General features: G+C 45.9%; 3 protein-coding genes across 13 annotated transcripts; 2 read left to right on the forward strand and 1 right to left on the reverse strand.

Annotated features, from left to right (window-relative positions):
- Positions 1-24659: 24659 nt before the first annotated feature.
- RAD21L1 (RAD21 cohesin complex component like 1) lies at positions 24660-45918 on the forward strand. The gene is made up of 13 exons (XM_033095327.1): positions 24660-24803; positions 26019-26148; positions 27773-27866; positions 29574-29680; positions 31468-31638; positions 32382-32477; positions 33535-33645; positions 35091-35317; positions 35558-35654; positions 36463-36587; positions 38612-38707; positions 40960-41037; positions 45730-45918. The coding sequence occupies exons 1-13, from the start codon at positions 24660-24662 to the stop codon at positions 45916-45918; spliced, it is 1665 nt and encodes a 554-aa protein (XP_032951218.1).
- Positions 45919-54697: 8779 nt separating this feature from the next.
- SNPH (syntaphilin) lies at positions 54698-94922 on the forward strand. 11 transcript variants are annotated; one of them, XM_033094871.1, is made up of 8 exons: positions 54698-54880; positions 55124-55230; positions 81564-81630; positions 82380-82600; positions 82734-83017; positions 83633-83839; positions 87008-87157; positions 90526-94922. In XM_033094871.1, exons 5-8 carry the CDS (start codon positions 82836-82838, stop codon positions 91697-91699), a joined length of 1713 nt encoding a protein of 570 aa, XP_032950762.1. In that variant the 5' UTR covers positions 54698-54880; positions 55124-55230; positions 81564-81630; positions 82380-82600; positions 82734-82835; the 3' UTR covers positions 91700-94922. The 11 variants fall into 11 exon arrangements, with proteins under 11 accessions (XP_032950762.1, XP_032950759.1, XP_032950760.1 ...); XM_033094868.1 differs by having other exon boundaries at positions 82380-83017; XM_033094869.1 differs by having other exon boundaries at positions 81564-81591; positions 82380-83017.
- A 582-nt stretch (positions 94923-95504) lies between these two features.
- Positions 95505-112805, reverse strand: SDCBP2 (syndecan binding protein 2). Its single transcript, XM_033095433.1, has 9 exons — positions 112703-112805; positions 104479-104551; positions 103819-103888; positions 103021-103121; positions 99486-99644; positions 98740-98915; positions 98490-98661; positions 96428-96519; positions 95505-96011 (listed from the first exon to the last, which is right to left on the reverse strand). Exons 2-9 carry the CDS (start codon positions 104530-104532, stop codon positions 95957-95959), a joined length of 879 nt encoding a protein of 292 aa, XP_032951324.1. The 5' UTR covers positions 104533-104551; positions 112703-112805; the 3' UTR covers positions 95505-95956.
- Between the last annotated feature and the right edge of the window lie 17960 nt (positions 112806-130765).

Below are 130765 nucleotides of genomic sequence, written 5' to 3' on the forward strand. Positions count from 1 at the left end.
TGAGAATGGCACTGTACCTCTGTGATCTTCCTCCCTAAACCCATAACTCTAGTCTAGCCATGAGATAAACATAAGACATATCCCAGTTGAGGGACATTTTATAAAATACGTGACCAGTACTCCTCAAAACTATCAAAATCATCAAAAACAAGGCAAGTCTGAGAAACTGTCAGTCAAAAGGAGCCTAAAGAGACATGATGACTAAATATACTACGGTATCCTCAGTGGGATCCTGGAGCACAAAAAGGACATTAGGTAAACACTAAAGAAATCTGAATAAAGTATGGACTTTAGCTCATAATGTATCAATATTGCTATATTCATTGTAACAAATGTAACATACTGATATAAGGTGTTAATAATAGAGGAAGCTGAGTGTGGGGTAGATGGGAACTTTCTTTACTCACTTTAGCTCATAATGTATCAATATTGCTTTATTCATTGTAACAAATGTAACATACTGATATAAGGTGTTAATAATAGAGGAAGCTGAGTGTGGGGTAGATGGGAACTTTCTTTACTCTCTTCCCAGTTTTTCTGTAAATCTACAATTGTTCTAAAAAATAAAATTAAAAACAAATCCCTGATTGGTAAATTGCATCTGGGCTGGAAGGAATTATAAATACCTGGTGGGAAATCATATTTTGGGCTTCATGAGCATGGTGACTCATATAACTGAGCAGATCCAAGATACTGGTTCCCATGGGACATGAAGCTTTTAAGCCAGGATGGCTCCTGTACCCACCAGATGGGGATCTCACCGCCTTGCACTTGTGCTGTCCTGCTCTGCTAGACGGGAGCAAGGACACACACACACCCCCAGAAGAGCGCCTGATGCTAGCATTCATTGAGTGCCATGCTAGCAAGCTGAGGTTCCTGTCCTACATCCTGCAGAGTAGGTCAATGCCAAATGTGGCTTAAGGGCCATCAGTTGAGTGAGTGTGTAGCTGAAGCTAAGAAGACCCCTTGTGGACACTGCAGTGGGTGATAAGCAGGAAGGAGAGGTGATCAGATTTGCATTTTGAAAGCATTCTTCTTGTGGCTGCTCCCAGCTGCAAGTGGACAAGAAAGAAAACAGTGACAATTTTGGAGGTTATTGTGGTCGTGTTGGCATGTGGTAAGTTCTGTCAGTTCACTGCAGATGTGTATCTGTGAGACGTGTGGGCCTGTGTGAGAGAGAACGGAGACCTCTTGCAGAACATGAGAACATCACTTACTCCAGAATTTTCCAAAGGATAGTAGCATATAACATGATTTTAGGTGATATATAGATAAATGTGCTTTGGTTAGCTATTGCTGCATAATACCACACTGTCATGCAGGGAGTCACAAGGGGTGGCATGCAGGGCCTCTGGTCCCACTCCCCACATAAGAACGCAGGATATGGCGAGGCCAAAAAGGAACACCCACGGAGCCATACATAGGGGAGTCATACCACTATAGTCTCACTGGCGGCTGGGTTGGAGACACAGGAAGCAGGAGCCACAGAATCCGCAATCCACACTCTGCCACACTCTGCCGCTTGCTAGCTCAGCCACCATCTTCTTGCTAGCCCCCATTTTCTGCTAGCGTAGCCACAGCAGTTATATTAGTGACCAATGGCTCACTGGTTACGGCTGATGGCCAACTAGCCACAGCTGATGGCCATCCAATCACAGTTGACGGCCATTTACTACCTGAGCCAGCACCTTTCCATGTGAGGCCGAGAGCCTGGAAACTGCTCCCTGGGGCTCTGTCCCCACAACCCCCAAAAGATAGCAACTTAAAAGAGTATTATAATTTATTTGCTCAGTTTTGCAGTTTGGGCTGGTCTCAGTGAGGACAGTTCGATTCTGCTCTATATGATGTTAGGTGGAGTGATAGAAACAGCTAGAAGCTGATTGGAAAAGCTCAGACTTGGCTGTGTATCTGGGAACCTGGTTCTCACTGCCAGCAGGGTTTCTCTATTCTCTTCCACATGGTCTCTCCAGGTGGCTCTCTTGGGCTTCCTCACACAATGGTGGTCTCAAGGTCGTCAGAGTTTTTGTGTGGCGCTCCACTTTCCGCAGGGTACAAAAGCTATTGGAGCTTCTTAAAGCTGAGGGTTGGGACAAGCACAGGTCACTTCTACTGCATTCTGTTGCTTCAGTGCAGGTCACAGGCCAGTCCAGATTGAAGGGGAAGGGTACATAAGGGTATGAATACTGAGAGGCATGGATCACTGGGGGTAGTAACAGTCTACCATAGTCAATACTATATCTGTATCTATGCACACACTCGTGTATGTATTTATTTTAATGGCTAGGCATTTATTTTAATGTGTTTTAGAAAAATATGCAACTAGCTCATGAAACTAAAGATGTCATGGATAATATTACTTAGATGAGGGCAGAAAAAAATGTCTATATGAAGTTGGGACAGCATATAATCTGCTGGTTTCTTCCAATATCCACTCTTCCTTTCTTCCACTGGGATGGAATCCTTGATAGCTAGCACTGTGCATTCAAAATAAGGATTTCATTTCCCAGCCTTGCTCACAGTTAGGTATGACCAAATGGACAATAAGCTATTAGAATATCAGAGGAGGCAGTGTGAGCAAAATGTATTAAATGTTCTTATAGGAAGGAGATACTCCCTCCTTCTCCCCTTTTGTTGTTCCTGCTGACGTGATGGTTGAACTGCAGCAGCCACCTTGGACCATGAGGTGGGAGCATGTTAGGATGGGAGAGCAACAAAATTGAAGGAATCTGGATCCCAGATGACCGTGGAAACACCAGCCTAGGATAGCCTCCCATACTTTTATTTGTTAAAGCAGGGGTGTCCAAACTGCGGCCCGCGGGCCAGCTGCGGCCCGCAATCCATTTTTAATTGGCCTGCAGCAAATTCCAAAAATATATTTAGTTTACTTAAATAAACCAGGTGAGGCAATACGTACTTCACCTCGAGTGAGTGGCCCGGCTGTTTGTGTATTTTACCGCATGTGGCCCTTGGTGAAAACCGTTGAAAAAAGTTTGGACACCCCTGTGTTAGAGAAATAAACTCCTATCTTGTAAAAGCTACTATTACTACAGATTTTCTTCACACAGAAAAATATTTCTAACATGATCAGGTTAAAGACAAATATCAGTAAATCAAAGCTGAGGTGGTAGGTAAATATTGAGAAGGAGGTATGTGAGTAACTGAGGTTTGAAAAATATAGATCCAACTTGCCCCTTCTGTGTTCCAGGTGAGAAAACTCTGAAAACAGCCTGCAGTGTGTCCAGGAGGGTAATATGAAAAACTAACTCAGGTAAGATTGAGATCTCATTAGGTGAAGGAAGGAGGAGAAAGGAAAAGTATTCCTGGAAGAGGGAACAACACTTAACAGGCTCAGACATGAAGGAATAGTAGTGAATTGCTTGTGTGTTTATTTTAGTTGATAAACACTTATATAGACCATCCCATATGCCAGGAATTGTTCGAAGGACTTTACAAATATCAACTCACTTTGTCATCTTAGCCACCTTATCATGTAGGTGCTATTATTATCCCCCATTTTATGATGAGGAAACAGAGGCACAGAGTGGTTAAAAACTTGCCCAAGGTCACACAGCTGGTATACCACAAATACAGGGTTCAAATCCAGACCCACCCCCACCCCCGCCCGCAGCTCAGTGCTCATAGCCACTGTGCTGGGTTCCATCATAATTTTCAAAGTGCATGCCAAATTCCTGATTGTTAACATTGTCCCCAATTTTACATTTGGGAAAATGGAGTGCCAAAGAGAGAAGAGATTGTCCTATGGCCACACTAAGGGTTAGTAGAACTACAACCTGAACCAAGGGCCTCTGACTTCCATATTGATTTTCGGGACCTCAGGTAGTCCCCTACCCCATTCAGTGTCAGCTGTCTCTGAGCATCTTGCTGAGTCTAGTGTCTGGGTTTGTTCACTTGTCTTGTATTTACCTTCTGGCACCAACCTGGCTCATCTGGTTTTCCTGCAGCTCTGATGCTTTCATGGAGCAGCTCTGATATCATGGTAGTAGGACACGGTTCAGGGATTTGCGGACATGAATTGTGGCCATGTCCAGGCCCTAGAGGGAGTGACCACACACACATGCCCACATGCACGTACACCTTTAGCCAGCCTGGTTGACATTCCCTTCTCTCCTCCTGGTCTGTCTGAAGCCCTCAGCCTTAGGAAATGGAAAACTTGGGTGCTGAGATCTCTCTCTGTCCTGGAATAAGGGAAATCAAGACCCAGGTTCCCAGCCTCTGTAACAGCGAGTACCTCCTCCTGGCAACTCCATGAGGGCAGGGATCTTATCTTCTCTCATTCATGTGCCCTTTTCCCCAGGCCAGTACAAGGCCTAGTACACTGGAGGTGCTGGGTTAGCTGGATATATAGCCATTCCCTTGGGAGAGGGTGGACCCAGGAAGAGAGGGGAAGGGGGACCTTTGATGGAACAACTCCTGTGGTCTGGTCCCTGAGCTGGGTTTCACATGGGGTATCTCACCTGGTCCCTCCACCCCAACACCGACAGCTTGGTGACTTAGAGCTCGTTCACCTGGAAAGGGAATTGGGGCTCCAATCAATAGGGCAGCTTGCCTCTAAGTTACACTAAAGGCTAGCTGGGGCCAAGGGACTCTCTTCCTACGATCCTGTTCTGCTTCGCCAGAGTCTCCATCACCCAATGAGGGTCAGAGGCTGTGCTTCCCTGACTTAGGCCTGGGTACTGGATACCTGGGCAATGGACTGATGTATATAGGACACGTGTACACAGGGCGCCTGTGTACAGAGCAGAAGGGCTGGAATACCTGTGTACAGGACACTCATGTCCAGCACAGGTGTGCACAGAAAGAGCTGCACCATACTCATGTGTACAGGGCATACGTGGATAGGATGCATCATAGGTTGAGTTCCCCCAGAAGTAGACCCGAGACAAGAATTTGAGGGCAAGTGAATTATTTGGGAGGAAGCCCCAGGAAGCACAGTGAGGTGGGGAAGTGAGACAGGAAGGGGAAGGTTTCCAATGCACTGCAGATGTGTTGGTGAACATGTAACTGCCGTGGACACCTGGGGCTTAGTCCTGCTAGATTGATTATTGTCCTACCTGGGAGCTGAGGGAAGGGAGATATTTATCCACCAACACCTGATTGTCATTGTTAAGGGCTCTTCCCAGAACTTCCAGCCTGTCCTCTGTACAGGTCCAGCATGTTCCTTAAGCAGAGAGTCAGGTGTGCTTTGCCGTAGGAAGCCTTGGGCACATATGGAAAAGGTGAGTGTTGCTCAGGTCCTGGCAGCATTTCCTAGAGTACACAGGAACAGAGCATGTGCTCAGGACCTATGAATACACAGATACGGGACACAAGCAGAAAACACATGATTAGATGACCAGCTTTGCGTGTCTGGGCCAAAGGGAGGGTGGCGCTGCTGGAAGAGGACTAACAGCCACAGAAGGAGAGGCGGTGTTGGGACTCCCGAGCCAACTGCACTCCATCCTCACGCTGCCTCTGGCTGGTGCAATGGCATGTGCTTGTGTGGTAGGAATGGAGGGTGGGAGGGTGGCAGGGCTCTCACATGCAAAAGCTCCTTTCTGCTAAATGTCCTACTAATTTTACTAAGTGAGGATGAGGGCTAAGGGCACAGGATAGGAGAGGGGACAGCCCCAAGGGTGGTAAGGCCCTAGAAGAGGAGTCAGAAGTGGAGATAGAGCTAACTGACAACTCTGAACCGTCTTGCCCATCCAGGAGATGGGAATAACTCTGCCCATGTGCCTCAGGGCTGGTCGTCTACCACTCTTGCACTTTGGGTTCCATGTCTGCCCCGCAAGCATCATGGAAATCCTCTCTCTGCTCTGGACTTCATAGAGCTGTTGGGAGGAGCAGATCAGGTCACGAACAAGAAAACACTTGGAAGAGAATAAAATACATAGGTGGGGGATTACAGAAAGGGCCTGAGTCGGGGAAAGCAAGGGATCTGACTTCTGCTAGCTCTGCTGCTATGTGTTTAGGACATTGGTTTGACTCCTGTATTAAAGGGAGTGAAAATAATAGTGTTTTCAATAAAACAGAACTTATTTTTCTCTCATGTAAAAGTATACTTGGCAGTTAAGTTCACCAGTCACAAGAGACTCGAGTTCCTTCTCTCTTGTTGCTCTGCCATCTTCCACTTCGTGTTCCAAGATAGCCACTCCACCTCCAGCCCTTATGACTCCATTCCAGTCGGCAGGAGGAAGGAGGCACCCTCCTCCTTCCTTTTAAGGGCAAAATCCAGAAATTGCACAGATCATGTCCATTCATATCTCATTGGCCAGGATTCAATCACATGGCCACACTTACCTGCAATGGAGTCTGGGAACGTAGTCTATTGCCACGTGTGACTAGGAGAAGGGATATTGAAAGGCAATCTGCCATTTTTGCCACAGATGCTGGCTTGCTTAGGCAACTCATGTCTCCATCTGAGCCATAGTTTCTTCATTTGCAAACTCCTTCCTTCCTTCATTCATGTATTCATTCTGCATATATATGTGCCAGGCTTATGATATAAAGGACACTTTTGAACCACTTGACTACTAACGGATCCTCTTACTAGCTGGACCACCAGCCCAGAAGGTCAGATGAGGTCTGTCTTGCTTCCTGCTGTACCCCCAGTATCCAGTGCAGGGTCTGACATATAGAAGCCATATCGTTAGCTGCCCACAGGTCACGAATGGATGACCATTCTGGCTTTTGTGTTTTGTGAGGACATTTTTCCTTACTCAGAGTTTAAGTTCTTTCACTTTCCAGACTTCTGGCTCCTCTTCCCCTTATCCCCACGTGCCAAGCATTTCTGAACCTATGATATAATGTGCTCTGAGCCAGAATCCTAAGAGTGGGATTAAAGATAAATGAAAGTACATCAAAACAAGGTAACCACGAGAAATGGCTTTCCAAGGTAGTTAGGCATCAGCGCTGGAGGCCAAGGACAGAGCACCAGACTCTAACAGCCACATGCTCCTATCAACACCACTACCATGTTGGGCAGAGAACCCACTGGGCCTGACCGAGAGGACAGCAGATGGCCTGGCTTGAGCCCTTGCTTGGCCTTCCATCACTGCAAAAAAAACGGGCAAGACCCTCCACACAGGTCAGGGAGAACAGGTTCTAATTCCATCCCCGTTGCTCACCTGCTGGGGTGATCCTAGGAAAATCCATGCTTCTTTGAGCCTTAGTTTCTTCGTGTGTAAAAAGGGGCTGATAACAGGGTCTATCTGTAATGAACGATAAAATGCAGATAACAATGGTAGCTACCTTGTAGGCGAAGTTTCCTAAACTCTCTCAGTTCATGGCACCCTTAGTGTCTCAGTAATTTTTTCACAGTGTACCAGGCCCCCCAAAATACCTAATAGTTGATGATTAAGCAATTAGGTCCAAACAATAATTATAGTTTGCACTATGACTGACAGACATTACTATGTTTCCCTCAAAGTTTTAAAATATTTTATGGTAACTGCATGAGATTTCTGCTGTGCCTCAGGTGCCTTGGCACATGGTTTGGAAACGATGGCCAAAGGTTTTGAGAATGTAATGAGGTTATGTTTGTCAAGGGCTTAGCATGATACTTGGTCTGAATTAGAAGATAAATAAACGATGGTTGTTCTACATTATCCTTCAAGTGTCTAGTTCTTTCTGAGTCTCCTGCCACTGCTATACAGCAATGCTTCCTGTCTCCAGCTCCTGTCATCTGGTGATTTCTGCTTGCCACCTTCCCTCTGGGCCTCTCCAGGCCTGTGGCCCCATTTCTGAGCTAACTTCCTTCCTGGTGTACAATTGATCCCACTTCTGCACCCCTCCCCAACTCCACACACTTGACATGACCTCTTCTTAGGTGGAAGGTACATACCTGCTCCTTAATTTTGCTCTTGGCCGTGTGATTCACTTTGCCTAATGGTATGTGGTGAAAGTGACAGTGTGACACTTCTGAACTTAGACCTTAAGAGGCCTTGCTCTCTTATCCTTTGCCATTGCAAAGACAAGAACACGCCTCAGTAGCCCAGTGACTCCAGGGGAGGACGAGAGACTCACGAAGCAGGCTGCAGATCTGAAGTCTGATGCAGACCAGCCCTACCAACCCACAAACTCAAAAGCAAAAATAAACAATTGTTGTTTGAAGGCAAGGAGTTTTGGAGAGGTTTGTTACACAACATCCTTGTCACAAGCCAACCTCTGTATCTGTGGCAAATTCGCATTTTCCAAGAGAAGCTCTGATTGGATCATTTGGTCGCCACATGGAGCCCATTCCTTTCACACCTGTCACCTACAAGGCAAGGATCTCCTTCCTTTCTAGTCTGTAGATAGCCGCCTTGAGCTGCGGCACCCATCTCTGATCCAGGCAGTTAGCCCATAATTACAGGGTCGTGTGACACAAAGCCTGCTGACCTGCCTGGGAGAAATCGTTGCTGGCCCCTTTGTTCAGAAGGGCTATGAATTGGCAGGCAAGAGTTTCTCAGATCCTCCCTGGTTCTAAAGAGTGACAGTTGAGGAAGAGAAATTGCACATAAAATTTTCTTTGCGTGTGGCAGTCAGGATGCATCTCAGGCTGTGAACCCTAGTGTGCAAGAAACGTGACATTTCTTACAACCCAATTTAGTTAGTCTTTTGAGCCTCATTATGCCTACGATGGAAAGGATGAAGTCTAAGTTCACATAGGGAGTTTGGGAGAGCTGGGTTAGAACTCAGGTGTCCTGGCTTCCTATACAACACCCGTTTTCTACCCAGTCCGTCTCACACTTGGAATGAACCCCAGGTCCCACCATCTAACTGGAGAGCCCCATGTCCAGCCTCCCTGACCATGAGGGCTATGCTTCCACACTCTACTGAGTGCCCCCTGCTTGGAAGAATTCTAAGCAACACTTTCCCTCTACTGAGTCCCAATCTGCCTCCCTACGTCCCGTACCCACTGCCCTAGGTCTCTATTCCGGAGCTACACTACATAAATGTGTACTCTTTCTTCTTTAATTTATAAACATTTGCTCTAATTTTTGCTTGTATAAGTTCTGTTTAGTTCTTTTTCAAATCTGCCCTTTTTTATTGAGGTATAATTGACATACAACTCTATATTAGTTTCAGGTATATAATGTAATGATTTGATAGTTGTGTGTTTTGTAAAATGATCACCACAATACGTCTCGTTAACATCGAGCACCACGCATAGGTACAGAATATTTTTTCTTGTGATGAGAACTTTTAAGAATTGTTCTCTTGGCAACTTTGAACTCTGCAATATGGTATTATTAACTATAGTAGCCATGCTGTGCATTACATCCTCATGATTTATTTATTTTATAACTGGAAGTTTGTACCTTTTGATTTCCTTCACCCATTCCATCCCCCACTCCCAGCAACCACCGATCTGTCAAATCTGCCTTTTTAAATAGTCTTTTTTCTTATGTTTTTTTATTCTTTCTCATATGATTTTAATTCTTTTCAAAATGCTTTTTGGTTATCTTCATCTGAAATTCTTAAGGGAAGAGGGGTCTGATCTTGCTATTGATGGTGTCTGCTGACTCTCACTTATGGTGGGTGGTTTCCTTGTGTGTTTTGTAATTTTGGATTATGATTCATCTTCAGGACAGCTTGCATAGCCTGGGTTGAGGGCAACCCCTCCAAAATGGGTTGAGTTTGTTTTGTGAGTCACATCAGCTCTTTATCTGGGATCACTATGTTAATTCTTAGTTTGGGGTTCCTAGCTCATGTGGGTGGAATAGAAAAATGAGAATAGGTCCTATTTATTTTCATCGTAATATTAATTTGATTATTGTTTATTTCCATCCACTATGATAGCAACTCCAGAAAAGCAGGACCTCTGTCTCTCTGATTTTGGGTTATATCCTCAGTGCCTACAGCAGAACTTGGCACACAGTAGGTGCTCAATAAGTGTTTTTTGAAAGAGAGAATTAAAGGGTATCCACTCCATAGTGTATTGTGAAGAATAAATGGTGTGTCTGTTAGGATTGTGATTGCTCAATTAAAAATGGGGTTTATTGTTTCACAAAACAGGCAGATGCTTTTGGTGATTCTATGACTCAGTGATTTCAAATGCCTCTGCCTTTGTCTCAGGGTTGCAAAATGGTTACTGTAGCCCCAGGCATCACATCCACATTCAAGGCAGAAGGAAGAGGAAGAAAGTAGGAGTAAAGGGGGAGCATCATTGACATCTTTCCTTTTATCAGGTGGGTAAAAGTTTTCCTACAAGTCTAACAGCAAATTTCTGTTTTGATTTCATTTGCTAGACATTGGACACCTGGGCATCCCAGAAGTAACGGGACTTGGAGAATGAGCACTTCTCTTTGTCTCAACTCTATGGATAGGTGAGGAACGGAAGGAGGGGATTGAGGATGCAGATGGGGTATTCGTCCCAAAGGAGATTTTGTTTATATATAAATACATAAATAAATAATATTACATATAATACATATTATATAATATATACTGTGTCTATATTTTATACATAATATGAAATGAGCTTTTGTGTATAAACAAAAGAGAATATATTTTATGTATAGAGAGTATATATACATATCACTTACCGCCCTCAGAAGCGGACACCTAGTCTCATACTAATTATTGTTGTTATCATGTAAAGCTTTACAGTATCTGTAATCCTATTTGGCATCAGATCTTGAATTCTGGAGCCCGCAGGCACTGACGCACCCATATCCCAATGGTCTCCCTCCTGCCCTCCCCGCTTGTTCTGTTCAGAGCACTGAAGCCCTTTAAAAAAAAAAAAAAAGCCAACTACATTTTCCAATGTGAGCCACTTTCTGCTCTCATTAACTCCATCCTGAGTAACTTGGCCAGACCCTGCTTCCAGTCTGAAGCAGGACGGAGACTGTACTTGTTAAAGGTCCCTCAGGCCCATCACAGGTCAGTGTCAAGGTCTCTCCCGAGGACACTGAGATGAAAACAGCAGAAGAGCCAACCCAAAATCTTGGGCAGACCCTGGAATGGCTGAGGAAGGAGCTGGTAAGGCTTTGCATTTCCTTTTACCTGATGTTTCCTCCCTATATCTTCCAAGGTTCTCTGGTTCCCCCACCCAGGTGCCCCCTTGGCTGGGGCAGAGGCTGCAGGACCGGGTGTCAGCCCTGCAGGCACCCCTCTGGGACCAGCCACGCAGTGCACTGTCACCATCGCAAGTACTGGAATAAGTAGGTCGTGGCCTACATAGGAGGCTCTGGGTGCGGTGCTTGCCAGACTGGTTTTAGAGTTACACTGAGTCCTGATAACGTGCCCAGCTCTGCTGCTGTGTGGCTTCTAGTAAGTGGCTTTAAGCCTTGAGCCTCAGTTTTCTTATCATAAGATGGGGATAACAATAGTGCCAAATTGCAGGGGTTACTAGAAGAATTCAGTGAGATGACAGTAATTCACTTAGTGTCTGCTTGGCACACCTACATTGGCTATTACAATCCTGACCCAGGGAGACATGGGTCACTGTCTTAGCCTGGGTCCTCTAGAAAGCAGAGGCTCGCACAAAGATTGGGGTACTAACCATTTATTCGGAGGTACACACCCAGAGCAATGAGAGTGAGGGATACAGGGAGTAGAGGCAAAAGCTAATGCTATGCCAGGAAGTACATTGTGTTACCAAGCTGACTGCCGCTTCAGAAGGAGCCTTAAGGACGCCAAGCAGTGCTGCAGCATGGTTTATCTGGCTGCAGGATTTCTCTGCAGGTGTCAGAGAAGGATCTGCACCCTGTGGGAGGGAGAAAGAAGAGGAAATGTATCTGCCCAGCTCATTCCTGTCTCCCATTTCCTGTTGGTAAAGGTCCACCCCAAGGGGCACTAACTCTCCTGAACTGAACTAACTCTCCTGAGTTCTGTTCCTTGGTCTCTCTCAGGATACCAGGCCTTATGACTCTCTCTGTGGTGTTTTCTCCATGTTCCAAAATACAGGGGTGCCCCAAAGTGCTTTTGGACATCAGCCAAGAGCAAGAAGGAGGTGGTTCAGGGAACCTCAGAAGACACCCAAGGTTTATATTCCAATATCCCAGATTCTCCTTCTGGGGAAGGGCAGACAGGATTGTCCAAAAATGACCTTTCTGGGTTGCCAGGCAACAGATCAGCTGGGACTCAAACCCATCCTCACCCCGGTGGGAGGGGCTGACCCAGTAGGGCTTCTCTTGGGACCAGGGGACGCCAGCAGCAGGAGCTGCAGCTTCTTGCAGTTCTCAAGGATCCAGAAGCTGGGCAGCAGGCCTTCCCCATGCTTCCCTAAACACTGGGTGCCCGTACTGAACCAAAAGTACCACTTTCCACCCGGTAAAGTTCCTTTCTCTCACCCCATAAAGAGAAGGAACAAGGCAGGGCAGGGGGAGCCTATCCAGGGCACAGCCTCCCAGGCCCAGGCACCTCTCTGCATGTGATGCCCAGAGATGGGAGCCTTAAATCTCCTCTTGCTGATTCCTGACTTGTGAACTTCCTAGTCAAGCCTGGTTTGTTTGTTTTTTTACCTCTATTACATGGAATTTACATGACTCCATAAGGGCCCTTCTGGACCCCAGCCAAGAAGCCCCATTTGACCACCACGGAAGGACCAGCACTTGACAGTCACTTTATGCAGCAGAAGGAAAAATCAGTAACACCAAAGACTACCATGGATCAATGTATGGGGACAGACATCCCTGGGGAAAAACGAGAGGAGTGGGGATCGGTGAGTGAGGATGGTAGAGAGGCCTGAAGAAGCAGTCCTCAAAGCTTTTAGTCTTAGAACCTCTTCACGTTCTTAAAAATTACTAAGGACACCAAAAAGCCCTTGTTTACATGAGTTACAGCTATCAATATTGACCGAATTAGAAGCCAAAACTAAGAAATTTTTAGCATGTATTTATTCGTGCATTTAAAAATAATAGTAAACTCGTTACATGTTAATAAAATATTTTATTTAAAATAACTGTATTTTTCAAAGGAAATATCTAATGAGAAGATATTGGAAAATATCTTCTGGAAAACACCGTACACTCCTAAGAAGATACAAGTGAAAAGGGCAATATCTTGGTGTTGTAATGAAAGTAGCTTTGACCTCACTGACCCCCTGAAAGGCCTTTCGGGACCCAAGGGTTCCCTGGATCTTATGCTGAGAATCAGTGTTCCAAAGAGCTGCTGCCTGCCTACAGGGTGTATTCCATTTAACATGAAGTCACTATCATCGTAACACCGATAAAATGATTTTTCAGAGTGAAGATTAAAGCATATAGTGGGTTGTAAATAAGAATAACAATATTTAATATTGATGATGGTGATGATGAAAATAATCACAGCTCTTGGTGGTTCCCCTCGTCATATTTTAGAGTGGAGGCTAATTCATTCAGTCCTCATAAGAGTCTTGAAGGTAAGTAATTTGCTTTCCACTTTGCAGATGAAGAAGCTGAGGCTTTGGTGGACACGGTTTCTGCGAAGTTGTGGTTTATCTCCTGTGAGAAAGTGATGGGAACCGGCTTTCTGGGGAATGTCCAGTGCTCTGCCCACCCCCTCACAGACTCATTCTCTCTCCTAGGCTGAGATGCAGGTCCAAGACCAGAGGCTCCTGCTCACGCTGAGGCATCTTCACAGTGTCCTGGAGGAGCTGCGTGCTGAGAGCGCACAATGGGAAGACGCAAAGTCCAGCGGAGGGACATCCCCCACTAGAGCTCGAGCAGGCTCTGAAGGCAGGGGCCACCAGCCCATGTCATCCAGGCGGCTGGCCCAGCTCCTCCAAGGCTTAGACAGCAGACGAAGCTCCCTCCCTTAACTGGCTAGACATGAGCCTGGCCTTGAACCCTCCCACCACGAGTCAAGCTTTGTGACGTTGTTGGGGGAGAGCTGGAATGGGAATCAGGAAGTTTCTGGGTTCACCTCTGCTCTCATCCATGGTGTGTCCCTGGACCCATCACTCAATTTCTCTGTGTTACTCTGTGTTCCTTTTTTGTCTCTTGTCAGCGTTTTTGATGAGGCACAAATACAGTATTGCATGTGAACATGTTTTGAAGACACAAACATGCTACATGGCTTCCGGCAAGCACCCTGACAGTAAATCCTATCTTTGGCAATTTCTCACAAACTGATTGTTAAAACAAAGAAAGAGTTCAGTGTGTGAGAATGTTCATCTAGAGTTGCCATGGCGAAAAATGGAACCCTGTGTAAGGACTTGATGATTGTTTTCTGTCTTCCCAACAGGCCTTCTTATTCCCCTTTCTCTGAAAGCAACAGACCATGTCACCACCCTGGCCATAGGAATGGACATGTGATCAGGCCTGCCCAATTCTAATCCGTGGTCACCCAGACAACATGATTGGCCTAGTGGGTGAGCATGTGACTCAACACAGCCAATCATAGCCCTTCTCTGGGATTACTAGCTGGATGCTTGTTCTACTGCAGTGGCAAAGCTGAGGCTGCCAGTGGCCATGTTTCCTTCCAAGTGAAGAAGGCCTGTCTGCAGTAGGAAAGAAAGAGGCTAATCTTCAAAGAGAAGGAGAGAGAGGGCCACATGAGATAAGCCAAGAGGAAGCATACTTGCTCTTTTTAGTCCCTGGTTTTGGGCCCTCATTCTATGAGTTACTCCTGCATTCTTTCCAGTGACTGAAACCAGTGAATTCCACCACCAACAACCACACACACCAATTTACTTTTGCTTAAGCTGATTTGAGTAAGGTTTCACTCATTTGCGACCAAAGCGGTCCTGAGGAATACAATCCAGATGTTCAAAGAAACAACGGCGGGAAATGATGAAGAAAACAGCATTTCACTCACTCAGGATTGGCAAGAACAACCCTGTAGCAGCAGGCAACGAGGTTTATGATGTGGCAGAACACTCAGTTGTATGGGGTGCTGGAGTCATAGCTTTTAAAAAGTGTGTCTGCCTCTAAGAAAGATTTTTAAATGGAACTGGTGGGGCGGGGGTAAGCCGTGGTGTTAAGGTAGTCTGATTATTGGTAGGCCTTTTTATTTTTGAAAATTGACCTGCATGTTGTTAAAATATTGTTTTTATAGCTTTGGAAAAGTAAACCCACTGCACACAGAAGCAAATTTGGGAGGGGTGTGTTCTTATGTACAATGTTTGTAGTCAGACTAGCCTGTGATTTTTTTATATAATATTTGTAATATAAAAAAATACTTTTCTATTGATAGCTGAATGCATAAACCAAATGTGATATATACATAAAATGGAATTTCATTCAGCCTTAAAAAGGAAGGAAAGTCTGGCACATGCTACAACATGGATAAACTTTGAAGACATTGTGCTAAGTGAAATACCAGTAAGCCAGTCACAAAAGGACAAATATTGTATGATTCCACTTATTTGAGTACCTAGAGTAGTCAAATCCATAAAGACACGAAGTAGAATGGTGGTTGCCAGGAGCTTGGAGAGTGGGGCGTGGGGTGTTGTTCAGTGGGTACAGAGTTTCAGGTTTGCAAGATGAAAAATGTTTTGGATGAATAGTGGTGGTGGTGATGGCATAACAATGTGAAAGTACTTGACACCACTGAACTGTACACTTAAAAACGTTAAAATGGTACCATTTATGTTATGTGATATTTTACCCCAATTAAAAAGAAATAAATACTTAAAAACAACCTGCACTGTGATGCTGGGGCTGGGACCCCACAAACCCCATTTCTGTGTTACCTGTGCTCCAGGTGCGAGTTTGTTAGCTTTAGCCAATAAGCAGGGTGGGGCTGGAGGAACACCCCAGGGATGGAGGAGGGAGAAAGAACTTGCTTCTTCAGCTTTGTTCTCTGGAGCTTCCTGTGGGCTTCCTGTTCCTACGGGCACCACCCAGCAATGCTTCTTCACCTCACAGCAGCCATTCCTCCCCCTGACGCCAGCCAGCACCAGCTTCTCACGGCACTAGGTCCCAGTCCCCGCGGGGATCTACCAGATGCCACAGCAAGGAAGATACATGTGGAGAGTTACACACTGGCTTTTTGACACTTTAGGCAGGAAGTGATATGTGTCCCTTCCTCCCACAGCCCATTCGCTAGAACACAGCATGTGGTCTGTCCCGGGAGGGGGCTGGGACATGTGGGGAACACAGGGAGAGTCTGCTGAGCACCAGGGTGGCAGATACACACTCCATTCTCTCTCAACGGACCAGCTTCCTATCCTGTCAGAGTGTGTCCTCATCAGCCTCCAGCACTGTCTCAGAAGAGTCTCAGGTGCACATTAGAAATGATAACACCTGGCCCCACCGGGGCCTTCTGAGTCAGAGCTTCTGAGTTGGGCACTGGGAATCAAGTTTACATCACCCTCATCCTCCAAGGGAAGTCTGACCGCCAGGGTTGGAGTCTGTTCTGCAGAGGCCATCCAACCGTGTAGCTTCAGCTTCCTTTCACCATGTCTGAGCTTAACTCTCTGGTCTTCTTTCTGTATCTTTTCAATTTCCACTCCCACTGCTAAAGATATCACTCGCCTGCTATTTCTCTAGGTCAAAATCTACAGAGAGGAAATCTGACTGATCAGCTCAGCTTTTGACACTTGGACACATCATAGGTTGATTTTCTCCCCCTCTTCCTCTTCCTTTTCCATCACTTCTTCTACCTCTTCTACTCCATCACCATCATCATCAATATGGTAATGTGATGTAGAGATTAGGAATCAGGCCCTTGACACTAGACTACCTGGGTTTGACTCCTAGGTCGCTACTTATTAGCTCTGTGACCTTAGGCAAGTAGCATAACTTTTCTTTCCTTAGTCTGCTCCTCTATAGAGTGGAGATAATAATAGAAATTACGTCATAGGGCTATGGAGCAAATACAATGAGTCAACATGTTCCTAGCACATAATTTTAGCTATTATAATTAATGATAACAGCTACCATTTTTAAACTCAGGATAGTGCAGTGGTTGTAAGTACAGCCTGGAGCCTCACTGCCTATGTTCAAATCCCAGCTCTACCGTTTACTAATTGTGTGCCCTTGGGCAAGTCATTAAATTCTCTGTGCCTCAGTTTCATCATCTGTAGAATGGAAATCATAATATTTTCCCACCTCTTGGGGCTGTCACAAGGAACAAATAAGTTAATACGTGTAAAACATTGACAACAGTGCCTGTCATCTAATGAGGACTGTATATGTGTCATGTAAGCTATTGATTTTCTTTATCAATCATCTACCCTAACTACCAGCACTATATGAAACACTATAAAGATCTCATTGCACTGAACCCAGTCAGTGGCTCTACAAAAAAAAAGGGGGGGGGGGGGTAATATTATATCTCCATTTTATGGATGAAGGAATTGATGTTTAGTAGAGCTAAGATGCCCAAAATAACACAGTGAGTAAATGGCCGTGGTGGCATTAAATCTTAGATCTATCTTCTACGTAAGCAGAGCTCTTACCTACCATAAGATGTTGCTCTTCTGATCAGCAACAGTGGGGGGAGGAGTGCCATGGGAGAGAGGTGGCAGCAAAAATCAGGCTTACATGCCCTTCCCTCTCCTTCTGGTGCAAGATGATCTCTGTGCATTTCTCTGTGAGTAAAAGAAACTCAAAGACATCTCTAAGACCACACCCTCTGAAATCACCATAGTAGTAGGGAAAAACATAATCTGGGTGTCCCCAGTGGTTCACCCCTTTCCCTGCTCCCAGTATATCTTGAACCCCAGTTCATAGATGCCTCTTCCTGTCCTTCCTGCCCTGCCTCTTCCTGTCCTTCCTTTGCCCCCCAAGTCAGAGCTCTGCTCCTGTTTCACTGGGCCAAAGTCAGTTCCATTGGGTCAAAATCAAGGTGCTGGCCAGGCTGTACTCCCTCCCAAGACTGTAGGAGAGAATGCATTCCTGGCCTCTTCTAGCTTCTGGTGACTGCTGGCATTCCTTGGCTTGAGGCCACATCACTCTGATCTCTGCCTCTGATTTCACATTGCCTTCTCCTATGTGAGTAATATCTCCTTCTGCTTTCCTTTTGCTGAGGACACATGTAATTGTACTTGGGGCCTACCCGGATAATCTCCCCATCTCAACATCTTTAATCACATCTGCACAGATGTGCTTCCTTTTTTCCACATGAAATAACATTCACAAATTCCCGGGGTTAGGATGCAGGGGTCGTTTTTCAGCCTAGCAGAACAGGTGATCAACAAAAGGAAATTTCCCTCTCATTCCTTCTGAAAATCAGTCTCTGGCCAATATGCAGGGCTAAAAAGAATTTTATATAGCTGAAGATGACCTTGGGCCCTGTCAGAAGAAGGAGGCCACATAGTTATTGAACCTTGACTGTGTGTAGATACCAAAACATATCACCTGGCTAGGAAATGTGTATTAATATTCCCATTTGTCAGAGGAGAAAACAGGCCCAGTTTCTGACACAGAGTTCCTAAAACATTTGTAGTTTCCTAAGTGATAAGAGCACTAGGAGCATCTCTTGTTCTAACATGTGTCCTTGACCCATCCTTGACACGGGGCTCCTAAAACGCGTATAAATTCCTAAGTGGTAAGAACACTGGGAGCATCTTTTGTTCCATTGTTCTATTGACTCTGAGTAGGTGCCTGGGTGGCTCCTGAATGGGGACTGGTCATCAGAAAGACCAAGCCATGATTAGAAGCTTGGAATTTTCAGCTCCAGCCCCGCCCCCATCGTCTAGAGAGGATTGAAGGGCCAGAAGTGGAGTTAATTGGTCATGCCTAGGTGAGGAAGCCTCCATAAAATCCCAATAGTAGGGTTTCAGGGCTCTTCCAGGTTGAGGATCACATCCACATACCAGGAGGGTGATGTGCCCCCGGAGGGTGTAGGTGCTCTCCTGCACTGGGGACCCTCCCAGACCATGTCCTATGTATCTTTTCATCTGGCTGTTTATCTGTATCCTTTAATAAGCCGATAAAGGTAAGTAAGTAAGTGTTCCCCTGAGGTCTACGAGCCACTCTAGCAAATTAACTGAACCAAGGAGGGAGTCATGGGAACCTATGATTTGTAGCCAAGTTGGACTGAATTGTGGGTCACCTGGGGACCTACTGCTTGTGATGGGCATCTGAAGTGAGGTGGGAGAAGTCTTGTGGGACTGAGCCCTTAACCTGTGGGATCTCCAGGTAGATGGGGCCAGAACTGAGTTAAATTGTAGAACACCCATGGAGTGGAGAATTGCTTGGTGTGGGGAAAACCCTCACACGTTTGGTGACCACAAGTGTCACAAGCGAAGTGCTTTGTGTAAAAGTAAAGGAGAAACACACAGGAGGAAAAGACTAGGTTTTTCTATTCAGGCCTAAAGAGCAATGGCCAAGGAAGCAAAAGCAGGACAGTTTGAGAGCAAATTAAACTGGTGGCTCAAAGTTTGGTTTTTGACAAATGTTTTTGCGTCCCTTACCAAATGCTATCAGACAAGGGTAACTACTCTGTAGATGGGCGCCACCTGGTGTCCATGCAGAGTAATTCTTCCGGAAACCTGCCTGCTCTGGTGGTAGGACTGGCTCCTACACCGTCTGCTTTCCTATTGTGGGACACCTTATTGGGACGGCCAAGGAAGATAAGGCTTTCTGGCCCTGGAGATTTGGGTTAGAATTTCAGCTCTGTCCCTGACTGAGTGACCTGGGGCAAGTCACTTCTCTGAGCCTCCATTTAACCATAACTCAAAAATGAAAACGACACCTCTCAGAGCTGTGAGATCTTGGGAAAGTGTAAACTGGCAATAACTGGAGGCGATGGATAGAAGCATTTTATGCATTTGAACAGGCTTGGATTCATTTTAAAAAAAAATACTTACTGTGCACTTGCTGTATGCCAGCCTCTATTCTGGATGTGGAGATGTAGCGATGAATAAAACAAACAAAATTCATGCTTTCATGTAGTTAACATTCCAGCATTCCAGTTTCTGAATCATTTATTCATTCATCTACAAATATTTTTCTAATACTACTATGTGCCAGGCACTTTCCTAAGCCGTGTGCATAGAGGGACTCCAATATGGCTAGAGCAGAGGGAGCAAGAAGAACTGGGTTGGGAAAGGACAGGACCAGGATTTTGTGGGGGCTGAAGCTTTTAAAATTTAGGGTATTCTTTTCTTAAAGAAAAAGAATACAAACTCATAAATATGAAATTCAGTTAGAGGAATTATTTTTTTTAGAATGACAGAAGAAATAACAGATTACAAAATTTTAAAAGCTGACAAATATAAACATCATACAATCTAGAGACAGCACAATATTTGATTAATTAGCTGCATGATATATAAGTCTATAATAATTTTCTCTACATTTTTGCTATATATTCTTTGATCATCTAGTCATAAGACAATGACTTTTGTCTTTCTATAAAGATATAATGTAAAGAAGATAATTTGGTTTTTACAAAGACTGATTAGCTTTTTGTGGATAGTTTAAACAATTTTCTTTAAGTTGTAAAGCTTAAATGCCATGTTAATTTTCAGGATTATTGTCAAATTTGGGGAAACCTCTAAATTGTTCATATATAAGCTGTAAATCTTGAATAGTGACTAATTTTAAGTACTCTTTAAGTTGACAGCACATTGACCATTTTATTGTCAATTTCCCCCAAAAAAGATTAAATCTTCATCCATGTCAGTATTTCATGTCAAATAAGTGAGAAATTTAAGTCTGTACCCAATGTTTTTATATAATTCACTCCTTTTAATTAATTAGGTTATCAAACAATCCAAGTCTATTTGTTATTTTGATTTGAAATGTGCTTATTCCTCTCAATGAATTACTACTTTTGTTATGATCCACAGGTCATTTCATCTGTAACCAGCAGACATCGTTAGGGCAGAAATGCTACGGAAGACATGACCCAATACAATGAGATCATATGACACGCAACTTCCCACATGGATGTCTAGCTCTTTATAATATTGCCATATGTTTACCCCATGACCTACAAATACAGGACTCTGACTTCTCTAGTTTGTGCAATTCCTACTAGAAAGCAAGAAAAAACATGCAATGCACTTTTAACTATATATGCTGCACTGCCAAATATAGTTCTGACAGGAAAGAACTTCTGCTTTAACTAGGCTTTGCTGAGAACCAAATCCTCTGCTTACGGTTTAGTATGTCTGATGCTTGGGAGAATTTTCTGTAGACTAGCTTCTGGCTCTGTATGTTTCAGATCCTGTTTCCCACCCACTATCTACATACTCCTGAGGCTGGGCAATAAGACAACGTGTGACCCTGCACCTTCATGTCACAGTGCAGGGTGAACCAGCACAGTGGGCAGGAGGGGTCCTCCTGGGAGCCATTCCTGCACTGAGATGGACAGCAATGACATTCCTATAGATGGAAGTGACGGTTAATCATAGAAATGGATCCCTCTTGTCTTTGTCTTTTTGGGCTGCTATAGCAAACTACAATATACTGGGTGGCTTAAACAACAAACATTTCTTTCTCACAGAGGCTGGAAAGTCCAAGATCAAGGTGCTAGCACATTCAATGCCTGATGAGAACCTGCTTCCTAGTTCATAGACTTCAGCGTTCTCTCTGTCCTCACATGGCAGAAGGGGTCAGGGAGCTCTCTGGGGTCCCTGTTATAAGGACTCTAATCCCATTCCTCCATTTAAGGGAGGCAAGTGACATGAAGGGGCTGCTGAAGAGGCTGTTGGAGATTTTTCAGGAGAGAGGTGGCTTAGATGAAGGTGGAGTGAGTCGTGGATAAAGTCATATTTGAAGGTGGAGTGATGGGCTTGCTGATGGATTGATATTAAGGTAGAGGTGAGGTTGGCATCAAGGGTGTCTCCCAGATAGCTGCTTGAGTGGTTGCTGTGACACCATTCCCTGAGGTGGGAAAATGGGAGTTAAACCTGAGTTTGAATCCTGTCTCTACCATTCCCAACTATGTGACCCTGCACAGGTTGCTTCTCTTCTCTAGGCCATATCCTCATTGCAAAAGGGGAACTGCTTTGAGAGGTTGTTTGAAGAGTAAATGAGACAAGGTATCAGCAAGGAGCCTGGAACCTTATCAATAACCTATATATTAGATGCCATTGCTGTTTCAAGATTTATTTGTATTTACTATGACACTCAAGGAAGGAAGCCAGCTTTGGATCCTTATGCTCTAGTATGATTTTTCTTATGTTCTAGCAATTGCCTTTGGTTATTCCAGACAGGAAAATGTTTGCTGTCTCCAAAGAGTGGGTCAATGTAATGATCTTTTTAATAACAACAGTAATAATAGCTAATACTTATTGAGCATTTAGTATTGCTAGGCTCTTTTACATGCATCATCTCATCTCTTACAATACCTATGGTACTTTTATTATCATCATTTCCATTTTGTAGATGAGAAAAACTGAGGCTCAAGGAATTAAATAACCCCCTTAGCTAATAAGCAGAAGAGATGAGACTCCATCCTAGGGATATTAAGAGACCAGGGAGAGGGGTCAGACATTACCACCTTTCACAATTGTTCTGTGGGGGCCCGGGCTGGTCCCTGTCATCCTCCTGCACCAGTGAAGTCCAAGGTCAGAGAACTCCAAGAGCGCAAGCACCACGCGGGTGACTTCGCGTTAGGACGGTAGTGCCTTGTCCCGTCCAGTCCCCTTTCCGTCCCACCCCTCGCCCTGCTGGGTCCTTGGCCCACGGCCCCCTTAGCCCCGCCCAGCCCCTGACGATCCACCCCCTCGACCTGCTCCTTCTCCTGCAGCCCCCGCCCCTCGTCCTGCGCTGCCTAATGCCCCGCCCCTCTCTCCCACCCACCCGTCCTTTGCCCCGCCTAGCCACTGCCACTCCGCCCCTTCGGCCCGCCCCTCGACCCGCCCCGCCCCGCCCCTCGCCCGGCCGCGCATTCGCTGACGCCCAGCGGCTGGGAGCAAAGCACCTCAGACCCCACACGCTTACCGGACTACTCCTCTTCGCATCCCCCTCCTCGGACGCACCTCTTCTTAAACCTGGCGCTGAAAGTAGGGCGCAACCTGAGGGACCGGGCGGGATCTGAGGGCTGAAGGCGGGCTGAGTGATGGGCCCGCGGCCCCCAGCATCCCGGCACGCGCCCCGCGGGGCTCCTCACCTTCGTGAGTCCTGCCTGAGGGAGAAACGCCGCGATCCGCAGCCCTCCCTGGGCTGGACTCGCGGCCCGGAATCTCCATCTCCACAGTGTGGGGAAACTGGCGCTTTTGGTCGACCCTCTGGCCTCAGTTTCCCTCTTTGAGCCACGTGCCTTGAATTCTGAGGAGTCGTCTGTGGAGGGAGCTCTGGGCGTCCCTGTGCTTGGTGCTCGCTGTCTTCTCAGCCCGGGACAGCCCCTGCCCCAGCACCTCCCTTTTCCTCGCCCCCAGTTTGCTCCCCTGAAGGAGCTCGCCTGCCTCGGCTCTCTCCCGGAGCATCCCCGCCGGTCCGCCTTCGCCCCTCCCTCCTGCCTCCGGCTGCCATTCACCCCGCGCCTCACCACTCCTTCCCTGGGGCCCTGCTCGACTTAGCCCATCCCTGGCTCTTAGGCCCATGCATTAGCGTTAGATAACTTTGCACCGAGGGCATTCCATCTAGAAATCACCCTCAGGACTTTTGGGGGGCTGAGGGGGTGGGGATACGTACTCAAGAAAATCCATGTCTCAGGAATATCAAATCACAGGTTCTTTATTTCTTAAAGTATGTTAATAATCATAAAGTACATGAAAAAGATAAATTGGAATTTACTCCGAGATACCAAACACACAGAATAGAAAGGAAGAAAGGGGGAGACACAGGCCACAGACATTAAAATCTCGAGCTCCCATTGGGGGATGTGGGTTGGTAGATTGCATAATCTTTCTTTTGGGCGCTATGGTTTGATTCTTGGGGTGGAAATGGACATTGATCAAAGTTAAGCTAAATTTTTAATTTTGTGGCTAATTTTGTTTTTTGTTCATTTTGGCTCAATTTCCTTTTTTCTCAGAACTTTAAATAGAAAAGGCATAAAAAAGCTTTTATATAGTGACAGTTTAAGATTACTTGTATGTGAGCAATAATTTGATTCTTCTCTAGAAGTCAGCCACACTCTTATGACATCCCTTTACTTAACAATGGAGCCTTTTGATATTATTGAGAACAGTACAATTTGTAGAAATGTGCAAAAAGTCTTTGTTTATGTTTTAAGTGGTTTTCTTTTACCACTCTTATTTCAAAACATTTTTAATTTGATTATTTTTTCCTTTTTTGCCTTCTGATTTTTTTCCTTAGTTTCTTGTTTTCTGACTTTTTTCCACTTTATGGCCCTTTGAAGTTCCATTATTTTAACTTCAATAATTAACATATTGTTGATAAATCAGAGTATCTTGAAGAGAACAAAGAAATTCAACACCTGGATGTAAATCAAAGATCCAACACTTCTCAAATTCTTAAGTTTTAGAAAAGAGGTGACCTATGTTGAGTTTTCTTAGTTTTGTCCACCTTTTCCTGTTCTATGGTTTTTTTCCCTGTTTCCATCTCCTGTTTTTCCCAGGCTTCCTCCTCTATTTGACCATGTTAATAAGAGAACTCAAACCCTTTATCGCATAAAATAAGTAAATATAAAAAGCAATCAGTGATCAGGATACATTTAAACCAGGTGTGGTTCACAATCTAATAGATCTGTCATTAGTTTATCATTTTGTATTTTAAATAAGTGTTTCTTATATAATTTGAATTGAATAATACATTGAACTAGAAGATAATCTGAATGTTATTTTGTAGAATTAATGAAAATAGCACTAAAAAGCTTTTGTAATCAATTTTAAATATCTTTTAATGTTCTCTCTAGTTCATTAAATACATCTAAGGAATACAGGCAACATGTTCTACACACATGTGCTTATGAGTAAGCGAGGGCCGTTGGCCAAAATCTGGCTTGCAGCTCACTGGGAGAAGAAACTCACAAAGGCTCATGTATTTGAATGTAATCTAGAGATAACCATTGAAAAAATTCTTTCGCCTAAGGTATGTTATTAATTAAAATTATAGTATGTATTTGCCTATGGAGAGGAAAGGAATTAAAATACATTATATCATGAAATACATTTCCAAGGAAGTTTTACTTCTCAAATGGTCTTCGCTCTTAATTCCTATAGCATTTATTCTCTCTCTCTCTCTCTCTCTCTCTCTCTCTCTCTCTCTCTATATATATATATATATATATATATATATATACACACATAATATATTCAGACAATATATATAATATATATTCAGACTATATATAATATATTCAGACAATAAATGCTATAGGAATATATATACTTGTATAGGTTTCTGTTGGCAATAATAACTGTTTTATATGTATCGTAAATAGATTGGACCCTGAAGAATAAAGGCCATGTTTTATTCATATTTTGTAATCCTTTCTTTTTCCCTAGCAAAATATACATAGTAGGTAGCAAATAAGTATTTCTTAGAAAAATGAGTGAATGAATGAAGAAAGTAGAAAGAAAAAAGGAGGACTGACTATAAATCAATGACAATATATATGAAAGCATTTAATAAACAATAAAGTACTATGTTCATTATGAAACTATAACAAGCTATTAGAATTTTCATTAAAATAATTTAATATTTTTATAGGTTAAGTATTTTTCTGCTTGAGAGAAGGATGAATTATAATTGAAAATCAACCATGTTTCAGGCACTGGACTAGACTTTATGTTCATTAGTTTATTTAATCTTCACAACAACCCTAAGAGTTTCTTTTAGCTTCAGTGAAGTCTGGTAGTTAAGACTATTTACTTTGTCTTAAGTTAGTAAGTTGGTCAAATTTAAATTTAATTCCTGCTCCATCTCTTAATAGTTGTGTTACTTTGGCCATGCTACTTAACATATCTGAGTCTCATTTTTGTCTTCTTTAAATAGAGGTTGTTGTCAACCTTAAATTAATATATCAAAAGCCCTTAGGACAATGCCTGGCACAAAATAAGTATATAATAAGTGGTAGCCATTATTAATTAATTGAAGTTCAGGAAGTTTAAATGACTCAGCCTCAGCAACTGAGCCAAGGTTTGACCCCAAGTCTGCCTGACTGAAGATTTTATTTTCCCATGAAACCAATGATAGCCTACCTCACTTAAACGCCACATTCAATTATCTTCATTGAATAAGAGCAAAAGTTAACCATTTTACATCTAATTTTTAATATTCTAATACTTTAAAAATTATTGAAAGGTGAAAATTGCACTTCGAACTTCAGGACACCTTCTTTTGGGAGTTGTTCGAATCTATAATAGGAAGGCAAAATATCTTTTGGCAGACTGCAGTGAAGCATTGCTTAAAATGAAGATGACATTTCGCCCAGGTATATGTGCAATATTCATTTGTCTCATTCATCTCGGTTCCCTTTTGCATTTTTATTTTGGGTTGAATCTTTTTATTGGCGGCACTTTTCCTGAGTTTGCAAGGAAAGGTTTTGCTTTCAAAATCTTGTAATGTTTCTGTGTATGTACATATGCTACCACATTTGTGTAAGAAACTCTGATATTCAGTTTTAATGGGTCACTTAGTTTGCCATATCTGTTTTTGCCTTTTTGAGATAACTTAGAAATAGTATGATTGACAAAACCTAGATATCAATAATTGTCATTGTTTTCATAATTCTCAAGACTAAATGCAAGCTATTTATGAAATATCATAGAAGTTCTCTAGGCATTCCAAAGTGCTGGAGAGTTACATATATCGTGTTTCCCCAAAAATAAGACCTAATCTGAAAATAAGCCCTAGCATGATTTTTCAGGATGACATCCCCTGAACATAAGCCGTAATGCGTCTTTTGGAGCAAAACGTGCTATAAGACCTGGTCTTATTTTCGGGGAAACACAGTCTCATAAATATAATGCCTTCAAAATTTAATTTAATTTTAATTTTAAGACATGCATCCTTTTCCATCTTGTATTATGGTTATTTGGGTACAGGCTTTTCCTCTCACACTAGTCTGCAAGCTCCTTGAAGGCAACATCTTTGTCCCATTTATTTTCTGAATTTCTTGTAGTACTTTTCTTAGTGTCTTGCACATACTATTCCCTCGGTTAATATTTGTTGAATCAGGGTTTCTTTTTTTATTTAAAATATTTGTAGAATCTCTAGGTAGATTCATAATGATATCTAATATGATTCATTTGTTGATTATTTCCACATTGTTCATTACATATTCTACAAATATTTATTGAGCTCATACTTTGTGTGAAACACTATGTAAGGTTCTGGGATATAAGGACAAACAAGACAAATAAGATCCCTTTCGGTCTGGTGAGGACATCAGGTAATAGAAAAGGTTTACAATAATTATTGTAATCTAAAATTGTTATAATAATTATAGATTGTGACTATGCTATGAAGGAATATAAAAAGAGTACTACAACAGAAAATAACAGCAAAATTTATTTTAGTTAAGCTGGTTGGGAAAAACATTTCTGAGAGGATAGAATGTAGCTCAAACTTGAAGAATGAGAAATGCCCAGCCATGTAAAAAGTCCCTGAGGGAATAGCATTCTGGGCAGAGAGAACTGCAAGAGCAAAGGTCTTGAGGTGGAAAAGTGCTTGACTTGTTCGGGAAACAAAAAGGCCAGTATGGCTGGAGTATAGTGATTGAGAGAGAGAATGTCGTTTGATGATGCCGATAGGTTTGTAGGGCTACAGAAGCCCTGATTAGAAATTGGGATTTTATTTACGTGCACTGGGGAAGTCATTGAATCATTTTAAGCATGGGAGTGATCTGATCTGATTTTGTATTTAAAATACCACTCTGGCTGCTTTTTAGAGAATGGACTGTAGAGGGGTAGGGGTGGATACAGGGAAACCAGTTAGGAGACTAAACAGTAGTCCAGTGAGAGAAAGTTTCACTTAAATAAAAGAGATTTAGGTGGGAGTTGCTCACTTATATAGCATCGTTGCTTATTGGATGTGGTGTTTTTATTGTTTTTAAGGACTAGTTGATCTTCCAAGAGAGAATTTTGAAGCAGCTTACAGTGCTATCACACTGCCAGAAGAATTTCATGATTTTGACATCCTGAATGTGAAGTAAATTATTTTATTTATTTTCCTTCAGTTTGATTTTCTTGATACTATTGTTTTGATCTTCAGATTTCATGAACGCGCATGGAATGTAGTTAACAACTGGAGTAAACGTGCAATTGACAAAGACTTAATTTAGTGTGAAATTTCTAAGTACAACACCAAAAAGGTATCATTATATTTGCTGAATGTAGTTTGCAATATTGACAGAATATTCATTCATGCATTCAGCAAACATTTATTGGATGCCTTCCATATGCCAGACACTTGTAGGCATGGAGGAGATAGCAATGAATAAAGCACAGCTCCTGGCCTCATGAATCTTACATTGTAGTTGGAAGAGACAGATAGTAAACAAATAAATAAGGAAATATACACTATGTCAGGAGATGATCAGCATTATGAAGATAAATAGAAAATCAAATAAATAATAGAATGGTCAGGAAAGGCTTTTCAAATAAGTTCAGAGCAGAAACCTGAAGGAGGTGAAGGAACAAATCATTCAGTAATAGGAGGAAGAATGTTCCAGGTAGAGCAGATGGAAAGGCCCTAAGGCAGAGCGCATTAGACATTTTCAAGGAACAGCAAGGAGGCAGGTGAAATGAATGGAGTAAATGAGGGTCTGAGTGGCAGGAAATGAGGTCAGAGAGGTAGCGGGGGATGCAGATGATGTAGGGTGTTGTAGGCTACAATAAGGACTTTTATTTTACTCAGATAAGGAGCACAAGAGGGTTTTTGAATAGAAGAGAGACTGGATTCGATTTGATTTCAACGTGCTCCCTCTGGCTACTTACTGTAAGGGGGAAAGGGAGGAAGCAGAGAGTGTGAGAAGATTACTGCAGTAAGAAGGGCAGGTGAAAGATGGCAGTGTCCATGATCGGTTGGTTCTCAGCCTTCATTTTATCAAGGTGGTAGCATTCAAATTATGGATATATTTTGAAGGCAGAGCCAATAGAACTTGATGGTTGTATATGGCTTTAAGAGAAAGATGGAAGTGAAGGATGATTATATGATTTTTGGCATGAGAATGGAGTTACCACTTAATGATAGTTTTAGGATAACTAGGGAATGGCATGTTTAAGAGGGGCAGGGTGAAGGAAGTCAATGAGGTTTTGGACATACGTTTTGAGATGACTGTTCTATATCCAAGAGGAGTAGGTAGGTAGTTGAATATCTGCATCTGAGATTCAGGAAAGCCATCTGGATGGAATATATAAATTTGGGAGTTGTGAGTATATAGATGAAACTTCACCCACAAGGCATAAGACATCCCCAAGGGAGTGAGTGTACATTTGAGAGACAGAGGTCTGAGGACTGAGTGTTAGGTCATTCCTAATAATAAGTTAATAGTCTGGGAGATGAGGAAGAATTAACAAAGGAGATAAGGAACAGCTAATAAGGTAGGAAGAAAATCGAGAAAGTAGTATCCCAGAGGCCAGGAGTAGAAAGTGTTCCATGAGGAAGAAAGTGAACATCTATTTCAAATGCTATTGGTTAGGGTAAATAAGATAAAGACTAAGAATTAACCATTAGGTTTGACAACCTGGAGATCATATTCATGTACGATAAACTAGTGTTTATAAATAATTCTATTGAGAAAATAGGTTTCCTTTATTTTTATAAAACCTATTTTTGTTGTTGTAGTTTTGCAATATACTGCAAAATCATTGTGTTTTATTCATACGTATTCCCCAATCTTATATTTTTCCATAGTTGTATTGATATTTCAGAACAATTAACTCTGAACCGAAGCAAACCAGAAGAAATCACACTTAGAGATGATTATGGCAATGATCTACTTTTCCAAGCTGGGAGCTTTGGTGAGAATATTTGAGCATTTTAAATTACAAGTCATAATCAATTATATTTGCATTTTTAAATTGAAACAATGCCAATAGAAATAGCTATTTCTGTGCCAGTAGAAATAGCTTTAGAATGAATCTTTTGATGTATAAATGTAAATTCCCCTCCCCCCAATGATTTTTGTCCTTGCCTTTTTCTAGTTTATGTAACAAGAGCATGCTCTTAGTAGACCCGCAGATATGGGTGTGCATCTGGGTTTTCTCTGTTGACTTGCTATGTGATATTGGGCAAATTATCCTAACTTCTCTGAACCTTACTGCCCTATCTGTAAAATCGGGATACTACTAACAACATCACAGGATTATTTCCCTTATTCCTTCCTTTAATCTTTTCCATCAATAAGTGATTTTCACTCCCTCAAAAACGAACTCGAACGTAATGTCCTCCAAATGTTTAATATTAATCCATCCTATTTTGTATTGCAATATAAGATTGAAGGCAATGATTATTTCATCATTTTTTCTGCATAGTCTCAGGTTCTTGTGAAGCTCAGTGCTAAGAATATAGTGTCTGTTCACAAATGTTATTACTATCTTATTGACCAAGGCTGATTTTTTTTTGGAAGGGTGGGGAGCTATCACCTAGAAGATGTGAACATATTTTTAGCTCTTTTTGGAAAAAATTAGTCTTTTCTATTGAGCAAATCTTTAGTCCAGCACAGTGAAGTTTGCCTTTTTCAACTCTTACTTTCTAGAAGATGTGTGCCCATGGAAGAATTTTCAGTACAAATGCTACTGCATGATTTTCTTTACTGACTTGCACTAACATGGGTTGGTAGAGGGCAGGAAGAGAAGACCAATCTCTGAGCCTCTGGGGTTTCAGACTCCTGGACTCAGAGATTCAAACCCAAGGATGGGAAAGACTATGTATGCATGGGCAGACAGCCTATCTGGAAGCAGCCAGTTAGAAGCAGGGAGTTTATTTTATGTTTCTGTCAGTGTCTTAGGAGTTTTCTCTCCTAAGTCTCGATTTGGCAAAATATTTCACCAGCCAGAATTCTAACACTGATACTACCACTGTCTCTGCTAGGTTCAGATCCTGACTCTGTCATATATTAGGGTGTGACTATGTACATGTCACAGAACCTTTCTGTGGTTGTGTATCCTTGTCTGTACCATGAGTATCATAATAGTATCTTCTACTGCATAATATAATGCACATAATAAGCACTCAGTTAATGTTAGCTGACCAGTTTTTGTCTTCTTTACTGCTGTATTTCCAACTCTTAGCATATTGCCTAATACCCAGTCATTCAATAAATATTTATTGAATGAATGTTGTAAACCCATTCTTTAATATTTTACCCACCTTTCCTTTCCCAAGAAGGCAGATATGCTCCTTCTTTTCCAAACTCCCAATATGGATAAATAACACAAGCAATTATCCTTGAAATAATATGAATAATACTTGATCAAGCAGAACATGACCTACCTAAAGTAGAAGAATCATTCCACTGCCAATAATAACCTTCTGTGAAATTATTAAACTGTACCACGACTAAAAACTCTATCCTGATGTTTGGCTTTTTTTTTTTTCTTATTGTATTGGAAAAAGCATTAGACTAGAAATCCAGTCTCCACTGATGAACTGAGTGACTTTAGTTTAATAATTCAAAAAAAGTTTTTTAGCTCATTTTCCTTATCTGTAAATTGAGTAGGACTATATAAGATGATATCTGAATTTCCTTCTAACCCTAAAATTGTGTGTTTCTCTAAGTCAGCATTAATGATATATATTTATTTAGGGGAGGAATCTGAAATTCTTAGAAGACATAGCTTCTATGATGACAACATATTGCTGAATTCCAGTTGTCTTTTACTCGAACATAGTTCTGAAAGCCTCGATGGAGAAAAATCTCTCCACTATAACAGTGGAGATGGATTTGGAGATGAAGGCACTGCAGGAGAAATGATTGGTATGCTCTCTGGTTCTGTAGAAATCGGATATTTATTTTATCAGATTACTATAATGTATTAGTAGATTTATTAGATCAAACTGAAATATCAGGTATGCTTATATGTCATATAAATCAACACATTTTTACACAAGTTTTCAAAGTTTATGGAATATTTAAACATTTAGGTCTAAGTAAATAGCCATCTGTTTAAACATATTTTCCGTGTAGGTTGTGAAATACTGCTTGTTTGTATTTTTAGAGGGGAAATTTTAGAGGGGAAATTTTTAGAGGGGAAAGAGTGAGATTAGAATATTCCTCACAAAATATACTAGGTCATACACTAAAAAACATTGCTTTCTTTAACAGAAATTGTGGGACAGCTATTCTAAAGGATTTTATATTATTATTTTATTTTTATATTATGATATTATAAAGTAATCATAGAAATAAGGTAGACAAAAACTAGGAAACTCAACTTTGTAACAAAGATATTATCTTGATATTAGTTTAGTAAATATTTCCTGAAATTAAACACCTAAAAATAGATTTTTAATAAAGGAAAGGAAATTAAATATATAAAATTCTATGTTGTCCTGCAGGAAATGTGATAGTCTATGTAACCAATTAAATTTAATTAAATATGGTTCATTCATATTTTTTTATCCCTTCCCAATTCCTTGCATACAATAATGTCAATAAAGGTTTAGTGAACAAATGATACATTCAACTCTGATGAAAAAATATTTATTGTGTTTTTCAAGACAAGCTATTGCAAGATGATGAGACTATCCTGTTAGAAAACATGCATTTGAACAAAGAAATTTCTCTACCTCCTGAGCCTCCTGATACTATAGTGGGTATGTTGAAATTTCCTTTGTGTGGAAAGTGAACAGATGCTAGTATTCAGTTTAAACCTCAGAACTTCTGACTTTAAGTAGCAATGTATTATAGTGAAAGGTAATAAAAAATGTTCCTCAAACTCTCTTAGTCTGACTCCAGACAATGTAAAACAGGAAACTTTCTTCTGAGAAAGATACAATAATGGTCATTTAACCAGGGACAGGTTTATTTGGTATGAGAGCACATTAAATTCTCTGCCAAAATACTGTGCTTTTGAATCATTAAATTAATATACTTTACATGGTAAAAACATCATTAATGTTTGACATTAATATGGTTATTAATTATTAATATTAATACTATGTGAATATTAATATCGTTTGGCAATCTATATACAATTTAAGAGAAATTACAAGTGGAGGGATATTTTCTACTTCAAATTCATGTGAAGGTACCTCAAATGATTTGAGGTCTTTTAGTCTTCTTTTTTTTAAGAATTAAAAGTATGATTAGCTCCAGTTTGTTTCTTCACTCTTTTTAAGGTTACATTTGCTTTCTAACACCATAGTAAAAATTTAAAATGTGGAAAGACATGGGCAATACAAATTTATATATGGTTCTTTATGGGTCAACTAATAATTAAATGATTTAACAGAATGCAAGTTTTTTAGCAGACATGTAATCAGATTTAAGTCAGTCATTTATTATGGTTGGTACCACTGCTTTCACTTTCACTGTGACTATGGTCACAGTCACATCGAAGTCCAGCCTTGTATGTCACCTGTGCAAAAGAGAGTGATGATACTTGATGCACCTGGATATCGGGGGTCCCAGACCATATAAATCTGAGTCTCTTCAATTCTATGAAATACATATTTCTAAGAATTCATATGTGGTTCTTTTGCTAACTTATTTATTAGCAAAATAAATCTCCAGTTAGTTTAGCTTTTACTTCAATTCTCATATAGTCCTTTAGTTTGTAACGTAACTGTTTTATATATATAATTCCTTTTATATATATATATAACTGTTTTTTATATATATGTATATAATTCCTTCGGTGACGTTGATTAGTAGAACCAAATAATCCAGAACATATATGTCTACCTGAAAATGAAAAAATGGATGCAACCACATTATCAAAAGAAGAGGAAATATTTATCCTTGATCCAATTGATGCTTCAGGTCAGAGATGTTCATGTATTTATTTTTATTTTTGACACCTACTGTCTTATTTACTGTTGAATATGTGAATAACCTTTGAAATATTTTAGGAGGTGGTCGATCTAGTAATAACATTTATCATATAATAGGGGAAGAGTGTGAAGGAAATTTGAGATTGTCCTTTCATTATATTCAACCTGGTCAAACCATACTCGTATTTCCAGCTTGGGAAACTGGAAGATTTAAAACTGAGTTCAATTCTAATTGTTATTGAGCCATTACTCAGTGTTGGGCACAGAAATGAAGAAGACATAGTTCCTGCTTTTAAGAAGTTTACCTTCTGATCAGGAAATAAATAAACATACAAATGAATATAAAATAAGGCAGAATAAAAGGATTTGTAGAAAGGCACTATCTCCTCTAACGTTTAATCTCAACCATGTTTTTAAGAATAAACAATAAATGTGAATCTAACATAAAACTAGACTTTTTAAGAACATCCTAGTTTTAAGGAAAACTAGGATGAAAAAATAGTAGAATTGATGGGGATTTTAGTTTATAAACTCAGGCATGCAAGGAATAAAGCATTCCATTTTTTTTTCTTTACTAAATTCAGCTCTGACCCTCTATCCCACTGGGCTGGCAAGACTTTCAGTCTGCACAGCTACCCTATCTGCCCTAACCCATCTAGTATCAAAACTTGGGAGAGGTGTGTGACAGGTGGAAGGGAACCCCTCTGGTCATTAGCCACACCAGTTTGTGGTGCCCACCGTCCCAGCCTCTGGGGTCATCACACAGCCCACCCCTCTGGGATCTTGTTATATTCCCAGGATTTTACTGGGGATCTTGTTATATTCCCAGGATTTTACATCAGTAAGCAGTTTCCTGTTCCTTCAGGCTCCATCTGATCTCAGATATTCATTCATTCTGGAAAATCTAACCCTCTCTGCCCCTTTTGCCTCTTTACTAAGGAAAAGCTTGACTTCTGCTTTCTACTTGGTAAAATTACCTATAGGAATAAAATCCCATGGGCTTAGCTACCCATTTGGACTTTGTGTATGAATTTCAGTGGAGGAGGGAAAAACACACTGGACAAATATAAATGAATGTTTCAAAAAGTTATCTTGTTATGTAGCTATTTTAAGGAACCTCAGAACTGAGTGACTTCCCTATCAATATACCTTTTGCTCCACATTTCCTCCGTTGTCCGCTTAGTAGATGAACAGAATCCCTCGTTAGCACCTGTGAGTAACACCTTACAAAAGGTGTCAACTGTTGGCTGCTTAGACACTCTAGTTGTGCAGAACCTTTGTAAAGCATAATTTCAGTAAAGAGAAGAGGATTTTCTTCGCTATGCAACTCTGTAGGTTTTTTTGTGGTAGACATTTCTTAGATATGCAGTGCCTAGAATATCACTTAACAAAGCTGTACAACCAATCACATTTGTAACTATTTCTTACATTTAGATGTCACTTGGAAAAGGAAAGGCAAAAAGAGGAAATTGCTCATAGATCCAGTCAAGGAGATCAGTAGCAAAATTATGCATAAACAGCTTACCTCCTTTACTGACACACTCACAGTTTTGGAGCTTGCACCTCCTACCCAGAGACTGATGATGTGGAAGAAGAGGGGAGGAGTCGGTACACTTTTGTCAACTGCTAACCAGGATTTGATTCATACTGAACTGAAAATGGTAATTTTGGCCATCCTTTGCATGGGTGCAATGTTTGGTTATAAATAAACAAATGCCTATTTACACTCATATATACAGCAGAATTTAAACTTGTGAAAAACTGTCCCCTTATTTTGAATTAATTTGCTGGATGTATGTACACGAATTATAGATTTGATTTTTTTTTAGCATATGTGCTTGTATTTTATTGAATTGCTTTACTTGCACAACAACAAGAAACAAAAATGTGTATTTTTACAGTTGTTTACAAAACGCTTTCTGTCCTCTGACTTTAAACTTGGAAGAAAATTGATACAGGAGTCAGTAAGGGAAGAAATCGGAAGCAGAAACATAGTAGGTGAGACATTCTGTTGATGTTGAGGGGAATGTTGTACAAACAAAAATTTCATTTTGCATTTCAAAATGAAGATGGGATCCAAGTCCATATTCCCAAGTATAAATGCTATCTCTGGAAGAGTATTTGAACTTTAAAAAATTGTTACATCAGCATTGTATTTTCTGCTTTGCAGATTAATTTTTGTCCAAAAGGTACATAAAAAGATAAGGTATATACTAGTCTTATCTTATTCTTTCCCACTTCTCCCACCCTCAAAGGCAGTACTCAAAAACCTTCAACAAAGAAAAATTTTTTTAATCTAGTAGGATAATGTTTCACTTTAAGACAACATGAAAAGTCACCTAGTGATAAGAATAGTATTTAAACAATACAACTAACCTGAGACATAAATATTTCCATATACCCAGAGGATACATGAAGTATTAATATTGGTGATTATTGTGACTATTGTAAAGGAATAAGAAAGTCAACTTATGTGGTGAGTGAACCTCTACTTCCTGCAATCATTAAAATGTGCTGAACAATATACCAACATGGGCTTGAACTATCCCTGTTGTCTTGTGAGTGAATGTATGGGGGTGAGTGCTGAGGAGGTCAGTGGAGGATGGAGAGTGGAAGTGATCAAGAGGCAGGTGTGGGGAAACGAAAGATAAATATGTGAGACTTGGGAGCCATAGTTGTTTGTACACCCTTTGCTTAAGTTCTTGAATTCCAATATCAGAAGTTTTCTTTTGTAACAATCATATTCCAATTTAAGTTTGAAAGATACCTTTGTGGTGAAATCTTCTTTACTTCCTTAATAATTCAGAGGCCTCCATCATGGAAGAGCCAAATTCCCAGCAAGAGTTAATTCAACCCAAAACTTGGAAGGATGTGATTGACGGATCTAACTGTAGCCCTCATGAGGATACCAATAAAAATATTAACAATGAGGTAAGTTAACCAAAGAGAATCATAAAAATATTATTTTTCTAACAGATATAGTGAAGGAACATTGAGACTCTGGTATGTCTTCGTATATTTATAGTTTATATTCATCTCAGATTATCCTATAATTTCTTTACTAAGTAGCAGTACTGCAGTATAAAACATGATTTTCACCTTCAAAACAGTATTTTCTAGAAGTTTAGGATGGTAAATTACAGGATAAGTAGTTTCATACAGAAAAAGTATTTTGCATGGTACATTAAATAAATAATTGTAGTTGATTCTGGTTATATGCTGAGAATTCTACTAGGCCCCACATTCAATATGTCATGGAATCCTTTAGGACTCTAGACAATATACCTGTTTTGTTTCTGATCATAAATTCTCCCTTCCCACCTCTTATAGTAATATGTTCTAGACTCACCAGTTACCTTAGCCTTGAATCTGAAAGACTATCTAACGATCCATGACCAAATAAAATCTTAAAAAGCTTTTATTTGAAGACAAAATTTTTATTTGAAAAACATACTTATTTGAAAACATACTTGGAAACAATGTACTTTAAAATATTTTCTCAATTGTCACTTTATTGATTGTACAAGTGTAAATATTATAGTCACACCAGATAAAAATAAGCCAATGCTTTTCTGGTCTGTTCCATCATCACTGTACTTTGATAACCACTCAGGGAATTCAAAGTCAGTCCACAATGAAACTGAATGCCCTTGGAAGGAAAGATAATTTCATAATGCATTAAAAGAGAATGTGTTTTACTATTTGATAACATACTGGATATTAAGATACTGGGTTGCCGGTATTACTCTCTTCCTTATTTGGGCTTGAGAATTTCTTAGAACACACCTACTGAAAATTATGATTAAGCAAGTTTGTTTAATTTATGACTTTTAAACATATTAACAAAATAGATTTTCCCAAGTGCTTGAAGTGAAGGAAAGAGATTGATGCACTGGTTCTTTTGAACCTTTTACTCCTTTGTCCTACGATGATGCTTTAACCTTCAATTTTGTTCTTATTATGCTTCCAACAATGGTCAACAGATATGAAATATAGTCAAGAATGGGAGCACAGTCAGTTTGAAGGGATGGGGCAATAGTGATTCCGATTAATCATTTTCAAATCTTCATAAAACAGAATTTTTATGTAAAGTAACTGCAAAATTGAGAGTATCTAAAATGTAGAATATTCATAGAAATGAAAAGAGAAAAACATAAGGCTCCACAAATAGGTATATTAAAGAATAAAATGCAGCTCCTTATTTTCACTAAAATTTTAAAAAGCTAAAGTGAAAAATCAAGTAACTGTGTTGTAAGAAGCTCCTAATTTTATCAAGATCATAGCTGACAGTTGGGGAATGAAGCTTAGAGACAGGTTAAAGATGAAGAAGGGACTGACAGACCCTGTGGCGATGAAAAGGGAAGATGATACGGAATGGAGAATTCCTGGATTTCTCTTTATCCTTCTTCCTTTATAGCTTTGCTCCCCTTCCAGACACAGTTTTTCTTCCCTTTTGCCAGTGACAGCTCCAGCAGTGGTGGCAAGAATCCTGTCATGGCCGTAGGTAGGGGTATTAATATCCCTTCCCTCATTCTCCCTCTGTTTGCAGATCTCCTTCCTCTGCCACCTGGTACTGGCATGAGAATAGAGGTAGGGGACTGGGGCTAGATAAAACGCTTCAGAGGAAAGTGGCCTGAGCTGCACAGCAGCAGAGACTTTTGATATGAGATCTGCAGTGGCAAGAGAAATAGAAGGGACAAATATTGGAAGCAAAGGGGGAGGGGGCATGCAGGTTCTCCATTTGTGGGAGGCATATAGAAAACAGGAATATTTAAGTCAGGGACTGCCTACCTGGGATATTTCAGAAATAATATTTTGAGAATATGAGTAGTATTTTAAATTAGTTTTATAAATGAGCGTTCATGTGATTAAAGAATTTAACAAAATGAGATTTTCCTGTGATGACAACTACTACTGCTGTGGTGACTTACCTATTGTTTTGTAATTTGCTTTAGCAGGATATTGTTGAAATGATTTCTTCAGCTGCTGAGGAATCCTCTTCAGTGAATGCCATCTTGACACAAGAAATTGAAAATTGTCCAGTGGAATTGGTAAATATATGCATAGTCTTGGGAATGTTCTTAAAAACTTTATTCCTCAATGTTTAAAATCTTATTTACCTAAAAATTGTTTTTCAGAGATGTCATGTGACTTGCTAAAATTATTATTTAAATTAGTGATCTCAACGAAGATGTGTATGAGTAGTTTTATAAAACATTCAGAATTGCTTTAACTTTTTTGTCTTTATTTTAACTTCAAATAATTTTAAAGGAAGGTGTGAGGTTTGTATGCTTATCAAAGGTAGTCACAGATTAAAAATGTTGAGAATCCCTGTTTTAAGTTACTCTTATCTCTACAGAAACAGAGCTATATTAGTGGTATGGCCAAAGGCATTTGAAATTATACTTTATTTACCAAAAAATATATGGGAATTTATTTCTAAAACATTATATGGCTCAAGGCCTGTATTTATAATCTATATAAGACTTCTAGAGATCAGAAAAAGAACATAGTCCACTGCAAGGGCCCCACGTCAACAGCAAAGCCAGAAGTAACATCTGACTCGTCTGACTCCATATACGTATATTACTGTCTTATTTCTATATATTTTGTCCCAGAGTGCTGAAGGCATTCTTAAGATTGTAATGAATGTTAGCAGAAGTTTCTTAGTAAATATCAAAATGCTTAATGCCTGATGTTAATTTTATTTTTAAATTATCATTATGATGAGTTTCAAGACTATTAGATTGTTTTTTCATATGTGGAAAACAGACTGAATTCTCTGGATAATCTAGGACAGAATAAATACCTTAACTTTTTACCTAAAACATTTAAACAGCTGACCCAGAAGTGGGTTGATTCATTTTCGCCTTTCTCTTTGCCGCTATAGACGCAGGTTATTTTCCATACATGGTTGAGCAAACTACAACACAGCACAAGTTCAGCTGTTTTAATAATCCACTGGGCTTTCCACACAATGGAGTCAGCTGTAGGGTGTCCAGATAGATCAAGTAGACAGGCTTCAGCGAAACACACAGACTATTTCTTCTGAGCCTTTTCCTGGTTAGTTTAGTTGTGCAATATAAGTGATCTTTAACAAAGAGTTGGACCATTGCTTTTTACACTTGAAAAATAGCATTTTGTGTATTTAACAGTAAAAATTAACAGTAATAAATTGAGTTCATTTACCCCAGAACGGAATAAACATAAATTGTAGCTGGAGGGATTTGGGAAACTCTTCAGAATAAAGTGACCATATTTTCAAATTTTCTCTTTGGAGTAGAAGAAAGAATATAGCGTAGGCAGGACCAGGAAGCTGGTACAGCTTGTGGGAATGGGGACTCAGCAGAGCCTTTAGCCTCAAATGATTTAAAATATCATACAGAGTATTCTGGAGCTTTCTGAAATCATGCTAGAGTCCACAAAATGGAAAGCACTTTTAACAACTGTCTGGGGTCCAGAGGTATAGATGAAAGCTTGACAGCGAACCTGTGATAAGGGTGACTCACATTCCACTGGTTGCATGGTCAGAGGTAGCCTAGGAAAAATTATAAAGTAGGTCAGATTTGTGCCACTTTCCTTCCTCCAGCCCTTCCGAGGCCTGCTCTTTTAGTAAATTGATTAGCACCTTTCCTATGCCCAGTTTCTATTCTCGGCTTATAAGGTATTAGTTGGTAAGCGTTTAAAGTGAGTTCCCGTGAAGGGATTTCAACTTTACAATTTTTAGATATTGAGGTATTTCTGAGTTTTAAAGACTGTAAAGAATAAATCTATTCAGATTACATGACAGGCAGTGGGTTGATCTTTTTTGACAAGGCACCCTCAAAATCCAATTATATACAGACTACTAAACATCAGTTATTGTTAGAGCTTCTATATCACCAAGTAAGTTCAAATAAAGATCTTTACAAGGCAGTTTTTCTATAGATTTGTGTTTACTCCAATTAACTGAGTTCAGATTGACCAGAGTTGGGATAAATTCTAGCCCAAAGTGCTCATCTTTGCTGACTTTACTTTTGAAAATAAGGGCCCAATGCCCTGGGATGCATTACAAATAAAGATTGCAGAATCTCCTCTTCTGGAGCCCCTAATCAGAAGATAGCCTGGGGAGTATAGATGTAATCCTGCAAAGGTTGGTCTCTGTTTGTATGCTAATCTTATTCTATTATCAGACTATAAACTCCTCATTTGGCAGGACCCAGTGTTATAGTTGTTTCTTGTAGCAGCTAACACTCTGCCTGACAAACAGTAGACATTCAGTAAAATTTGCTTAAGTGAAATATTTTATCAATCATTCAAACAGGAGTTATTGGGAAATGAACAAAGTCCTGAGACAGAGAGATGGAATCGAAGAATACTTCGGATGTTAAATAGTTTGCGGGTAAGATGGTAGGGTTTGTCAATCCTATTTTCATTTTTAAAATAAGTAACATGTTGACTTCAGTCTTCTAGGTATTAATAAAAATGAAACCGTTTTTCATCATGTTTTTGTTGAGGTTAAATTATACTAGAGTGAGATGATTTTGAGCGGTATATCCAAGGCTAAATATGGGAGTTTGTTTTCAGTGCCTGTGTGTTCTAATCCACGTCTTACCCACACTCACGACCCTAGACATCTATTCTGTCCCATTCTTGTTTTTAGCAGGCTATCAACCAATTCTCAGTGTGGAACTTAGTTTATAACAGTTTAAGAGGGAGACAGATAATTTTAAAATTTAACTTATATTTTTATCAAAATAATACAGTATATAATTTTAAAAGTTTAATAGTACTATGCTATAAGGCTGAAAAGGAAACACAGAATTCCTTTGTGTTACCCTTCTTATTCCTAAGTCCTGCCTCACCAGAAGCAACTACATTAAGCTATTTCTTTTAGTATTTCTATCTATAGTTCTAATTAACATGTTTTTAATTTCTTGATTTCAGCTTTAAATTTTATCTATTTACTTCTTTCAATAGAAAATGAAAATTTAGCTTAGTTACATCTCCCCCCTCTCCAGCATATTTTAAGCACAGTATTCAGTGCTTACAATGTGATACTTGTAATAATTTTGAGGCAGGTTTAATTGTGACAGAGAGACCTAGCAATGGCTTAAAAAGGATAGAAATGTATTTCTCTCTCAGGTAAAAGTACAACCTGGTATAGCAGCGATGCTCACAGAGTTGCCAGAGACCCAGTTTCCCTTTGTCTCATTTTCTTTTTCTGAGGATCCAAAATGGGTGACTACCCACCATGTCTGCGTTCCAATCAGTAGCAAAGCTTCCCTTAAGGGCACAACCCAGTAATTGTGGGTATCCCTTTTCTCACTCATTGACCAGCACTTAGTCACCTCGTCACATCTAGATGGGAACTGTAGTCCTTATATGGCAAACTTGGACCCAGCTAATAATTCTATTACTACAGAAGAAGAGGAGAATGGATAGTAAGGAACAACCAGCAGTTGCTACCACAAAGACCATGTAAAAATTAGTTCACATTGAAACTTCATAGTGTAATTACATTTATTTCCTTGTCAACTTTATAGGAATTGCTTGGGGCGGGGCACGGGGTTGGTCATTACCTCATTTTTTTCTGTGAGTTTAGTGTCTATATATCCATCCTTAATTCTTTCCCCAAACTCTCTGGCGACATAATTTTTTAAAAACCCTTTTAGTGTGGTCAAATATAGCAATTAATTCATCGGTTCCATTTGTTTTTTCTTTAAGAAATCCCTCCTGGAGCTCACCATCCTCTTGTTCTAATCTGGATTAGTTGCTCTGTAGGTCTGCTCCACAGTTTTTGTCTTGGGACGTTACTTTGCCATGCATGGGAATTCCTTTGTCTCTTTTCTTACTCCTCTATTTCTTGGTACTTTGATCTTTTCAGTTAACATCCTCTCATAATTTCCTGAGATAAAGAGTGCAGAGGAGATAGGGACACTACATACAAGTCTGAAATTTTCTTTAACTTGCTTGGTTTTCTCTGAACATAGTTTGAAAATAATCTCTCTCAGATGTTGAAGGCTTTGTAACATTTCTAGGCTTCCTGTGTTGTTGAAAAGTCAGATGCTGCTTGGTTAGTGATCCTTCGTAGTTGACCTTTATTTTCTCTCTGGAAGCTTTTAGATCTTTTCTTTATCCCTAGTGGTCTGAAATTTCATGATGATGTGCTTTGGTATAGGTCTTTTTTCATTTATTGTGCTGAGCATGTAGCGGGTTCTTTATTCTGAAAGTTCATGTCCTTGAGTTCTAGGAAATTTTTTGTCTTTCTTGGATTTCCTACTTGTTGTTAATCTGTTCTCTCTTTCTGGACCGCCAGATGGGACCAGGTGGCTCAGATGTTGGATCTCCAGAATTGCACCTTTAATTTTAAAAAAAAATCTTTAATCCTCTATATTAATTTCTTTTTTTTCCTACTTTCTAGAAGATTTCTTCAATATTATCTCGGAGTCTATTAAATTTTATTTGCACTTTCACCTTTTTTGTTTTCCAGGAATTTTTTATTAATTTTTAATTATTCTTTTGTTTTATAGCACCTTAATATTTTTATTTAGTTATTTTTTAACTGCTTTATTGAGGTATGACTGGCATATGATAAACCATACCTATTTAAAGTATAGTTAGATAAGTTTTGACATAGTTTTATACCTATGAAACCATTCCCACAATCAAGATAGTGAACTTATGTACAACCTCAAAAAGTTCCCTTGTGCCTCTTGATAATCCCTTGTCCAATTTCTCCCATCCCCAAGCAAACCACTGATCCGCTTTCTCTCAATATTATCCTCATCATTTTTTATGGATGCAGTGTCTCTTCTTAACTTTTAAATGTTATAGTTTGCTTCTGCTCCCTACATTATCTGTTTCCTTAGCAATTTTCTTGGATGCATTCTTTTTTGCTCTTGAATGTTAGGCATTTTACTCAAATGTCTTGTAAAACTGGTTATCTGTTTTTATTAAGAGTGAGACACCAAAAATCTGATTGGAAGTTTTATAGGATGGGTGGGGCTTATAGACTTGTGGTCTTTATAAGTGAGGTAATTGGGTGGTGCCCCGCTCCCAACGCACACACACAGATGTCATTCTCTATAAGTGTTTTTTTCTTCTGAATGGTCAGTTTTCCCAGCTTAATCTTCAAATCTACTATCTATGAGATATAAACATGATGTCTATGATTTGGGAATGAAAAATGGGTAAGGGAAAGGCTGGCTGCCTTATTGTTTAGAGTGTAGAATTTCACTGAATCCCCCAGTTTGTTGTATGACACTTCACCATCCACCCTGCCTGGTGTCCCAGTGTTAGGGTCTCAATTGTTGGTACCTCGGGAAAGGCAACTTCCTGCATCCTTCATTTTAGAGCGGTTTGTGGAGGGAACAGAATAAGCACATTTGCTCAATCTTGCACATTTGTCCCCTCAGGGTATTTTTCAAAAGAGTTCTTGAAAGGCAGTCCCTACTCTTTCCCAGGGGAAAAAGCCTGCCAGGGTGTGGGAGTCATGGTCTCTTGGTTCAGTGAAGTGGTTGGGTAAACCAGTGTCTAACTGATCCCAAATAGACTTTCAAGAAATTCTTCTGTTTTCATCGCATATCTTCATCTTATAATATACTGTGGCCTCCAATTCCTGAGCTTTTCCAAGGTCCTGTAGCTCAGACTGGCTTGCTTTTTGCTGGCTTTCCTCTGTTGGCACTTAGGTTTCAGCTTTCTCCACTCTGCCAAGTCAGTTAGTCTCCCACTTTTTTTGTCTTTAATCTCCTTCCTTTGTCACCTTTTAATTCTTTTCCTTCATTTTAGAGGTGTTTCTAAAGGGAACAGAATAAGCATATGTGTTTAGTCTTGCATATTTGTCCACTCAGAGTGTTTTTCAAAAGGATTCTTGAAATAGAAAAGGCTGTCCCTGCTCTCTCCCAGGGGAAAAAGCCACCCAATCCATATCATGTTTCCTCAAGTGAGGGAATAAATAAAGGCTTGTCATGCCTTCTCTGAAAGGTTGTGACACAGGGCCACTCCTTTGGTTGAGATCAAGTATTTAACTTATTAATTTGTTAAATGTTATGGACTAGCAAAAAACCCCAAAAAACTTGTATATGGTATTTCTAAAAGTGCTTCCCGGGCGGCCAGTTGGCTCAGTTGGTTAGAGCGTGAGCTCTCAACAACAAGGTTGCTGGTTCAATTCCTGCATGTGATGGTGGGCTGCGCCCCCTGCAACTAAGATTGAAAACGGCTACTAGACTTGGAGCTGAGCTGCGCCCTCCACAACTAGATTGAAGGACAACGACTTGGAGCTGATGGACCCTGGAAAAACACACTGTTCCCCAATATTCCCCAATAAAAAAATAAAAAATAAAAATGCTTCGTAACTATTTAAGGAGTATAATACTCACAGGGAGGCTGGCCAGTATTCACCACAGTATTTCTAACTAAAAAACTATACTTCTAGCCTGGGAATCTGATTCCAAGTACTAATCTTTATAAAAGAAGTTATCTTCATCCATAATAAAACACTTTGTTGTACCTCAATTTGTTCTAGCAGGTTGACAGGTACCGTATGGTGAATCCAACATCTTTTTAGCCTGTGTAAAGAAACTGGGAGATGTTTGTATAATCATTTTGCCCTACCACTGAAAGGTCAAAGATAAGTCTCCATTTACCACTAGAGTTTTATTGTCACTCCACCCGCTACTACCTTTAAGGAAAAGAAGGCTGATAGACTCATAATTTTCATTATATTTGAAGCCTTGCAAAGTCCTGTGGATTTTTTTCTCCCTGCAAGTCTAAACTAATTGCACTTTCTACAGGAGCCATTTATGTTAACATCAGTTTTTTAAAAGACCTAACATTTGTATAACACGTTAGAAATTTGTATAACACTTTAGAGTTCTTTTGCATGTATTTTCTCAATGAACCAAGCTTGTGCTCAATGACTTATATGGTTTTTAAGCTTATTAACGAGTCATTTGCATTTCTCCACTTAAAGATTTCACAATCACTTATCAAAAATATCAGTATTTTTTTTGCTCATTATGCATGTGCAACCTGCTCTACTTTTAATAATCACGTTTCCCTTTCCTTTCCTCTTTTCTAATTACTTTCCTAGGAATACAACAAGATGGGAAGGCAGTTCTTTAGTCTGACGACTCTCTGCAGGAATAGTGACCGAAAAGAAGTTGCTGCCAAATTTTATACCTTTCTTGTGCTAAAAAAACAGCAGGCTATTGAGCTGAGCCAGACTGCTCCCTACACAGATATTATAGCTACAGTGGGACCAATGTTCCATAAAATGTGAAAGAAATCCGGAACATGCAGATTTATATTACCACTGAAATTTCTGTGTAGATTGTTTAATTTTTAATGCAGTAGCTGTCTGCAAGCAGCTGAAGGTCTGATCCGTTTCATAGACAGGCCAACTTCCCACTTCTTCCTTGTAAGTCCAGAATAAACACAGCCAGAGCTGGAAACCTGTATGCTTACAGAAATACTGAACTATAGCTAAGTAATATTTGTAACTTAGCTGACTTGAATGTATAACAGTTACCATTTTCCTACCTTGGATGTTGCATGTTAGAATACATTTTTAAAATACATATGCCTTCAAGAAACATTCAAGGATGTTTTTTAAAAGATCATTTGACATTGGATTATTTATTTAAAATGTATGGGTTTAATTAATAATTAACATTTTCTTGTTTCCCCACAGACAATAATTTATTTGATTATAATGCATATCGTCCTTGATTTGACCTAGTACCATGGTTTTCAATCTAATGTCTTAATTGGAGAGTTATAAAATTCATCTTTGTTTTAAATTATCTGAGTGGCTTTTAGTCTATTTATAGGTCAATTAACCATTTTGTTCACTATTTAATGATTATTTTAACCACCATTCATGTGTCAACAAAACTAAGTCTGCTTCTTATGTTGAAAAAAATTAGCAAGACACATATTCAGTATGTTGTCTGCAGCTACAATTCAAGTAAAAGTCATTAAAATAAATGTCCTTTTACTTGGTGTTTACTGAGCATTTTTTACATTAAAACCACTGATTTTCTTTTTTCTTAGTTGGAGTTTGTCAGTAAATTTTCATATAATGCTCTGTGAGTCCCATAATATACTGTAAAATGAAGCCCATGGAACTCTAAAATACTGTTGTATCTGAAATTGTGCTACGAACTAAATTCTAAATGGTCTCTTTCAATGTATTAACTATAAGATTTAAATGTCAAATTGCTTTTTTAAAATTTTCTTTTATTATTTAAATTAACATACAGAAAATTTTGACTTTTTCATTTTGGTGCACAGGTTTATCAATTTTAACACATATATAGACTCCTGTACACACGTAGGATACCAAAAGTACTGTCACCAAAAAAAACTCCCTTCAAAGTCACACCTTTCCTCCATTCTAACTCCTGGCAACCACCCTTCTGCATGACTATAGTTTTGTCCTTTTGAGAATGCCATGTAAATTGGAATCATATAGTATGTAACCTTTTGGAGACTGGCTTCTTTCACTCAATATAATGTTTTTGAGATTAGTCCAAGTTGTTGTATCAGTGGTTCTATCCTATTTATTGCTGAGTAGTATTGTGTTGTCCGAATGTACCACAGTTTTATTTATCCATTTATCCCCCGAAGGACATTTAAGTTGTTTCTAGTTTTTGACAATTATAAACAGAGTTGTTACCTACACTTGTGTACAGTTTTTCTGTGAATATAAGTTGTTATTTCTCTAGGGTAAATATCTAGAAGTGAGATTGCTGGGTCATATGATAAGTGCATGTTTAACTTTAATGAGAAATTACCAAATTATTTTCCAGAGTGGATGTACCTTTTTGCACTCCTGCTAGCAATGTATGAGAGTTCCAGTTGACTTTTTGTTTACTGTTTTTTTTTTTTTGGCATAATTGTAGGTCCCCTGCGGTTATAAAAAAATAATAATAATACAGAGAAATCTTGTTTACCCTTCACCAAGTTTCCCCCAAAGGTAACATCTTGCATAATTATAACACAATATCACAGGAAATTGATATTGATACATTGCATTCACCTTATCCATATTTCACCAGTTTCACATGCACTTATTTGTTTGTGTGTATTTAGTTCTATGCAATTATATTACATACGTAGCTTCATGTGACAACCACCAGAGTCAAGAAACAGAACAGTTCCATTATAAGGATCACTTGTGCTACCCTTTTGTAGCCACAGCCAACTCCCTCCATACCCTCTTCCCTAGCCCTTGACAACCACTAATCTGCTCACCATCTCTGTAATTTTGTCATTAATACAATTGCCATATATACCAGAAGCGATGTATGACATGGAGCGTTGTCATGATGGAGCATGATTTATGGCACACTTTAAAACACACCTTCTCTCAACCGTAGCTCACACCCAACTGACTGCACTGAACAAGTTGAAACTTACCACATTTTGTTACTAAGGTTCGATGCGCCACTTCCCTTACTGAAGATCCTGCCTTTCCGTTGGTTGGCACTCGGCAGCAGCATTCACCGGATTTTGTGATCACAACAGAAAGGCTCCATGTCACACATCGCTTCTGGTACAGCAATTTCTGTCAAACAAAAACATTACAGTATGTCCTCATCCACCTTATTCACCAAATCTGGCGTTGTGCGACTTCTGACTCTTCCCCAAAGTCAAAATGACCAGGAAAGGTAAACGTTTTGAATCAAATCAGGACATCAAGACAGCCACGCACGACAGTGCAACTAAAGACACGAAAGAGGAATTCCAGAACTGCTTCAGAAAGTGGCAAGAACAATGGGATAAGTGTGTTCAAAGCAAGGGGGAGTATTTTGAGGGGGATTAATGGCAATGTGTCTTTTACTGTAAATTATTTTTATTTAAACATTCACTGTATTGTTTGATCACACTTCGTATAATGTAATGTTGTTAAGGTTTATCCCTGTTGTAGAATGTATCTGTACTTCATTCCTTTAAATGGCCAAATTAATATTCCATTACATGAATGTTTACCCATTCATCAGTTGGTAGGCATGTGTGTTGCTTTTTACTTTTTGACAATTATGAATAATGCTGTTATGAACACTAGTGTATAAATTTTTGTGTATACATGTTTTCATCTTTCTTGAATATATACCTAGGAGTGGAATTGCTAAGTTATCGTATGATACCATATCTCTATGATATTATGGAGTTATCATGTGATAACTGTTTAACTTTTTGAGAAACCAAAGTAGCTCACCATTTTACATTTCCACCAGCATTATATGAGAATTCCAATTTCTCTACACCCTCACCAACACTTTTGTTATTGCTTCTCTCTCTCTCTTTTTTTCTTTTTTTTTTTGGTTCTTACAGTGCTTACATTCTAGTTGGACATGTCCCCTTTTTTGATTATAGAAACCTTAGTGAGTGTGAAGTGATATCTCATGGTTTTGATTTGCAGTTCCCTTATAAATAATGATGTTAAGCATCTTTTCCTTTCATATGGATTTGCTAATATTTTGTTTAGGATTTTTGCATCTGTGTTCATGAGGAATATTGGTCTTTATTTGTCTTTTTTTATACTGTCTTTTCCTGGTTTTGGTAGCAGGGTAATACTGGCCTGATAAGATAACTTGGAAAATGTTTCCTCCTATTTTACTTTTCTGGAAGAGACTCTGTAGAACTGCTGTTATTTCTTTTTTAAACGTTTGATAGAATTCACCCATGAAACCATCTGGATCTGGAGATTATATTTTGGAAGATTTTAAAATACGAATTCAATTTTTAAATAGTTGTAGAGCTATTCAGTTATGTATTTCATTTGCTCTGAGTTTTGATAGTTTGTGATTTGCAAGGAATTGTTCCATTTCATCTAAATTGGTGATGATATGTGTAGAGTTGTTTGGAGTATTCTCTTACCCTTTCAGTGTCTGTGGAGTCCATAGTAATAACCCTTCTTTCATTCCAGATACTGATAATTTATGTCTTCTCTCTTTTTTTCGTTTCAGTAGTACTAAAAGTTTATTAATTTTATTGGTCTTTTCAAAGAACCAGTGTTTGGTTTCATTGATTTTTCTCTTTTCTTTCTCTTTTTTCCATTTCATTGATTTCTGCTCTGATATTTATTATCTTTTTCCTTTGGCTTGCTTTGGGTTTATTTTGCTTTTATTTTTTTAGTTATTATAAGGTGGAAGCTTAATTGATAAGAGACCTTCTTTCTTTTCTAATATAACTGTTTAATGGCATATTTTTCACTCGAAGCACTACTTTAGCTACATTGCACAAATTTTGATATATTGTAGTTTCACTTTTGTTCAGTTCAAAATATTTTCTAATTTCCCTTGAGACTTCCTTTTTGACCTGTGGATGGATTATTTAGAAGTATATTGTTTAATTTCCAAAAGGAGATTTTCCTATTCTTTTTCTATAATTCATTTCTAGTCTATATCATTGAAGAACGTACTTTAAATGATTTTGATTCTTTTAAACTTACTTAAGGTTTGTTTTATGATCTAGTATAGCGTCTATCTTGGTGGATGTTCTAGGGTACTTGAAAAGAATATATTATACAGTTATTAGGTGGAGTGTTCTATAAATGTCACTTGGACCTAGTTGGCTGATAGTACTGCTCAGTTCTTCTATATCTTTCCTTATTTTCTGTCTACTAATACTGTGTATTACTGAGCAGTGTGCATGTCTGCACTCATAATTGTGAATATGTCCATTTCTCCTTTCAGTTCTGACAGTTTTTGCCTCATGTATTTTGAAGCTCTTTTTAATCCATCCACATTTACAATCATTATGTCTTCTTGGTGAAGTGACCCTTTTATTGCTATATAATGATTTTCTCTATCCCTGTTAATTTTCTTTGCTCTGAAGTCTACTTTTTCTTTTTCTTTTTTTTAACTGAAGTATAATTGGCATATAATATCCTATTAGTTTCAGGTGTACATCATAGTGATTTTATATTTATGTACATTACAAAATGATCACCACAATAAGTCTAGTTCCATCTGTCACCATACAAAATTATTAGAATATTATTGGCTATATTCCCCATGCTGCACATTACATCCCCAAGACTTATTTTATAACTGAAAGTTTGTACCTCTTAATTCCCTTCTTCTATTTTGCTCAATCCCCAACCCCTCCCCCTTCTGGTAACCACCAATTTGTTTTCTGTATTTATGAATCTGTTTCTGTTTTGTTTGTTCATTTGTTTCGTTTTTTAGATTACACATATAAGTGAAAGTATACAGTATTTGTCTTTCTCTCTGTGTAAAGTCTACTGTTTCTCATATTTAACCATTCCAACTTTCCTTTGATCAGTATTTGCATGGCACATCTTTTTCTATCTTTTACTTTTTGCCTACCTATATCATTATATTTAAACTGAGTTTCCTTTAGATAGCATCTAATTAAGTGAGTTTTATATCCATTCTGACAATTTGTTTTAATTGATGTGTTTAAACTATTTACATTTAATGTAGATATTGATATGTTTGGATTTAGATCTACCACTTTATTATTTGTTTACTGTTTGTTCCCTCTATTTTTCATTCCTCTATTTCTACCTTTCTTGCCTTCTTTTGTAATATTCGAAAATGTTTTAGAATTCCATTTTACTTTATTTGTTTATTTTTTACTATATCTTTTGCTGTAGATATTTTCAAATGGTTGCTCTAAGGATTAAAAAATACATGCTTAACTTTTCACACTCTATTTGGAATCCGTATTTTACCACTTCAACTGGAGTGTAGAAACTTTGTAGCATATAAGTTCCTTTACACTCCCTCCTTTATATTGTAATTGTAATTGTCTTATGTTTTACATATACATAATTGAAACCCCATCAGACAATGTTGCAATTTTTGCTGTTAATTGTCAAACATATTTTAAAGAATTCAAAAGGACAATAGTCTATTACATTTACCCAGATATTTACGATTTTGATTGTCTTTCTTTCCTTCCTGATGTTCCAAGTTTCCTTCTAATATAGTTTCCCTTCTGTCTGAAGAATTTTCTTTAGCAGTTCTTTCAGAGCAGGTCTTCTGGTAATGACTTCTCTTAGTTTCTTTTTATCTGAGAATGTCTTTATATCATCTTTATTCCTGAAGGATATTTTTGTTGGGTATGGAATCCTGGTTGACTGTTTATTTCTTTCATCAATTTAGAATCTTTTTCCTCATTTTTCTCCTGCTCTCCATGGTTTCGTTAAGAAACCCACAGTTATTCAAATCATTATTCTTGTATAATTAGTGCATCATTTTCCTTGATTACTGTCAAGATTTTTTCTTTGTTTTTAGTTTTCAATAGTAAATGAAAGTTATAATTTTTCTATTATTATCATTATTATTATTAATTGGTTTATCCTGTTTTGGGATTCACCAGAAAGCTGCAGTCTGGAACTTTGTTTTGCTGACAAACTTTGTTTGTCAGCCCTGTTTTGCTGCCTTCTTCCCACAATTGAACCTGCATCTTAAGCAACATGGTGGGAGGACAGAAAGAGACAAAAACCAGCAGAAGCTTATCCTCTCTCAAGACCACAGTTACTCTGATTGGAGAAGTTTCTCCTCTCTCAGGGTTTTAGGCACCTATGGGTCCCTGCTGCCATAGCCACCACTGCAGGGTTGCCTAAAGGCTGGGTCATGAGACAATGGAGAAAAGACTAAAAAAGAAAAGAAAAATGATTTCTCTTACTCACTCTGAGCATTAAAGGGGATTCCTTTCCTGGTCCTCAAGTCAGAACTAGGGATATTCTTTGGGAGCTCTGTATGTGTTGATTCCCCAATTCTAGATTTTGGGCTGCCTTGAGACCAGTCCAAGGGATACTAGAGGAAACAAAAATGGTAAATTCACTAATTCAGTGGTACCTCAAATTCTGGCCTTCTTCCCCAACTTGCCTGCTAGGATTTTCTCTTTAGAATCCTCAAGCAGTTGCTCCCTGCATTTTGCTCAGGTTTTATTTTATTACAACATTCAGTGGGAGGAGTGTGCTTACCCAGAATTGGAACCAAAATTGCTTTGAAACCAAACAAATGTAAGTATTTCCCAATTAGTACAAAACTACTGATTTCTTTAGAATAATTTTGTTTTACACTTAAAATCCTAATTTGTTGCAATTTACATTATAACTAAACACTGTTTCTCTTCTCAGTCACATGCTTTATGATGCTGAGGAGAGAATTCTTTACAAGCTAACACCATTCCACATGGTAGTATTGTGGATGGAGGTGCTCTCTAGTTTTGAGGAAGTTCCTTGTGGAGCTTTCTGGGAAATGTAGTCTTCTAAATACCAAGCGAAAAAACATGGGGGACAAATAAAAATATATACATATTTTTTAATGAGGATCTCAAATTATCTCCTGATAAACAAACAGTAATTACATGACTTCCTTTAGTTTTGCTTTAAGCGTAAAGAAGTCACTTATATAATTATGTGGGCCTTAGGGAGATAAAACATTTCATCAATTAACTTGCTAATATAACATTATTACAAAGTATTAATGAGTTTTTGTTTGTTTGTTTAGACAGCACGCCTTATTTCCAATGGCTTTTTCAACTACAGTTTCCTGTTCCTACTACAATTGCTCTACCATGTTTTCCCACAAAGCATAGTATAATGATGGTCATCTGACAGGAGAATTCAAGTTAATTAAATAGAGGGAAAAATATAACCAATGCCAAAAGAAAATGTATAGGCCTTTATTGCAAAATTATAGGCATTGTTATAGAGTGATGGATTTACCACAAATCAGAGCTACAGAGAAAGATTTAACTCTGAAAGGTAACAGTTAATTTAAAATCATTATTTCTTCATGTACTTTATAAATAGTCTTTCTCACCAAGCGAGTATTGCAGTCATGATACAAAGTCAGTGAAGTCACTTTACAAATTCTTCTCTTGGAAAAGTCCGCGTAGAGTAGAGAGTAGAGGGTACCAAGTTCAGCCTGGCCAAAAGAAAACAGACTGAAAGAGACCAGGATGGCATCTGACCTAGTGTTCTTACAGAAGATTTGGGCCTGGCACAATGTGTGCTTGCTTTGTCATTCACTTTGTCAACGTTTATTGAGCACCTAATATGTGTTAGTCTACTATTGTAGACACTGAGGACATAGTAGGGGACAAAACAGTTCCTTCCCTCATGGAGTATACGTTCTAGTGGGGGTGATAATGACAGACTAACAAATAGTAAATACACAACACATCAGATGGTGGCGAAATACAGCAACACTAGGGCACAGGAAGTGGGGGAGAAAGGGGTGACTGTTTTATTTGGAGTGGTCAAGGAAGGCTTCCCTGAAACTGTGACATTTGAGCAGAGATCTGGAAGAAGTGAGGGATGGTTTTGAGCAGAGGAATGCCTGATCAGATAGTTAGGGCTGCTTCAGAAGGAAATAGTCCCTTCCCACTGCACCCCCACTTATGAAACTGTGACATTTGATAACTCTTATGGAGATAACTCTTATGGAGATACCACTTGTTGCATGGCTAGAAGTGGAAGGACTAGGCAGAAATACAGTTTCTGGACTTTTCCCCCTCTTGTTTTCCCCCTCGTTTCCCCTGTGATCGTGTTAGAAGACAGAAGGAGAAGGTGTTTCAGGAACACTCACTTTAGGTTGTGTTTGTTTAGCTTTCCACCTTTCCAATGATTCACCATCTTAACTTCAAAGCAAAACATTTTCATTTTCAGATATTTAAGAATCTTGCTATCATTTTTCTTAGTAGTTCAAGTGCAGTTTGCGTTAAATAACACCGGTACTCAGAGGTACTTAGTTTGGGGAGTGAAAAAATGTTCCTAAGGAATTCAGATCAAATTACTATTTCACGTCAGTTGAGAGCCTGGAAGCGAGATTGCTATCATACTCCATATTATAGACCAGAAAGCTGAGGCCCAGAGAGGGGAAGGGACTTGCACAGGTTCACACCGTCCTTCACTGGACCAACGCGCTTTCTGCGATGCCCCACTGCCCCACTCTAAGTACAGACAGGCTGGTGGGAGAGGACCCGGCTTTGCGTGCTCGCATCTCTGCTCCCACGCCCTCCGGAGCAGGATGCCAACTATCTCTTTAAGAAGGAAAGTGAAGACCGGCCGCTTACGCAGCTGCCGGCGAGCCGCCGACTGGCTCATCCCTTCCATCCACCTCACCCTCCCCTCCCCGCCCTCCCGGCAGCCCCAGCCCCGGCGAGCACCCAGTTAGCCTCCTGCAGCAGGGACTCCGGGCAGCAGTTCGGCAGCCCCGGCAGGGCGGCTGAAGCCATGGAAGCCACCGCAGGTGATGACAGGGACCCCGGGGACCTGCGGGCCCACCGCCCAGCTGCGCCTGCCGCAGCCCAGAGTGCCAAGTTCGGGGTGGGGGGAGGGGCGGCGCGGGGGAGCGGACAGGGCGCCGGGCAGGCAGCCTGCCCCCCAGGCTTTCTGGCTGCGGTGGCCCAGCTGTCAGCGGCCCTGGGCTCGGCTGCCTGGGTGTCCCCGCCCGCGTTCACCAGCACCTGTCTTTTTTCCCCCACCGCCGCAGGTTGCTGATCAGGGCCAGGCAGCTGCAGCAGCGACTGCAGACGCGCTGCGCCAAGCCCGGCCGAAGTGGGGCGAGCCGGCGGGGCTGCGGAGGGCGAGTGGACTCAGGTGAGGAGGCCGCGGCGAGCGGGAGGGGGCCCTGCGCTGCCCCGCGGCGGGTGGGGGCCGCTTGCTGCGGTAGAATCCTCAGAGGGCCCCGGCCGAGGAGGGGTTAACTGTGACTCATTCTTACCCTTCCTTCATTCCCCTACATCCTTCTAACTGCACCCCCACCTCCACCATGAAATTCACAATTAGAGAACGCTGATTACAACAGGGAAGATGCCCAAGAGGGGCCATTAGGAGGATTTTAGGGACCACCCCATTCCTATTTGTCTTCCACTTCCAGCGTCTGGCGAACATTGAAGCCTCTTTTCTGTTGGAGGAGGAGCAAGGGTATCTGGGGGTGGGAGAAGGATGGAACCCCGCACCCAACCCAAGGTCAAGTGCCAGGGACTACCTCCTTCCCACATGCCCCCTGAGAAGCACCAGGGCCCTGCAGCAGATACTGAAAAAATGCCCACGACCTCTCGAGTGGGAGACGTGAGCCTCAGTCTCCCTGGAGCTTCCATGGGATATGATGCTTTCTCCTTCCACTCCCCAGCAGGGAGCTGCCTCGTTTGGACCCCCTAGCCTGATAAGCCCCGTACCGGCTTCCTCAACCCTGCAGATGAGAAGAGGCCAGCGCTGCCTGTTTCCTCTGCCTTCTCTGCCCCTCTGGTGGTGTGGGATGGGCTGGAGTTGCTTCCCTGAAAACGGTGATCTCTGCAGGCAGGGTGATGTAGAGAAAGTGCCAGGGATTGAGGTTCTAGTCCTTTAGTGTGCTAGTAGCCATTTTAAAATTCTTTAGGTGTGGATGTCTGTCTGCTCCTCTGTTCAATGTGGGTGTTGGATTATGTGGTCTGCACAATTTTAATATGTCACCCAAGCATCTATTACATGTCAGGAGGACCCCTCTATTAAAGTAACCCAGGATTTAAACTTGAGTCTATGAAATATTTGGGGTTTCCTCAGTGGAATTCCCAAGCGTAACATTGACCTTGTGGGCTTCCTGGAACTGGAGACACCAGACAGCCCTACACGGGCATCCCTGCACCATCACTGGGGTGACCTTTGTCAGGTAACTTCCCTTCCCCAAACTGCAATTTCCTTATCTGCAAATCTGGGAAGAAGGGTACGTGTGTAAGAGGGTTGATGTGAGGATTAAATGAGATGTGTATGGAAAACCTAAAATCTTGCCTGCTCCTGGCACATAGTAGATTCTCGGGGACGCAGGACTCTGGGAGATAGACTGGAGAAGAGAGGAGGAGCTGCTTTTAGTCTTCTTCTCTCTCCACTCCGCCACCCCTCCGGTCTCTTCCACATCCCTGCTTGTGATGTCCCTGCCAGGGGATAATGAATGCTGGAGTATGTGGGGCTGCTGGGCTGAGGGCCTGGGAAGGAACCAGGAGGTGCAAACATTTCCACTGCAAGGGCTGTGACATCATTCTAGCAAGTGATGGTCCCAAGGAGGCATATATAGCCCAGTCCTGGGTTTGGAGAATCTTGGCATCTGAGGGCAGAGTCCCTAAGGGGGCAGGAGCATGAAAATCATGTGTGTGCTGGGAGCGGGCAGGAAGCAGGGACCTCAGTGCTGCTCCCTGCCCTCCCTGGAGTCTCTCACTAGAAGCTCCCTGAGACAAGGCAGTCAAGTTTTTGGTGTCCATATTTTCTATTCTTTATCTTCCTTCCTGCTTCACATTTACCCTTTCTTGCCCCGGTTTATTCCACAAATGCCTTCTGCCCCTTACCGGCATGATAAAGAAAGCTCCCCACAGGGTGGGGCAGGGCATTTTGCTGCTGCATCATTGGGACCAAAAGAAGTTGTGATGTCCCCACCTGCCCTAAATCCCCATTCGATTGTGAGCTCCTCCTGGCAGAGGCCCTGTCTTTTTCCTCTCTGTGTCTCCAACCTCTAGCCTGTGAAAAGGCACAAAGTAGGTCCTCAGTAAGCTTGAGGAAATGATGTCCCTAAGCCAACTAGGTAAGGGAGAAACTGCGGGAACGTGTTGACGGTGTGAGTGAAATCACTTTTAAGTACAGGGCACTGGGCAGGTTGTTGGTTGCCATCATTATTGCTGTTACTGGTACTATTATTACTATTGCCAGTGGCCCACGATGGTTTCACCTTCTCCTTGAGTCGGGCTTGAGGGGGCCAGAGGTGCCTGGGAGAGTGGTGACGTTGGCAAACAGATGATGCTAAGATGAACGTGAAGGGAAGGTTGGGAAGAGTGTGAGTCCAGCCACTTGCTGTGTTTGGGGGAGGGAGAACGACAAGGAGAATCAAGTGGGCCGAAAGGATGCGCAGTAGAAAATCAGGAGACCCAGTCCCAGGTCTCCTTGTGTAACCTTGGGCCAATCACACCTTCTCTCAGGATGTCTAGGTCCCCAGCTATAAAATGAAAGGTCTGGACTACATGATCCCTCAGATCCCTTCTGGTTCTGACATTTTGTCAAGTGGATTTTGTTAAATAAAAAGGGAGCAATTGTTACCACTCTCAGTATCCTTTATGGGCTAGACCAATCCCTAGCTCGGGTAATACTCATAACACATTATACGTATTTGAAAGATGATGAAACTGAGGCTTAGAGAGATTGACGTGCCTAAGATTACACACCTGGAAGCGGCAGAACTGTTATCTGACACCAGGTCTCGCTGACTCGAAAGCGCGCGTGCTCTCTCAGAAGTCACCACTGTGAGTTGTGTGTACACTGCATGCGTAGGGGTTTGGAGAAGGGCAAGCTGTGAAGGTTTCATGACTCCCCAGAGTGGTTACTGCAGGGAACTTGATGGGTTGAAGAGTGTTTAAGTCAGTGCTGAAAAGTTTTCCTTTCACAATGAGCTCTGCTTTGCTGGTGGGTGGTGGGTGCCCCTTTACCAAGAATGGCTAAGAATGAAGGACAGTCGGACAGGCACACTTTTTGAGCACTTCCTCTGTGCTGTGCTCTGTTTTACACAGGTTCACTTACTTACTCCTCAGACAATCCAATGATGTACGCACGATAACTTTACCCATTTTATAAGTGACAGAGCCAGGGCAGAGAGGCAGAGATTCTTGCCCAGAGTTACACAGCTAATGTGTTGCAGAACCTAAGAAAGTTTAGCTGGACACTCACTGTACTGGCGTCAAAAGGGTTGCTTTTAGTCGAAGCCCTCTCATTGACTGCGTGTGTAGCTTTGGGTAAGCCAGTTCTCTCTAAATGCCAGTGTTTCCATTCCCCAAAGAGACTGGATGCATTTCCCCAAACAGACTAGCTCTAAAAGGCCTAGATGCCACCTTGTCCCAGGATAGGAGTGGAGGGGATTCCTTATCTAACTAAACATCAATCAGCTTTGGTTATTGTTTATTAGCCAGGCCCTGGGATAAATGCATGGGACGCAAGAAAGAGTAAGAGTTGCTCTTTAGTTTCAAGAAGCTCGCAACTGACACAGGGAGACAGACCAATACCTAAACATGTAGGTATGAGAAACCATCTGGGATCTGTGATAATAGTGAGATGGAATGTAATGGGACAGGGAGACGGAATGGTCTTTTCTACTCGGTGGTCAGGAAAGCTTTAGAGAGTTGATAGCATTGTTATCTCCTTATTTTCAGCATTGAGTTTGTAGTTATAATGATGATGATGATGATGATGATAGATATTTTACCCAGCTTAGCACATTTCCAATGGTTGTCAAGAATTGTTGGCTCTTGACCTCAGCAACCCAAAAAGTGGCCACAGAGGCTGGGGGACCATTCAGGCTCACTCTTGGCACAGTTCCAATGGAAACATCCATTTGTCCCGGGTAGGCCAGAAGCTTTCCTGTACTTAGAGGCTTCTAGAGGCAGGACTCTGACATTGCTCTTAGACAGCCTATCTAGTACCTACAACCATCCAGTGGGCTTGGGGAATTCTTCCTCGTGTCGGTTCTCAGCATCCCCCCTGTCTGGAGCACCTAACACCTGCAGGGGTGAAGGCATTTACCCAGGATTACTCAGCAAAGCTGGAATCACAACTCTGGCCTAAGGGGGCCTGCATTTCTCAGCCATATGCGGTCTTTCTACATCCAGGTCACCAGGGGCCCGAGGGGCCGTTTCTTCATTTGATGGGCACCTCACACAGAGTGAAGGTTTGGTGCAGGTGATATGAAGCCCGAGGTGAGGGTCTTTGGAGACGGGGAGGCCTGTGTTCCCTCGGCTGCTTTGCACCCCTTAATAGACAGATATTTATGAAGTGTTTGTCTCATGCTCAGTACTGTCCCCTGAAATGAAGTGCTGAGTCAACCAAAAGGGGGTGACTGGGAAGCCGCCTGGTGCAGTGGAAAGAGCCAGCCCTGAGGAGTCCGGAGACGCACCCTACCTGGCTCTGCTCTGCCATAGACTCCCTGGGTGGCCTGAGGCAAGGCCCTTTGCTTTTCTGCACCTGCAAAATGAGAGCCAGAAGCGCGGGTCTCTCAGGGCTTTTCAAGCTCTGACTAGCTAACAATTCAGCAACTCTTTCTCCTGTTCTCTAACCACTTTGGGGGGTACAAGAGTGGATAGGATACAGACAACTGTAACCTGAGGAAGAAGGAGATAAATATAACAAGAGGCATGAACAAGTGCTCTGTGGGTTTGCTGAAGGGCGGGGGCTGGGGAAAAGCTGAGTTCTAAAGCCACCTCTCCAGAGATAGGATGAGATACTGATAGAGGTGGGTTGGATTTTTTGAAGCAGGAGGGGCAGCAGAAGCTGCCATTCTGGGACAGGAAGGCTGGATAGCAGGCGGCGGTCCTCAGATTTAGATTCCAAACATCAGTACATGTGGGAATCTATCCTAGGTTAGCCAACTGTTTATTTTGCCAGGTAAGGACATTCAAATGACACTTGGAGTCCTGTTTACTACCACTATTATATAGATAGAGAAAGAGCATTTTGACACCTCTAACCCCAAAGAAAGAAGGCTATACAATATCAGGAAAAAAAGGTACTCCTTCAAATTGAATGCATTTGGTTTTATTAAAAACTCACTGCATTGTCCGTATTTTGCTCGTTTTGCCACAGACTAGTATCCTCCTGTTTGGCTCTGGAGTCAGGCTGCTTGGGTTCGAATCCTGAGCCTCTGTTTCCTCATTGGTAAAATGGGGACATCGTAAGGTCATCACAAGGTCGGTTTGCCATAATAAAGCTTGTAAAGCTAGGGACCTCAACCCCAGTTATCTACGGAGGCAAAACAAGGTGGGCTGTTTGGGGGTTATAGCAAATTGAAAAGTGCTTGCTTGAAAGAGGCAGCTGCTAGCCTGCTCCCGCCATCCTTGCCATGTAAGAATGTGGGCCCAACGTCGTCAGATCTTCCGATTTATAAGACAGACATCTGGATGTTCATGACATCTCTTGAGTTTATAAATGTTGTCAACTAGGCAGCATTTTTAAATGCGCATGTTAAAATGGAGCTGTGGCAAGCCATCAGTCTGTGTCCTCTGATGTCAAGTTCTAGATGCCAGGCACATTCTAGTGCTCAGTAGTTGTCGGCTAAGTGTGAGCGCGGAGAACGGACACAAGGCTGGAACGGTGGCCTGGCCAGGGCATGCCTTGTCTGCAAGCCCAGGTAACATTATTTTGGCAGCTTGTGATCTGCTGCTGCTGGGCTGCCAGCTTCAAAGGCCCTATTTGTGTTTCTGCCCTTTCAGCAGCATTGTCAGGATTGAGTCTCTGGGGACCGAGGCCCCCAGACATCTCTGTGCCCCCTTGAAGTTGGCACTTGCCGGGCCTCCCCACCTCAGAGTCTCTGGAAGCCCGGTCGGCAGCCTCAGAAGAAGGGACTTGGCTAACGGCCTGTGAAGCCTGGCACAGCCGCCACTTTTGAGGGACCCGCAGGAAGAGTGGCTCTGGCTGTTCCTGTTCTCTGGAAGCCAGGCTTAGGGGGAGGAACCCCACTTATATGGTTTCAGGGCATCCTGGGATTCAGACTAAAGCCGCTCATGACCTTTTACGTTCTTGTAGCTCCTGTTAATCAAATATTTATCAAGTACCTACCGTGGTAAGGATTGATCCTGGCCGCTGTGGGGGAATGCAAAGAACTGTTTTTACATCCATTCATTCAACCAATATGTACGGAGTGTCTACTCTGAGGCAAGCACCAAGATGTGGTCCCTACCATCAGGGAGCTTTCTAACCTGCTAAAGTTACACGGATGGTGCACGGGGCCTGGCTCGCAGAGGTGTCACTGCCCTTGGCCTGTGTGCCTCTGAGTGTGAGGTGCTAGCATATGTACCTTTTAGAGGGCGGGTGTGGGGATCGGATGAAGCACTCAGCGCTCTGCCCACCACAGGGGTGCTCAATAGGAGGGAAGCTGCATTAAATAGTGTTAACCCGGAAAAGTGGGCAGATCCAGGAGAAAGGCCAAGATGTACATGGGTCAGCGGGAACAAGAGGAAGCAAAACAATTCAGGCCCATTTAGCAGATGGTATCCTCATTTTACAGACGAGGACAGTGAGGTTTAGAGAAGGGACGTGGTTTGTTCAGTTACATAGCTATGGTGTAGCAGCGCCTACGCTTCACGGCTGGTCTGTTTGGCATCGAAGCTATGTTCTTTCTTCTAAGCCATCTTGCCTCTAAAGAAGTGACTGAGGAGCAAAATAATACAACCACTACATACGACGGTGAGGCACAGTGCTACCTGGTGAGGTAGGCAGTTTTTATAGTTGAGGAAACTGGGACTCCTAGAAAGAAGAAATTGGCCCGACTTACATATGAAGTGGGGGAGTCAGGACCCCAGTCCAGGTGTACTGGAGGTGGCTTCCCACACTGTCGGGACAGAATAATAGTCTTCAGGACTTAATGATAATTGTCTACAGATACTGAAAGCACAGTCACGGGAGAGGCTTCCACATGCTCCGAGGGGCAGACTCCAGACCAGTACTTACAAGTGCCAGCCCGGGAGGCAAAGTTTGGCTCTGTTCCAGGAAGAACATTCTAAAGTGAAAAAGCATCTAACAGTGAAACAGTATGTGTTGAGAGCTGGTCTAGTTCCTCATTTCTGGGCTGCTCACATCGGCCTGGACAGTCAAGAAGGAATTCTTACAATGGGACAGAGTTTGGAATGTCTGTGTTTGACAGTCTTGTAATCCTAGTAGGACCGGTCACAGGTGATGCAAGCAGTGAGTGCTACTGGCGTTCCAAGGAGAAAGAATAACTGCAGGCTGAGGCTATCTGGGAAGACTTCCTGGAGGAGGAGGAAGAACCAGCACAGGATCTAAAGGGCTGGCAGAGTAAGGGCTGGGGAAAGGGAGAGGAGTGGGACTGAGTAAGGTGAACCAAGTCCTAGGGCAGTGAGCCCACCAGTCTGGCTGGTGGCCCTCAGCAAAGGGCATTCCCCTGTTCTCCTGGGCTTTTTTAAATGGTGGAAATGGAGACCCAGTGCATTCCAGGTCTTTCCCAAAGCCTCATTAGGAGGCCGATTTGGTACCACTTACCCTCCAGCCACCCCCACTTCCCTTTGTTGTATCACTCACCTACCTCCCGTCCTCCCTTTCAGAAGTGGCAGACTTTGGACATTGAGTTTAAGTAGGAGAAAGTCATGCCATACTTAGCCTCTGCAGTGAGGTGAAGGCCATGGGGCAGCTGCAGGCGTCTGACCATGGCCACCTTCCATTTGGGGCACAGAGCCAGCGTGGGGGGAGCCTTGGCTCCGCCCACTGAAGCAGCCCTGGGCCTCCTAGGAGCTACTTGCTGCTCGGGGTGAGCAGTGGTTTCAGAGTCAGGCCTGGCTCATCTCCAGTTCTACGGCTTATTAGCTTGGACCTCAGACAAATTGCCTTACCCCATGGGCCATGTTCTCATCTACCAAAGAGGGATCGATGGTTTCTGCCTGAAAGGAGAAGGGGTGATGTGCTGAGATCCTCTGTGGAAGGGCCTGGTGGGCAGCAGACATACCCAGTGTCCCTCCTCTCTACAAGCCTCTGTGGCTTCTCTGGCCCTCTGAGACCCAGCTCTCGTCCAGGTGAATGATAACAGCTATGCTACACAGCAGGCACAGGGATGTGTGGCCTTGCAGCATCCTCTGACAGCTCTGTTGAGGAAAGTATTGTTATAGAAGAGAAAACTGAGTTACAGGGAATTTAAGCAACTTGTCCAAGGTCCCACAGCTATTACAGGTGGTTGAGCTACCAAATATCTGATACCAGAGCCCACGTTCTCCCCGCTCCCCTTTTTCTCCCTTTGCTTTCTCATTCCTCTCTCTCTTTCTGTTCTCGTAGGCCTGTGAATGTCCATTCTTCCCTCTTCCTCCCCTTTACTGGGCTATTAAGAGCAAGATTAGCAGCCCTGGGCCTGATTGGAGCAAGCTGGACTAAGAACTAGAGAAGGGCACTTTGAAGTTTTGTTATTTCAGAAATGTCCCTAAAGGGGACCCTTAGCCGTGTTCTACCCGAGGTCGGCAATATTTCCTCCATGGGCCATTCCTTTTCACCTCAATTACTTTTACTCACCCCGTCCCCTCTGCCTGAACTTTTCTTCACACCACTACTGCTATCTCCCCACGTTCCAATCTACCTTAAAGCCCAGCTCAAATGCCATCTTCAGGGGCCCCTCTTCTGACGCCCACAGCTCCTTCACAGAGCCTGGGCTCGTTGTCATCACTCCACGCTTTGTGCTCACAGAGGATGGAGAGCACCTGACCCCTTCACAACCGCCCATTCCGTGCGCCGCAGAGACCGGGCCACGCTGGGTGGCACCCGGGGCTTAGATTGGAGTGGTAGGTCCCCTGGAGCCAACTCCCTGTTTTGTGGCTTCCTTCTGGAAGGCCCTTCTCCACCCCCGATGGAGGGGCTCCTTACTCTGCGGGCTCAGTGCCTGGGAGAGGAAGGGCCTCAGAGTACAGTGAGACTGGCAGGAGATCTCTGTCCTAAGGAATATCGGAGGCCAACTTCCACCTGAGGGAGAGCAGAATCTAAGCCCGGACAGCAGGAGACCCCTCGACCTGCTGCTCTCTGAGTGGGCGGAAATGGAGAGCACAGACTTTGGAGTTGGACACACTTGGACTGCCATCTCAGTCTCCACCATAGACTTCACTCTGTGACTGGGGGAGCAAGTCACCTGATTTCCTGACCTCGTGTTTCCTCAGTAGTAAAAACAAGACCTTTATAACTTCTCTAGTTTTCCAAAGATCCAATGCATCTTCAGTTGGTAGTTGGTAGTGAGCTCCCTTCTCACTGGAGGTGTTCAAACGGGGCCTGAGGGGCTGCAGAGCAGGAATGTTGTTGTTCAGAGAAATGGAGCTTCAAACAGATGGATGCTGGTCTTTGAAACCCTCAGATTCTTTCCTGCCCTGAATTCTTGTGACTCTGCAAAGACTTGACTCAGATCTCATTAGTCAATTATTAGAAATCAGTTGGGGTTCCACTTGGATGTCTGTTTAGTACAGATAAAAGACAGAATTCTGCTGGAATTGTGGGCTAATTGAAGGCTTTCTCCCAAGAATTGGCAAGGCTAGGAACAAAAATCAGGTCCGAGAAGACCTCTAATTCTATGAAGGGAGCTTGGCTGGGGTGTTTGGGGCACGGGGCTAAATCCAGGTTGGATTTTAGGAAGGCTACACCATGGCAGATAGAATGAACTGACTAGGGCAGGGACTGTGTGTGATTTCCCTCTGAACCCCCAGCGCCCAGCACAAGCCAGGCACACAGAAAGTGCCCTGGAAAAATAAAAGGAGCAAATGAAAAGTAGCCTGGTGTCCCTCACAGATAGAATCCTGGGTTGGCAGATTCTTAGAGCGTCCCTAGAGGCCACATGGCAGGTTCATGCTCCACGTAAGTCTGTGAGTGTGGCCTGGCTGCCTCAGGAAAGACTCGTCCTGCCTGCTGCTGCTGCTGCTTTCCCTTCTTCCTCTTCCCCTCCTTCTTGTTCCAGCTTTACTGAACTCTAGTCAGCATACCACAAGCTGACATATGGGAAGTGTACAATTGGTTAAGTTTTGACATAGTATATAACCCACGACACCATCGTAATGGATAATAAACGTATCCATTATCCCCCATAATTGCAAAGGGGCAAGTTCCCTCTTGCCCCTTTGCAATTCTCCCTCTCATGCCTTCCCCTCCTCTCACCTCCAGGCAACCATCACTATAGATCGGCTTTCCATCACTATAGATTACCGTGCATTTTTTTTTTTTTAGAATTTTAAATGGAATCCTGCAGCCCGTGCTTGTTTTTGGTCTGGCTCCTTTCACGCAGCATGATTATTTTGAGATTCATGTTGTATATGTCAATAGTTGATTCCTTTTCATTGCTGAGTAGTAGTCCATTGCAGGGAAGGATAAAACGTGATTTGTTTATCCCTTCCTTTGATGGACATTTGGTTTTTTTGCTTTTAGAAATAAAGCTGCTGCGAACATTTGTGTATAAGTCTTTGTGTGGGCATATACTTCCCCTTGGGTAAATACCCAGGAGTGAAATGGCTGGATTACCCGGTAAATATATATCTCACGTCTTAAGAAACTGCCCAGTATTTCCGAAGTGGTTGTACCATGTTAACTTCCCATCATGGGTACAAGAGCTCTGGCCGTCCACGTACTCACCGGCACTTGCTGCGGTCAGTCTTTTCATTTCAGCCATTCTATCAGGTGTGTAGTAGCAGCTCCTTATGGCTGTATTGCATTTTTTCAGTAAGTTATGATGTTCAGCTTCTTTTGTGTGCTTATTTGTCACCCATCTGTCGTCTTGGGTGAAGTGTCTGTGCAAATATTTTGCCCACTTTTAAATCTAACCATTAGGTTGTTGGTTGTCTTATTATTGAGTTGTGAGAGTACACTTTGGATACAAGGTCTGTGTCAAATATCTATTTTGCAGATACTTTCTCCCAATCTGTGTCTTGCCCTAGAGGGCCCTGTGGGAGTTTCAAACGCTGTGCATATGTGTGTGTGCCCGTGTGAATGTGTGGGATTGAAAGGGAGAGAGACTCAGAGAGAGAGACTGGCTTCCTCAGAGACTCCTGCTTCTGAATTCAGTTCTTCCCTGCTAACATCTAGAATCACAGAAAGACAGTACCCAGAGGTACTTCCGGTTCATGTCTCAACATCTTCATGTTGCAAACAAGGAGCCTGAGTCCCTAAGATCCTGTAGGGTGTGATGTTACAGCCCACACAGACCTCTGACCTCTAGCGGAAGTGGGCCCACAGCTGGGTACCTCGATTCCTTTTATTCCTGTGATCCTAGGTGAGTCAGGTAACTTTTCTGAGCTTCTCTCACCTTGTCTGTAAAATGGGCTCAGCAGTGCCTTCCTAGGGGTGGGAGGCTAGAGCAGAGCTCTCGAGCTTGACCATCCCAACTTCAAGGATGAGGAGTGTGTGTTGGCACCATCTATTGCCATCAAAAGGCATTTTGGAAGCAGAGCAGGGGGAGCCATGGATTCATTAAGGCAGGTTTGCTGAGCTCCACACCGGGCACGGTTTGGGGAGCCACCGGCTGGGCAGCCTTTTCTGTTTTGCTCTGGGTTGTGTGGAGCCTGGTTGAGGCATCAGCACCTCTTCTGCCAGAGCCCTTCGCAGCTCACCAGCAGCACACACGCTGCTTAAGCTAAATGCCTGTGTGTGTAGAAACCCTCAAAAGATGGAAGATTGGGGTCCACAGCTGGAGACGTGTGTAAACAGCCTGTGTCCTGTCGCTCCAAAAGAAGTGCTCCAAAAGAAGCATGTGCAGTGGGGCCACCATGGAGGGAGCCATGAACTCTGTCTCCTGGGAAGCTGTGCCCAGGCATCCAGGCTGGAATTGCTCTTGGAAGATAAGTTGGTGGAAGAACCGTGGAAGGGTTTTCCACACAGAGGGCAGCACACAGGCAAAAGCGTGGTGAATCCACAAAGTGAGCTCAGTGAAGATGGTTGGGAAGGTGTGATGGGAGACAAGCTGACAGGCAGGCAGCGGTCAGGTTGTCGCAGCAGCCCTGTGAGGTGGGTGGTGTTATCTCCATTTTATAGATGGGGAGACTGAGGTACTAAGAAGTGTGCCCTTAGGCCTGTGAGTCCGTGGCAGAGCTGAGAGTCCTGGGTCCCAGACTGTGTTCTGTCTACTGTGTCCCGGGAGAGACGGGCTGTGGAGCTCTCTCAGGGCCCCTTTGGTCCCTAGACAATGTGTGGACTTCTCAGGACTCCCAGGTCATCTGGTTGGCTGCCTAACTTCCTTCAGCAGGTGTTTGCTAGGCCTTGAGTCTCGATCCAGCCCTTTTCTGGCACCTCGGAAGACTTGGAGTCACTGAAGGCATGATGCCCCCTTGTCCTTGGGCCCTTGCAGGCTAAACGACAACTACCCAGATTCATAAGCCCGGGTGTGCTCACAGCGCACAGGCCAGAACTGCCGCTGTCACTCTGGGTACCTGTGTGTTTTAAGCTGATACAATACATTGCCAACCTTGAACAAAAATGGGGTTCTGTCATTAAGGGCGAAGGGGGAGAACTGAACACTGGGTAAGCAGTGATTAGCATCCTTCACCCCAACCTACCGAGAGGCCTGGGCATCCGTGTGGTTCTTCCCTCTCCCGCATTCCCCACAGCCCAACGCTTTGGAAGCTAGGTAGGTAGAAGAGGGTTGGAAGGGTTTTCCACGCAGAGGGCGGCACATGGGCAAAAGCGTGGTGAATCCACAAAGGGAGCTCAGTGAAGAGTCTGCCTCCTCAATTTTTCTTTAATCCACCTTTGCTTCTCTCACGTCCTCTCTTCTACTCCCATCTTAGCTCCCCTGGTGCCTCTCATCTCGTCCCAGTCCAGTCTCAGCAGAGCTGCTGCAGGCCTGTCTTCTGTCATGGAAACCTGGCCTTGTCATTCCTCTGCCCAGAACTTTTTTCTGTAAGCTCAGATGGCGCTCCCCCAGCACCCAGCCTTCCTCCCTTCTCCCCCTCTGCCCCCACACTGTCTGGTCTAGTGGTACCCAGCCCCTTGTCCTCCTATTCTGCCATGCCTCTGCGATGGTAACCCCTGCCCGCTGCCTTGAATCTGGAGTGCTCTTCCACAGACAACTCTGCAGTCCATCCTTCAGAACCCTGCTCAAGGATACCTCCTTCTGGGTTCTGCAGAGACTGGCTCCCTCCTCTGCCCAACCCCTCCCTGACCTGTGTGGGCTTCAATTACTGGGACTGTCAGGGGAGGACACAGCACAATAGACACTTGATAAATATTGACTGAAGTGGCCCTGCCAGAACTGCCACACAGATAAGAAGTGCTATAACTAGGAGAGGGGAGAAGCTTTGGGGGACTTGCTCTCAATCTTGGAGCTCAGGCCTGCAGGAGGCCTGAGTTTCCCCCTTGGCCACAAAGGCCGAAAAGACACAGAAAGAGCATCTCGGATAATTCTTGTGTCTGAACTTGAACTCCTGGCCTTTTAGGAGGCAAAGCTAAGTACCAAGTGTTTTATCAAGTGAAAAGCACAGCCGATGCGTGTTTGTTATGGGGGAAGACGGTCCATTGGCAACTCAACCCTTTTTGACCCTATAAATCTACTGGGGATCCATCCTGAGGAAATAATTCTAAATAAAGAAAATAATTATTCACAAAAATATCTATTTTAGCATTCTTTTTGATAGGGAGAAAGTCTAAATGTTCAACAGGGGAGATGTTAGGTTAGCCAGGATGGACCCATAAAATGAACTATTATGCAGCCCGTGAAATACTTGTTATCAAGCATATTCCATACCACGGACAGTTCTTAAACCATATAAAATGTTTTAAAGATATAAAGGTGCATATATGCCATGGTTATAACTATATAAAACAAACATCCTGCACCCCAGCCCCCCCAAAAAGGTTTTTTACTGTGTTTAGAAAAAAAAAAAACTACAAGGGGCAACAATAAAATTAATCCGTGGTTTATCTTTGGGTAGGAAAACTGGAGGTTTTTCAAAAAGGGTGTGTGCTACTTTTAGAACTATAATAAGTACGTTCATACACGTAAGTCTATTTAACATTTTAAAAATATCCAGTCAGAGCTCAGGGAGCCCATTTTAATTCCTGACCTTCGTGGGATGAGTTATTCACTTGTCTCTGGGCCTTGGTTTATAAAATATAGGAAAGAAGTAAGTATACATTGGGGGTGTGCCAGGCTCTTCACAGACATTATCTAATTAAACCTTCACAATGAAAACACTGCTTTTCCAATGGGAAAGCTCAAGCTTGTGGTCAATCTGCTTAGAACTAGGTTTCCAGCTGGGCCTTGCGCTAGGACAAAGCCCCTGCTCCGCAGGCCAAGCCTGGGGCCCCTATGATTATGAAGAGCTCTGCCTGCTCCGGGGAACAGGCAGGAGGGAGGGACACCTGAGAGCGCTGTGTCAACAGAGCCCGTGCAGGAGTTTATCTTACAGGGTGGGGGAGGGCAGTGTTTGCCCGCAGGTGGGAAGAAGAGAGGTCTGTGCTGACGACAGCCAGAGCTGGAGTTCTGTGCTGTACCTCTCCCACCTGGCAGACTTTGCCTGCACAGGATGTCCCCCTCGCCCAAGTCGCCTAGTCTATGTTCCCAGCCTCCTGGTGCATCCCAGTGTCCTGGATTCAGAGCTGCCAGCCTGAACTGAGTCCCAGCTCGACCACTGATTTACTATCCACCCCCGACCTCAGAAACCTCTGCCTATAAGATGGGATTGACTGGAGATTCCAAACTCCAAAGCTAGGCAGCTAACAAAACAGCCCAGGTGTAAGAGCGCTGGAAAGAACGCTGGCGAAAAGGAACCACTTCTGGAGCCAGCCCATCATTGCCTTGCAGGCATTGCAGACACAGAGCTGCCGGGTCTTTTGGGTTGTTTATGACAAGCCAGAAATCTGGATTTATTAGAATATGAAATCTCTCCGTTTATAAATGTTAACTGAAATGAAAACATATACACATGCAGGCCAAATGAAAGTGGTCTACAGGCATGACAGGGCCCAGGGGCCTGCCCGTTTGGGACCTCAGAGAACCTTGTGGCTTTGACCCTCTGGTTCCTGGACTTCTGGTCTGCAAACGCTGCTGGCGATAGCACAGGGCAGAATGAGGCCCAGGCCTGCAAGAGCAGAAAGGTCAGGCTGCTAAGGAGAAGGGGGCCTTAAGTTTGGCTCTCCTGGGCCCCGTACCTGCCCTAGGCCAGTACCTAGGCCTTAAAAGGTCCTGTCCTGCTGCCTGCCGGAAACACTTTCCCAGCTGCGGCTTGTGGCTTGTTGCGTGCTAGGTGCTGTGCTTGGCAGCGTGACCTGCACGACCTCACTTCATGGTCATGACAATGATTAACCCTCACATACATCTAAGGAAATTGGCCTTGCATGTGACTGGCCTGAAGGCACACCACTCCCAGCCGTGCTGGGATTTGAAAGCAGCAGTGTCAGACTCTAGCCCAGAGCTCTTTTGCATAGTCATCATGCCTCCTCCTCCTCCTCGGAGGGGACTGCTGGTGGCGGTGCGCGTGTCAGTGTTTAGTACACACAGCAGACAACACCCAGATGAGTGTGATTATGTGTGCACACTTGGGCATAAACACAGCTCGACCTTGTGTGTGTGTGAATCTGTGTACTGGATAGCTGTGCTCAATACAGTCGATTGTCGTGATTTGTAATACTTATGTTCTATAAAGCCGCTGCGAACCCTGTGTACTGAGCCATTGTTCCTAAGGCTAGGTGCCCGGGAGCCCGTGGTCACGACTGTTTCACTAACCGATCCACACATAACACATCCCTGTGGTATGTGTGTTGCTGTTTGAAGGCACCTTCTTTAATATATATTGTTCATTCACTCACATTGAACTCATGCTGCCAGCACTATAATTCATACCTGAACGAAGCTTGTCTGACACACATCACAGGCTCCTTGCGCATAGGAACGCTACACACAGCTTGTCAACACTACACTTGTGGGCCATTTTAAACAGCAAAATCGACAAAAAGCACAGAAGTATTACTAAACAACATTTATATTACTAAATATCTAAGTAAATAGGGCACTAAATAGATCACATTAAGGACGCTTGTTTACAGGATGAGAAATGAAACAGGAAGGTTGCCTGGTTCCACCTCAGCTGAGAATGTGAGCAGCAGGCAACTCAAAATTTGCACTGCTCCACTCAGATGCAAGAATGAAGGTGCAAGAACTGCGAATATTGATGTGGAGGCTACAAATAAATTTTAGGGAGTAGGTGAATTCACAAATACAGAATCCACAAATAATTAGGATCCATTGTAACTGTATCGTTCAACTTTCTCTGGGGCTGCTGTCAGGATTTGGGTTGTCGACACAACTAATCGGATTTTCTGAGTGCAGAGATATCATTTGGCATCAGTTCTGAGTCCCACTCTCAGCATTGCCACCTTCTTGCCGTGCGCCCTCATGCAAGCTCACTGGCCTCTGCAGCCTGAGCTTCCTCCCGAGAAAAATGGAGAGAATACCCTTTAACCTGTGGGGGTGGGGCGTAAGGGTGAGTTGAGAGAATAGATGACGAATACCTGGCAAGATGCTGATTCGATGGTAGCTTTAAAACTGTGCTTTCTTTTTTTTTTTCTCCCTTTCTTCAGCCTCTCCCCCACCCCACACTCTGGTTCAAGCCGTTGTTTCTCAGTCTAGTTGTGTAGGACACAGCTCCCTGGCCCATGCTGGTATCACGAGCTTTGCGCTCCCCCTGGCTGAGGCCGTCGGTGGCCAGTCGACCGCTCACAACAGCTCATGGCAGCTCTCTCCGGCTGCCGGCCACTCGTTGGCCGCTTATGGAAGCACACGGTAGCCCACGGCTCCTGGTAGCCCACGGCTCCTGGTAGCCCACACCAGCCCACGCCAACCCCCAGCTGCACACGGCAGCCCAGCTCCAGGGAGCGCTGTTGTTCACAATCTTAGCTGTAGAGGGCGCAGCTCACTGGCTCATGTGGGAATCGAACCGGCAACTTCGGCATTAGGAGCCCGGCGCACCAACCACCTGAGCCACCGGGCCGGCCCCAAAACTGTGCTGCTTTCACGCTTTCCTTTAAGATACAGTTATTAAGAGTGTTGTAGTCAAGACCCTGCTAGTACTGAAGATTCAGAATGTCTAAAACCCTTTCAGCTCGTAATCCAGTAGGAGAGACAAGCCCACCTAAATAGGGTACTGTGTATAAAAAGACTATAATATAAACAAAGTGCCACAGAGTTTTGTTATGTTGCTTTTTGTTTTTGTTTTTTGGGTTTTTTTGCCCTTTTTTTGATTTGCTAAGAAGCTTGCACTTACTTGGGTGGTGACATGAATGAGTGTACACCTGCGTATTCATTCTGCAAATATTTATTGAAGGCCTATGGTGTACCAGGCACTGGGAATTAAATAGCAAAATGGGCAAATATTCTTACCTCTCTGGAGCTCATATTCTAGAGACAACAAACAAAATAAATACAAAAATATATATTAGCTGTTGCTAAGGACTGTGGAGAAAGTAAAGCATGGGAAGAAAGAGAGGGAATGCTGGGGAGTGAGGGTTGCAATTTAAATCAAGTGTTTAAGGGATATTCCCTGAGAAGGTGACATTGGAGCAAAGACCTGAGGGAGAGAGAGAATATTCTGGGCAGAGGGATCTGGGAGAACATTGCAGGCAGAGGAAGTAGCATGTGCAAAGGCCCTGGGTTGAAGTGTGCGAGGAAGCAGTGTGGCTAGAGCAGTGTGAGCGGGGCTGGGGGTAGGCGAGGTCACAGAACCAAGGGGGATGGGCACAGGATGAAGGGCTTTACATCAGCCAATGTAAGGACTTGGGCTTCTATTCCAAGATGGGACCACTGGGAACATTTTGAGCAGAGGAGTGACATGATCTGATTCATATCCTAAAAGGATCCCTGTAGAGGTTGTAGGGGTTCCATCATCCAGGAGAGAGGTGGTGGCTTGGACCAGGGAGGGAGCAGTGAAATGCTGAGTGGTGTCACATTCAGATCAGGAGTTCATATTTTGGGCATATTGATTTTAAGATGCTCTGTTAGATCGAAGTGGCAATGTCCTGGAATTCTGATGTGTAGTCGACAATGATGGGTTTGTGACTTTTTTTAACTTTTAAAAGTGTTTTGCCAGTAGACCCAAGTAGATATAAATGATTCTGTAGTCAAGGACCCCTGAGATGCAAACTATTATAATATTTCAGATTAGGATTTTGGACTGGGATAAAGATACAATATATATGAAGAACATTACGAATAAGACTATATTTAGCTGACTAAATAATTACTACTGTTTACGGAGTGCTTTCCCGATGCCAGGTCCTAGCATGCGTTGTTGTTCACCATGCCTGCATTCTTGCACAACTGTAATTAGCCCCGTCTTACAGGTGAGACTGAGGCTTAGAGAAATGAAGTGCATTCCCGCTGCCATAAAGATAGTGGGTGGTGAACTTTGGAATTCAAATCGAGGCACATTTGAACGTAAAGCCATGGTTTCTTTCTGTTAGCTTAGTCGGTGAAAGGGAAAATCTCATTCTGAGACAAAAGGGCTTTTAAAATAGCACATCAATATTTGCAGAATCTCCTTTTTAAAGCATTTTTAAATGTTTACTTTAGCTGAATTAAGGCATGGAGCAGCTTTTCCAGAGAGGAAAGACTTCTTGGGCGAGGGGTTTATAACTACCCACCTTCTTCCAGGAAGCATGAGCCACGTTGGGCCCTGTCAAAGGCCCTTAACGAAGGCAAAAGAATTCAGCTAGATATGGGAAATGTCATTGGAAATCAGCTGGGCAGGAATCAGCTGCTGAGGATGGCAGGGAAGCTGGCGGCTGGAGAAGGAAAGAGGATCTGGGAGGGGGGATGAAGGATGCTGACGTGGGATCAGCATGGCTCCTGGGCGAAAACAGGAATGGCTGGGTGAGCTGGGCAGTTACCCCATGCAGAGCCTCAAAGAGCAAGATGAGACTTGGCTTCCAACAGGAACAGCGTGCCCAGAGTGGTTGGCGGGACGGGAGTCAGCTGGCTTGCAGCCTCCCCCTTTCTCCTACAGCTCACACTGTGGCCTTTGGCAAGTCCTCTGTTCTCTGCTTAGAAAACGTGGCAGTTGGATTAGATCGTCATGAAATGCCAGGAGAGAGAGAGAGAGAGAGAGAGAGAGAGAGAGAGAGAGAGAGAGAGAATGAATAAGAATATGAATGAGAGGCCATGCATGATTGTGAGTTTATGTGGTTCCCTGTTTAGGATTCCCAGAAAGACAGAAGCTCTCTGATTTCAGGTGGAGTCACAGGCTTTCTCCGTGGAAAGGGGCAGTGGTCCCAGGCAGATCAGATGACATCTCCGCATCCCCACAAGCCCTTTGGAACTTGTGTTCCACGGGTCCGTCGCGCTCCTGTCAGCACCACACACACAGGGCGACTTGGGTGAGCTCTGAGGGCACCGTCTTTGCTCTGTCCGAGGACCCTCCTTGCAGGTGCCTCTTCCCTTACAGCAGGTTCTCATGCAAATGTGTTTCTTGTAGCATTCATTTTAGGGAGGTCTTTATTTCTCCTGAAGAATTGGTCTGCTCCCTGCTCTCCCTTAACCATGAGAACAAGAAGACCAGGCATAATTTCTTTTTGCATCGGTGGCCAGGAAGCTCCGAGTCAAACCTGAACCTTGTTATGGCTGCCATGTTTGTGTCTGTGGTCAGGCTGTGGTATTCCCTTCTTCCTGGGCCTTGGCTTCAATGTGTACATGTCGTTTGTGAGCTGCCTTCAAGTTGGTGGGACTTCTGGGTTGCCCCTAGACTTTCCTTCCATGACTTCTTTACTCAAAAAGCTACCCTTTGTTCTTATTTTACTGAATTTTGCCTGGATTCAAGTGCAAACGAGGGGTGCAGGCTGCGGTGCCTCCTCACTGGGTCAGGAGTTGAGTTCCCAGCCCCGGCTGTCCCCCACTTGCTGGGCAACCTCAGACACATCACATGCTCTCTCTCTCGTAAAATGATGGGCTAGGAGAAAATCTACCCAAGATCCTTTCCATTCTAGAATTCCGAGAGCATGTTAGCCCCTGTTGCTACTTGGGATAAATGCAGGCAGGGCATTTATGACTGAAGGATCCTAAGAACCAAGACAGAGATCTGGAAAAAAGGGAGAATCCATAGGGATGGAGGCCTCCTCTTCTTCCTCTTCCTGTGATGGTTTCGCGCTGGAACCTCGGGAGGAGGAACAGAGAGAGACACTGGTTAGAGAGGACACATGAAGAATTTCTTGCTGACAGTCTTCCTTGCGCTGCTTACCACCTGTTTCTGTGATGTCTGCGTTATGGAAGCACGGGGAGGCCAGGGTGTAGGGATGCACGGTAGCCCTTCGTCTCACCGTGGTCTCAGAGTCTCCTGGGAGAGGAGATTTTCCTCTTTTATGCAGGATAATGATAGGAGTCCCCGATCCCTTGTATCGTGAGACCTCCATGATGCAGCAGAAATAGAGGCGCTCGTGACCTGGAAGCTCAAGGCGGCCCCTTGAGTGATCGTGCCACCTCTGCAGCTTCAGGTTTCCCACGTGTCAGATGGAGTAATCTCTACCTGGCCTCCCTCCACAGGAAACTTGTGAGAATCAGATGGGGTGTGGATTTGCCCCTTCACAAGGGGCAGCCTCAGTTGCCTGTGTCCTCCAGGCTGACCCAGAATCAGGAACACCAGGGAAACTCCCAGGGTCTGGCTGCCTGAGTCCGGCAGAGCTAGAAGGGCTGGTTTGATGAGGGTGGTGCGAAAGTCGTTGCGGTTTAAAAGGTTAAAAATAATTGCAAAAACTGCAAGTACTTTTGCACCAGCCTAGCTCCTGTCCTGTTGCAGTTCCCTTCCCCTTGTGGAACCACGCCTGTCCTTTTACAACTGTCCATTTCAAAAATAGATTATGTAGGTTTTAATTTGTTTTGATTGAGATATAATGCATGTACTGTAAAATTCACCCTTTTAAAATGTACAATTCAAGGGTTTTCAATATATTCACAAAGTTGTGTATCCATCACCACTATTTAATTCTAAAACATTTTTAGCAACGCAAAAAGAAACCTCATACACTTCAACAGCCATTTCCTATTCCTCCTTCCCTCAGGCCTTGGCAGCCACTAATCTGCCTTCTGTCTCTATGGATTTACCTATTCTGGACATTTCATATAAATGGAATTATACAATACGTGGCTTTTTTTGTCCGGCTTTCATTTAGCAGAATGTTGTCAAGGTTCGTCCATGTGGTAGCAGATGTCAGTATTTCATTACTTTTTTTTTCTTAAAGATTTTATTGGGGAAGGGGAACAGGACTTTATTGGGGAACAGTGTGTACTTCCAGGACTTTTTTCCAAGTCAAGTTGTTGTCCTTCCAATCTTAGTTGTGGAGGGCGCAGCTCAGCTCCAGGTTAGTTGCAGGGGACGCAGCCCACCATCCCTTGCGGGAGTCGAACCGGCAACTTTGTGGTTGAGAGCCCACTGGCCCACGTGGGAATCCAACCGGCAGCCCTCGGAGTCAGGAGCGTGGAGCTCCAACCTCCTGAGCCACAGGGCCAGCCCCATTTCATTACTTTTTATGACTAAATGATATTCCATTTTATATCACATTGGTTTATTCATTCATCTGTTAATGGACATTTGGGTTGTTTCCTCCTTTTGGCTATTATGACTAGTGCTGCTATGAAGTTTTTGTTTGAACACCTATTTTCTATTCTTTGGGGTATACACCCACCGGTGGAATTGGTGGGTCATGTGGTAATTCTGTGTTTAACTCTTGTTAAACATAGGAACTGCCAGACTCTTTTTCACGGCAGCTGCATTATTTTACATTCCCTCCTGTGGTGCATGAGGGCTCCCATTTCTCTATACCCTCGCCTATACTTGTTATTGTCCGTCTTTTTTATTATAGCCATCCTAGTGGATGTGAAGCAGTATCTTATTATGGGAAATATGTATTTCATAGACTTTTAACCTGCAAAACCCTTTTTTTAAAAAAAAAAAAAGTCTTACTTCAGACCATCCATATGTAGAACAGGTACAAAAGGAGCCTATTCAGATGAAGTGGGGAAGGAGACCCACCCCCTCAGCCATCCCAGAGGCAAGTTCTCTGGGTGGTTTGAAGACTGCTGGGCTCCATGCTGTCCAAGCTCTGGAATCCGAGTCTGACCACCAGAGACTTGCTGTGTAGCAGCCACTGAGACCACAGTCCCGTCTTGGTTACCTTGGGAAGCCAGGCAGCATTTGGCTGAGTTGTGGTTCTAGACGCCCTGCCCCTGTCCTGGGGTTGCCACGGCGAGAAGAAGGTTCCTGCTGAGGGAAGCTTGGGCGGGAAACAGGAAGCAAGCTGGAGACATACCCCCATTGCGTCCCTTCCCAAGTCCAGGAAGGAAGGTCCTGGGTGTCACTGACAGTGCAGAGGAGCGTGGTGGCAGATGAGGTTGTGAAGCCAGTGGAAGGTTTACTGAACCCCTCAGCTGCCAATCACCCTCATAGCACTGATCCTGTGAGATCCAGAGTGTGGCTGCTAAAACACTCCCAGTCTGTCTTCCATCTCCCACTGCTCTCCGCATTAGCATCCTGGGAGCACCAGGAGCTCTGCTATTTGACAGGTGGGATGTTCTGCATTCTAGTGTCGTCTCAGCAGAGAGGTACCCCCTCACCCACCTCAAGTTCTGTTCTGTTGTTTGCAGTGCTGTGCTTCCCACAGCTGTCAGAGGCTTGAGTCATCAGACACAGATTGTTCTGTTCCCTTGGAGTTTAAGATAGCTTTCTTCTTTTATTGGTGGCTAATTCTTTGAAAAAAGATAATTGATGGCGTATACAGGGACTTTCACTTAGCTAGAATATTACATTAACCTGAGTACCTGGTTTCTCCCCAGTGACTTGCTGATTGAGTAAAATGCCATTGTGTCTCTTTAAAGAATGCAGCTTCCAATTTTACAAATGTGGAAACGGAGTTCTAGTAATTGCAGGGGAAGGAGGCATCAATTGGACATCCATCACTTCGTTAACAGCCCTAGAATGATAGAATCAGAGAATGGTGGATCCAGAAGCATCTTAGAGACCATCTAATCCGACCCCTTGGTCTATCCAATGTGCCTCTTTAAACCGTTGTGTTCCGTACAGCTGTGTGTTGTTTGTGTTTATTTTTATGAAATTCCCCCAGAGGGTGGTGTTTCACCACAAGACATGGCATGTTAAGTGGTCGAGACACTAAGTGACGGGAGACGTCCCAGAGTGTGTTGTGTGTATGAGGACAGGCCAGGGAAGGTGCTGCCCTTGGACAGACAGGTACTGGCCTGGACAAACGGCCAGTGCAGAGATGTGGGAGCAACGAACAGCGCTTTCCTGAGGGGTCAGTAGGCAGCGGAGAGCAGATTGGAAAGCGTATAGAAGAGAGGGTCTTGAACGCCAGGATCAAGACTTGCCCCGATTTTTACTGATGAATTTTGAGGAAGTTCCAGGCCCTCTTCTCCATCGCTCCTGCGGCCGCCCTGACCTGGGCCCTCCTAATTTCTCCCCTGCTTGTTTTTGATAACTTCCTGCCTCTGTTCTTATCCCTTCCCAGCCACACTCCACAAAGGCCTCCTACCCAAGGACTTTCTAAAATGCAAATCTGGTTATGGCCCTCCACCTTTTGAGGTCCTTCCATGGCTCCCTGCTGCCTACAAAACAAGATCCTGGCCCCTGGAGCTCTGTATGGTCTGGCCCCCCTCCTGCTGCAGCCTCACCCCCAATGTGACTCTGCCCTCACCAGGCCCCTTAGTTTCCTGAGCAGCTGTGCTGTTGAATTACTCACTGCCTTTGCCCAGGCTTCTTCCTTCCCACTGGCGAACTCCTATTCACCCTTCAAGACCCAGTGTAAACTTCTTTTTGGGAAAGCTTTCCTTGACCTTCCCGAGGCCACCATTATGCCTTGAATGCATTTCTGTTTTGAAGTTCACATTACATTGCAATTATGTACTTCCAAAATACAGTGGTACCTCAGTTTTCTAAAGTAATCCGTTCCGGAAGACCGTTTGAGTTCTGAAATGTTCGAAAACTGAGGCGCGATTTCCCCATAGAAAGTAATGCAAAATGGATTAATCCATTCCAGATCTTTAAAATCAACCCCTAAAATTAGCATGACTTTTACTATCTAGTGATACCGTAGATCCATAAAATTTACGGCGTTCGTAAACCGAAATGTTCGTCAACAGAGATGTTTGAAAACCGAGGAACCACTGTACTGGCAATACCCATTTTTGAGTGTTTGTTGTGTGATGGGCACAGGGCTAAGCCCCATGCATGCTTTATCCCGTGTCATTCTCACAGTAGCCCTATGAGGCACATTCTGTCATAGCCCCACTTACAGATGAGGGAGCTCAGACTCAGAGAAGTAGCATGACTTATCCAAGGCATGCAGCTGGAGGGTGACAGAGCTGAGATTTCAGCCCAGGTCTGTTTGACTCTATCTCTGCATCTTCCGTCTCTTGGTCCCTGGATCCTTCTGGATCCCTTGGAGCCCCATAGGTCCTCAGGAAACGCTGAGCATGTGAGGGACTGATCAAAGGGGTAGATACAGCAGGGTTGCCGTGGTGTGGCAGGATGGGGAAATAGAGGGAGGCTGGAGCGAGAAGGGGCGGGGTCTCCGAGTACTCTGGGGTTGAGGTGATGAGAGACTACGAGCCCGAGCCCCACTTCCCGTAGCTAAGGGTTTCCTTTCTAACCTCCATTCTAAGTGGCAGCCTCTGGCCACCTGGGGACAGGCCTGTGGGACTCCAGGCCAAGCAGGCGGCATGGTGACAAACACCATGGCAACCTGCCTCCTCTCTGGGGCCTAGAGGGGAGGGAAGAGCTGAGCGAGCACAGGCCCCACACTGAGGTTTCGCGGCATTATCCTGGAGAGGTGGCTCCCTTTGGGCCTGGGTGGCTTCTTCCCTCCCATGAGGGACCCCTGCCTGCAAGGTCTCCGCAGGGGAAATGCCACTTCCACCTCCGTCCTGGATGAATGGCTGGCTCTGGCCTCCCAAGAGACTGTTGGCTCCATCCAGGTATAAACACCATCCCAGTCCCACCCCCAGACCAGAGAGGAAGGAAGAGGGAGCTCAAAAGGAGGAGGCGTGGGATTGCCAAGCAAGGTAGGGGCAGGGACAGCGGGGACAAAGCCCTCATTGTACCAGACCCACACACAGGTCCAAGGCAAGCCAGGCGTCGTGCCTGCCTCCCAAGACCTAGGCCTAGAATTCCACCTGACCTTTCCTACCCTGTTTCCCCAAAAATAAGACCTAGCCAGACAATCATCACTAGTGCGTCTTTTGGAGCAAAAATTAATATAAGACCCGGTATTACATTATATTATATTATATTATATTATATTATATTATATTATATTATATTATATTATATTATATTATATTATATTATATTACCTGGTCTTATATTATAGTAATATAAGACCGGATCTTATATTGCAGTAAAATAAGACTGGGTCTTATATTAATTTTTGTTCCAGAAGACACATGAGAGCTGATGGTCCGGCTAGGTCTTATTTTCGGGGAACCACGGTAGCTCCTTAGCGGCACTCACCCAAGCTGGCTTGGAAGGTGAGGCCCGTCCCTCAGATCTTAGTGCTGCCTCTGCTGAGAAGTGCTCCCCAAGGCACAGCCTCCTCTTTGCATCCTCCCGAAAGCCAACCGGGAGGGAGTAATGATGGGAAGACACCAGTGAAGCCAGGCTGCCTGGGGCTAGAAGCCAGAGTCTGTTAGACCTGCAGCTGTGGGACCCTGGCCCAAATGTGATAACAAATCCTGCCTGCCTTGAAGGATTGACATTTGAAGAAAGGGGCCAGGGCACACAAAAGTACTCAGCATGGTCGCCTGGCCACCAAAAGGCTCAGTCAATGACAGGTGATCCCTGAAGCCCTTGCCCACCCATGAGGAAGGACAGTCACCCCTGCCCTGTCCCAGCTACTCCTAGTCCAGACCCTCCTGTGCTCAGGAGGCAGGAGGCGATGAGCCATGGGTGGTTTTCTTGACACAAGTGTGGGGGCACCCTTTTGCCCCAGCCCCTATCCCATGGTTCCTCCTCAGGTGCCGACCCTACAGTTCCAGGAGGCCCTGCCTGGGTGCTCGGGGCGTGAGGGGTGGGATGCATGGCCAAGCGGGGGCGAGCTGCTCAGGGCTGCTCAGGTGACAGGCATGGTGTCGGCAGCTCCTGTACCGGCACCCGACACCTCCGGGCAGACAATACTGGCTGTGTCCTGGCCCTCCAGGGGAACAGGCTGCATCTGTGTCACAGCCAGGAAACAGGCCACCTGAGTAGTGCCTTTGTCTGCTCAGGAGGCAGCCCTAGCACTGGCCAGGATGACCAGGCTCCCCAGAGGCCCTGACGTGGGAAGGGGTGGTGCCCCGGGCCGGGGACTCCAGGATTTGCGATCCAGCCCCTCAGCATCTGGTGTTGGTCCTGCCACACACGGGGGATGTGTCTTGAGCAAGTCCCTTCCCTCTCGGATTCCTCATCTGTAAAGGGACTAATCACAGCACTTCCTTATAGGGTTTTTGGCAGGAGTCGATGGTGTAATGTATGTAACGTGCTTGGGTTCTGGCATCAGTGGGGCTTGGTGAGTGCTTGTTTCCCTGCATGGAGGAAGGTCTGGGGTGCAATGTCCTCAGCTCAGTCTCCTGTCACCCAGGCTACGGTCTTTAGTCCCTGCTCTGCGCAGGGAAGAAGGGAACTGGGGTCCCTGGAGCTGGCACAGGACTAGCATGGTGGCTACAAAGAGCTCAGGCCCCTCCACCTCGGGCTCCAGGAGTTCTGGCCTGAGGCCTAGGGCAGGCCTCCTCCCCACAGCGGCCCACACTCAGCCCAGCATGGGGCCTCCCCTCCTTAAACCCCTGTAGGGCTGCCCTTGGAGCCCAAGTCCCTTCCCAGGAGAGGGGCTTAGGGGGTCCTGGGCAGGAGCCAAAGGGCCTGAGTCCCCCTACCCACTTGTCCAGAGCACCAATGATGGGTCTCTGCAGATATGGTCACTTTCTACCTGGGCCCAGCCCACTGAGACGCCCCCTGGGGGCGGACTTCTGTTCCTACCCCTCCCCCCATTCTTCATCTGCTATGAGCCTGTGCCCCGAGTCTGTGGTGCATCCCCAGTCAGCATGTGCTTTTGCACAGACGGGTGCTGGCCTGCCTGTATGCAGCACATGTGCGGAAGGCCCAGCTGCATGGCCTGCATGGTGCACAGGCCCCCTGAGCATGAGAGCTGTGTGGCATGTCTTGGAATGTCAGGGACGTGCTACCTCTTCATGATCATGTGTATCCATATGTCTTTCTACACGTGTGCTGGTATGTCGGTCTGTCTTATCTCCCCTGTAGACGGGAAGCCCCGAGCCACGCGCCAACGGGCGCTCTGGGAAGGTGACGTCAAGACTAGCCCAGCATAATTTGGGGTTCCTGGTCCAGCTCCAGGAGTCCTCCAGCCTGCAGCCCCCACCAAGGAGGGAGGATTGAGCAGCACAGGGGTGGGGGTCCGAGTGTCAGGGACCCAGGGGGCCTGGCTCATAGTATCCAAGGCTCAGAGCTGCGCCGCCAGTCAGGAAACCCTGCCCCCATACCTGTGTCACCTTGGCAAGGTCTTCGCTCTCTGTGGGGCACATCCACTCATCTGGAGAACACAGGGTTGGTCTGGCTGCCCTGAGACTCTGCTGATCGTTTGAAGTTGGGTGGCAGGAACCTGCTACATTCGCTGGTGGAGGCAGCTGTGGCCAGAACCTGGCTTGCCAGGACCTCACTCAGTCCTGGGTGTCCTGCCGAAGGGTGAGAGGAGAAGCCATGCCGGGCAGCGGCCCCAGCGAGAGGATGACATGGCCCGGCCCGGCCCTCCCCGCAGCACCGCCAACGCGCCCTCTTTCCTCAGCCCCAGGGACACCACTCATCCCACCACTCACCCGGACCCGCAGCCTCATGACCATGTCCCTGTCGGGCAGTAGACGGGCCTCTGCTGGATCCCGCAGGTGAGTCTTGCCCTGGCCCAGAGCCTTAGCCTCGGAGGGTGGCAGGAGGGTGGGTCTCTGTCCCCACTCTGCCACCAACCGGCAGAAGGTCTTCGAAGAAGTCGTTTCCCTAGTTTTCTCATCTTTAAAATGGGCTTGCTAACATTCACCTCCTCCTGGAACTATTTAAGGGCTCACATGACACTGGATGTGAAGTTCTCTGAAGACTTAACCATTGCATTCCTGCCATCGTCAGCGTTGTTGTCTGATCTTCACAATTTAGGGAGGGATGTCGTGCAGACCTCCACTCGGGTCACTTGGCCTACCTTGATTTTCACCCCTGCTCCTCTTTCTGTCCTTATTCCTGCCTGCCCCATTCTCCTCCACCTCTTCCTCAGCCCATGAAGGGACCTTCTCCTCTGTGCTTGGGGGACCTGGAAGTTGAGGCCCGTTGGCAGGGGCAGATGGGGCCTCAACCTGGGCCTGCAGCCCTGCCCAACCTCCACTGTTGTCCTGGGGAGCCAGGAGGGCTGGACTCCTTCTGGTTTTCCATCTTGATTTGCGCTGTCTGTTCTGTCACCCCTGTCTGTGCATCCCCCTCTCCCTTCTGCTTCTCTTCCTGCGGTGACCCCGAAGTGGGGGCCCTTGGGGCCGCAGCGGCCTGGCGGTGTTTGCCCAGTGTCCGCAGCTGCCCACCAGCCAGAACGAGCACCTGCCTCTTCTTCCTGCCCCCAGGCGCACCTCTCCACCTGTGAGCGTGCGGGATGCCTACGGCACCTCTTCTCTCAGCAGCAGCAGCAACTCGGGCTCCTGCAAGGGCAGTGACAGCAGCCCCACACCCAGGTAACTGGCCCTTCCCCTTGGCCCTGCTGTCTGGAAGCTGCGTCCCTGGGGAAGAGAGGAAGGTGGCTGTTCTGTCCACCCCAACACTCACTGGCTGTGCGACTTTGAGCAGGTCACTTCCTCTTTCTGAGTTTTCGTTCCTGCCTGTAAGATGGATGTGATCCTTTCCAGCTGCACATAACCAAGTCTGTGACTTCGACAAACTAGGGGTGGTGCTTTTAGAACAAGGGGCCAGAGGCAGGCAGCACTCTGGTGTCAGGGACCCCATTTCCTGTCTTTGTGCGCCACCATCCTTGGTATAACCTTTTGTACTTGGCATTACAAGATGGCTCCTACACCTCCACGGATCAGCTTGATGTCCAAGAAGGAAAAAGGTAGAAAGCCCAAAGTCTCCCAGCCCCTAGGAGCTCACGTTTTCTGACAAGGGACACCTTCCCCAGGAAATTCTTTCTACACCTTCCTGGCAGGACCTGGGTGATGTGATTGGGACTGTAGTACGGGGACAGTTAGTGTTCTCCCTGGTACCATGTCACCCCACACAGAATTGGGGTTCTGTGGGGTAAGAGGCAAGAATGGATATTGGAAGGTAACTCGCAGTGTCTGCCATGTTGCTTTTCTCAGGGGGACACTTTGAGGGTAGCAGAGATGGAGTTGGTCTGGAAAGCAAAGGGTGTTACAAATGCAGCACATGCTAAGTTGTGCTCTCAGGTAAGGTGGACCCAGACTTGAAAAGCAGGGCAGGGTTGAGGAAGCAGGTAAAGGAGAGCTGTGGATCGTCCAAGACCAGGAAGTTAGAGCTGTACTGACGGCACCATCCTGTTTGCCTGGCATTGAAATACAAGTGGAAGTAGAAGAGTGTGGCTTTGGTGGCTTGATATGTGTAGGTGGCCCATAGCTGGTACCTGCCGCCATTAGGACTTCGGTCCAACTTGAGAGTTGTGGGCAAGAGGCCAGGAGACTCTGGCCTGCAGCTCCCGTGGCCAGAGGACCCCCAAGGCAGGCTTGTCTTGCCCTTTCTAGTGGAAAGGGTATCATTTGTGTGAAATGATGTCTGGGTGGTGCTGAGACAACAGTCCTCAGAGTTTTCCAGCATGACACACGTGGTGGATACATGATGTGTGTGAGGACCCATGCCCCAGCCTCCCGTCTGTAACCCCATCCCAGAACCAGGGGGCCCGAGTAAAATTGAGGTGTTAACGTACATGTTGAAAAGCGTATGATTAATGACTTTAATACTTTTTCTTTAGTAGCAGGGTTTTGTAATGCATGTCATAACTGCAGCCCACGGGGGCAGTCCCAGCCCTGAGGCTGCCTACGACTTCCATGGAAGGGTTTTCTTGCCCCCATGAGCGTGAGTGGAAAGGCCTCAGCTGTGGCCTCACTGCAAATAACCAGGCGTTCCAAAGCATGAGCAGCTGAGAGACGTGCATCAGAGTCTGTTTTCCTTCTTACATATATATATAACTTTTTCCCCACAAAGACAGAGCTATGACAGCAAATGTGTGAGTGTTAAATGTTATATTGGAGGAAAACACTCAGGAAATAAATGGGAAACGCTAAAATCTCTCCTTGCTCTCTAATTCTCATCTCTTACTAGTTTAACTAATCCTGGTTCCTCTACCCCTGGGCATGGGGAGAAGAAGACCTTCTTTTACACCACAAATCGGTGCTCCTCTAGCCAAAGTCCTTGCAGGGACCAGGATGTCTGCAGGATGAGCTCCTGGGGCTTCAGGCCATCTGAGGGCCACAGTACTTGCTGGCTTGCTTCTCTTTTGGAAAGAGGGTTTGTAGAGCCCACCAGGGGGGGCACCCTAAGCTCCCACCCCACGCCACATAGAAAGCCCCTTGCCACATAGAAAGCAGGCCCACATGTGACTTGACTGGAGTTAAACCTAGTGACCATGAGGTGAGTACGTAGAAGAGAATCATTTCTTTCTGTCCGCTTCTATTGCCACTTTCTCTTCAACAATTTACAAATACTTTTTCCTCAGTAAACATTAAACAGCTTCCACAAAGCTTTTCAGATTGCCTCCACCTTGGCTGCTGCAGCAACGGGCCTCACCAGAGCCTGTCTTTTCTGGGCTCATAATACGTCATTGCCCTTCTCTAGACCTGGGGTTCCCTGTCCCCTAAAGGAGCCGATTTGGGTGGCAGGAAGTCTTCTGCCAAGTTGTGTGAGGTTTATAAGCCAAGATGCAAGGGGGTTTCTTTGTGAACAGAACAAGCGACAGGCAGGAAGCTGGGAGTCAAGGAGGCCAGGATGTGATCTGTTGGTGGAATTGGGGTGCCCTCCTTCCCTGGGTGAAAGCCTCCACCCTCCTTCCTCCACTGGGTGGGAATTCCTCCTCCTCTGCACCAGTGGGACCAGGGTCTGCTCACTGCACATGTAAGTCTGTGCCACTCTGTGCAGGGGAGCAAGTGGCCTCCGGAGCAGTGCATATGCAGCCTGCTGCCACCTCAGGGTACAATTGTTAACGGGTTGGTGCCCAGAGACAGCAGTGTTCATGTGTGTGCTCACATGTGCCCCAGAGTAAAGGGTTTGCATGCATTTTGTGTGAACACATGCGTGGGCTGGTGTCCTAGTACGTGAGAGTGCCTGTGGGGATGCACGGGCACGGGTGTATATTCGCACATGTGGGCATGTGGGCACAAGTGGACCAGCAATCAGTGGGCTCAGATGTCTACTCCCAGTAAGCAGGTATGCAGGTGACCGGGAGGGAGAGGCCCTCCCACCCCAGCCTCCAGCCCCAAACTTGTTCTCAGCATCAGGAGACGGGACACCGGAGCTCTCTCTTGGGATGTACCACTGGGGATGTCATTATCATTTGTTTATAATGATGGGGGTGGTATAGGTAGAATGACCGGCATGGTTGTCAGGCGCGTGCTCTGTAATAGGTCCCCCCACCCCCAACTAGAGGAACCCCGAGCTCCCCACCCGGGTGCTGTGGTCTTCACTCAGAAGAGGTTTAATAAAACCCTCCTTCCAGAAGGGCTGGGTGTTCTCATGCCCGCGTGAGCCCTGACTCCTGACGGGAGGCCTGGCCTGGAGCCCTCTGGTGGCTATGGGACCAGGATGGTGAGGCTGGTGTCCCCTTGCCTCCGGGAGGCATAGCACCTGTGCCTTGCTGTCCTTTCCATCCCTCCTGGCTGACAAGCATCCCCTTACAGGCGCTCCATGAAGTACACACTGTGCAGCGACAACCATGGTATCAAGCCGCCTACCCCTGAGCAGTACCTGACCCCATTGCAGCAGAAGGAGGTGTGCATCCGGCACCTGAAGGCCCGGCTGAAGGACACGCAGGACCGGCTCCAGGACCGGTGAGCGGGCAGCCAGGGACAGCCTGGGGCAGCCCTGGGGACATGCCACCAGCTCCACACTCCGAGGAACTAGGGCCCTGGGGCATCTCTGGGAGGAAGGAGTGGCTGGGGGCTCCTTTCCTAGCAAAGTCCTGTGGGAGCCCATTTCCAGAGCCCCCACCTGTCCTTGCTGTCCCCTCAGCGGCTCCCTTTGATTACTTCATGTAGCTGTTTGGGACCAGGCCGGGAGCCGCTTGCCCTGTGAGTGCTTGTCAGACTTCCCACCGAGAGCTGCACTCTTCCAGTTTTAGCCCGGCAGCCCCTTTTGGCCACTTCTTATCCCTGGCTTCTTTCCACCTGGGGAATAGGAACACAGGGCATTCTTCCTGGCTTTCCTTCTCTGTGGGAGAAACAACCCATTGGCGTGGCTTTGCTTCCTCCCAGGAAGTCAGCGGGGGGGCTCTGTGCCCCCAGGAGCCTTCCTGCTCATCTACTTATACATGATGTACGATCAGGAGAAGCCTTTCACTGAGCTCCTACCTAGCCGGGGTCTCCCAGCAGCCCCTTCAGGCCTGTCTGAGCACATTCGTTGGACCCGAGGGCCAATCCTGATGCTCCCAGCCTCTCCCTTCCCAGGCTGGCGGCGTCATCTTTATGATGGAAGCTTCGGGGCTGCCCTCTGACCTTTTCCTCATCTTACCCGTCTTCTCCAGACTCAGTCATTTCAAATATGCAGGGGACTGTGAGCTACAGGAGGTGCTGTGTGGGGCCCTGGAGGTCGAGGCAGGCCACGACAACCACATTTTCCTTCTTTTTTTATGTAACCGTTTTATTGAGCTGTAATTCACATACCATACAATGTGATGATTTTCATTATACTCACGGAACTCTGCAACCATCACCAGTAGCTAATTCCGGAACATTTCATCACCCCAAAAAGAAATCCCACTCCCAGTAGCAATCACCCCTCCGCACCATTTCTCCCCAACCATTCCAGTCCCTGGCAGCCACGAATCTTTCAGTCTCAATGGATTTGTCACCTCCGATGTTGCCAATAAATGCTTGTCCACGTCTTTCTTGACCAGAGCTCTGCCAATCAGTTTGAATTTGTTGTGGGTTTGACCTGTGGGCGGTTGCACGTGGCGTTCTGTGGGCCTCCTTGTCTGTAGAGCTAGGGTTTCTATTTTTATTTCTCCTCGTCTTCTCAGTGATGCCCTGTGTCTACTTGGCTGTTTGCACTAATGTCCTCAGGAAGCAGACGGCCCAGCTCCCAGCTTCCTTTCTAGGGCTGGCCCTGCAGCGCAGAGCCGGCCATCTGCCCTGTGTGGTTTGGGCAGGGTGCCCAGGCGTGGACATGCCTGCATCTCAGCTCCCTAGCCACTCTGCCTGCTACCCTTTCCGGGACCTGGGCACTTCTTTACTTGCTATATGGTCACACTCGCCATACCTTCAGTTTGATACGTGTCAGTCTCGCAGTAACCTACCTTCTCCTGGAAATCCTTTTACACTCTGCTGTCGTATGCCGTGTCCCTACTTCCTGCGATGCACTTTCCCCATCTTGCTTCCTTGGCAAACTCGTCCTTCAAGTTCAAATGTAATGTCCTAGGCAGGGCTGTGAAGCTGTAACTCCCCGCGGTCCTGGTGGCTCCAAGGAGAGGGGCCGAGCATGCTCAGTTCCTTCTTCCAAACTCTCTCTTCCTCCCATGGCTCCGTGTGTCAGTGAGGGGCGTCACCCTAGAGGGAGCCCCCACCCTGAGGTGGGAGGAGTGAAGAACAAGTGCCCCCATACCTGTCAGCATGTCTGTTGTCGTCAGTCTGAGCAGCTCCGGTTCCCGCTGCCGTCCCAAGCTGTGTCCTGTCAGCGGTCCGTCCCCAGGCACACGATGCCATTGCTGACTTCCTGGCCACTGCAGGCCTTCTGCCCAGGCCCTCCCCTGTATTGTGACATGAGAGTCCTGGGCCCATTTCCTGAACTGAGTTTCCAATCTGACTGAAAAGTACATGGTGCTTAATCTGGGACCGTCCCTCTGCTGGGCTCGTAAACCCCAAAGTGACATCGTGCCATTTGGGGATTCTATTGACGCGAATGCAGGGTTTGGGGTGATACGGCGTGGGCCGTGTCACCGAAAGGTGTGCTGGAGGGTCACCCAGCGTGCGCTTTCCAGTCTCGGGAGGATTTTCCTCCTTTCTCACTGCTTTTAATCCGTCCTGTCCAGCCGCCCCCTGGTGTTACCTCTGGGCTTGGTGGCATCTTTTTCTAACTGGCCTCCTTCCCCTGTGCCCTGGCCCCACCCTGGATTAATCTGTGACTCCTGGATTTAAAAAGCCTGAGAGTTTCTGGACAAGAGTCTGCCAACTGTCTGGTTTGCCTGGCACTTGCCTCTCCTCTCAGGTAGGGTTTCCAGGAGGGAATTCCCGCCGGTTCTCAGGAATTTTTTTTCGCTTTCCTGTTCCCAAATTCCGAGATATAAACTGTTTTCTGTTCTCCACGATGAATTATTTCCACAAAGTGACGGCCAATACTACCAACCACCTGGGTTCAAGGAGCTGATTTTCCCGATTTCCTGACCAACTTTTCTCGGGATTTGGGAACGGGAAAGCGAAAAAAATTCCTGAGAATGAGCGGGAATTCCTGTCTGGAAACCCTTCTCTCAGGGGTAGCTCTGTGCCTTTTTCATCCATCATTTTGACTTTCATCTTTACAGTAGATACCAAAAAGAAACATCCAGGCTGACTAAAGGAGGGCCACCCTGTTTTCGTCATTCTCCTCTGATTCATCCTCCACTTCTCCCTCTACTTGAGGGAAGATGGAAAATTATCAGCTTTCCCCCCACACACGCTGAAGGCGGTAGTTTCTCTCTTAAACACTAAGTGGACCACCTCCCTCTTCCCAGGGTCTCTGGCCAAATATTGCCCCATTTAAAATCTCTACAACCAGCTTTAGTAGGAGGCCACATCCCTTTCCATAAAGCAGAGATTTTAGGTTTCATTTTTGTTGTTTTATGTCAAGATTTTAATATTGCTGTATTAGGTTTTGATGGTTGTAGCATTTTAAAACTGAGACCCTTTATTGTCTAGTCTCTTCCGTAGGTAACGGATCTAAATTAAGCCGGGGGGCGATGGGGGTGCCCTGTGTAGTGTCTGCTATCGCCATGTCTTCTGCCCCCACCCAGGAGGAGGCCTCTCCTCTCTTCACCCCTCGGCCCCTCCCCCCACACGTCTCCCCCTATGGAATAAAGAGAAGAAGGAGACATTGAGTTGTTCCTTTTGGTTTTAGCTCTGAGTGGCAGCAGCACAGGCCCTCTGTCCTTGGGGCAGCGCACTCCTCGCCTGTCCTTGGTGGCCGTGACAGGCCAGGCAGTGAGCGTGTGTGTCTCGTCTGCTCGCAGGGACACAGAGATCGATGACTTGAAGACGCAGCTGTCCCGCATGCAGGAAGACTGGATCGAGGAGGAGTGCCACCGCGTGGAGGCGCAGCTGGCCCTGAAGGAGGCCCGCAAGGAGATCAAGCAGCTCAAGCAGGTCATCGACACGGTCAAGAACAACCTGATGGAGAAGGACAAAGGGCTGCAGAAGTACTTTGTGGACATCAACATCCAGAACAAGAAGCTGGAGACACTGCTGCACAGCATGGAGGTGGCCCAGGATGGCGTGGCCAAGGAGGACGGCACCGGGGAGTCCGCCGGCGGCTCTCCTGCGCGCTCCCTCACCCGAAGCTCCACCTACACCAAGCTGAGTGACCCCGCCGTCTGCGGTGACCACCCCCCCGGGGACCACCCTGGCTCCTCCACTGAGGATGGGGCTGACAGTGGCTTCGTGGCGAACGATGACACAATGAGCCGGACGGACGTGCTGGAGGCCAGCAGCCTGCTGTCATCAGGGGTGGACTGTGGCCCTGAGGAGACCTCGCTGCACAGCTCCTTAAGCCTGGGCCCCCGCTTCCCTGCCAGCAACACCTACGAGAAGCTGCTATGTGGCATGGAGGCCGGCGTGCAGGCCAGCTGCATGCAGGAGCGTGCCATCCAGACGGATTTGGTGCCATACCAGCCTGACCTGGACACCATCCTGGAGAAGGTGACCAAGGCCCAGGTCTGCGGGACAGGCCCCGAGTCAGGGGACAGGTGCCCGGAGCCGGATCCCCACCCCTCAGGGCCCAGAGACCCCAACTCAGCAGTGGTGGTGACGGTGGGTGATGAGCTTGAGGCCCCAGAGCCCATCACCCGTGGGCCCACCCCCCATGGGCCTGGTGCCAACCCCAACCCCGGCCTGTCGGTGAGTGTGGCATGCCCCATGGAAGACGAGGAGGAGGCGGCCGCAGCCGAGAAGGAGCCCAAGAGCTACTGGAGCCGCCACTACATCGTGGATCTGCTGGCCGTGGTGGTGCCGGCCGTGCCCACGGTGGCCTGGCTCTGCCGCTCACAGCGGCGCCAGGGCCAGCCCATTTACAACATCAGCTCCCTGCTGCGGGGCTGCTGCACCGTGGCCTTGCACTCCATCCGCAGGATCAGCTGCCGCTCGCTAAGCCAGCAGGGCCCCGGCACAGCCGGCGGCTCCCAGCTCTGAGAAGCCCCCTCCGGCCAGTGGCTCCGGCAGCCTGACCGCTGATTGTAGGGGTGCCGTCCTCCCTCTCACACATTCCCGTGGGGCATCATCTTATTTATTTAGTTTTGGGCTTGGAAGTGGTTTTTTTCAGGATGTTAACAGCGTCAGGGAGCTGGGAGCCAGGGTTGGGGAATGGCATCCCAGAGCTTGGACAGGGGAGAAGGGAAGAGAGACGTGGGGCAGGGAGGCACGCTGGTTGGACAAACCACAGGGAGGGTAGGTGGTGAGGTCCCGAACCCAGCCCCCGCCCACCTGGCCCTTCACAAGGACAGCGCTGCTCAGGAAGTCTCCAGTATATTGATTCGGGGAGGCTGGGCCCAAGTAGCCTCCCCATGTCCCCGCCAACCCCATATCCTGGCCAGTTCCCTGCTCACCCCACGCCTTCTCTCCCAGGCCACCCCTTGCCCTCAGCCCGGCTCCTGAGCCAGTATTATGTCCTCACATGGACTGCAGCTGCAGTCCAAAGTACAGGCCCCTGACCCAGGACTCCAAGCAGGGTCTGGAACCACTGGGCCTGGGCTGGAGCTCCAGCCTCCTCAAGCTGCTCCCCACTTTGGGATTCAGAAGCATAGTCCAGGTCACGGGCTGGAGGAAAGACAGTGATGGGCAAGAGGTAGCCGAGGGCAGTATGGGTTCTCCATCTGTCTGTGCATCCCGGATCTTCTCCACGCTCCACTTTCCTCCTGCGCTTCTGGGTGTGTCCGATAATTCTTCCTGCGAGAGCTAAGCCCGACAGGCTCCTCGCTGGGGTAGGAATTCTCCCCTCCAGAGAGTCTGCCAGCGCAAGGAGAGGAGGCAGGGGCCGCAGCTCCAGGGGCTCTTCCAGCCATCTGAGGTGGGGCTTGGGAGCCAGGGCTGGACTCAGCAGTCCTCAGCAGGTGTGAAAAGCCAGAGGCCATGATGGCCCCTGGAGCTGGACCCGTTTTTCCGGGGGCTTCAGCCCAACTTCTGTTTTGCACTTTGTTCATTTTCGGGCTTGGTTCTCACACCTCCCAAGATCTCCTGTGAAGTGGCTGCTTGCTTTCTAGGGTGAGCGTTCCTGAATCTTAGATCTATCTGCCTGGGGGAGGCGGAGCAAGATTCAGCAGGATGAATGGCAAGACGGAGTACAGAAGCCATGATGTTATCTAGGACAAAGCAGGGTGCCCTGGGATGTGTTCTGAGCAGGGACAGGGCAGGGACAGTGGGAGCCCTACAGCTTCCCTGCTCCCAGCCCGAGCCCAGTTGGCCTAGGAAAGTTCTCTGTCCCCCCTCCTTCCCTGGGACCATATCTGGGCCCCCTGGCAAAGCTGCTGACATTTTATTACCATTGTTATTTTACAAAGTAAATCCGCTCCTCTTCCCCTGCAGGGCTGACACCCATCTGGTCGTCCCACCGACTCTTCAGAGTTAGGCCCCACATTTTAGGGGGTTGGTGGGACCCTGTGCCCTACTCACCCCTCTGGCCTAGGGGACACTCTGGTTCTCTGCCAAGGTTGCTTGCCCGCCCCTGCTGCTCCCACAGCCGCTGCCTGACTCGTGGGCTCCGCCCTTCCTCTCTGTGCCCTCCCTTCGAGACAGGGCACCTGCATGCATTGGGAGTGGACAGCCAGCCCAGCCATCGGGGCCACCGCCCCTCTGCCACGCGCTTTGTGCCTCCAAAACTCCCCCACCTCGGTCGGGGCCTCAGACCAGCCATCCTTTGTGGAGCGCCCCCTGCCCCAGCCGAACCAAACCCGAACTCCTGGGGGCTGCCCCCAGGACACTGGGGTCACGACATGGAGGGGCCGTGGACAAACCCAATCCAAAGCCAAGCCAGGACTGGCCGCGGACCCAGCCTCCTGTGCCGTGTACTCACGGAGCTGCGTAGTGAGTGTCTCCTTAGAAATAGTCAAAGCTTTGCCGAGAAAATAAATGTATGACTCTATTTGACAACCTAAAATCTATATATTTTTCACCACTGGAATTTAGTGGAGCTGCATAGCCCCTCTGCTCCTGTCCGTGTCTTGCTGTTTGTGGCCTTCCTATTGTGTCTTGTGTTTTGGTGGATGTGGTCAGGGCTGGGGCCACAGTCCATGCCGTCCCTGCTGCTGGAGAAGCCGCTGGTAAAGGGCTGTCCTGGGCCTGGACCCAGGGCCTCTGGATGAGGTGAGTGGGGCCGGCTGCCGCCCTCCATTCCTGCTCTGGCCCGAGACCGACCTGCCTATCTGGGTCACAGGGGCCCTCGCCCACAGTGCTGAGGGTCCCCTCTTTGGGGAGTCCAATGGGACCTTCCACAGGCTTCTCTTCACGTCAGTGGAGGAGGCAGCTCACTGGCTGCCCTGGGACGGACCCTGGGAGACCATTTGGTCGGTGGTCCCGTGGGGCTCCTACGTGTGTGCATGTGTGTGCTCAGTGTCCACATCTATGCAAAAGGTGCAGCGCAGCCTGTGCAGCTCCAGGAGGTAGAGGCATGGCAGCCTGAGCCCCTGTCTATGCAGGGCACAGAATGCAGGGCTGGAGGGCAAGGCCAGGGGCTGGGCCGTCGAGTGCTCATCCTCCAAATACCTGCTTAATACCTCCTCCTGGTGGGCTGTCACCTTTCCCTCCCGCCCTCGGCTTCTGGAGCAGAAATCTTTGGGGCATCCCCACACCCCAGCGTCTGGCCAGAGCTGATTAGATCCGAAGGGGCAGTGTCCCCAGGAACTGCCTTCCTGGTACTGCTAGTCCCTTGGAGCTCAACAGCCAGAAGTGGCCTCTTAGCTGTAGGGCCTAGGGCCCGAGTGGCCCTGCTGCTTCTCTGATCCAGGCTCCGGCAGGAGTCAGAGTCGGGGGCCAGGACTCTGCACACAGAGCTGGCCTCGAGCGGAGTTTACCAAATATCTCCCAAAGGGATAACTTAGCTTTTCAGTGAACACCCTTCCCAATCACCACGAGACAGGGGCATCTGACAGCCCCTTGGGGAGGGGTGGGCACATGACAAGGTTCTGGGCAAAGGCCCACGGAGGGGCCTCTGCCTGGTGACCTCCTAATTCCCTCTCTGACCTGGGGCACAGTGCAAACAAGTCACAGTGCACTCTCATATTTGGCCATCCCCTTGACAGAATTCAGGGGATTCAGGAAGGAGGGAGGTGGGGAGGGGTCTTCACTTTGGTCTCCTTTGTCTTTTTGTTCAGACAGAGTTGTACCTACAGCAGACAGCTCTGAATTAAAGCATGAAAACACACAAGACCCTCAGCCTGTGTTCTTTATATCGTCTTTTTTCAGGGGGAGGGGTGAAGAGGGCTCCAACTGTCCCCGCCTGTATGGGACACATAATGTGCACACTGGACAAAGCCAAACAGCAGAGATCTCTTCCAAGGTCGAAGGAACGAGATAGCTTCATGCTGGTTTAGTTCTGCCGTGCAGCTGATGTGGGCACGGGACTAGACAAAGGATCTAGAAGCGTCTCCCTTGGTCCCCCTGAGTGTCAGACCCTGTAATGTCATGCATTCCCTCCTCTCCAGCACCCTGAGGTAGTTCTCAGGCCCATTCTGCACATATAGAAGCAGTCTGTGGCCATTGAGCAGGGGTGCTCCAAAGCCAGGGCCCCCGCTTCCAGAGTCTCATACTGGCCCCCCACGCTAGTCATCCAGATTGGCAGGCAGCCTGTGACAGTGGCAGAGCCAAATCACTGCTCTCAGAGGCAGCGTGTAGAAAAGGCCTTGGTCTCGCGCTTGCTTAAAAGAAAACCAGCCCTGGCAAATCATGGGACTGAAACTCTGAAATTTTCAATTACTTTTGAGGAAGGAATTTTATTTAAAATGAAATCTTTATTCAAAAGAGAGTGTGGGGTTATAAATATATACAGTTTGTGACAAAGATCAAGTAAAGGAAAAAGAGAAAAATTCTCACAAAGAATGTATTTCTGTTCTCGCGAAACATGGAACTGTTTTTCTGGTAGAGACAAAATCTTGAAAGGGACCCAGCTGCAACTTCCAAGAAGTGTTTAGCCGGCCTGACTATGTGTCCAGCATTTAAACCAGCACAGAGAACCGGCTGCCTGTAGGCCCTGCCCCCGCCTTAGTCCAGTGAAGAGTCTGAGGCACCGAGGAGGCCTGTGTTATAAACGACAGGCGACGTGATCTGACGTCACCCCACTTGGAATATGCCCCCGTCAAGACATCCCCACCCCGAGGCAGCAGGCCTCGGCAACCTGTCATCGTCGAGGACGCCCTTTCCTACAGGAGGCGGGGAGGACAGAGCTGCCGTCCAGTGGCGTCAGACATCTGGAATGGAGTGGTCCATGGTGTGGTGGAGCAGAGTCGGGGACAACCTAGAAATCACAACGACGACAGTGGCCAAAACCAGCAATGCCTTCCCCACTCCCCCGCAGCCTGTGCATCCCACGTAGGCACATCAACTTTTATTTCTAAGACTTTCAAATCACCAGAAGCCACCAGCCACCCTGAAGGGAGGGGAGGGGAGAGGAAGGAAGGGGAAGGGAGGGGAAAGAAGAGGGGGAGGGGAGGGGAGGGGAAGAAAGAAAGGGGAGGGGAGGGGAGGGCAGGGGAAAGGAGGTGAGGGGAGAGGAGGGTAGGGGAGGGGAGGGGAGGGGAGGGGAGGGGAGGGGAGGGGAGGGGAGGGGAGGGGAGGGCAGGCTAGGCTGAGCCCTGCATGAGCCTTGAGGAAGCTGGGGCGGTAGGGAGGTGGGAGGTGAGGGGAAAGGAAGGAAGGAAGGAGCAGCCTTACTTTTTGACCATGTGCTCGTAGATCACAGTGGGGATGACGGTCAGGGTGACGACATTCCCGGCCATGGCCAGAATCTCTGTGACTTCTTTATCCTGGAGAGGAGGTGAGTGAGCTGTCACCCCGGGGGCCAGAGGCAACTCTGCAGGCCCCTCTGTGGAGAGGTCAGCATGGTCCCTGCTAAGGGACCTGATTGCAGCGGCAGGGTCCCAGGCAGCCACCCAGGTGAGGTCTTGCTTGAGCAAGAACATGGGCCTCCGCCGGGACATCTCCTTGGTGAAATGAGCATGAAATGACCCTCACCTGGAGGGCCTGTCTGTGGGCCAAACCCTAACAGGGCCTCCCAAACCTTCCTCCCCTTCCTTCCCTCACAGAGCCCTGGAGTCTCACCAAGCCCACGTCTCCCTGACCCGTCACACTCGGGCTCTGGCCCCAAAGCAGGAAGACAATGGCCATGGTGGGGGACATCAGACGTACCCACCACCGCTGGGCTCCTGTCGGCCAGCCAAGCTGAGCCAAGCCCACACAGGACCTCTTCCTCTTATATCTTGTTCACCCATAAAAAGAGAAAGGCCTGCAGAAGCCATTGTGTCCTGGGGAGCACAGGAAACGAAAAGTCTCTAAGTAAAGTGTGCCAAACAGTCCAAAAGCTAAACCATGGCAACAGGACAGCCTTGGGCTGTTACTCAGAGACCGGTGACCTTGACTTTGCTGGTGTCTCTAACTTGGTTTGTGTTTTCTTAGTTGTTCCAGGATAAATGGGAGAAAATATGCGAGCTAGGACTAGAGATGGCCACAGAGTGAAAATAGCTCAACTTTGAAAAGATAAATGATCTCAAGAAGCATAGCTATCTGGGGCCATTCAGAAAAGGGACAAGGCCAGTCCTAAGCACCTCCCAACACCTGCTTTGGCAGGGTCACTGGTAAGTCCACAGCGAGGCCGTGAGCCCTCAGGGAGGATGAGAGGGTCTGCAGCACACGTAGAGTGACTGCTCTCCAGAACAGTTCAGATCAAAAAACTGCAGTGCTTTGAAAGAAGTGAATTCACTAATATCTGAAAGAACCGGCTACTCGGAATTCGTATTAGTGTACCCAACTTTTTATGTGTAGTGGGTCCCCTTTGGATTGTCAGGCCTGATCCCCGAGGGAAAGGAGACAGACATTAGACAGAACTTCCCAATCACAATGCTCATGAACCACCAGAACAAGCTCCAGGGACGGTGGCGGAGACTGTCAAGCACAGGGAAGCAGATATGTGACAAGAATGGCTTGGTGATGGGTGAGAATGTGAGGGGTGGAGAATGGCTTAAAAGACTGTGCCAGCTACGGAGGGATTGCCACTGCCTAGGACACTTCTGTGGGAAGGGGTGGGGGGGCCATAGGGGGACCTGCCACTTGAGACTCGAAGCCCCGGCTGCAGGAAGGAAAGGACCCTCCGTCTACATCACAACTGGGATTGAGAAATACTCTCAGTCCAGGTGACATCAGGTCAGGATAGAAACACTTTCACTTGTTCAGAGACCAAAAGCCACATGACTCCTTATCCTCCGTGGTCCATTCCCTGAAGGCATCCACCCCTTGGTCCACGTTCACAGCACCGACACTTTAATACTTGCTCCTGCTTGTTTTTCCAAGGTAAAACTCGCTACACACACACACACTCAAAAAATGAACATAGGTCAGGAATGGATTTCTAAAGAGCAATTTTCTAAAATACGCCTATTAGTAAACATGATCCAGGATGCAAAGAGAAGCATCACACAGAGTAGGGAGGTATCCACGCAGCCAGTAGCCACCTGGGCACCTGTGTCCTTACACACGTCATCACATGCTCGTTCTGTCCCACCTCTGGCCTCCGTGCAATAAATAAATAATATTTATTGAGCATTTACTATGTGCCTGGCACTGTGCTCAGAGCTCTATGCACCTGGTCTTGTTGAATCCTCACAGTGACCTTAGGATTGGGGAACCTGAGGCTCAGGTGGGGGCGGCAGCCTTGCCGCAGACATGGAGTCTCCCTCCACCCAGCAGTCCCGCCCCCGAGAAGTTCCAGCCACCAGCCTACCTTCAGCCCGATGACATTCTGCCCATTCACTTCACACACGTAGTGGTTGGTGAGGAGCCCGTTGCGGGCCGCAGAACTCCCTTTGACCACAGAGACCACCTTTCCCTTCTTGATGACAAAGCCAACGTGGCCCGTGCTGTCCTTGTGCATGGTGACAGTCCGCTGGAATGGTCTGACAGGAAAGGGGAGTTAGCTGGGCCTGGGACGTGGCTGGGGGTGGACAGGGAGTCTCCTGGGGCTGGCTCCTCACCTGTCCCGAACCACCATGACGATCTTCTCCGCCGATGCCTTCTTCACCGCCCGGTGGGCTTTGTCTGTGCTCCACCCGGCACAGTCACGCCCATCAATCTGCAAGATCTGGTCCCCAAAGCGCAGCCCCACGAGGGACGCAGGGGTATTGGCCTGGACCAGCTGCACAAAGAGCCCCTGGGAAAGGCAGGGTCCGGTCAGTTCCCTTCACCACGGCCCAGGTCCCGCCTCCAAGCTGTTGTTTTCCTCCCGGTCCTACAGGGTACTGGGACTACAGCTCTGCTAGCAGGTGCTCCGGTTACCCCGTTGTCCTGGGGAGGAAGCATTCCAGGCCACACAGCTAGGGAGCAGCTGAGTCAATGGGGCCTGGAGGCTGCACCCCAAACCCCTGGACTGCATGGCCTCTCACAACGGCATCAAGGCCCTGACTTCCACTGTCTACACACAGTGGCCTGGCAGCCAGATCCCTCTGAGCTGGAGGGGGGCGGGGAGAAACTCTCGGCGACAGGAGCCCACGGAGGGGCAGGTGGCTGGTCCCTGCTACAACCCAGCGCCAGCCCTGGGGCCTTGGGGGAGGGGGGTTGCGAGGAAGAGCCTGGGCTCGGGGGTTAGGTGGGCCTCGCTCCCAGTCGCTCTGCCTTCCATTCTCGCGTGGCCCCCTCTCGGGCCGGTGGGCGGCGCAGCCAAAGCCCCGAAGGCGCTCCGGCGGCTCGGGGTCCCTCCTCCCAGCCCCGCCCCCAGCCCCACCTTGTCGATGGCCCGCAGCCGCAGCCCAGTCTTGCCACGCTCGTCCTTGCACAGGTGGATCTCGCGCACCCCGGGCTTGATCTCGGCACGCCGTGTGCCCACGCTGTTCCCCGACACCGGCGCCACCACCTGGCCTGGCGAAGGGTCCGAGACCGGCGTCTGCAGGCACCAGGGGAGTAAGGGGTCAGCCGGCCCCTGGGGCCTCGTAGGGATGCGGAAAGAAGGACAGAGTGGTCCCTGGGGCCCACCCCATCCCCAGACCACACACTTTTCTGCTGGGGTTGAGAAGGGACATGGCTTCATGAAACCACTAGGGGGCATCAGAGTCCACGCCCCTGAAAACCAGGAAAATGGGGAAAGGAGGGGTATACAGAAAAGAGGCTCTCATTTTCCAAGGCAAATTGGTATCAGGGACAGACCCCTTTAAAAGTCACTTAAAAATAGAAGAAAGATTTTACAGCAATAATGAGCAAAGGGGAAAGAGGGGCTCGATTTGATTTTTGTCTTGAAAGAAAATTAAGCTAGAAGTGTAAAAATGAATGCTTTCTCCCTAAGACCCAGAACAAGGGAAGATGTCCAAACTCTCACAAGTATTGAATATAGTACTGGAAAAACTAGCCAGAGCAATAAGGCAAGAAGAGGAAATAAAAAGCATACAGATCTGAAAAGAAGAAATGAAATGGTCCTTATTTGCCAATGGCATGAGGGTCTACTAGAAAATTTCAAGGAATCTACAAGTAAACTCCTAACTTACTAATAAGTAAGTTCACCAAGGTCACAGGATACAGGATCAACATCCAAAAATGAAGTGTACTTCTATATACTAAAAATGAACACGTGGAAACTGAAATTAAAAATGTAATACCACTTACAGCCACTCAAAAAAACTTAGGTGTAAATCAGACAAAACGTGTAGAAATTGTATGCTTAATATTACAAAACACTGACAAAAGGTATCAAAGAAGATCTAAATAGAAAGATATTCTGTATTCATAGATTGGAAGAACGTAGTAAAGCTGTCAAATGTCCCCAAATTGATATACAGATTTAATGCAATTTCCATCAAAATCTCTACAAGATGTTTTGTAGATATAGGCAAGGTTAATCTGAACTTTATGTGAAAAGACGAAGGAACTAGAATAGCTAAAACTATCCCGACAAAAGGAATAAAGTGAGAGGAAACATTCAAACAAATTTTAGACTTATTATATAGCTACAGTAATCAAGACAGGGTGGTATTGGCAGAGGGACGGATACATGGATCAATGGAACAGACTAGAGAATCCAGAAATAGCCTCATACAAATAGGGACAACTGCTTTTTCACAGAGGTGCAAGAGAAGTTCAATACAGAAAGAACAGTCTTTTCAACAAATGGTGTGAGAGAAACTGAACATCCACAGGCCAAAATATGAACCTTGACCTGAATTTCACACCTTATAAAAAAATTAACTCAAATTCAATCATAAATTTGAATGTAAAACATAAAACTATAACGGTTTTAGAAGAAAATAATGGAAAAAATCTTCAGGACCCAGGGCTTGGTGAAAATTTCTTAGGAGATCAAAGCATGACCCACAAAAGAAAAAAAAATCAATAAATTTGACAACATCAAAATTAAAAACTTTTGCTCTGCAAGAAACCCCTTGAATAGAATAAAAAGAGAAACTACACACTGGGAAAAAAATATTTACAAGCCACATATCTAATGAAGGACTTTAGAATAAAGAATTCTCAAAACTTCAAAAAAACAATCAATTTAGAAACTGAGCAAAAGCTATGAAGAAACATTTTACTGAAAAGAATACACAGACGGTAAATAAATACATGAAAAGATGTGTAGTATCACTAGCCATTAGGGAAATGCAAATTAAAACCATGATGAGACATCACTACACACTCTTAAACATTCATTTATCATATAACCTACCAATTGCACTCTTGGGCATCTACTCCAGAGAAATGAAAACTTGTGTCTGTACAAAAACCTGTACACAAATATCCATGATAGATTAATTTGTAATAGACAAAAACTGGAAACAACTAAAATGTCCCTCAACAGGTTAAGCAAACTGTGGTCCATCCATACCATGGAATACTCCTCAGCAATAAAAACGGATGCACTACTGACTGACATACACGGCAACCTGGAAGGGTCTCCAGGGCATTACACTGAATGAAAAAAAAGCTCATCTGAAAAGGTCACGCGCTATAGGATTCCACTACATGACATTCTGAAATGGCAAAGTTATAGGGACGGAAAGCAGACAAGTGGTTGCCAGGGGTTAGGGATGGTGGGGACAGTGGGCATGGTTATTAAGGGGCAGCACGTGGGAGACCTTTGTGGTGATGAAATACTACAGCATCTTGATTGCGCTGGTTACGTATCATCCATGCAGGTGATCAAATGACATAGAACTATAGCGGCATGTTGTACCAGTGAAAATGCCTGCTTTTGATATTGTACTATTGTTATGTAAAATGTAGCCACTGGGTGAAGGGTACAATCTTCTCCACCCTTCTCTGTACTACCTTTGCAACTTCCTGTGACTCTACGATTATTTAAAAATGAATAAAAAACAATTAAAATTTGTAAATATTATAAAAATGCATTCAGATGTCACATTTTTGTCAAACTCGGGTTAAATGTATTTATGTCCTAGTTATTGGAACAAAGAGGGATTAAATCAACAGATTAAGATTAAAGTATATAAACATGACCTTCTTTGCTTCATGCTTGTACTTTACAGCATAAGTATCAAGGGGCTCATTTTAGAGAAATGCTCCAGAGTGTCACCAGCTTTTCTCAGGGTCCCACATGTCCTCATCCTAATCGACTTTCTCCTGTGAGATCCTCATTTGTCAGTGACTTTGTCTGTGGCAGTGGCAGTTCTCGTCACTTCCACTAACTTCGTGAAGTCCTCCAGCCTTGGCAAGATTTCCAGTTGCACTTTGCCATTGATTTTCACCAGCTCAGCAAGAGGCCGACAGACAAAGACACTGCGAAATGGCCACAGAGATGCTGGAGCTCACAGAGGGATGGGGGTGGGGACTGAGCCTACAAGTGCACACCTGTGCAGGAGTGGATGTTTCTGCGTCAGGATTCCTTTTGCTCCCTGAGCCGTGGAGAGCAGGAATCAAATGATGTTGTTTCATATGGGGACCAGAGCTAGGTGACAAGCTCTGCCCCCCTCTGCTCTGCCTGCCCACACAGCTGCTCTCAAGCCCTTCACGAGAAGCCCCAGGCTCAGGCAGGGTTTAGTGTCCTCCCTTCTCATCCTGCAGGCTCCAGCCAGCAGCCTACAGCCAGAGGTCAAAGGGCAGGCCGTGGCCCTCCAACCCCAAGCCCCGTGGAACACCAGGAAATCCCACGGCACTTCTGATGAAGGCTCAAAATGAAAAGTGCCATCAAGAAACAGATCCACAGGAATGCTGGGGAAACAGGAGATCCAAGTCTGTTTCCACGGCAAGACCAAGCTGGAGGGAGAGCTGGAAGGAACATCTGTGCCCACGTCAGTTAAGAGATGAATACCTACACTGGCACGTTCTAGAATCTGAGGCAGGTTCTGTTGGACTTCTTGGCTGGAGAGGGAAAGACCCATGTAATTTTCCAATTCTGCCAGGTTTGGGTACAAAACTGATGGCAAGGGAAGAAGGAAGAAGAACGTGTTACTGAAGGGCATGAGTTTAGCCACACCTGCCTGGCTTCCATGTGGCCGCTCATTCTGATTAAGAAGCAGGGCCTGGAAATGCTGTCTATTCCCAAGAATACAGTGTATCCCACGGGGGCTGTGGGAGACGAAGGCAGGGACACTCGCTGGTGTTGTGGTCCTCGCCTCAGAAGTCTGAGGGACAGGGGTGTGACTTCCTCCAGGAGCAGCCTGGGACACCGAGTCCCCCATGTACCACTTTGTGCTCAATTAACTGACCTTATTTGGCACCAGCCCGACATCCAGCACAAGTCCAGGGCTGGAGCTGGGGCCAGGAGGCCCTGCTCTTAAGAACTCCACAGGCCGAGGGAGGCAGGTGTCTGACCCAAGGGCAGCTCCCGGGGAAGTGTGCCCAGCGAGGAGGGGAAGAGTAGGCTGCCCCAGGACCTGAACCAGGACCGCCACAAACAACTCTAGGGGCTACCACAGACATCCTGGTCCCCTCCTGCGGCACCACAGGGATGTCAGTGCCCTCACTGAGTCACAGTTTTCTCCACGTCCCCATCAAAGGGTTCTGGTGACTATGAACTGTGCACAGCACAGAGGCAGGCAAGAGACCAGCGCTTGGAAATGGCCAGAAGAGGTCACTCTCAGTCAGGTGCCACCCCCACCACACTCACTCACCTGAAGGCTGGGAGGCAGCTGTGTCCTGGACTGGCAGGGAGGGCATCCTGGGTGCGACGCGGGCCTGCGCCTAGGGAGGGGTGTGGGGTGCTGGTCAGCTATGGCATGAACACCCCAGAAGCCTTACAGCCTGGGGGTCAGGGCATTACGTATCCTGGCATGCCTGAGGTGGGTTGTCCATGAACCTTCTAGGTTGTGTGTAAATGTGGCCTCTTTTACCCACAAGGTGCCCATGTTTCTGGGGGGAGGTTCTTCTGGGGCCCACGGCCCACCAAATGTCATGCATGACCCATTTGCTCCCTGAGGCAGTCAGAACATTGAGGCCCAATTCCCAATTAAGGTCTCAGTTGAAAAGTCCCAAATTCTCAAAACTCACTGGGACAACAGGTGAGGTGGAAGGTGGGAGGGAAGGAAGGGGCTTCTGGGGGCTGAGCAGGCCAAACACCATGAAGCGCTGGAATACAGCAGGCACGAGAGAGGCCTGACTGCAGCTGTGTGGTCTTTGCCATCCCACTGCCTTGGCCTCTGGGGACCTGCTCCAGCCAGCAGGCCCTGCATGCCTGGGGGTCTCAACACCCATCGACTTCTGAGACCAGCCTACCGTAGTTACCCTGGGCTGCCCCATCAGGGGTCCAGGCTGACGCGTGCCTGGTGGCTTACCTGAATGGTCTGGTCCACCTTCAGGTCCTCCAGAGATGGGTACAGGGCTGACATGGCTGCTCCTTAGAACACACTGCAGGGCACAGAGGGTAAAGAGGGGTGAGAGGAGGCACGGATGCCCACCTCCTACCCACAGGTGCCGCTCAGCACTCAGGATGAGAAAGATATCAGCAAGGCATAATTATACCCATTTTGGAAATGAGGGAGCTGGGATTTTCACCCAAGTCGGTTTGGTTCCCAAGCCCGTGGTCTCCACCCCTGCAGAATTCCATCCCACCACAGTCAACTGATTCTGGGCTTTAGAACCCGGACCTAGGGGACCACCCAGGACACGCTGCCCACGGAAAGCAGGACAAGGGCCATGTCCTTCCCTGTCCTGTTTCAAAGGTCAGACAGGCTTACAAGGTCTGACCACCTGAGACCCATATTCAATCCAGCAGATGCGTAGTGAGTTCCTGCTGCATACCGACCTACCTACATGAGGGATTTGCATAGCATCGTCCCACAACTACACAGAATTCCGTCCAGTGTCAAGTGGGCGGGGACTTAATATGACATCAGAAAGGCAACAAGCCCTTTAGAATTCCTTCCCCACCCCCACACCTCTCCTCACCTCTGGGCATTTGAGTTCTTATATACCACTTGTATACCACTTATTCCCAGCCTTGATCTTGGCCATGGTGAAGTAAGACCAATGGAAATTCTTAAAAACAGGCACACAAACTGTAGCAGAATTTAAACACGCAACAGAGCATTGCTCCTAAGGGACGAGGAAATGGAGGTTTGGGGGAGCCCTGAATATTTACTAAGCACCTGCTAACTATTCCAGGGGAGAAACAGTAGGACCTTGGAGCAAGGTACCTAAAGAAATTCAAAGGAATTATCTCACAAATCATGCTTTATTTCCTTTTAGATGAAATTTGAGGAAGAAGCTACTTTCAGATCCTTGAATTAATCAAGGTTTTCCATGTCTCCAGACCTTTGCATGTGTTATTCTCTCTCTCTGGAATACTCCTCCCACCCCTTCCACTTCCCGCCTAGCTAATTCCTAATCATTTTTTTTTCAATATATATTTTTTATTTTTCAATTCCAGTTGACATACAGGATTCTATTATTATAGTTTCAGGTATACAACATATCACTGATTAGTGATTAAACATATCACTGATTAGTGATTAGATGAGCATAACTTATGATCACCCCGATTAAATCTAGTACCCATCTGACACCGTCCATAATTATCACGTTATTGACTATATTTCTTATGCTATACTTTACATACCCATGACTATTTTGTAACTACCAATTTGTGCTTCTTACTCTTTTTACCTTTTTTACTCCTAATCATTTTAAAGTTGCAGACCAGAGGACTCTTCTTTCAGGAAGCCTGCCTTGATTTGTGCTCTCCCCCCACACCCTTACCCCATGTCCTGATTCTTGTTGATTATTCACTATTTCTGTAGTTGTCTCTACTTGTCAATCTACCTTGTTCGATTGGGCATCCCAAAGGGGCAGAAACTGGGCCTTCTCATTTCCTTCCCTAACCCCTAGTATGGACACTAACTCAGTGATATCACCAGAAGCCTGGGCTCCCACTTTTCTCCTTTAAAGTAAAGCTCTGATATCTTAAGGACATCTACTTTCCTAGGATGGAAACAAGGCCCAGAGGTCCCAAATGTGTTTTGCTTGCCTCTTACAGCCTTGTTTTTTGTCTTCTGGGTTTTATTTGAATTAGTGCCAACATTTTAAAATATGGAACTATAAAATTCTTCACATCTAACTTGTATTGAAAAAATAAAAATATTTGGCAATGCAAGAGCATGGCAACACTCACTCAGCCAGGGCTGAGTTGCAGCCTACCTCCTAGATGGGGCTGCATGTGCTTTTCTATTTCTCGAAGCATCCATCCAGCCGAGTTCGACTACCTGTTTGGCTCCTGGAGGCAGGCAGTTCCAGATCCGTGCCCTAGCCTGGCCTTTGGGGCAGAAATGATCATCTCAAGAGGACAGGGATTGTCCTAGGGGGCAGGAGGAGACTGGCTCTGACTTCCTTTACACCAGCTGGGGGGGACCCCTTTCCCTGTGGCCTTCCCCACTGTGTGCACACACACTGGGAGATTTTTATCTTGGGACAGTCCTCAGAAGGTACCATCTGCCAAAAATATGCCCTGCCACCAGGATCACACATGAACAGCAGATGTGAAAATAAGAGGCCACCCCTGCCCTGCTTTTTCTAACACTGAAGCAGCAGAGTGTTTTTATTTTTAGCAGCTGCCCTCTGGGAGAGCAGAATCGAAGATCCACTTCCTGGAACTCACTCTCAGGCCAGGACCACACAACCCTTTCTCTGTACCTGCGACCTTTTCACCACTGCCACCTTCACTGGATCCCAACTCAATTTTCGGGTCTGAGCAGAATTCGGAAGCAGGTATTCATACCCCTGCCTTAATGCAGTTCATGATATGGTCGGGAATGGCTCCCTGTCAGCAAATATGCTCTGTCTCATTCAATTCTCTATTAATATTTATTCACATTTGAGTGCCTACTGTGTGCCAGAGACCCTGGACCTGTTTCAGTCATGCTGGTCCCTCTGCTTGGCACACCATCCTTCCCTGGGTGGTGCACTTTCAAGGCTCAGCTCAAATGCTACCTTCTGGTTGGTCTTTTAAGGCCATGGGACCCCCTGCTAGTAGGCTGGGTCTTTGACTTTTACCGCCCCTATTGTCAAGCTATTTCTCATATGATTAATATCTGGGTATTTACTCATATGGGACCCAACCTCAGAAGGGCAGGGGCTGTTTCCTGTTCACCACATTGTGCCTCCGCATTAAAAGTGCCCAGCACATGAATGCTGGCAGAAATTGTTTGACTGAATAGATCAGTGGTTTTCCAAGGAACAGAGTAGAAATTTGTGTGGGCATTTTTGGGTGTCACAAGACTGGGGAAACACAATTAGCCTTTGGGAAGCACGAAGATCAGGACCTCTCCTAATGCACAGATTAGTTCACCGCAACAAACTGTCCTCTGTCCTGCACAGCTTTCCAATGTCCTACCAAGCTTCACGTAGGCAAAACACTGGTTTATAAGTTGTCTTATACGAGCTTTCCCCCGGTTTTAATATACAATTTATTATTATCCAGAAATGCATATACCAGATTAATTGAGCGAAGTTATACTTTGTTTTAGCATTTTGTAAAATCATTGTCAATCTTTGTCACCATAGGTGAGTCACCAGAACACACCCATGTGTGTTTGCATTTGTAGCTGTCACAGTGATTTCACATCTGTATACAAATACATTTAGCCTTTGACTTAAGATGTCAAATATAAATTGTTGGCAAAATTCAGTTGAACGTTCTATTAAATCCAAACTTACTCGTTTTAAATTAGGTACAAGCAAGATCGGGTGTGATCCAGTCTGAGCTTTTACATAGTGAAATGCATATTCTCTTATTATAAATTATGTTCATTGCCCTCATTTCTCCTTTGTAATAAAGACAGGGCATCATACTGATTTTTACCCAAGGGAACCTGCCCTCACCCTCAGCTTCAATGCCCGCTTTGTGAACTGGAAGCCGCCGAGCACAAACTCCAGGCACTGGGGCACCGGAGAAAGCTCCAACGGCCCCTAGGGCCTGTTCTTCACCCAAGGCCTCAGTTTCCCAATCTGTCACACCGTTCAATGATTTGCAAACGACTCCCACTCCGACCCACCCGTCGCTCGGAACCCAGCGGGACCCGACCTCTCCGTGGTGCTATAGGCCGAGGCGACTGCGCAGAGACCCCCCGCCGGGCCGCTAGGGCGCGCTGCGGCGTCTTGAGCGCATGCGCCCACCCCCTCTGGCCTGCGCTCGGCTCCGGGCGGCTCCCAGGATGCCCCGCGGCTGCGGGGTGAAAAATGGCGGATTCCTTGCCACATGGGTTGTTGGCGTAGTGGGTTGCTCTAGTCCACCTGGCCTCTCGCTTTCATCAGGCGCCTGTGGGTGGCGCCGTCATCCACAAGGGATCAGGTAAAGCGCAGAGTAAGGGTAGGAAGGCTCGGTCAGGCTCCGCATCCCCTCTTTCTCGGGCTGCAGCCTGCGCGGGTCAAATCGAGCTTTAAAGGGGCGAGTGTCCCTTGGCCTCCCCACGCTCCCGACTTCCGAGGGCCATTTACAGCCTCCGAAGAAGGAGGATGCGATTGAGCCGACCGCGGTACTAAGGCAGCTGTGGGAGGGGAGGAAAGCAAAGTCAACACTCCTGCGCTCCCCGCCCCCTGTTGCTCGAACTGAAAGGAAGCCTTCCCTTGCTCCCTACGGAAGCGTCTTCAACCCCCTATTTCCTACCCTTTGTGATGTCAGCGTTCCTCCCGCTCTAACCGATTTCTTGCCTGGCCCTGACTTCTGACCCGGGTGCTGCGCTGCACGTGCCCTCCCTGCCGCACTCCACGCAGATTGACCCTGAGATCCCACCGTGTAACTGAATGATTTGAGCCCCTGCTGCCCGGGGTAGGGGACTTGTGCTTGGCTGCGCAGATCACTTCCCACAGCAAAATTGGACCCACTGCTTTGTAGAAGGGATTCAGGCAGTTGGGCCTATGGGGTGGGGTGCAGGACAAAAGGCTAGGGCAACCAGGAAGGCCTCCTGGAGGAAGAAAGGAGACCCTGAGTGGACCGTGAAGTATGAAGGTTCAGAAAGGTAGCAATGGAATACGTTATTCCAGAGATAGGGAGGCCCGGGCCTAAGAGTCCAGCTGCCTTCTAGATCTTTACTGCCTCTTGAACTCGTTTCCCCCCAGCTTTGCTGCCCCTGTAACAGCAGCTGCACCAAGTCCCCATGGTCAGAACCAGAAATCTGGGAGTTATCTTCATCTGCTCTTGAAGTCATACCCAGCTGCTGCCCTCAGAATAAATCTCAAACTTCAACTTTGCATACAAATCTCCATGACCTGACTCCTGGTACCTCTCTAGTCAGGTCTCCTCACTCTTCCACACTCACCCTCAATTTCATTCGTTCCAGACTCCTTTCTGATCCTAAAACTCACCCAGCTTGTTCATGACTCCCTGCTTTTACAGGAGCTATTCCCTTTATCTTGAATGCTATTCACACCTTTCCCCTCCTTATTCATCTGGTGAGCTCCAGTTCTAAGTTTTCCCCCCAATCCCCACTCCCACAGCCTCCCTTCTCTAGACCACAGAATCTCATATTCACCTCTTCATTCATTCCACTAATGCTGAATAAGCACCTACTGTGATCAAGACCTTTGGCATTTCCTGGGTTGGATTTCCACTGTGCTGTATTTCTTTCCCTGTTTCCCTCTCTGGTCAGGAATGTCTCTGATGTCTGAATCCTCAGTGCTGAGCCCAGTGCCTGCACCCAGCAGGCATCTAGGTACTGTTTTTAAGGGAGTGGAAAAGCAGATACAGGGAAAAGAAAGCCCAAAAAAGTCCTTTGGAAAAAAAAACCCTGGGCCTAGAAAAGGAGAAAAATCACTGGGTTAATGAAGCAGATTGAAAGGCTACCTCCTACAATCTGACGATGGAAGAGTGCTCAAGAGTTTTCTCAGTTTGGTGCTGATGGATTCCTGCAATTTGCCTCTGAAAGGAAAAGAACCCATCTAACCCATCTCTCCCAGAGAAATTTTCCTCACCCACTGCATTTTCCAGAATTTTCCTCCCTCAACTTCTGTACTTTTTGATATTATGAGCAATAACAATACCCAAGCCAGCAATCAGGTCCTCAAAGATCAGCAGGGCTGAAGCGGGGTTGTCAGTCCCCATCTTTGGACTTGGAATGAGAACACTCCTCTGGAACACTTTGTTCCAAAGAGCTGAAACTAGGGGACTCCCACTTGTTCCTGTGGACAACTCATCCATCCTTCAGAAGACTGTGCGGGAGGGATGCGTAGGTTAGACTGTCAGAGGAATAGCTCCTGGAAGGCCAAATTAGCCCAGGGAAATGGTGAGTCGGAAAGAAAGAGGCTGTTGCTAGGCCACCAGTACATATCCACCACCTCCTCCCAGCGTGTACTGCCTGCTGGAGAAAAGCTGTGGACTTCTTCAGGAATGCAGACACCCCCGAATCCAGGCCCAGGAGAAATGGCAGGAGCAAGGACCTTGGAGGGAAGCAGGGAGGACCGGGTTCAGATTGCTGCCTCTGACTTGTGAGAGCAAGCATGGACAAGTCCCTTTTGAATATCATTTCTTCTTTTGTAATATAGATAACAATACTTGCATCACAGAGTTATTGCGGAGAGTAAAAGATTCTTTAAAAGAGATAAGCTATAGGGGCGGCCGGATGGCTCAGTTGGTTAGAGTGTGAGCTCTGAACAACAGGGTTGCTGGTTCGATTCCCACATGGGCCAGTGAGCTGCGCCCTCCACAACTAGATTGAAGACAACAAGCTGCCGCTGAGCTTCTGGAGGGGCAGCCAGATGGCTCAGTTGGTTAGAGTGCGAGCTCTCAACCACAAGGTTGCCGGTTCACTTCCCACAAGGGATAGTGGGCTGCGCCCCCTGCAACTAAAGATTGAAAATGGCAACTGGACTTGGAGCTGAGCTGCGCCCTCCACAACTAGATTGAAGGACAATGATTTGGAGCTGATGGGTTCTGGAGAAACACTGTTCCCCAATATTCCCCAATAAAATTTATATTAAAAACAGAAAAGCTATGTGTGGAAAGCACTTAGCACCGTACCTAGCACATAAAGGCCACATAAAAGCCATGCAGTAATCATTAGCTGTTGTTTAGCTGTTGTTCGTTCAGTACATTTACTGAGTGCCTAAGTCCCAGTACTGTTCTAGGTACCAGTAATAAGGGGTACCAGTAATAAGGCAGTGAACTGGGGCTGGCCTGGTGGCTCAGGCGGTTGGAGCTCCGTGCTCCTAACGCCAAAGGCTGCCGGTTCGATTCCCATATGGGCCAGTGGGCTCTCAACCACAAGGTTGCCGGTTCGACTCCCGCAAGGGATGGTGGGCTGCGCCCCCTGCAACTAACAACGGCAACTGGACCTGGAGCTGAGCTGCGCCCTCTACAACTAAGACTGAAAGCACAACAACTTGACTTGGTAAAAGTCCTGGAAATACACACTTCCCCAGTAAAGTCCTGTTCCTCTTCCCCAATCTGCCCTTGAGGAATGTTGCTTTCTAGCTGGATAAATAAGTGTGTATGCTGTGTTAGATGGTGGGAAGTGATGGGGAAAAAGATAAGGGAAGATGTAGGCCAGAGAGCTTGGGGAGGTCCAGAGAGCCTCACTGCTGGGGGGTGAGGGGTGACAAGTAAAAGCCTAAAGGGTAGGGAAGAGCATTCAGTCTGAGGGCAGAGCCACTGCAGCAGCCCTGAGGTGGGAGTGCTGCGTTTAGGGAACATCTGACCAGTGCGACTGAAGTCGGTGTTTCAGAGGGAAAGTAGCAGGAGAGGAGGTTGGGGAAGTAGTGAGAGGGGCCAGATCCTGGAGGGCTGTGGGTCACAGCAACGACTTCACATTTACTCCAGTGAGATGGGAACCACCAGAGACTTGAGCACCAGAGTGATGTGGTCCAACTTTCATTTTAACAGGCTCCCTCTGGCTAATGTTTGGAGCATAGACTAGAGGAGCCAGCGTGGATGCAGGGAGTCCAGGTGGGAAGTGATGGCGGTGTAAGGATAGTTATTAGTTTGGGCCCCTGCACATAAAGCAGCCAGTGCAGTGCCCGCCTGGCACATGAGCCTTGTTCTAAGCACTGTTTCTGGGACTCAGCTGTGTGGAGGGCACATCCTGGCCCCTTATCTCCATTCTCTCATTCAGTTCTCCTGACGGGGGATATTTCCAGTCTCCAAATGAGGAAACCAGTTCTTAAAGAGGTTAAGCCACCAACCCAGTTCCCCAGCACGTTTTCCTTGCGTGGTAGGGAAGTTGTTGATAGAAACAGCTTCAGGCAGAGAAGTAGCAGACTGGCACTCTCAGTTCCTTGTGAAAATTGGCTTTTTGCCTGGCCTTTCAAGGAGCAAAGAAAGGTGGGTCCCATCTCCTTGAGCACCCTCAGAGGCAGTCAGAAGGAGCCTGGGGCCATCGTCTGAATAAATAACCTCTCATCCCTCAAACCTGGCCCAGGGCTGGGGTCAGAAGAGGAACCCCAGTTTACACATCACTCCCAGAGTGAAGCACCTTGAAAGGAAACTGCCTGGGAAGTCCCAGGAGGGGGAGACAGGGGGAGAGCAAGTCTCTCTCATCGCAGCCCAGCCCATATGGGGGCCCCGGATCTTACCTGCAGGCTAGAGCTGCTGCACGTCCTTCTCCTGCCACTGCTGAGAGAGTCTGTTTCCCTCCCTGGAAGGTGGTGGCCCTTGTCCCAGCTGAGTTCCTGCTCTGGGAAGGGTGGTGCCCGCTCCCTGATCAGCTGACTCACCCAGGACTGGGACAGGCCCAGGTAGTTCTCTGTGGCTGGGTAAACAGCAGGTCACCAGGCCCAGAGGAGGACTTTTGGCTTAGTCTAAATGTGGAGGCGCGGTAGCTGTTGAGTTTGAACTAAGCTGTCTTGGTGTTGAGGAAATCATACTTGGATCAGACGCCAGTCCTGAACATGAGGGCAGTTTTTTGAATTTCCACAGTCTTAAAAATTGTGACCCAGCATTTTCTCTTCTAGGAATTCGTTACAAGAAAATAAATAGGTAGGCAGTGAGGTCCCAGGGCCCACCACCATGTTGCTGATAATAGGGAAATCTAGAATCCCAAATGCCCATCACAGGTGTGGTTAAATAAGTGTCTGGAATATCAGCACAGCTATCAGAGTCATTTAAGGAAGAAGCCATAAGGAAGTGGCCCTGAGACACTGGCAAGGTACTGAGAAATCAACATTGTGATACTGTGTTTTGTTTTCGTTGTTTGAAAAGTGGGTATGTATTGAAAACAGTCTGGGAGGGCATATACTAAAATGCTGAAATCTGGATGGTGGGATTACGGGTAGGGTTTTTGGCTTGTGCTTTTGGATGTATTCCAAGGTGGGGGTGTTGTTTTGTTTTGCTTTGAATGCTTATGATTTTTGTAAGGGGAGAGCAAATTAAATTTAATTGTTTTAAAAAGGAATTCAGATTGGTTGTCCCCAGTAAGGGGAACTGAAGGGTTGTGTGCTGGGTGGGAGGGGACTTTTTTTTTTTTTTAATAGCACACATTTTAGTGCCTTTTACATTTTGAAAAATTTGTACTACTGAGCCCAAAAAATAATCATATAAAATTAAACAGAAAAGGGGGAGGGATTTAATTTAGGTCCTGGTAGGTTCGGTTGTACAGAGGTGACTGTCACACATGGTGCCTGGGAAGAGACTGGGACCACGTGCTGGGAAGTCCCTTCCGAATGACACAGGGCGCCCCACTCACAGGGTGGGGTGAGTGTCAGGGCTGCTCAGCAGGCCAGGCAGGCCCAAGTCACCGTCCCCAGGACAAGCCTGGGTGGAGTTGCACTAGCTTTGGGCACCACATCCTGACCAGGGGCCCAGCTGGTGTCCGGCCCCATGGGAGGGGATAACAGGAAACATAACAGGAACAGTAATGGCAAGAAAGGCAGTTGCCACTAATTGAGCACTTTGCCCACCGAGCAACAGATACTGCGTCAGGTGCTTTCAAGGCAGCATCTCCGTGGCTCCTTTCATCCCTGTGAAGCAGGCGTGAGAGGAGAGTCCCTCCGTGTTACACAGCTGGAAAGTGGCGCCAAGGTCACGTTTTCTCTTCTGTGAGACAAATGCCACTTGAAGCTGAGGTGTGGACACACGCCAGGGCTGAGCCACATGGTCCTGGAACATGAGGTAAACCATGGTGACAGGTCTTGAAGGCCAAAGAAAAGTATAAAACAGACACCCTGACAGAACCAAGTGACATCCCCCCACATACACACACAGAGACCACAATTCATTCAGCCATGTTCTGAAAGGGCCTTTAAGAGAAGAAGGAAAAGGACTTGCTGTGGTCATAGCACATCAGCATAGACCTGGGACCAGGTCCCAGGTCCCCGAACCCCACCTACGCGGGGCTCTCTTTCCATTCCGTGGTGTTCTAGCCACTCCCCTGACTTCACCCTGTTCCAACCACCAAAAAGTACCTTTCATTGGGCATAACCTTGCTCAAAGTCTTCAGTGGCCCCCTATTAAAGGGTCAAATCAGGTGGGTTAGGGTCAGAACTAAATTCCCAGGCCTGACATTGAGGCCTCCGTGGTCCCCACCCCTCTCCCGCCCCTGTGGCCTTTTCAACCTTGTCCCTGGAGCACCTCTACCCCAGCCAGACTGGAATCCTCTCCACTCACACCCGCTTCACACCTTCATACCTTTGCCTGGTGCTGTTGCTTCCAGTATGTCTCCCCCCTGCCCCCACTCCACCTAGCCAAGTCTTCTGAGCTCCTCTTCCAGGAAGCCTCCCTGGTTGTCCCCGTCATGTGGCCTGTCCTGCCTCTAAACTCTGGATCAGACTTTACAGTTCGTTCTTCAGTGGTAATCACCTTGTGTTCATGTGGAGTGTAGACTGTCAGCTAGACCCTAAGTTCCCTGAGGGCAAAGCCTAGTTATTAGATCTACAGTGGTAATTTTCAAAGTAAAAGTTGGAACCTGTGCTCTGACCGGGATGTATTTCTGCTTTCTTACACTTTTTTATGAACAATCTTCAGAAATCTAAAACACGGGTGTCTACTATTCAGCCTACACGCAGAAATGCCCTAACAGCACCCCTGGCAGACCTGAGTAATCAGCCACGGTACTCTCCGCCAAGCCCAGGGCTGACTCAGTCCTCTTACAAGAATGTCACAGGCAGCTATTGCCACCTGGATTTGGCCCATGAAGTGAGACCTCTGTGCCACCCAATGGATGCTCCATGAGGACAGGCTTTTCTGTGGGGTTCTTATCCCTAGGGCCTGGCACACAGTAGGCTCAGTAAGGTGCAGTAAGTCTATTGAACGAATAAATGCCCCTCCTAGAAAAGCCAATCCCAGTTATAAAGGTAATGGCTGGCTTATTGAGGAGATAGGCTGGGCTGGGCGGGGGCATCAGGTCCGAGCCCCAGATCGGATGCTGCAGTCACCACACCTCTGAGCGACAGTTTCCACATCTACAAATGGGAATATTGGCACCTGCTTTACTGACTTGTCCTGAGGATTATTTAGTCAGTACAGCACCTAGGACGCAGCTGGCACTCAATAAATGTTAGTTTCCGACTTCTTCATGGAATCAGTCCAGCTATACGCTATAGAAATACAAGTTATCTGCAGGTGAAAATGCTCTTACCTGAAGAAGGGGGGATGAATGGTTGGCTGCTGGGTAGAGAGAAGCACCAGCGATGTGCTCCTACCCTCTACGTGGAATCTGGACGGTGCAGCAAAACCCAGGTTATGTCCCCATGGCTGTATCGTGCCATCAGATGATGACAGGGAGAGTTCCCCTTGTTGAGCAACTTCTCCACGTTGGGTGCTGTGCTGGGTATGGGATGTACCCTGATCTCTGTTCACAGCAGCCCCACATTCAGAGGGAGGCAGCCTGCCCAAGGCCGCACAGCCCGAGTAGAAAGGCCAGGTCTTGACTAGGAACTGAATGGGGCTTCCAGGGCTCCAGGAGTCTCCCATCGGGCACCGCTGGGTCCAGGTGGTCACAGGTTTCCAGGTGGTAGCCGAGGGCCCTAGTGAGCAGAGGCCCAGCGGGCTGATGGCTCACACTCCCTCACACGTGTACCCCACTTAGTCCCACCTGGTACCTCAGCCCCTATCAGAGATTCCAACTTGTAACACCGTACCCCAAGGGGACATCCTGAAGGGGGCACAGCTTATTGCATGAGCTGTGGAATCCCAGGCTGCCTGGGCTCAAATACCTCCTCTTAGGCTATGTGACCTTGGGCAAATGACCCTATCTCTCTCGGCCTTGTTTCCTCACCGGTGAGATGGGGAGAATGATTTCATTTTGTTTTTTTGTTTTGTTTTGTTTTTTGGGGGGCACAGAGAAAGTACTTGCTTAATGCCTGACTCATGGGAAGTGCTAACTAAATTTGAACAATTATATTTCCATCCACGTTATTGGATTATTGCATTGTCCAAGTGACAAAATGTATCCATTACTGTTCTAAATGTGATTGAAGATCAAACATACAGAAATTACCTGCATCCTTTCAGGATCATGAGTTTAGGTTGGACTCTCCCTGCGATGGTTACTATAGAAGCTTCCAGCGAGAGGCAGGCTAGCACCCTGAGAGGCCCCACCGCCTGGTGGCCCAGCCATCTGGGCCCTCACCTCCTCCGTTCTTCCCCTTCATTCCCCCCTCCATTCTTCCTATATTTCTCCAAGGGCAGTGGCCCCAGCCACCTGCGGCAGAGACCTCTAGGCAGGGGACACTTGTTAAAAATACAGATCCCAGGGGCCCACCCAGCCTTGCTGCATCTGACTTACCTTTCCAGGTGATTCTGATGCAAATATTAATAACATCCTGACCCAGTTGCTTCTCAAATCCAACGCCTACAATGTGCTAGGCAGGGGGCAAGGGGCTTTCCATCCCTCACCTCCTTTAAACCTGTTGGAGTGTTGTGACAGATAAGGAAACTGAGGCATGCTGTGGGCCCATGACCACACATGTAAGTCATGGAGCTGGGGTTCGAACCCAGAACCTGCCTGGTTTTCCCTTGCAAAGGAGTACCCCCAGTAATGTGGTTTGTGCCACCCTGGGTCTGGGCCTGGGTCCCATTCTGTAATTCCCTGGTGGAAGCCGGCCAGAGGCACAGGAGGAACTCCTGCATCCAGCACCCGGGGGTGGGGGAAGGTCAGTAGTTCAGAGAACAGCCTGAAAAGGGACTGTCAGCAGCATTTGGGCCCGGGAACCAGTGGGGGTTTGTGGTCACTATCAACAGAAACAGGCTGTGGGTGACTTGAGCAGGAAAGGAACTTATTCAAAGCCAGTGGGGAGACCACAGCCCTGGGGAATCAGAGAAACCAGCTTGGAGGCCTCATGGCCTCAGCCCCCCACCCCAGGCAGCCTGTCCCACTGACACCCCGACTTGGTCAGTCCCTGCAGAACCTCAGTCCCCCAGGGCTCCAGACACTGGATGTAGGCACTGCCAGAATGGGGCTGCATGTCCCTGCCTTCTTAGGTCATGGATTCCTCCAAAGGTCAGCGCTGGGGGTGTGTGATTGGTGGAGCTTGGGTCATGTGCCCAGACTCTCACAGCAAAGCACGCTGGTAAATTGGGGCTCCTCTATTGGAAGCATCATTGTGTGGGAGATTCACCCCACATGGGAAGGGGTTTTGAAAACAGGACCGCCAATAAGAATACAGATGTCCACTAAGACCAGAAATGCGTGGGGGAAGACCCACCATTTAAGAGGGCTGCTATGCGCCAGGCCCTGTGCCAGGTGGTTCACATCTGTTGGCGTTAATCCCTGTCTACAGGAATAACGTCCAGTTTACAGATGAGGAAGCTTAGGCTCAGGGTCACAAATACCCTGGTCCATCAGACGCCTGAGCCTGGACTCCTGACCACCAAGGCGTCACTGCTTTTTGCTTCCTACGACTGGGACTAGTCCACACAGGCAGACTGCACACTTGCCTTTCCGCTGCCTCCTGCCTGCCTCCCAGCTCAAAGCAGGATGGCCCCATAGCACTCCTGGGAGGGAGAGAGGGGCCAGTATTATGCCTCCTTTTATAGATGGGGGACCTGAGTAGGGGTTGGGGTACATTGTCTAGCGCACAGAGCAGCAGTCACTGCAAGGCTGGTGTCTCTCCAATGGGCTTCTCTCACTCTTTGCTCCACATCTTGGGGAGTCCTGGCCGCCTTTCTGAAGGCTGCTTGGAGAGCCAACTGGGACAACCCTCCCTCTTCCTACCTTTGCCTGGCAGAGAGCCAGCTTCTGAAGAAGGCTGTGGGGTGGGAAGGGTGGGGGCTCTGTGGGGACTTGGGCAAGAGAAGGAAGGCATAGAGAATGCTAGAATGTATGTTCAAAGCCCCACTTCAGCAGCTGTCGGAGTTGCTTTGCCCAAGAGTTGCCCTCCTTCATGGCTGGAGCAAATGTCCTCAGGCTCCCTCAGCCCATCCAGAGATAACTCTGTGACTTACCAGAGCCCCTTCTGTGACTTACCTGATACAGGAAGGCTCCCCTAGATGGGCACAAAACCACATCAGACTAGTGGCACATCTTCCATTTTACAGGAGATTTTATGAAGCATTTATTGTATACGAAAACATCTTCTCTGTCTTCACCGTTTTCAGGCTTACTGTGTATTACCTGCACCATCCAAGGTGGCTGCTGGTGCTGCAGACATGACAGCTACATTCCAGGCAGCAGGAAAAGGAAGCAGAAGAACAAAAAGTTGACTTCCCATTGAGTCGGCCTCCCCTAGGAGGCCCACCAGGAAGTCCAGGTAGACTTAGCTTAGGTGGCAGGGATTTAATCACATGACCACACTGCTGCATGAGAGGCTGGGAAGTGGAGTCTGTGCGCTGGGCACATTGTCAGATGATATTGGGGTTCTGTTATGAAGGAACAAGGGGAGCATGAATACCGGGTAGGCTGCAAGCCGTCTCAGCCACTCATGCCAAGATGTGCTAAGATCCAACCGAAGACCAACTCAGCCTTACCCCAGCTGGAAGACGCTTTGCCCTACTGAGCCCTTTGATGAATTTGGGTGGGCAAATTTGAGAGCAGGAGCTTGGCAAAGAAGGGCTTGAGGGCGGCAGGTTGGAGGGGCTTATTCTAAGACTGTGTGTGCACAATATATTCCTAAGATGTCTTTGGGGGTGACTATTTGGGATGGCTTTGGGGGAGCTAACAGAGATTAACTCCCCACACCTACCGACATTGAAACTGGGAACAGAGCAATTGTTCTGTGTAACAGGGAAGATTTGGGGATCCATGTGACGGGTCACAAGACCGGGGAACCTAAGAGAGGAGCAGAAGGAAGGCAGTGTGATGGACAGAGGCCAGTAGGCACCGTAACCTCCAGGGAAAGTCTCCAGGGAACCTGAAGGCAAGAAGGAGGTACTCTGAGAACCGGGTTAGACTTTGAAGTTGTGATGTGAGGTAAGCCCCAGTGCCTTCTCAAATCTTGAGTCAACTCCCTCTGTTGACAAGTTTTCTCCTGCGCCATGGACACTCGACATGCTGCCGTCCATGTCATGTCAAAGCCAGCCGGTGTGCTCTCACTTCCCCCAGCAGGGGTGGGAAGAAAGCATATCAAACGCCGGGTCGGGGCCTGCCCAGCGCAGACAAACGTGCTGCTAGGGCTCGGCTTTGCTCTCCAGATGTCTCAAATAGCCAGCCTCAGTCTGGTGGCACAGTTCCTCTTCTGAGCAGAGAAATGGGGGAGAGGGTGGCAGATGACAAAAGAAACATCTGGAGGTCAGGAGTTGTCACATTAACCTACACACCATTTGCAGATAAGGCAAACTGAGCAGTGGAAGGGTCAAACAGCGATCTCATTGTAACCTAGCCAGCCGAGGTACAGCCGGGGGAGGAGCCGCAACTGCCTTCCTAAACCAATAGAGAGGGGAAACTGAGGCACAGAGGGGGAAGGCCCTGCCCAAGGTCACACAGCAATTCAGTAGCACAGACTCTCCAGGTCCTGGTCTGTTCCAGCTGCCAGCCTGGGAAAGCTGCCCACCCCTTTCACCCACTTCTTGCTTGGTGCTGGGGGAGGGAGGTTATATAGGGAGAAGCAGCAAGATCTTCCGAGAAATCTGCTCAGGCCCAGACATTAGGGGCTGAATCAGTCCCCCTGCATCCCACCTGGAAGCAGCATTCTGAGAGCTGACCTGAGTGAGACAGTACTTCTGAGGTGGGAAGCCAGGCATGGTGCTCAGCCTCCTGCATATATGATCTCACTGAACCCTCATTTGGCCCTGTGAGGTGGGCATCTCGGTGTTTTCTATTTTTTCAAGAGAGGAAACTGAGGCGAGTAAGATTGAGGCCCCAAGACTCTCAGTTCAGTCCTCACACTCCCCAGACAGGCGCTCCAGGCAGGAGGGCCCTGGCTGAGTGCCCATAAGGGGGTGGGACAGTTGCACGGAGCCCGGATGCTTTTCCAGCCTAGACTAGAGCTGCTCCCGCCGGATTCTGGGAGCAGCCAGAGCCGGAAGGCAGGAACAATGGGCAGCTGGCAGCAGTGGAGTGCTTGGTTCCGGAGCCAGGGTGGAGCCGGCTGGAGGAATGAAGACCCTGCACAGGAGACTAACAAGATTAACCACTAACATTGTTTGAGCATTTACTAAATGCCAGGACTGGAGTTAAAGGCCTTGCATGGATTATCTCATGGAATCCTCACTTTTCCCCCATTTTACAGATGAAGAAATTGAGGCACAGAGAGTTTAAGTAAAATACTCAAGGTAACTAAGAGGTGAAAACGAAAATTTGAACTTAAACAATCTAGCTCCAGATCCTATGCTCTTAACCACTGTTAATTTTACACACACACACTCGTGCTATATATACTCATAATTTTCCTTTTTCATTTGTATTAACAGCTTTCTGTCATAAATATTGTCCTCTCAGTTATCATCCTTGTTTAAAGCCCTACCATGCTGGGAAGGTCTTCTCCATGCACCCTGCTCCCACCCCATACATCTTCCCCACCAGCCGAGGGCCCTGGATTTCCGCCACAAGTGCCCTGTCTTGAATTTAGGTATGCTTCCTCTAAATTGGTAATGACAATGGTGGTACCAAGGAGTGGGCTGCTGGGTACTTAATCCCCTCCTAACTCCCTCAGAAGACCCTCTACCATCCGAAAATATGCACCTAGATAAAATGTTTATTATGCAAATGAAGCTTTAAGACAAGCCCCTCCCACCACCAATCAGATTGCTGCACCCAAGCCCCTCCCACAGAGAATTTCCCACGACATGGTGGCTTCATACTTGCTTGGTTCCGGCTTTGAACACAAGATGTGGAAACACTGTGGAGCAGTCTGGAAGCATCAGACCTGGGAGGGGTGACAGCGGGAATTGCTGACAGCCATCTTGCCTCCACTGGGAATGAAGCCCCGGCAGAGAAGGCAGAGCTGGGGGCAGAGAGACCAGGGCCTGCTGATGTAGCTTAATCCCTTTCGTCCAGTTTGTGCCTGAAGCCAACTGCCTACCCTTACTTAGGCGGTTCAGGTTCCAGAGCCAATGAAATGCCTTTTCACTTAATTCAGTTTGAAATGGGTTTTCTGTTGCTCGCAACCAGAAGAATCTTGACTGACTGTTTTTCTGGATTTACTTGATTCGATGGCACAAATTGATTTACTTGATCAATTATAAGATGATTTTTAAAAGGAAGATATATCTATTTAATGACTGTTGGATGGGAAAAAAGCATATCTGGGTGCCCCTTTAAAAAACGGACAATAGTATGTTTTTATTCATAAAATTGCACATCACGGTCTCCTTTGGTGATTTGAATAATATTCTAAACTTTTTTTGATTGAATTTGGCAATTTTTATTTCTTCTAATTGCATTGCCTGGCTGGTGATAACCCTCTGTACACTCGATAACCTTTTATTTCCACGCGGCATCATTTTAGAGGTCATTTTAAGTGAAACTTGGGACCTGGTAAAATTCCATCAGGCTTGATCACAGCCATCTGAGCAGTTAGACAGCAGACACTGAAACACCTAAGTCACCCTCCACTGGTTGGCTGGTTGGCACATTCCTTTGGCATCACTTGTGGGGCACATCCTCATTCCAGAAACGTTAAGATGTGTGTGTGGGGGGCATGTGTCAGAACGAGTTATGATCACAGCTACCATTTCCTGTGAGTCAGGCACTGAGCTCAGCAGAACAGAGGTATGACATGGGGCAAGTAACCTCACCACTCCCGTTCTCAAGTGCCACGTCTGTGAGTGACAATAATAGCTTCATAGAGTAGTTGGGAAGATTTAATGAGAAAAATTAATATAAAATTCTCAGAACAGTGTTGGCATGTCAGACTCGTCCAATAAGTATCAGGTGTTATTACTTTGTTTAATTTCACAACTACCCTTTAAGGTCAATACTGATGAGCCTACTTTATTGTTTAGGACAGTGAGATCGGGGACAAGAAGTGGCATGTCCGAGATCACTCATCTGGGTAGGAGGTGGTGGGCCTGGGACTCCAGGCCAGCCTTGTGTCCTTAGCCACGATGCGATCGGGACTTCCTGCTAGGGGCTGGGCTCCTAACTCCAGAGGTGCAAGGGGTGGGCCAGGGGAGCTTGGTGTCAGCTGTCAGACATGGGCTGGATAAGGTCATACTCACCAGCCAATCTCATTGCCCAGAGCACCATTGTCTAATCCTGATCTGTGGGATCCTTTGAAAACTCCAGAGAGGGAACTCCATGGCATATAGGTGGGGAGTGACAGGGCTTGAGCTGGAACCTCCGTTCCCTGGCTCCTCATGTGGTCCTGATGCTTCACTGTAGACGTCTCTCCCAGCACCCCATCCTCCAAGAAGCCCTCCTTGACCACCCTGCTCCACGTCCCTGTGTCTTGCTCTGGCAGGGTCTCAACACTCACTGGCATTTCGGACATGCGCTTTGGCGGCTGGCTGAGCTTGGGTTTGAATCCTCCTTCTGTCAGTTATTACCTGGCAGAATCCTGGGTTCATTCCCCCCATCACTGAGCCTCACCGTAAAAGGGGTGACAAAAACTCATCTCGTGAGATGGATGTGAAGTTTCCGGTGAAGTCAGCCTGGCACGGAGTTAGCCTTCATGCCCCAGCTGTTTTCTACCCACCGCCATGGCCTCTGGCAACATAATTATTTATAATCACAAATAATCATTGATAATCACAAAATAAAATGACTGATAAGAATGATCAGAAAAATGAAGATAGTGAAAATTTTCCTTTATTGGATTGCACACATATATAATTGTGGCAGGGAAAAATAACTAAGTACAATATAGTACAAAAAGGGAAAATCGTAATGAAGTAATACTTTTAAGTCACATTAATGTCTTTTTTTCTTTTTTTCTTTTTTTGCAAAAAGGGAAAAACACATTAAGAAACACTTGCAAAAGAGTGAGCCCATGAGGTTCAGAGTGTGATTTGCACATGGCATGACAGCGTGAGGTCACTCCAGCTCTGCCTCTCACAACCACAGTGCTGCCATTGCTTATTTCACATGTGCTGTTTAAATGCAGGGTGTGTGGAACACCGGATGGAGTACCACCTGTGGATGGAGCACCACCTGTGTCTGAAGCGAGTTTAACCACTCCAAATTGTTACCAAACTTGAAACAAATGCCTGTAGCTGAGTCAGGTGAGTTGGGAGCCAAGTGTATAATGAAGTTCTCTGGATTAACTACCATGTGGAATGCAGTGTTTATTACAGGAAAAGCAGTTTTATTTATTTTTTAATTTAATTTTTTTCAATTATTGTTGACATTCAATATTATTTTATATTAGCTTCAGGTGCACAGCGTAGTGGTTACATATATATGTAATGTATGAAGTGATCCCCTCCAGTAACTCTAGTACCCAACTGGCACTAAGCACACTTATTACCATATTATTGGCTATATTCCCCATGCTGTACTTTACATCCCCATGACTATTTTGTAACTGTCAATTTGTACTTCTTAATCCCTTCACTATTTCACCCTGCCCCCGAACCCGCTCCCATTTATCACCCCAACAAATCTAGTACCCATCTTAGCAACTTTCAAATATGCAGTATAGTATTTATAAACTAAAACCATTACTGTACATTAGGGCTGTACATTACTGCCCTATGACTCACTTTTATTTGGAAGTCTGTACTTTTTAACTTTCTTCACCCATTTTGCCCCCTGCCCCCGTGGCGTCTGGCAACCATCAATCTGTTGTCTGTATCCATGAGCTCGGGGTTTGTTTGTTTTTTTTGTAGATTCCACATTTAAGTGAGATTATATGGTATTTGTCTTTCTCTGTCTTATTTCACTTAGCATAAGGTCCATCTATGTTGTGGCAAATGGCAGGATTTCATTCTTTTTTTTATGGCTGAATAATATTCCAAATAACATCCCAAAGCTTATTCATCTTATAACTGGAAGTTTGTACCCTTTGACCGATATTTCCCAATTTCTCCACCCAGCCCCTGGAAACCATTCTATTCTCTGTCTCTATGAATTTGTCTTTTAGTGCATACTATTTTAGCATTTTTATGTCTTCTTGGTTTGGGGTTCACTCAGTTTCTTAAATCTGTTGGTTTGTCTTTGCTAAATTTGGGAAGTTTTTAGCTATTACTTTTTTAGTATATTTACTGCACTCCACTCTTTCTCCTCTCCTTCTGGGACTCGAATGATGTAAAAGTATTTTAGTACATTCCACAGGCCGTGAAGTTGTTCATTTTTTTTCATCTATCGTTTCTCTGTTCAGGTTGTATAATTTTCATTGGTCTATCTTCAAGTTCACTGCTTCTTTCCTCTGTCATCTCCATTCTGCCACTGTGTCCATCCAGTAAGTTTGTTATTTCTGTTATTGTATTTTTCAGTTCTAAAACTTCCATTTTTTTCTAAATTTATATTTTTTTCTTAAAACTTTCCATTTTTCTGTTTCAAGAGTGTGTATAGTTACTTGTTGAAGCTTTTCTTTTTCTTTCTTTTTAAAATTTTTATTATGAGAGCTGCTTTAAAATCCTTGGCAGACAATCCCAACATCTGTGTCACCTTGACGTTCCCATGTGTTGATTGCCCTTTCTCATTCCAGTGAGACTTTTTGGGTTTTGGTATGACAAGTAATATTTGATTTTATCCTGGACTTTTTGGGTATTATGTTACAAGACTCTGGTTTCTTTTAAAGTCTTCTATTTTAGCATGTATTCAACTTGTTTAAGTTCAGAAGATGCACATTACGGCTCACTTTTGTGCTCTGTGAATTTGAATGTCAATTTAGTTTCAAACTCAGTTATATTTTGGTCTGCTGTGCTTGTGTGCTACTCAGAGGCCAATCTGAAACCATGCAGTATTCCACATCACGGTACATTTGTCAAAGCTTTCGCTACGTTCATTCTGGTGGGTTCACATATAAGTCACCTGGGGGTGTGCCCCAGACTTCATACACAAATGGGAAGAATCTCTTTCTGTAGCTCCCTCTTCTCTGTAACCTTCTGCACACACCCTAGCTGTGCGGGGATGGGTGCTACCTTTTTGTTATCTTTGCTTAGTCCAGAGCAAGGATAGTGACAGGCTCCCACCTTCAGGCTCCACAGCACTCTATGGGGAGGGGAGGGCGAGGGGTAACCCCTTTGTTCACATCAGTGCAAAGTGGAGCTGATGGAGCTCCACATCAGTCATCACTGGTAAGAAGTGGAGGGCTGCCCGTACATTAGTGCATAGTATGGATGGCCAACAAACTTCACACCAGTCTCTGCGGAGCCTGTGGAGAGGGAGGGCCACGGCTTCTTTCACAGTGTTTGCCTGGAGAAGAGCAAGTATTGTCAAAAGATCTGTCTTTCATTGCTTTTTTCTTCCCAGTCCTCTGACCCAAGAAAGCAGGCTGTCCTTGGGACTTCGTGCCTGGTGGTGGTTTTGGGTTGTGGTTTTCTCTAGTGCCCAGGCTGGGATTTAGGAAGTGGTACAGACACTGAAGACCCCCAGCTAGGTCATCCCTTGAGACCCAAGTTTCCTCGCCAGTCCACCTTCTTTTTTCCACCATCAGAGTACTCTAATAGCTAGCTGCTTTATGTATTTTGTCAAATTTTCAGTTGTAATAAGTGGAAGGAATACGGTGGAATCCATTTGCTACATCTTGTCTGGAAATGGAAGACCCAGATGTTTTCTTTAAAAAATCAACTTTTTATGGTACAATTTACATGCAATAAAAAGTACCCACTTAAAGGATACACTTCCATGAACTTTGACAAATATATACACCCATGTAACCACAGTCAAGATAGAGAACATTTACATCACCCCAAAAGGCTCCTTCATGCCCAAGTCAATTCCCCCATCACAGGCATAATGACCTGCTTTGTCATTATGGATTAGATCTGTCTTTTCTAGAGTTTCAGATAAAGAAAACCACACAGCACGTACTCTTTGATAAAAGTCTGCCTTCTACTCAGCGTATCTGTGAGATTCATCCATATCATTGGGTGTATTGGCAGTTCACTCCTTTTTATTGCTGAGTACCAATCCATTGTATTTTTGTCTGTGTTTCATTTGGATTCTCACTATCCACTGCTCTGGCCTGACAGACCCCAAGAGCCAACGGACCACAGCGGCTCCTGCCACCGCTGCTGCTGTCGTTCTGCTCTCAAAGTCCCTGTTCGTTGATCCAAGGGAGAAAAATTTTGATACATCACTTAGTACTCATTCCAAGGCATGGGCAGGATAAAATTTTAGAGTAGAAGGGTGGTTTCTTCTGGATTCCTGAATTGATCTGCTCCATCAGATACTTACTAATCACATGCTCAGACCAAAGTACCTAAAAAACAGTCATTCTCTTCTAGGGAATTTTAGGGCTTTGTAACTTTGGTCTTATATTACTGTCTATGGTCTCTGAGTTAGTAATCGGAGGGTGGCCATGCTCTTCTTCATCATGTGCAAGAATAACCTCCAGAACACAGCCCTGTGTAGCTGTCACCGTCCCTTCATGTGGAATACCTAGTGGCTTGATGAGTTGAGTACCTCACCAAACAGTCTTACCCACACCCGCAGGTTCTCGAAGCTTTGTCTTCTGTCCAATCCATGCACTCACGTCCCTGGTGGAAGAAGTTCGTTACTCTGGGCAGCTGATTCACTTTGCAATGGCCATTGTCAGACCAGGTGTAGATTCTTTCTTGGCTAGTTTTATTCATGTAGTGGATACATGATTTCTCTGACTGCTCTCTTCATAAAATTACACATTCAGACTTCCAAATGAAGTGCTGAGTGGTTTTTATACAAAGTCAATTTTATTTTCTACCAATGCAAGGTTGGATATATGCTTTTCAAGAAAGGTGAGTGCATATTTCCCATTTAGCAAAGTCCTAAGATAAAAAGATGGTTGCCAGGTTTCTAGTTATATTGGTTTCTGTACTATCTGTTCAGACACAAGCTCCTTTTAAAATGTGCCGAGTCGGAATTTCTTCATTTACTTCAACTAAAACAACACATTGCAACAGATGGAATACAGAAGTAATGTGAGAATTCAGCTGTCTTCTATTAAGCCAAGCATTAAAGAGATTTGCAAAAATGTAAAATAACACCACTCTTCTAATGTTTTGTGAGAAAATATATTTGTGAAAAATATAGCTATCAAAGAAATAATATACAAACTTCTAAACTGAAGGACACGTTTCCAGACTAAAATGACTTTCCAGATGCCCAGCAAATGAAAAACAGGAAGAGGAGGAAATAAAAGAAGAAAAAAAGAAGAAGACTCACACAGGGCCATATTATAAAATTTCATCATACCATAGATAACCAGAAGATCCGGAAAGATATCAGAGAGGACTAACAGATCACATACAAAGGAACAGAAATTAAAATGGCATCACCTTTCTCAACACTGGAAACGACAAGACAATGCAGCAAGGCCTTTACTCTCAGGGAAAATAATTCCCAATCCAGAATAATAGTCCCAGCCAAACTACCAGTCAATCGTGAGGGTAGAAGACATCTTAGGACATCATGTGATTGTCATCATGGTCCCCAGTGAATCACACCTGCCTATAGCCACACCACTGTGTGATGTGACTTTGTTAGTCCTTCCAGTGAGTTAGTCTATTTCTTCCTCTGCTTGAATCTGGGCTGTCCTTGTGAATTTTTTTTGACCAATAGAATGTGGCAGCAATGGCACTAGGTGGTTTCCACAGCCGAGGCTTTAAAGAGGCCGTGAAGTGTCTCCTCTCATCTTCTTGGAAGCTGTGAAGAAGCTTGGGCTTGTGTACTGGAGGATGAGAGGCCACATGGGAAGATGTTTAAAAGTGATACATTATGACGCAGCAACATAAAGTAAAATTCTTAGAGCAGCTTAACATTATTTTCCATTGGATTGTCTTTTTCTTTAGAATTGCTTATATATTTAGTGTACGAGTATGAGTTATATTTTACAAATTTTTTTTCTCCATCAAGTCTCATCTTTTAACTGTTTTAGGTATTTTCTATGATATAGAACTTTTGTTTTGTTTTTTTCTTTTAATTTTTGGTGGTCATATCTACTAAAGTTTTGTTTCTTGATTAAGATAAAGGCTCTTTCCACTCAAAGGTTTACTTTAATCTTTCTTTCTTAAAAACAAACAAACAAAAACCCCCAGTATTAAGCAATTGATGCAATATGGTGGTGACCGTAAGAACAAAGAGCTAAGAGTTTAAAATAATTGTCTCTGCGGAGTGGTCTGGAGTGAGGAGGGCCAGGCAAGGAAACACTGCTTTTCTGTTGTGAAAAGTGTATTATGAAGTTGACCACTTACTACCCTCATTTCTACCAGTCTGGCCAAAGCCTCCATCATCTCTTACCTAAATGACCCCAACAGCCAGCTCACTGGTGTCCTGCTTCCAACCCTGCCCCAGTGTCAGATATCTATTGCTATGAAATAAACCACTTCAAAACCAATTTATTAAATCTCCTGATTATGTAGTTTTCCTGAGCTGAAGGAGGTGTTCCTCTATTCACATGGTGTTGCTGGGGCTGTGGACACCTGTGGGCTCAACTGGGCAGAATGTCCAGGTGGCTCACTCAACCTGGCTGGTCCTTGGTGCTGGCCAATTGGCTGGGTCCTTAGCTGGAACTGTGGGCCATAGGTTTCAATTCTCCTCCATGTGGCCTCTCTCTGTAGCTTGAGCCCGAGAGCTAGTGTTCCAAGAGGAAGGAAATAGAAGCTGGCAGTCCTCATAAGGCCTGGGCTTGGAAGTTCCAGAACATCCCTTTCACTCCCTGCTAATGCTAAAAGCTGTGAGGAGGCCAGCCCAGACTCAAGGGGCGTGGAGGAATCATTGGGGGCCATCTTCAGAGACTAGCTACCATGATCCCCTTCGGGCAATTTTCCAGTTTCTTGAGACATGTTTTAAAAAAACAAGTATCACTTCCCTACTAAAATCCACCAATGGCATCATTAGACTCACTACACCTGTCACGACACGCATTCTTACCTGGCTCCTGCCCAAGTCTGTCCTTCACATCTCTGCTTTCCCCATACTGGTCTTCTTTTCCCAGCACTCCTAATTCACCACTCCTCAAAGTGGGCTGGAAAGCCTTTGCACTTGCTGTTCCATAGCCTACATTATTTTCCTCCAAGCGTTCACTTGGCTACTTCACTCTCCTCATTGCTTTCACACTCTGGATAGCTGACATTATTTATTCCTGTTTCAGGTCTCCACTAGAATGGAAGGTCTTTGCAGGCTGCCTTTCTTTGTCCTACCCTGGATTCACTCCTAGCACCTAGAGCAGCACTGATCACAGGGCTGGCATACCATAAATATGTTTTACAGATTTAGGGAATTTATTTCCCTACATCTTGGGCATGTACTACATTGACAAATATATGAATTCATTCCAAAATAGGAAAAAAACTATGGTGGTAATTAGTAGACAGATTCAATAATATTCCAGTCTTACATACTCACTGGCAAGTGTTTCTAACTTCTTAATAAAAACTGACAGCTGTTTTCCTGTGTGCCCTATGGGGCAGCTGCTGCGGCAAGCCCAGCCTCTGACAGGTCCGTAACCAGTCTGCCCTATGCACGTACGGAACTCGAGGAACTCAACTGACACACTCTGGGCAGAAGCCAGAGTAGTACTGCCCTTGGCATTTTAATTTTAATCCATTTTTGGTGTCAGCTGTCCCTCATTAACTCTGGATTTAATTAGAGGGCTGAACGAGAATCCCTAAACTATGGTTTCTCAATGGTTCCTAAGAAGCTAGTGTAGTCCAAGGCTGTCACCCAAAGCGAATCCACATTTATCCAGGAAGCAGGAGCATGTCAAGGGCAGAATTCTTTTATACACATCCTGCATGTGTCAAAGATAAATCTAAGAACAACACAAAATTAATAAAGCCTGTTCATAAGCTTGAGGCAAGAAAAGCCTTTTGCCATCACCTTTGTTTCTGCAGGGGTTCAAAAGTGTTAAAGAATACGTTTTATTAAGTAAAAAGGACATACTGACAAATTGTCTCTTTGGAAAACATCCTGTGAGGGTAGGATTTGTGGAATGAGGGAGACTAACTGGTCTTTGAGTACATTTGGCCACCAGAGGTTAGTGGCAAGGGGGCAAGCAAGCAGTTTGGGGACATTTCAAAAGAGGAGGGGTGGAGGGTTTTCTGTTGCCAGCCACTTCCTGGAACAAGTGGGGGTCAATGGGTTGCCTTTTGGTAGGCAAGCTGTCATCATGGTTATTGAGGGGGACAGCTTGTGTGGATGCCATGGCAGCAAGTTTCTCACAAGACCATCAAACTTAAAA

Source organism: Rhinolophus ferrumequinum, chromosome 23, assembly GCF_004115265.2.
Source record: "Rhinolophus ferrumequinum isolate MPI-CBG mRhiFer1 chromosome 23, mRhiFer1_v1.p, whole genome shotgun sequence".
NCBI classification, from domain to species: domain Eukaryota; kingdom Metazoa; phylum Chordata; class Mammalia; order Chiroptera; family Rhinolophidae; genus Rhinolophus; species Rhinolophus ferrumequinum.

Coding starts and splice junctions, on each gene's coding strand:
- RAD21L1 (XM_033095327.1), top strand. CDS start 24,660: ATGTTCTACACACATGTGCTTATGAGTAAGCGAGGGCCGTTGGCCAAA. Junction 26,149..27,772: donor GAAGATGACATTTCGCCCAG/GTATATGTGCAA, acceptor ATTGTTTTTAAG/GACTAGTTGATCTTCCAAGA. Junction 36,588..38,611: donor ATAAAAATATTAACAATGAG/GTAAGTTAACCA, acceptor AATTTGCTTTAG/CAGGATATTGTTGAAATGAT.
- SNPH (XM_033094866.1), top strand. CDS start 79,955: ATGAGGGACCCCTGCCTGCAAGGTCTCCGCAGGGGAAATGCCACTTCC. Junction 80,063..82,733: donor AGACTGTTGGCTCCATCCAG/GTATAAACACCA, acceptor GTTGGGTGGCAG/GAACCTGCTACATTCGCTGG. Junction 87,158..90,525: donor CAGGACCGGCTCCAGGACCG/GTGAGCGGGCAG, acceptor GTCTGCTCGCAG/GGACACAGAGATCGATGACT.
- SDCBP2 (XM_033095433.1), bottom strand. CDS start 104,532: ATGTCAGCCCTGTACCCATCTCTGGAGGACCTGAAGGTGGACCAGACC. Junction 98,916..99,485: donor GGCTGCGGGCCATCGACAAG/GTGGGGCTGGGG, acceptor TGCCTTTCCCAG/GGGCTCTTTGTGCAGCTGGT. Junction 96,012..96,427: donor TACGAGCACATGGTCAAAAA/GTAAGGCTGCTC, acceptor TGTGATTTCTAG/GTTGTCCCCGACTCTGCTCC.